General features: G+C 50.0%; 24 protein-coding genes across 24 annotated transcripts; 11 read left to right on the forward strand and 13 right to left on the reverse strand.

The window, feature by feature from the left end:
• Window positions 1-13,278: 13,278 nt before the first annotated feature.
• UCRPA7_252 (putative mfs drug efflux protein) lies at window positions 13,279-14,299 on the reverse strand (the record flags this gene model as incomplete). The annotated part of the gene is made up of 2 exons (XM_007912849.1): window positions 13,279-14,225; window positions 14,281-14,299. 2 exons carry the CDS (start codon window positions 14,297-14,299, stop codon window positions 13,279-13,281), a joined length of 966 nt encoding a protein of 321 aa, XP_007911040.1.
• A 6,100-nt stretch (window positions 14,300-20,399) lies between these two features.
• On the reverse strand, window positions 20,400-24,259 carry UCRPA7_253 (putative abc multidrug protein; the record flags this gene model as incomplete). The annotated part of the gene is made up of 4 exons (XM_007912850.1): window positions 20,400-22,207; window positions 22,733-22,940; window positions 22,999-23,896; window positions 24,000-24,259. The coding sequence occupies 4 exons, from the start codon at window positions 24,257-24,259 to the stop codon at window positions 20,400-20,402; spliced, it is 3,174 nt and encodes a 1,057-aa protein (XP_007911041.1).
• An 8,660-nt stretch (window positions 24,260-32,919) lies between these two features.
• UCRPA7_254 (putative apc amino acid permease protein) lies at window positions 32,920-33,809 on the reverse strand (the record flags this gene model as incomplete). The annotated part of the gene is made up of 3 exons (XM_007912851.1): window positions 32,920-33,473; window positions 33,528-33,588; window positions 33,663-33,809. The coding sequence occupies 3 exons, from the start codon at window positions 33,807-33,809 to the stop codon at window positions 32,920-32,922; spliced, it is 762 nt and encodes a 253-aa protein (XP_007911042.1).
• Window positions 33,810-39,369: 5,560 nt separating this feature from the next.
• UCRPA7_255 (putative dna-dependent rna polymerase i subunit a43 protein) lies at window positions 39,370-41,032 on the reverse strand (the record flags this gene model as incomplete). Its single annotated transcript, XM_007912852.1, has 2 exons — window positions 39,370-39,969; window positions 40,052-41,032. 2 exons carry the CDS (start codon window positions 41,030-41,032, stop codon window positions 39,370-39,372), a joined length of 1,581 nt encoding a protein of 526 aa, XP_007911043.1.
• A 1,478-nt stretch (window positions 41,033-42,510) lies between these two features.
• On the forward strand, window positions 42,511-43,550 carry UCRPA7_256 (putative isoflavone reductase family protein; the record flags this gene model as incomplete). Its single annotated transcript, XM_007912853.1, has 2 exons — window positions 42,511-43,109; window positions 43,199-43,550. 2 exons carry the CDS (start codon window positions 42,511-42,513, stop codon window positions 43,548-43,550), a joined length of 951 nt encoding a protein of 316 aa, XP_007911044.1.
• Window positions 43,551-44,258: 708 nt separating this feature from the next.
• On the forward strand, window positions 44,259-45,902 carry UCRPA7_257 (putative mfs glucose protein; the record flags this gene model as incomplete). The annotated part of the gene is made up of 2 exons (XM_007912854.1): window positions 44,259-44,366; window positions 44,460-45,902. 2 exons carry the CDS (start codon window positions 44,259-44,261, stop codon window positions 45,900-45,902), a joined length of 1,551 nt encoding a protein of 516 aa, XP_007911045.1.
• Window positions 45,903-47,304: 1,402 nt separating this feature from the next.
• UCRPA7_258 (putative actin-like protein 2 protein) lies at window positions 47,305-48,614 on the forward strand (the record flags this gene model as incomplete). The annotated part of the gene is made up of 3 exons (XM_007912855.1): window positions 47,305-47,326; window positions 47,392-47,811; window positions 47,884-48,614. The coding sequence occupies 3 exons, from the start codon at window positions 47,305-47,307 to the stop codon at window positions 48,612-48,614; spliced, it is 1,173 nt and encodes a 390-aa protein (XP_007911046.1).
• A 723-nt stretch (window positions 48,615-49,337) lies between these two features.
• On the forward strand, window positions 49,338-50,939 carry UCRPA7_259 (putative meiotic mrna stability protein kinase ssn3 protein; the record flags this gene model as incomplete). Its single annotated transcript, XM_007912856.1, has 2 exons — window positions 49,338-49,437; window positions 49,585-50,939. The coding sequence occupies 2 exons, from the start codon at window positions 49,338-49,340 to the stop codon at window positions 50,937-50,939; spliced, it is 1,455 nt and encodes a 484-aa protein (XP_007911047.1).
• A 188-nt stretch (window positions 50,940-51,127) lies between these two features.
• On the reverse strand, window positions 51,128-52,427 carry UCRPA7_260 (putative adp-ribosylation factor 6 protein; the record flags this gene model as incomplete). The annotated part of the gene is made up of 4 exons (XM_007912857.1): window positions 51,128-51,209; window positions 51,785-51,845; window positions 51,918-52,064; window positions 52,202-52,427. The coding sequence occupies 4 exons, from the start codon at window positions 52,425-52,427 to the stop codon at window positions 51,128-51,130; spliced, it is 516 nt and encodes a 171-aa protein (XP_007911048.1).
• Window positions 52,428-54,050: 1,623 nt separating this feature from the next.
• On the reverse strand, window positions 54,051-55,130 carry UCRPA7_261 (putative saga complex subunit sgf29 protein; the record flags this gene model as incomplete). The annotated part of the gene is made up of 1 exon (XM_007912858.1): window positions 54,051-55,130. One exon carries the CDS (start codon window positions 55,128-55,130, stop codon window positions 54,051-54,053), a length of 1,080 nt encoding a protein of 359 aa, XP_007911049.1.
• Window positions 55,131-58,671: 3,541 nt separating this feature from the next.
• UCRPA7_262 (putative mannose-6-phosphate isomerase protein) lies at window positions 58,672-60,122 on the forward strand (the record flags this gene model as incomplete). Its single annotated transcript, XM_007912859.1, has 2 exons — window positions 58,672-58,815; window positions 58,905-60,122. The coding sequence occupies 2 exons, from the start codon at window positions 58,672-58,674 to the stop codon at window positions 60,120-60,122; spliced, it is 1,362 nt and encodes a 453-aa protein (XP_007911050.1).
• A 949-nt stretch (window positions 60,123-61,071) lies between these two features.
• UCRPA7_263 (putative metal-dependent amidase aminoacylase carboxypeptidase protein) lies at window positions 61,072-61,620 on the reverse strand (the record flags this gene model as incomplete). Its single annotated transcript, XM_007912860.1, has 1 exon — window positions 61,072-61,620. One exon carries the CDS (start codon window positions 61,618-61,620, stop codon window positions 61,072-61,074), a length of 549 nt encoding a protein of 182 aa, XP_007911051.1.
• Window positions 61,621-74,720: 13,100 nt separating this feature from the next.
• On the reverse strand, window positions 74,721-76,511 carry UCRPA7_264 (putative peptidyl-prolyl cis-trans isomerase cyp6 protein; the record flags this gene model as incomplete). The annotated part of the gene is made up of 4 exons (XM_007912861.1): window positions 74,721-74,745; window positions 75,309-76,102; window positions 76,163-76,376; window positions 76,432-76,511. The coding sequence occupies 4 exons, from the start codon at window positions 76,509-76,511 to the stop codon at window positions 74,721-74,723; spliced, it is 1,113 nt and encodes a 370-aa protein (XP_007911052.1).
• Window positions 76,512-88,953: 12,442 nt separating this feature from the next.
• Window positions 88,954-90,630, reverse strand: UCRPA7_265 (putative membrane transporter protein; the record flags this gene model as incomplete). The annotated part of the gene is made up of 4 exons (XM_007912862.1): window positions 88,954-88,976; window positions 89,227-89,742; window positions 89,832-90,399; window positions 90,472-90,630. The coding sequence occupies 4 exons, from the start codon at window positions 90,628-90,630 to the stop codon at window positions 88,954-88,956; spliced, it is 1,266 nt and encodes a 421-aa protein (XP_007911053.1).
• A 6,447-nt stretch (window positions 90,631-97,077) lies between these two features.
• UCRPA7_266 (putative 40s ribosomal protein s24 protein) lies at window positions 97,078-97,885 on the forward strand (the record flags this gene model as incomplete). The annotated part of the gene is made up of 3 exons (XM_007912863.1): window positions 97,078-97,160; window positions 97,434-97,681; window positions 97,806-97,885. The coding sequence occupies 3 exons, from the start codon at window positions 97,078-97,080 to the stop codon at window positions 97,883-97,885; spliced, it is 411 nt and encodes a 136-aa protein (XP_007911054.1).
• Window positions 97,886-99,782: 1,897 nt separating this feature from the next.
• Window positions 99,783-103,283, reverse strand: UCRPA7_267 (hypothetical protein; the record flags this gene model as incomplete). Its single annotated transcript, XM_007912864.1, has 3 exons — window positions 99,783-99,803; window positions 99,872-102,953; window positions 103,021-103,283. 3 exons carry the CDS (start codon window positions 103,281-103,283, stop codon window positions 99,783-99,785), a joined length of 3,366 nt encoding a protein of 1,121 aa, XP_007911055.1.
• A 686-nt stretch (window positions 103,284-103,969) lies between these two features.
• On the reverse strand, window positions 103,970-105,329 carry UCRPA7_268 (putative gtp cyclohydrolase-2 protein; the record flags this gene model as incomplete). The annotated part of the gene is made up of 2 exons (XM_007912865.1): window positions 103,970-104,020; window positions 104,076-105,329. 2 exons carry the CDS (start codon window positions 105,327-105,329, stop codon window positions 103,970-103,972), a joined length of 1,305 nt encoding a protein of 434 aa, XP_007911056.1.
• A 946-nt stretch (window positions 105,330-106,275) lies between these two features.
• On the reverse strand, window positions 106,276-107,700 carry UCRPA7_269 (putative allophanate hydrolase protein; the record flags this gene model as incomplete). Its single annotated transcript, XM_007912866.1, has 1 exon — window positions 106,276-107,700. The coding sequence occupies one exon, from the start codon at window positions 107,698-107,700 to the stop codon at window positions 106,276-106,278; it is 1,425 nt and encodes a 474-aa protein (XP_007911057.1).
• A 2,205-nt stretch (window positions 107,701-109,905) lies between these two features.
• UCRPA7_270 (putative prolyl oligopeptidase protein) lies at window positions 109,906-110,436 on the forward strand (the record flags this gene model as incomplete). Its single annotated transcript, XM_007912867.1, has 1 exon — window positions 109,906-110,436. The coding sequence occupies one exon, from the start codon at window positions 109,906-109,908 to the stop codon at window positions 110,434-110,436; it is 531 nt and encodes a 176-aa protein (XP_007911058.1).
• A 6,632-nt stretch (window positions 110,437-117,068) lies between these two features.
• On the forward strand, window positions 117,069-117,891 carry UCRPA7_271 (putative necrosis- and ethylene-inducing protein 2 precursor protein; the record flags this gene model as incomplete). Its single annotated transcript, XM_007912868.1, has 3 exons — window positions 117,069-117,286; window positions 117,339-117,449; window positions 117,513-117,891. 3 exons carry the CDS (start codon window positions 117,069-117,071, stop codon window positions 117,889-117,891), a joined length of 708 nt encoding a protein of 235 aa, XP_007911059.1.
• Window positions 117,892-118,940: 1,049 nt separating this feature from the next.
• On the forward strand, window positions 118,941-120,458 carry UCRPA7_272 (putative duf6 domain protein; the record flags this gene model as incomplete). Its single annotated transcript, XM_007912869.1, has 1 exon — window positions 118,941-120,458. The coding sequence occupies one exon, from the start codon at window positions 118,941-118,943 to the stop codon at window positions 120,456-120,458; it is 1,518 nt and encodes a 505-aa protein (XP_007911060.1).
• Window positions 120,459-120,946: 488 nt separating this feature from the next.
• On the reverse strand, window positions 120,947-121,690 carry UCRPA7_273 (putative f-box domain-containing protein; the record flags this gene model as incomplete). The annotated part of the gene is made up of 1 exon (XM_007912870.1): window positions 120,947-121,690. One exon carries the CDS (start codon window positions 121,688-121,690, stop codon window positions 120,947-120,949), a length of 744 nt encoding a protein of 247 aa, XP_007911061.1.
• Window positions 121,691-129,313: 7,623 nt separating this feature from the next.
• On the forward strand, window positions 129,314-131,002 carry UCRPA7_274 (hypothetical protein; the record flags this gene model as incomplete). The annotated part of the gene is made up of 1 exon (XM_007912871.1): window positions 129,314-131,002. The coding sequence occupies one exon, from the start codon at window positions 129,314-129,316 to the stop codon at window positions 131,000-131,002; it is 1,689 nt and encodes a 562-aa protein (XP_007911062.1).
• A 1,209-nt stretch (window positions 131,003-132,211) lies between these two features.
• On the forward strand, window positions 132,212-133,410 carry UCRPA7_275 (putative short-chain dehydrogenase oxidoreductase protein; the record flags this gene model as incomplete). The annotated part of the gene is made up of 3 exons (XM_007912872.1): window positions 132,212-132,240; window positions 132,478-132,678; window positions 132,810-133,410. 3 exons carry the CDS (start codon window positions 132,212-132,214, stop codon window positions 133,408-133,410), a joined length of 831 nt encoding a protein of 276 aa, XP_007911063.1.
• Between the last annotated feature and the right edge of the window lie 6,634 nt (window positions 133,411-140,044).

Below are 140,044 nucleotides of genomic sequence, written 5' to 3' on the forward strand. Positions count from 1 at the left end.
AATGCAACAGCTGCTTGCAGGTAGCTGGGAATACGCCGTCCATAGGTACTGGGAATCGGGAATGTGCCACAGGTGATCCATGCTGCCATGATGGCACCAACATGATAGGTTCCGTTGTAAATGGCAGTAGTGAATTTTCGGTCGCGTGGAGGAGAGAGCTCAGCCACGTAGGCTGGCACGCTGTTTCCTCCTATCGTTGCAGCAAATCCGAAGAAAATTCGTGCGACACAAAACATGCTCACTATTCCTTCGTCAGCTAGAAATACCGTTATCATAGCTAAGTCACTCACGGTTTATGGCTGCACCTTGGAGCGCAGCTCCGATGCACATGATTGAGGACGTGATGATAACCACGTTTCTCCGTCCCCACTTAGAAGCAATCAGGGGCGCAAAAGGGAATGCAAGCATAGCTCCAATTTGATAAGTAGAGTTTATCAAACCTGTAATACGAGTATCTGGATGAAAGACTGGTACAAGTCAGCTCGTATTGCCATGGCGGACTACCTATGTAATATAATACTCACAATCTTTGGATGTGTCAAGTGCTTGGAGCCCGTTCAACATAGATCCTTCGTAACCGACCCTTCCACTAAAATCTAGAGGCTCTATTCAAACAAGACTTAGGAAGATGGCTATGGGAGTTTCAATAAGAAGATGAAGGAGTGTTGTCGCTACACCATAGATTTTGTTCGAGATATCCCCGCTGGTGTCGTATATTAGAGTGACATGCTAGATTCATCTCCTCGATCTGAAGTCTGCTGAACTGGTCGTGTATTTCGGCACGATTAAGAACCACGTTTCCTTTCGTTAAAGTCCTTGCAGAGCGTGCTTCATCAAGAGATTTAGGTTTAAGCAGTGTGTTAGATCATGTTATAACGTAAACTATTCTTAACGAATTATATCGTTCTAGTTACCAGACAACGACTCTAACCGAGATCAAGTAAGTTTCTCAGAGACTCCAACTTTCATACCCTCTCATTCCCTAGACTCCTTAAGTTCATAGCTCTTTACTGTGCAACTATACTTACACTTATAACATTTATTCCTCAACAAGGTTGCTACGGTCACTATGAATTTATTATCAGTTCTATGCATCTTCTGGATGTGATGGAAACTTATAATACTATAGAAGAACTCACGGCAATTCGAAGTCGGTGAAAAACATTGAGGCAATAAATGCAGGGATTGATGAGCCGATAGCTGCGTATACCATATACCGCAAAACATCAGCGCTCGGCCGCTCGCCAGTCAGCAGAACTTCATCTTACTAGACAATCATAATGAGGCACAGTCTGTTGTTATCGCGTTAGCATTGAGGATTCTTTTATTCAGGATGATATTCTCCTCGAAATACCCAGCAAATATGAGCAAACGGCCATGTCTCCCCCACATGGCTTGTGCAGCCTGGATTCCGATGACACCAGTCTCGGCCGGCGTCGTGTTGGCAGCATGCTTTTCAGCGTCAACGTCGCCGTCGCCGGCTGGCTGGTCATCGTTATTATTGTCGTTGCTGGTTTCAACATGGACCTGCGCCGCGACGGAAATGGTCTGAGGAGGCGGATGGGGCTGACCGACGCCGACAGCATCCTTGAGCATTGTGAAAACCGAGGAAGCCATTATGTTTACAGGCCCAGAGTTGAGGCACACGGGAGAGAAGTATAATTAATAATGCTACAAATTGAGGAAGGATAGGTACAAAGCCCACGCGCTGTCTTGTACTGGTTCGGCGGTAATTACTCCTCGATGCGCAGGGAGGTTCCTCTACTTATCTCAAACACTCATCTTGCTGATTGAGTTTGACATGGAGACATTGTGCGAAAATAGATGGATTGCTATTTCTTATCTTGCGGTAGTCTATAACCCCTAAGGAGGATGATGTATTGGTTCCCAGCGGTGCTCCCCGCAATCATGGTAAGCGATAGCATAAGTATGCAACCTGACGTACTTGATAGGTGACTTGTTACGCTTGGCATGGTCTGCACCCCACACTCTTATCTTCGACTATGCAGTCTATAGACACAGACACGAATATTTATTGCTAGTCAATGGATCAACTTGTTGACGATTGGCACAAGGTGGATCTTGAGCTATTCTACGTACATCTAGCTTTGCAACCCTGTCACCTAGACTTAACCAGAAAGTTGTAATCTGCTTATCAACAAGTATTTGATAGATAGGCATTGGCCAGGTGATTGGTCTAGTCGGAATCATATAGTATGTTCAAGCAGTTCTTAGCCAAAGGAACACAGTCGGCATCATTGATCAAGCAAGTCTTCTAGCATTATCCAAATGTCCCCGTTTAGTCAAATACTCGCTGGTTAGTCCATGGGGTTGCCAAGATGGTATTCTAGCTCAACGGAAGTTACCTTCCGCGTCTAGTCATATTTGATCTGTTACTGTTGGCTCTCAGCTAGTAATGTTATTCTATTTCGAGATGTATACAAAGAGAATGCTGCTTTCATGTTGATTCTAGCGTTTGTAGACATTCTCTTCTAAATCTTACTTTCTTGATTAATCGAATCATGCAAATGTTTAGGACGAGACATTATGGCTAATCCTTAAGCAATTTCTTGTCGGACATCATTGGTGACCCTATTTGTTTATTGTGATTGTGAATGAGTTCGGATGTTGTTGATTGTGTCTCCGGGGGGCTGCTGCTCAACTCTCGCTCAAGTCTCGGCGAATGTACATCGTCAGATCATAATGTTGAGTCTACTCAACAAATATCAAATACGGGAGGATCTCGGTTTACAACTCTTGGAACAGATATTCAGTTTGCCAAGTTCACAGTGCTATTCTAATCAAGTAACCTTCCTCTACAGTTTCAGACCTCCTTTTTCCAGTAATCTTCATGGCAACATTGGTACATCCGATCATCGTGGTTTAACGCAGGAATATAGGGCAACACAGGATGTCCATACAGATGCTTTATTTAAAAGTCAGTCCACCTCTGTCATCATCCCTTCTTGCCCGAGATGCATAAACATCATGGTCGAAGCGAAGTAATTATTGTACCCGCAGCAAGGTCGTGACGAGTCAGTTCAAAGGACCGCTAATATGTATGCATAAAAGGACACACAGTTGAGTTTGATAGCCTCGGGCTCGTCAAAACGCTTCTGACTGGTATTCCAGCCCACAAGCAGCCTGGCATTGAGCTCCAGGATTGCAAAGCCAAGCGCGACAGGGTTGTTTCTAATGGTAGTGTGGCAGAGACTCTCGGGGCTATTGTAGTTCCGGCTTTTATAACTGAGCTGTAACACTCACAATCAACGCAATTGTTCTTGTTCGCTCGCCTGCTGGTACAGTAGTTTAGGACCTCGGTTAATCAACAACATCTATCTTGGCAAATATGGCTTGAATCAATCGAGGGTACGGTTCGGATTCTCAAAAGAGCTTTTGATGCGTTACTTCAGCGTTTGGCAGCTCCTTGTTTGGGTCCACATCTCGGCAGCGAAGCAAATCCTGCCTGTACAAAGTATTGCGTTCAGTTAGAAAGCCTCGTCATTTCAGACAATGATTTGGAACGAAGGATCTAGTCGCGATGCAGATCTACGGCGCGGAATTGAAAGTCTCTACAACAGCTAATCAGATGGCGTTTAGTTTGTTGGCAGAAAAAAAACTGTAACGCAGGGGAATGAATCCTAGTGGAGCTTGGTGACGATGGCGGGAATAGACTCTATTGCTCTTTGTTGGGAAGTCAATCGTCGTTTAGCACTATCGAATTCAGTTGTAGATCAAATTGTTGCACTGCAAATTTATACCCACGAGAAAGCAATTTGGCACACTTTTTGTTTTTGTTGTTCAACACTTTTTCGGCCGACTTGAAAATCTCTCAATAACGCCACGACAATGTCGCAACTAGCCCAGGCAAGCATGCTAGACACTCTAAATCCGTTTGTATACTCCGCTGTGATCCCGACAATGCAGATAAATGGATTGGAAATTAGTCTGACTTGGGCCTCTCCCATGCTTGGAGGCACTGCTGACACCAAATAGATGCAAATTGGTCTACAGTGGCTCCTGCGGCTGAGAGGTTCACAGGTGAGTCGATTCTAACGGACGCAGTGCTTAGTTATTTGACTACATTGTCCTTATCACATGTGACTCTCTTCACATTTGCAGATAGCGCGACACAGTCAAAATACAGCAAGTGTAAGACATATCCAGAAGATTCGGAATACCCCAATGACTCCATGTGGGATGTTTTTGATTTGCTCACTGGCGGAGCATTGATAAAAACCGTACCCCTAGCATCCGTGTGTTATGACTCGCGGAGCAATCGCGACGCCGTAGCATGTTCGCACATAACTAAGCATTGGAATAATGTCAGCATCCATTACCCAGATCTATCAGACCTAATGTATCCTTTATGGCAGGGTTTGACTTGTCTTCCCACCAACGAACCTGCCGATGATTGCTCCCTGGGCGGCTTTCCATCTTACATTGTTAATGCAACGAATGTTGCTCAGATTCAGCTGGCGGTGAACTTCGCTCGGAATCTGAACCTCCGGTTAATTGTTAAACATACGGGTCATGACTTCAATAGCCGCTCAGCAGGTGCTGGCTCTTTGTCGATATGGACGCACCTGCTTGACAATATTGAATTCTTCGAGAGGTATCAGGCCCAATCGTACTCAGGACGTGCTCTGAAGATAGGTGCGGGGGTCCTGATTCACCAGACGTACGAGGCAGCAGACGCGCATGATTCTACTGTCGTCGGTGGCCTGTGTACAACAATTGGCGCCGGTGGTGGTTATCTCTTCGGAGGAGGACACTCCCCAATGTCGTCCAAGTAGGGAATTGCTGCTGACAGTGTATGTTCAGCAGAAATTTCTTATGTTTCAACCCTCATTCTCCGTCATAATCTGAGATGCAGTAGGTCCTCAGCATCGATGTTGTTACGCCCGATGGCCGCTTCGTAACTGCTGATGTCGAGCAGAATCAAGAGCTGTTCTGGGCTCTGTGTGGAGGGTGTGGTAGTACCTTTGGAGTCGTTGTGTCTTGACTATAAAGGCATATCCAAAACTATCTGTCGCTTCTGTGATGAGTCTGACGATATCTTCCGGTCCGGAGCTTGCAAGTGAGACACTATGAAAAGCTATCGAAATCTACTGGCAGAAAGTCCCCCAATACAATGAAGCCGGTAACTACGCATATTGGATCAGTGCCCCTACTATTGGGGACGATCTTGTCTTTCTAATAAGTGCGTGGTTTGCACCAAACATGACTAGTGCGGAGCACCAAGCCCTTGTTGCGCCTCTTTTGAGCGCGTGGTCTGAGGCAGGTGTAACAGCAAATCTAGAATGGCAGGAGTTTGACAGCTACTTACCAGCGTGGAAAGCCATGACTGACGCTGAGATTGTTGGAACCACTAATTCCAAGATCGCGAGTCGCCTCATTCCGAAGTCAACTTGGAGGACCCTGGCCTGTTTTAGGGAACTAGTACGGCCTTACTAGGCCTTCTCCGCCGTGGTGTGGTTCTTGTTGGGTATTCTCTCACCGCAAATATTGGATCATATCCTGACAACGCTGTCAATCCCTCTTGGCGTGAGAACGCTCTGTATGTCATTCATGCTGTCACATGGCCCAACGAGATGCTTTGGGCCGAAATATCGGATTTCAGTACTCGCTTTACGAACGAATGGCTTAAGCCTCTACGTGATGTTTCACCCGGTGCTGGTTCATATCACAGCGAGGGGGACGTCATAGAACCAGACTTTCAACAGTCGTTCTATGGATCTGCGACCTATGACCGGTTGTTCAATATTAGGAAAGCTATTGATCCCACTGGAGTTTTCTATGCACAGAATGGTGTTGGAAGCGAAGAATGGTATATAAGTGATCAACTCCAAGGTCTCCCAACTCAAAATGGCCGCCTTTGTCGAAGAAGTTGAGCTGCTGCGCGTGGAAAAATTAGTGCAAGGCAAAGATTTGTAATTTGCATAATCATCCTTCAAAAGGGATTCCAAGACAATCGAGCAACATCGAGTTGAAACCAAAATATCAAACTTTCTGCATCATGACTGAGCTACAGCCTTGAATTGCAAGAAAGGGCGGAAAGCATGATTGCTGTGTTATCTGGAATCTGGAGTCTCAACTAGGAGTGTGAAACGAGAATTCTTCGTGCTGCCTGTCACATTCTATTTATGCGAGAAGTCCTAGGTCTGCATAAACTTCCCCCGAAGGTTCACAAGCAATCTTGCAGAATTGACCTAAATGAGTGTGATCTCAGATGTCAGTCGAGTTGCTGTTCGAAAGAAGACGGTTTCAGTGCTCGGGCTTACCTTAAAAGCGATCAATTTTACTTAATTTCAACGCAAAGGATCAAGCATGGATTAACGCCTCAAACCCACTTAACGAAGATCATTATATATCAAAAGACGTACTCAATCTCATCAAATGCTGCTACTAATTAACCATGAGGTCATGAGACTCGGAGACTATCCCCTGTTCCCCAACAATCGACTCCACACCACATCGTGAAGCAAAGTTGAACCGAAAGAGAGGCTTTGCTAAATTGATTACATGTCTTCGCAGCCTCAACAGTCTCCCTATCTCGGAGTTTATGAACATTCAACTTGATAACGCAATTGTAGGGGAATTGCCTGAGGCCATGTTCCGAACTCAAACCGTGCATGCTTAGACTTATCTTGCTGTCATCAATAACGAAGAATATTCCTGGCCGATTTATATGTAAATTAAGTGTATAACAGTTGTCTTATAAAAGCTGTATACCAACGGTAGCCATACATAGCGCCAGTAATGGCCACGAGAGCATAGCCACAATCGCGCGATTTACTGTGACAAAGGTAACTGTTGATGTTGGCGAGTAAAAAATGCTACTCGACGGATACGACGGCTTTACTGTCGTCACAGTAGTCCCGTCTAAGAGGCTAACTATTAGCTGGTAGATCACTCTTGCGGTTGTGGTGCAGAACCACAGGGTAGAAACGTACTAGATCCACAGGTGACTTCTGCTGTGACCGTCACCGTCACAACGCCGGGAGCTGAAGTAGCATTTGTCGGCGCAACGCACGCCCCGCTAGTAATAGTGAAACCCTCAGTCTGTGCGTATATTACATACACATTAGTTCCATTGATGGCGGATCTAGTAAATTTCTTCATGTGAGTATAGCAGTCAATGAGGAATTGTTGTGGCATACATTTGGTATTGATCAGACGCGACTATGCCACACGGTAATGATACTATTGTCGTTCCAGTTGATGTTTCAGTATTAAAGAGAAGCAACTCATAAAAAGGCGGAAAGTTGGCAAAGTTCCAGAGGTATAGGCTGAAGGTGGATGGGTCGGTATCGACACTTGTCCACTCGACTGTTACACCTTCGCCCTGGGTAAAGGACTCGCCGCCGGCGGGACTTGTAAATTGAATTCCCGCTGCAAGCGGTACGATTAAAAGGAAGACCGAAAGTAGGTAACGCATTGCACAGTAATAGAAAGTTATTGTTGAAGGAATGGTCTGAGGGACAGAAGAATTCAATGACGGGGCGCCAGCTGTCTCGCTTTATAGGTTGCTCTCAGCCTGCGCAGTCCAGCTTACGCCGTGGCTTCCTAACAAGAGGATTCGGATATTGAGAAGGCTATCACAGGAGAAAAGAGGGCTAGCTTCGCATCCCTAGCGTCAGCCACCGCCTCTCAATTGGCCACCCTAGTCTACGAGCTGCCAATATTTCTATGTGGCCGCTGTCTGGTCGGGGCTGAAAAGGCACGCTGACTGCAGAAGGATCCTTGGCCCTGGAATGGGTAGAAACAGGGCAGGCTTATTGATCACCAGCAGGTAATAAGATGCTCGGTGGTTCTCCTAACACATTTAAAGAGGAGACTTTTGAGCTTTGGAGTGAAAATCTCAGACTAAGTTCTTTATGTAAGAAAAATGTTATAGAAAGGCATAAGAACGAGCATATTTTGGAGTATTCAGTGCATAAACAAGGAATTTGCGGATGTCCTCCAACCATCTTTTACTTACTTGAGCGCATCCATCCAGACATGGTTGATTATATGTTCGGTAGGGTTGTTTTACTATGCTAAGATTCTCGATACTGGATTCTGATGACATTTATACCTCCTTGCTAGCTCCTGCTAGCGCCTTGACAATAGAGTCACATGCCATCCCGATCAGTGCAGGCAGTTGTTAGTCATGAGATTTACGGGCTAAATGGATTGAATCAGGCAGGCCATATATTGTTCCACCAATGTTTACGGTATTCTACTTCTGATATATGCTAACAAGTCCATGAGAAGAGATGTACAGCATGTGAACTCCCAAACTTAGTATGGTGTTTTGCGTGGGACAATCGACAATTCTTTGGAAGAGTACAAACCGACTTCAGTGTGTAATAAAAGCTTGCGAAAGCTTCCAATGCTCTATCAAGTAATCCGTTTTATTCCCTTTGATGTTAATTGCTTACAAATATATCTGGCTTTTTTTTCACGGCAAAGAAAGTTGTAGTTTTAGAGGCATGATGGTGTGGATCTTCATAGTTCGATAATTGAAATCCAGAATGGCCAGGCTAGATGCGAGCCATAAGCTATAGAACTCGCATTTGTAACGCTATATTATTCAATATTAACCAAGCCATAGGTCTCGGGATAGTACAGATCTTTTGCACAGTAATTTCTAACACCTTTTGTCCCTTCAGTTACCATAAGCAATGCAACATAGTAGATTGTCCTTTCAAATCGGCATTCGGTCTGGGAGAATGCACAGACTCATGAGGTTGAGGTAGCTTCTGTGAAAACAATGTTAGCTAGCAATACTGATCTTCCAGCTATCGCCGGGCGAGAGCTTTCCTATCGTAGATAATGAGCTCGGCGATGAAAAACTATTGCTACAAGATACGGATTTAATTTCCTCTCAATATCTTTAAACTGTAGATTTCAAGAACATGAGTGATTTATGAGACATTGCCATGGGTTCATGACAAACATATAAACATCTACATGATCATATTGCGTCAAATTGGTACTTCCAGCGCTAGCCAGTGACGAGACAGCTCAGTCGAAGGCCATATTCACAAAAGACTAGAACCGGAACTCCGGGGGATACTACATAGAAGGCTACGGGCTCCGCGGAAGTCCCTCATCTATCTAGATCAGATTGTATGATCTACTCATCAGATTTGCAGCTATCAGTAATATCGAAACGGTTGATCTTACCGTTCCGGATTGTAAGCGTTTTGACAGTTTCGTACTAGTGGGGATTATAGTGTATATCTGTCCAATCAAATGACAGAGTTTGCGAGCATACCAATCGTAAAGCAGATGCGCGAACCGCTATTACGCCAATAGGATCAATTTGGCCCGAGCGAGCCGATAAGACCTCGCGGCGCGTGCAGGGCTTTGCCTCACTAAATTTTGAATCGCGCAACATCAGCGTGCGAGCAAAGGAGAAGTCTCTCATGTAGACGGGGATATTGAGATGAAATCCGGGAAGCCCCGCACAGGTCCCCAGGCGAGAGTCAAGGTCAAGTCAGGGTGCCGCACTTGCAAGTAAGTAGTCCGGACAATACCCCCAGATTATTGCCCATACTGCCAATAGGACCAAGTCCAGTAACTGTTCCGCGACCCAGAATCCGAAAGGTCAAATGCGATGAGCGGTTTCCAGTATGTGTTCGATGTACAACCAGTGGTCGGATTTGTGACGGATACGGAGTCTGGGGCGGCGGTGGTAACTTTTACGGCCACCGCGAGCACGCTCCTAAGTCGGGGACCAAAGATCTTGCCTGCTGGCCATCGATACGTGTTTCTGCATTTGGAACAAATGCTCAGGAAAACCGGTATTTTGATTGGTTTCGATATCGAACCGCCAAAAAAATTCCAGGTCCCTTTGCCCTAGAGTTCTGGAAGACATTGCTCTTTCAAGCAACCTGGAATGAACCGGCCGTCTTACATGCAATCCTTACTTTGAGCTCTGTTCATAAGTCTGACACCCCCGGAAAGGTTGACCAAGATGTAACCAAAAACGTCCCGGACGAGCAAGAGCAATTCATGCTGCAACATTACACTAAAGCAATACATCATCTCCGACCACTTTTCTTGTGCAATGATAGGGCATCTATTCGCGTCGCTCTTATTACCTGCATAGTTTTTGTTTCTCTAGAGTTCCTTCGTGGTCGGTTCAAGACTGCCCAAACCCATCTTGAGGGTGGACTGAAGGTACTCCGAGAGTCACAATATCATCGGGCTGTAGGTGATGATAATTCGAATCTGACCAACGCCCCTGATCTAGTCGACACATGGATCATAGAAGCCTTCTCAAGGCTTCAGACTCAAGTTGAACTTTTCAAGAAAACATTTCAGCATTCGTACCTATCTCTACAGCCTCCTAGGCATATCTCCCCGGTTCGTTTCTTTCAGTCTATGGAAGCAGCTTGGGAACCATTAGAGCAACTCTTGAATAGAGTATTATTTCTCACCGAACAAAATCGTCAGCAACGCACTTCTGAGAAATCTACTATTCTTTCTACAGTGCTAGCTGATGAGCAGCAGCTGATTCAGAAGGGCTTGATTCAATGGCTTGTTGCATATGAAGCATCCTTAGAAACTCTAAGGGAAAAAGAATACGCCGCCCAAATTTGCATATTACTTGAATCATATCATACCATGGCCTTCATCATGGCAGGAACATGTCTGTCGTTCGATGATGAGACTATTTTCGACTCATTTACGGATCATTTCATGATTCTTCTTGAGCGAGCAGTCCAGTTGAGGAAGATTGGAATTTCCCATTCTCAAGTCCTGTCTGAGCTTGCCATCGACATGTCACGGTCAATGATAGATGTTGGCTGGATTCCTCCATTGTACTTCATGGCTATTAAATGCCGCATTCACAGGATTCGACTTCAATCTATCAAGCTACTGGAATCTGCGTCGCACAGGGAGGGAATTTGGGACTCAAGGATTGCTACAAGAGTCGCACGGCGGGTGATGGAGATTGAAGAGAGGGATTTCTATCACGATGCCCACACCGCTGATAATTTCTTCCTCGATAGCTTCCCAAGCAAACAAGATTTGTCACAGCCAATCCTACCCCAAGCTGACAGGATACATGAACTCAGGGTAGTGCTGTCGGATAACCCAACCGATGACGTAACAATGCTATATAGACTAAAAGGGCCGTCGATGGACTTGATGAGTATAAGAGTCTCTCTTAATTATGGTAGATGACCTTCCAACAAATAGCTGCAATCAAATATATAGTCTGATACAGTTTCACGACTCGCTCAAGATCCCCCCTACCATTAGAACCACAAATATTCGTCCTTTTCCCCACCGCTGTAGATCATTGAGATTTCTTAATGGGCTCCATGTCGCTGACTTCATGTTGTTCCATGCTAGTCACCATTGGGCATAGATGACCTTTTTCCTTCAAATGACCATTCATTTCTCCATACGTTATGCTGATTCCGGTATGTTCTAATGCTGCGTCCAGTATATCATCTTCGTCGTTGGTCTCATCGCCTTCAATGTCGCTGGTCTCATCCTTTGGAATCCTTGTAATGATATAATTACATGAAATTCGAAAAATTAAGAATAGCCAAAACAGATTGAGAGCTTGCAGGCTTGCGAGTAGTCCAAAAGTGACCATCTGACTGATCCTGCATTTGTACTGTTGTGCTTTCCAATCAAGTTCAAATGGGCCGATGGTAGCAAACTCAGTGAGCACTGCCCATAAAATACGGATGTTAAGGTAATGACGCATATAAATCCATACAAGTACGAATGTTAAGTAGTAAGGACCGGTCAGAGGTGAGTCAAGATAATTGAGGACTCTAGATGACTGTAATTATAACCGTCAGTGAAGAGTTGATTGCTCTATCTCATGGGCACATACCGCAAGGAAGAAGTCAGAGATATCATGGGTCACATAGACGGCAACGCCGATGTAGGTGAAATGAAATCGATAACTCAACCATATCAAAGCGAGCGTGACGACATGGTGCCCGACGAGTTCTTTGAAATCTTTTCTTCGTTTCTCGAGTTGTAACAACAACACAATCGCTTGCTGCAGCCAGTAGCTGGCCTGAAGTAGATAGTATGCCTTGACCAGAGCCTCGTGCTCAAGATGTGGATATCCTTCAAACATTGCTGCACTATCAAAGTACCATATTGGTAACCGCGACATGACAACTAGTCCGTAGGGTGCAAAAATACCGAAGTACATCGCCGTATACACTTGTTCCATGAATCGTGCCCTCTTATGGCGACTATGGATTCCATAATACGTCCCTAGAGGTCGTATTAAGCGCTGCATCAATATTTCTCGTATGAACGAGAGCACGACCGTGTAGAAGGCGACGAATGCAAGATCATTCACGCCTTTTCCGTAAAGTTTTGGTGTATTCGGGCTCCTACGGGGTAAAGGGTACGATAAAAAGATTGCTTGGTGGACAGGGTTGGACTCCGATGGGTGGATTAGGTACAGCATCGCAATCATGACAATGATTAATGAAGGGATTAGGCATGTGTGGCGTCTCGAAAAGATATTAAACCATTGCCATGGAGTCATATGCTGTTTTGGGGACAATTCACCACTTCTGGTGGACTTCTCGTCTATATTAGAACACAGTATCGGCAGATGGAGGACTGACTACTGACGACAATACGGCGAGGAGCAGGCCCGATGGGAGATGTGCGAGGGACCGGGGACATGATGAGTATTGCAAAAGCCGGAGCGCCTGTGTCTCCTCGTGGATCACCTCCAAAACTGGAGGTTCTTCTCTGCCGGGCCATGATATGTGCTCGGGAGGGAGGCCGAGAGCGCCTGACAGGAGAGGACTTTCAGATTTTCGGTGAGAAGACTTGCTGAAATGCTGAAGGTGTCTTGGGTATAAGGATTCTATGCCTAGATTGAAATTCACTTATTGGAATGTGATTTTTGGGACACATTTAAATAGGAGGGAGCGGTTGCAACTCATAATACCCTCAGGGGTTATTGGCCTTGGCGGGCTCAAACCGTTTAAAACCGCCACTTCCGAACGGATGCTAGAAACGGAAGCGCTTCAAGCCAGCTTCAAGCCCAGGCTGTACAACCCGCGGGTCCCGCACTTGAAGCATCCTCGCACTCTAACTAAACTTTAATTTCATGCCTTTCGCCATGCTTAACTAGAAGATCTATCTTGCAACTGCCCTAATAAGTGTCGTGCCAGAATGAGTGTCAATTCGTTGGCCGAGCAACCCTACTGAAGTGCGCCGCTTTGATATCATTCCTGATCTCCAAGCAAGGAGTTCTCAGAGCCCATGTCGCCCGTTCCAGTTACCTTAGCCAGCTTGGCCCGCCTGCAGGAACAGCTTTTGCCTTGACATGAAAACGCTCATGACTATCACCAAAGCTCCGGCTGCGATCGTTGTGCCATAAGTGTCGCTGATGCTTTTCACAATCGCGTCAAGGACCTCTCTTTGCTTTTCAGCGCTCAAGCCGTCAAATATCATAGAGTTGACTCCCGCGATAGCACCTTGCACAGCGTCTTTGCTTAGATTGGGCAAAATCTTGGTAAGTCTGTCCTGGGCACCATTCACCAATACACTGTTGACGATAGCCAGCGCAATAGTGAGCCCAGAGACTTGGCCAAGAGAAATAAAGCCCACAGCGTTAGGAATGTTGTGCGGCTCGACTATAGCCTGAGCTACAGAGAACGACGACTGTATAAAGGACCCCGAACCGATACCAATGAACACGCTATACCCATAGATTTTTGCGGTCGATGTGTCTGTGTCGACCACAGCAAAGAACAGCACCCCGCCAACGAGACTGAGAATGCCCCCAAACAAGTACCACGGCATGTAGTAGCCTGTAGCTGCCATAATGCCGCCGTTAGCGATGCAAAAGAACACCATTGTACAGATAAGCGGCAGCAGGCGTACTCCAGCGTCCAACGCCCCATCGGAACGTGTAAACTGGAAGTATAATGGGATCATATAAAGAGGTGTGAATGCGATAGTGGATGCCGCGGCGATTGATGCAAAAAGAATAAGGATTTCCTTGTTGTACTTGGCTGTGAAGAATTCGACGGGAAACATGCGATCAACCTTGTTAGTGAAAATTGTCTGCACTTGCTGCACTCCAAGAGCAATGTAGAGGATGCCCATAACAATCCACAGAGCTATCATTTGTCCCGAGTTCCAATTATAGAGGATGCCTCCGAAGCAGACAGCCATGACGAAGGCAACCGTCGCGCCGATAAATAGAATAGTACCAACAAAGTCAACTGTGCATAGTTAGCTAGGTCTCTTCAACATAAGGGCATGTTGCTCGATACTTACTGTGCCTAAGACGTGTCATAAAGCTTACACCCGGTCGTGGGTCGGAACTCGGAATGAGAAAGAGATAAACGGGGGCAAATGCCCCACCTACGCAGAGGTTAATGTAGAAACCCCATCTCCAGGTTGCACTTGAGTCTGCGAAAGCACCTAACAAGCTGTCATTACGATGATCATCCAACATAGAGCTTGTCCTTACCACCGATAACAGGACCCAGCACTGTGCCTGCGCCCCAGACAAGTCCAGTCAACCCAATGTAGATCGATCTTTCCTTTATAGTCGTCGTATACGCAATCAGAGTCATCACGCCGATGTACATCCCCATCCCGCCAAGGCCAGCAATGGCTCGTCCAACAATGAAGCAAGTGCTATTGGGAGCTGCCGCGCAGAGCACACTGCCAAGTTCAAAGAGAAGCACAGTGCCGATGTACAGCCATTTCGCATCGAACTGAGAATACAGTTTTCCAAAAACTAGGGTCGTCGCCATGGCCCCGAGCGCGAATCCGGTGCTGAACCAAGGCAATTTATCAATAGCATCAAATCTATCCGCGACGATGCCTTGTACATCGGCCACCACAGTATTGTCTATCAATCACATTAGTCTCATAATCCCAATCATGGTTCATTCTCATCCGTACCGAGTGAGAATAGAAATGTTGATGACAATATGCTCGCCATGACCAAGGCAAACTTATATCCTGTCAGTATTCGCTGTAACGGCTGCTCTGGCGCCTCTGGCGCTTCTGCAGCTTCGACATCAGGTTTCTCGATGGACACCGCTTTCAGGGAATTTTGATCAGAACTAGGCTGTTCATTTTTCTCCGGGACGGCCAACGTAGAGGCAGTAGTCTCATAACCATCATCCTCCGGCTTGGAAATTCCTTTGTCTGTTGGAATCTCCGCCATGGTTGCTATTAAGTAGCGGCGTCTTGTTTCTATTGACTCTTACATGCACAGGGAGAGCATGCTATCAGAAGTAGAACAGTCTACCAGGGGCTCCTCTATATAGACTGACAGCGTCACACCAATGCAATAGCTCACCTGGGCAAATTGTCTGGGCAAGGGTCAGCGCTGGGCTACCACACTCTGAATCATCCTGTTTTAAGCTAGTCAAGTAGCGCTGAGTGTGGAATTAGATCGACAGTCAGGGCTCTTGTCAGCACTACTACAAAGGCAATCAGCATTGGCAGTCAGAGCCACAACCGGAATCCCCATTCGTAAGCGTTAACATTGTTGAAATTTTGTGTTCAGCATACCATGCAGAATACTTTGTTAAATTCATGCACATTCGCATCAGGTTGCGCTTCAGCTTTGCCAAAAAAGCATATCTGCGGACGACCCAGCTGGCGATTGCTGTTATGCGGCTGACAGCAGTGGACAGAAACGGAATTTAGATAACATATTGTCAGACAGACTTATCAAGCACAGTCGGTGATCCCTAAGCTCACATGGTCTCCGCATGCGTCGTGGACCAATCAATGCGCAATTCTATAGGCCTTGCCAAGTAGAATTGACACCAAGTTCGTTTAACGTTTCAGCGCGTCTGATTTTCCTCGGGGTTGTAAGGCTGAAAAGACTTGCTGTTGGTAATCAAGCAAGCTGCTGTACAAAAACAGTCCCATTCTGCTAACCCTTTTGATGGGTAGTCCCGCATCAATTGTTGACGGGGCGCGTGGCTATTTACAATGCCCTACTAGTGTTCTTGTTGTCTTTGGTTCGACGTGGCCCGGAGGATCCGGAGGATGTCAGAGGAAGATGAGGCCCCGTAAGCTGACTTCCAAGGCAACTTGAGAAAGGGCCAGTCATCATTCGTGCCAGCATAATGCATACAGGGGTAACAGATCCACAACGATGCCGTATGGAGCGTTCTATACGGATTGCAAAACATCAAATTTAGTGGAATCCTTTTCGGCCCAATAAACGTCATCCATGTGTTAGACTTGTACAAGTCCCTACTCCACCAAATGAAGTGGGTAGGTTATTGATTCGGTAGAATACAATTTCGGAACTTGGGGGCCTCCTCCAAAAGTTTGTTATATATATGTGATGCTATGTGAATCAACGCCACCTTCGAATCAGCAAAATATCCTCTATTTACTCCACTGTATGAAAATAATGTAATAAGTGACCTATCACATTGCCAGAGCACTCTTGTGTTGTCATTGTAGGTAGACTGTTAGGGACCTCGAGACTCATGCTGTGGAAGTTGGTCCTGTCAGAGCAGCCTGCAAGCATCAAAAAGAGTACTATTGATTCAAAACATTTTATCTTGTTAAGTTGGCTACTATGAAGAGAGACAATAGTGTTATATCTCGTTGTATGTTATGGGGTGTATTGGGCAGAGTGATCTGAGCCAAATCTGATCCAATAAACATGTGCCCTATGATAGCAGCAAAGGTACTTGGCACTGGTCTTAAACTGCCTGGCTAGTGTGAAGATCATACAACGGAACGATGACATTTATTTATCAACAGACAGCTAGACAAGACTAACAATCAACTTCTAGAAACTGCAGATCCCTGTGCGTGTGTTTATGTGTACCCTGCGGCAAGAGCGATCGGGATCGGCTTCATAAGGAACAGAAGTGATGCCATTAAAGCTGTCAGTCACATACAGCTTGTGCCAGCTCATTGATGGTTGCTAACAGACCAAGAGAGTTTGGAGTTTTCTGCAGTATAGCTGGTCGTATTATGAGAGATATCAAACGTCAGATGAGGACGAATATCGAGAATTCAACTGTTTTTGAATGAAACCGTAACAGAAAAGATAATAGGTACTAAGTCTCGTTCTATCTGTAATATTTCATCTCTTGGAGATTGAATGCATCGAAAGTAACAAATAGATTGAACGATAGCAGTTAAACAGTAGATGACCATTCTTACTGGGCGTTGTCCTATCTCACCGTAAATTAAAATCTTCCAAGCAACCTAGTCCTTGCACAAACAATTTGTTGAGGACACCAAATCCCAAGATGAGGCTGGTTTGAGACACACTATCTTCAAATCTACAAGAGCATCAACGAGCTTGCGAATATGCTTTACGTGCATCGACAAGAGAGTTTATCTTAACTAAGGATTGGATGAGGGGTTAAGGTGTAGAATATTGTACTATCAGTACACTAGAAACACACAGCGCAAATAGACACTCTCTTTTACTAAATCCCTTATCGATCACGATAAATGCTTGAAGCTATGATATAGCGAATGCTCCAATCAATTCTCTTCCATGAGATTTATTACATTGATACATGGTCTTGAAGCTTGAGCTGTCCGGAAGCCAATCAAATCCAGGTTAATGGCAAGTGACGCAGGGACGATCATCGGACTTTGCCGCGATGTGGGCCTCAAATAAGTGTTGCGCACAAGTCCGCGATAACCAGACGTGCCGTCTAAAGCCAAAAGCGTTCAGTTCGTAGATAAGGTGAAGTGTGCTTCATTACTATGTCACTAAAGGTCATAGGTCGGGATTAATGGGTGGATTCCAGCCATGATCTCTATCTTTTATCTTCAATTCGACATTGGCGAGGGGACAACGACTCAATCTTCTCGACAATCTCTCCTACTCTCAATTACTTTTTTCACTGCTCTCCTCCTTTCATTTTCTCTTCGCCCTGACAGTATCAGATAGTGGTCTCGTCTGTCCATTTTGCTGTCGTCTCAACCGATCACTAGGTTGACCTCTTCTTTTGGATTATCGGCTCATTTTCATTATATCACACCAAATCCCCAACTATTCTTACGCCATGGCCTCCCAATACGAAGAGAAGAGGGCCGGAGATGCAGAACTCCAGCCCAATGTCAAGGATAATCAAGCTGGAGAAGTCGGCTTCGAAAAGGGCGAGGTCGTTACTGCGTCGGGGCATGTCCAAGAATTGGAGCGGAATTTTGTTCGTATAATCTCGACCGCTATAATTTATGTCGTACTAATAATGTCTCAGAGCCTAATCAACATGTGCGCTGTGGCTATCGTTATTGGTAATTGCTGGGCCATTACAGGCGCGACAATTGTTAGGACCAAAACCTTCAACCAAGAAAAGATAACTGACAAGACATCTGCTACAGACACTCTCTATCTATAACGGAGGCTCACCAGGGGTAATATATGAATTGTGAGCAAACAAACTTCAATATTCACGGTAAGCACTAACAGTAAATAGCATTGCCTCAGGGATATTCTATCTCCTCATCACTGTCTCCCTCGCCGAACTTGCTTCCGCAATTCCATCAAGCGCGGGGGTATATCACTGGGCCTCAATTACTCCTGGTCGCCGCGTTGGTCGCGTTGTTGGATTTTTTGCTGGGTATTGGAATAGCTTGGCTTACGCCTTTGGCGGAGCCTCACTAGCCACCATTGCTGGCAGCTCTATTGTTGAGATGTATGCAATTACGCACCCAGGCTTTGAGCCACAGCGATGGCATGTTTTCATCATCTACATTGTTCTCATCTGGGGTTCAGCCTTAGCCCTTTTGTTCGCAAACAGATGGCTACCGGTTATCAACAATGCTCTGATGTTTTTATGCCTCGGCGGGTGGTTCGTTAGTATCATTGCTGTTGCATCTTTGCCAGCGGCTGGCGGCCGAGAATACGCAACATCTGCCTTCGTTTGGAAGGACTGGAAAAATAACACAGGATATGCCAGCAATGGCCTGGTCTTTGTTCTTGGGATGCTCAATGGGAGCTTCAACATAGGCACCCCTGACTGCTCAACCCATATGGCAGAAGAAATACCGCGGTACGCAAGCAGGTTCAACAAAGCCCATCCCCTGTTCCATATCTGATCAATTCTTATAGGCCTGCTATCAATGTTCCTAAAGCTATGGCTGCACAAATGACTAGCAGCTTCATCACTACCTTGGTCTATCTCATTACGTTATTCTACGCTATCACGAATTTTGACAACGTTCTCGATCTCGACGCTGAGTTTCCTCTCACTCCAATTTATTTGCAAGTTGCTGGATCCAAGGCGGGTGCCATTGGTTTGACAGTTGTTGTCTTCCTTCCATTAGTGGGTAGTGTCATGGGCTCCATGTTGACATCAAGTCGTGTGTGCTGGACACTAGCGAGAGACGATGCGGTGCCATTTTCCCGTGTACTGGCTCGCGTTAGTCCTCGATGGAAGAACCCATTCAACTCTATCATTTTCATTGCTTGTTTTTGTTCGTAATTGATGCTTCCCCTTGCTAATGCTTAGCTGACGTTGTGTAGGCACAGTCATGGGTTGTATCTATCTTGGCAGCCACACCGCATTCGAAGCGTTCGCTGGTTCATTCACAGTGCTGACTACTCTCTCTTATCTCGCTGCACTGGTTCCATTTCTTCTTAGGCGTAGGTCCAGTGTCCCTGCGGGTCCGGTATTCATGAAGGGACTTCTGGGCTACGTCGTCAACGTCCTAGCTTGTGGCTTCATGCTTGTCTGGATTGTATTCTACTGCTTTCCATACACAGCTGAGTTCACAGTTCAGTCAATGAATTGGTCGTCTCTTATGACTGGAGGGTTGACCATCCTGGTTGCCATGTGGTGGTGCTGCATTCAAGGACGTTATAAGGGGCCTCCAGTCTTGATGACTGAGTTTTAGTGAACGCCAGGTCGTTAAAATGCTTTGCACACGTCCATCAGCAGAGATTGGATTATAAGCACTCAATTAGGAGCTTCCGATTCTCAAATACTTGAAATCCGGCCGCCTGATACCAACTAGTACATCGTATGGTTGACTACTGTTTGAGTAGCCAATTATTGCAACCATTAAGTAATGACCAAGCACAGTACTTCAAGAGTCATGCCTCCAAATGTCATATTTAAGCATCATTAAACATCTATGTAGTAAGGGATGATGGTGGTGTTGACGAAAGGACAGCCATTGTGACCGCGGGGAAAAGAAATGCAACGAAAATCCAGGCTGGCCAATATCAGCAATCATGACAATATGAAAAGTGTTGATATTAACAATATGCTCTATCACAAAAGGAATCCTCTATCTCTAAAAGCCATGTTAACCCAATCTACATGTCCGACACCAACAAGGACACCCCAGGGACCACGATCAGTATTATCGGCCTAGCAAAGCTTCGTGGTCTTTTCTATATCGTATACGGCGCACGCTTAATGACTTTCTCGATTTGTCTACTCAGCCTTCTTCGAAGCTTTAGTCCTTAATTTCATGAGCACATATACCATGGCGTAAGAGCTGATGGCAAAGATGACCACAATAGCTGCATCCCGCCAACCATAGTAATAATCCTTCAAGTTGAGAGTTCGAAGGTAGTCGCTCCCGCTTCCGTATGGGCAGACCTGGCAGTTAGCTGTTGATTCCGGATTGAGGAGTTTGCTGCCCGATCCTAGCTGCCCCATATATGAGGAAAGGTATTGACCGCATGTGGAACCATTTGGGGGGTCAAAGATGGCAAATTCCCGCTCAGAACAGTCGACTTCCGTGCCCCAAATGTCGAAAACGAGCATGCTCCCCATGAGATAGTTGAAAGGATTCAGCCAGTAGATCCAATACCTCCAAAAGGTCTGTATTTGTTGATAGGGGACGAGAACGCCACAGAATGAAACAAGCAACCCGATAACGAAGGGGTTTGCAAGAGCAGCGAATGTCTCATTTGGAGCGTATGCGGCAATGAACTGACCGATTCCCGTGTACACAAACTCATACATGAGCATAACGAAAAACGTTGCGCCAGCGCGGTCTGATGAACTCGGGAACCCAACCGTGTAATACCAACATACGAAGTACAACACCGCGCAAATACAGAGATAAGGAAACTCTGAGACAATGAGTCCTGTAACGAAAGCAATCCAAGAATACATCTTTGACTTCTTCTCCCTGGTCTCGAAGATATCACGCCGCTCAATGAACAGGGGCTGGAGCTGGTTGATGACCCCTGGAGCGACGAAGATAAAATTGAAGATTGTAAACAGCCGTAGTTGCAGATCGCCGACTGAATCACCAATCATCCAGAACGAGAAGCCGTTAAATAGCGCAGAGAATATGTGGAGGGCGAACTTGTTGTTGATGTAGTCAATGTTACGGAACAGGGATGTGTTCATCCGGTTCGTAACAATCTTAATCTGGTCCCAAAGTGGCATCGCAAACTCATGTCCGTCGTCCAGAGTTCCAGGAGGTCTTCCAGCCGCATCTGCAATGATATGGTCCAGTTCCTTAACCACCTTTTCGTGCTCTGGGGACGAGAGCCAGACCTGGTTCCAGTCATGGCCTTGTGATAAATGGCCGGAAACCACGTCGATCATGTGCTCTGCCGGATTTGCCTCTTCAGGGCAAGGAGCCCCATATCTGCCAAAGTACTCTCGGACCGTGTGTGCGTTGTCACCAATATCGCCGAAATACACAGTTTGCCCTCCTTTGGCCAAAAGCAGGAGTCTATCAAATTGAGCAAAAAGTTGAGCAGAGGGTTGATGAATGGTGACCAAGACAGCTTGACCAGCATCTGCGAGCTTGCGTAAGAAGCGGACAGTGTTGTATGCAGACTGGCCATCAAGTCCAGACGTTGGCTCGTCCAAAAATATGAGAATGCTGGGTTTGGACACTAGTTCGACGCCAATAGTGACTCTCTTTCTTTGTTCCACTGTCAGGCCAGCACCGACATGACCAATCAGCGTGTCGGCTAGATCATGCAGCTCGAGGAGATCGATGATCGTATCAACATATCTGAGCTTCTCCACTCGAGAAACGTCCCGGCCCTGCCGCAACAGTGCTGAAAACTCCAGCGCTTCTCTGACAGTCGCATATGGCTCATGAACATCGAGCTGCTCACAGTAACCTGCCGATCGCTGGAAGGAGACGGGCAACGGCCGCCCATCAACCATTATTGAGCCATGAATAGTTCCTTCTGTTTTCCGTTGCGCAAGAACATCCAGTAGTGTTGTCTTACCAGCACCGGAAGATCCCATCAAAGCACCGAGTTCGCCTGGTTTCACCCAGCCCTGTACGTTATCAAGCAACATGCGGTCCCCTGACGAAGTTTTGACGGTGTATGAGAGATTCTTCCACGTGAAGACTGAGGTATTACGGACAAGGTCCGCTTCACCTGCAGTACGATCGGTTTCCTCGCCAGTGTCTACGGCATTTCCGCCTTCGCCACCTGTAGTTGAACCATCGTGGGCCTGCGCTTCCTCATCTGAGCGAAGAGGTGCCGCGACTTTCGCCTTCTCCCGAGGGATGAGAAGTGAAGGACCAGCTTCCGAAGACGAGCGCCACCTTGATGTTGCGTAGATGGTAATGGCGACAAAAAGTGCCCACCAGGCCCAAACGATGCCGAAATTCCTCCAGACATGGCTGTGATTATACGAGAGAGATGATAAGTATTGATCCCCTGATACGGCCGTCTCGCCTTGGATTGCTCCTCCAACGCCAGCACATGATTGGTGGTTAGGATCTGAATAGCCTGGCCCATTCGGAATGAGATTATTGCCAACACATGCAATAGTCTGACCATGAAGCTCATTCGATATGAGGGCATCGAATGCATACGATAGAGGGTCAATCCAAAAAATCCAGACAAACCAAGGATGCATTTGGGGCTTCTGAATTAAGTATCCGGTATACATGATTGCTGCACTTATAAGAAAACCTGAGACCTTGGATGCTCCGTCGAACGTATCAAAAGCCGCGCCAATAGATCGGAACAGTGCCGTCATACACTACGCTTGATATTAGCCTGCTTGTCAGAGCTGTTTTGACTCGCACTCTTTTACTTACCATAGTCGTCGCCACAAGGATGATCCAGTAAGTGAAGAATGCGCCAGCGCTTGCAGTCAAACCGACCATAAAGTATAGAACGACGGCGAAGATGGTGACTTGGAATAGGATCACTGGTATGTCAGCTGCTACATGCGCTATACAGTAGGCAGACGGGTGGTAATAGGCAAACGACTTGTGCTTAATCAATACCGGTCGGCCTCGAAATGAGTCAGTGACCTCTGACATAGACAGCAAGCTATTATAAAGTAACGAGAAGAATAGAGCGCCTGATTTGACAAAAAGGCCACCCGAATTAGTTGGTGCGTTATAGAAGAGTGATCCGGCAATCAGCGCCTGGACCAGTGTTGATATTTGCTTGATAAGAAATGTCGCTTTATCGCCCCAAATAATTTGGTATTGACGGATGATGCATGCTTTCACCTGAGTGGCAAAGCTGGCTGTGAGTGGGCTACTGGCTGGGAGTCGAGGATGTTTCTCCTGAGAAACGCCTTCCTTGAAGTGGCTTGTTTTTTCCTTCGCTGCATCTGTTGTGGGGAAATCGTATTCGGCAACCATCTTTTCGTATATTGATGAATTCTCGTATCTCTCGCGCAGAGCATCTGCTGACCGAGGGAATGATGATTCGCATTGAGGGAGAATTTTGCGCTCAGTGGGGACAGTAACTCCTGTCAAGTAGTCCGCAACATTTGCACCGTCCTGGCAGACGAATCCCATATCCTCCATGAAAGGCTTGGCCTCTTTCAAAGGACCGTAAAAGATTTGCTTTCCGGCATCGAGAACAAGCACCTTGTCAAAGAGATTATATATACCATTGCCGGCCTGGTAGAGTGTCACAATGCTGGCGAGGCCAAGCACATCCGTCATCGCCCTTATTGCCTTGGTGTACTCCAAAGCCCTAGAAATTAAATTAGTGCTACTAGCTACAACAAGAAGGATAATGAGAAAATCTCAGGTAGTAAAACAGTGCGTGATCAGGGTATATATCATTTCTGACTTACGTGCTGGCATCAAGACCTCGAGTACTGTTATCCCAGCAGAATACTGAGCCGCGGGTAGCCATGCACTCAATAATTGACACACGTTTTCGCTCGCCGCCGGATACACCACGAATAAATTCATTTCCAACTTTAGTATCATGAGTATGTTCAATTCCCATTGACTCGAGTAAAAAGTTTCGGTTCTCGGTCCGGAGGTCTTCTGGGGATTGGATCCCGTGAGGAAGTTTGGCAGGAATCTTTAAGCGAGTGGCGAAGTCCATCGTTTGACCTACGGTAAGAGAAGGAAAGAATAGCTCTTCTTCCGTATTCATGACAATCTGGCCGCGATGTTTTCGTGCTTCATTCGCGTCCATAGAACCGTAGAAGACATCACCGGTCACAGACGCATAGCCACGCCGTCGATTAGCGAGAATACTGAGAAGTGTTGTGCATCCTGACCCAGGCCGACCTAGGACCAGGAGCATCTCTCCGGGCTTCACGCAGCCATGGCTGTTGTCTAGGATCGTCTTCAAGGGAGGCTTGTGTCGAGACTCCTTGACAAGCTTGGGAACGTTAAATTGTGAGGCAACATTTTCATGAATTGCTGCATCGGCGCTGATAGCTTTGACCGTAAGGTCTTGCCAGGTGACACCCAACTCTCGAGGACGAAAACCGGACTGTTGATCTCGTGCTCTTATATTTTCAACGCGTCCCTTTAGTGCCCATGAATTTTCAGCTGCGCTGATGGACCTCTCGTCGTCCGTCAACGTCCTGCTGCCATCTGAGTCCATTTTTACCGTTGCAAAATGTGCCCAGCCAAGAAAATAGCCAGAACAATGAGGACCCAGGTACAAGTCGAATGGAAATTGAAGCGATATCATTTAGAAATAAGAGCTCGTGGACGAGTACTTATCTGATTCGAGAATTTGGCATGCCTAGTAACGATCGGACATCGGGTTCTCAAACACATGTACGAAGGGTCCACTCCAACGGAGCTGGCGTGGGCCTGTTGAAGCCAGAGCCGGCAAAGTTCTTGGCATCATCTTCCCTAGCCGCTTAGTCATTGCATCGCGAATGCCATTCTAAGATTATTTGTGCGGCTGAATCTTCAACCTCGCGCTTCTGAAGTCGTGGGCGAGGCCGCTGAGTCATTACCCGAGGTTCAGCCGCTAACGTAAGCGGCATGGTGTTGCTTTGAACGCCTCACTGGGAATCTGCTAAGACGCGACGCCTGGTGGGGCCGGAGCTCCCAGGCACGCAATCTTGTTTCGGATTGCCTGGAGCATTTACTTGGACTTGAGCAGAAAATACGGCCGCGAAGTTCCGGTTCACTACAAGCTGCATGACCCAGGGTCGGTGCTCGGCCTAACCTTTTGAAAGTCAATCGTTCGCCGCGCCTATAAAACTGGCGAATCTCCAATTACAGTGTATGCAAGCATCCAAAGTAAGGGAGGCGTTGGTGTAGGACCCAGCCCTATGGTTAGTCAGCGGAAGTACCGGCTGGCTTCCTTACCCCGGCATTGGTGTTCGGGGAATTTAATGCCCAGAAACACCCGATCGGACCTTGTCTAGCTCACAATGAAGATGAGGAAGAGCGCGTGTGATGCTTGCCATAGAAGGAAGGTTTGTGCTTGTCCCTGCATATCCTACATCATCAGGTGCCGCCTAACTGGGTCGAGATCCAATGTGATGTAGCCAAGCCCCGGTGCAACTGGTGCATGCATCATGATACACCTTGTACGTTTGACCGCGCTGCCGGAGCAAAGAAACCTCCGAAGACCACAAAGTGAGTTACTCTTTTTTAAATAACCCCATCCGCACGGAAATACAGAGTCCGAGAGCAGAGCGCTACTCTCGTTGCGGTCGCTGCTCTTATGTCATGCCTGTCTCCAACTTAACCTACCAGCTCAAGAGCGGATTGGTTTTATGAGGATAGAAACTCATCATTCTTAGGAAAGTGATAGCGAAGGATGATCTTGGAGAGCGGCTGAATCGCATTGAAAAGGTCCTGGCTCAACGACTACTTAAAGAGAGACGCAACGGTGATGGCGAAGATCGGCAAAGCAGTGGCTCAAATAATGAACAGCTAGCAGCAACTCCGACCTCGAGACCGGCTACGCAAGCGTATGGAGTCTTTTTTGGTAAACTACACTTTGCGGGATATTATCTGGGAGACATCGTGTCGTACAACGGTATCCCGTTCTTCTCGAGCGAGGCTCAGAAATGGATACAGTCCCGAACAGGTGAGAAGGCTGCTTTCAGCACGCTCTTTGCATCTGGACCGCCATGGCAAAAAATGCACGCCGTTCATACATCATTTCTTGTTGGCAATGTTCCCCCGAATTTTGACTTGCCGGAGAGAAGAGCAGTCGAAGAGTATATTTCTCTATATCACTCCTCCCCATTCAAGCTTATCTTCCCTCTCATCGATACCGTCCTCTTCCAACGCGCCATGGATCTGGCCTATGAGCCATGGCAGGGACCACCTTCATTAAGGCCTATCACCGCCAAAGCTTGTATTCTCGCATTTTGCTCCGTTCTTTCATCGCTGAAGGAAGCGGAGGCAACAGTTCCTGCGATAGATGGGGATGACTGCGCTGTGAAGGCGCAATATCTACTTCCTCAGGTCCTTCAGGACACCACCCTGCCCGGTTTGCAGACCATCCTCATGATTGTAAGATGGACATCTCTGCAGTGTTCTATGTGGCATGCAGCATGCTAACTTGTATGAAAGTGCATGTACAAGCTCTTCGCCGGCCAGCTTCAAATCGCAACTCTCTTCCACTCTCTTGCATGCCGACTCGTATATATGCTAGGTGGGCATACGCTTTCTGGTCCTGATATTGCTCCTAATCAGTCAGCGGAGGAAACAGACTGTTCATGGCGGGTTAAACGCCAGCTCCGTAAGCTATTTTGGCTGTGCTATACATTCGACAAGGATATATCCCTCCGCACAGGCCAGCCGCCATCAATGGAAGATGAGAATTGTGACCTTACGCTTCCAGATAGGTACATGGAGGTACAATATATTGAAAGAGACTGGGAATCCGAAGCGGCCTTCATGGACGACACAGATGTCTCCCTCCTTCCAGGAGACCTGCGCATGAGCATCCTCAAATCTAAAGTTTACAAAGCGCTGTACTCGGCTGAGGCCCTTCGAAAATCCGATGCTGAGCTTTTAAGAGATATTCGGAATCTCGATGATGAGCTTGAGAGTTGGCGAATATCCCTCCCCCCGAAATATCAACCTATCCTTACTTTCCCTCAACAAGGGCGACGCCGACATCATGTGAAACCTCCAACAAGTATGCAGATTAGTGTCATACACTTTGAGTACTACTATTTATTTGCCGCAATTCATCGCGCTAGTGGTCGATGTCGTGCTTGGGCAAAAGGGCAAGGTGGTGAGATGAAAGGTGTTAGTTCCAGTCTCGCATTATCCGTAGAGGCAAGCCGGTCAACGCTCTTCTATCTTCGGAGTGCGATCCAAGCCCTTCATGAAGATGCATTCTGGTAAGTAGACTTTTCCTCGATTAGCTACTATACTTCACTTGCAGAGATTAATTTCCTTCAGGATGACTGTTTTCTATCCCGTATCTGCAGTCCTCACCATCTTCTGCAACATTATACTAAATCCACTTGACTCACGGGCTGTGGATGATTTAGAACTGCTTAGCTCCACTCCGGAGCTCATCAAGAGTATGCGAATGCGCCAGTTGACAGTCGCAGAGATCGAGCATATGCAATTAGTGGATACCTTCGTGGCGGAGCTCATCAGACTTGGAAATTGCTCTATCACGAAGGCTCATCGAGATCTTCCAGTTGACCATTGAGATTGTCATCATTCAAGGTCTTAGCATGATTCATCAATAAGTATCCTGGCAACCAATAATTAAGATACGACTTGTAGATGAGTGGGACGCGGATAAGGAGTTGTGGTTGGAGATACAATCCCGGGCATCTTTTTTTTCAGGAACATGAAAAGGCTCTAGGGAGGGCTAGAAATGGGTTATGGATAAAGTCTAATTCTTTCTCTCAATAATATTTGGTGAGACGTTGGGGTAGATGAGAGACCGTGAGCTTTTAAGCATATAACTCACTATTTTCAATCTCCACTGCAGAAACAGTAGCATGAATAATTGAACCCTCAGCCGAAGCAGTTGATAGTTCCTTGCTGACTTCAGTAGCCTTCCTCGATGAGATATGCTACGACTTAATATTGTCAATTTACAGAATAAGACACTTCTTTTGGGCAGATAATAAGGCATGTAGTAAGCAGTCAATAACTCGGGTAGCTACCAAGGGAATCTCAGCAGGTAAATTGTTGCCCCTTTGCAGATAGCCAAATGTCTGCACACCGAACCTCATATACAATCGTGAATAATCTGATGAAGAACTCCAAGTTTGCTTCCTTTCAAATAACTGGTAATAAAATATTTCATAGGCCCTGGACCTTAACTACAATTCTTTTGTCGATCTTAGCACCTGACTGGACGTGCTCAAGGGCATTGATGAGCCCATTCCACCCATTCTCTTCCCAAAGCTGACAAGAAATGGGTTGTATCGTCCCACCGTCTAGGTGAGCCTGAAGGGAGGAAACGAAAGCTGCAGTTTGATTCGTGACTTTCTGGCCGTCAGAACCTGTTCGCCCCAAGACACCAACATGAACGCGTGTGACATTGATGCCAGCTGGGATAGTTATGGGCGACCTGTAGTAAGTCACATTAGTCTGAAATGTCGGTACAGTTCACAGTAGCTTCTAACCAATCATCGACAGAGCTGAAGTATTTTGTCGTTGCCGTGGAAAGAGTTCCCAGTGCCGTTAAGGCTAAGTCTGTGCCGTACGCGCTGGCATCGAAGACCAGAGCAAAATGCCCTCCTGTTATGTTTTTGATCTCTTTGAGCTGCTCATCAGCTGAAGCTCGGTTATCCACTGTTGCATTGGCACCCATTTTCTGCACAATCTAACACTATATGAGCCAATTTCATAGAGATCAATCGAGCATCATACCAATGCCTTGGAAATAGAGCAAGTGGCCAATACTTTAAATCCACAAAGGCCGGCCAGCTACGTTGATCTTAGCATCTCGACAAGGAGTCAAGGACAATTGCTTTTGGGCATTATTATGCTTACCTGGACAGCATATTGGCCAACGGTCCCACTACCACCGATAACAACGAGCCACTCATCTCTTTTACTGGTATTTGTGCCATAATCAGGGACACTCAAATGACCACCTTCGATTATCCCAAAGGCAGCTGTCTGTTTGTCGTTTCAGGTCAGCTTCAACGCATTAGTATAAGGAAGCTTACTATCAAACCGACACCGACAACACTGGCTTCCTCCATGGATATTCGCTCTGCTTTTTTAAAGAACAAATCCTCATCCGCCAAGAATGTTTCTTGGTACGGCGCATATGCGTTCGAACCCAATCTTACCAATCCATACACACAGTCACCTGACTTGTACCTTGAACATCCAGGACCAGTCTCAAGTACAACTCCGCATGCCTCAGCACCAATAGTTGCAGGCCACGAGGAGACAAGCATGCCATTTGCACGACATAGCTCATCACTCCAGGTAATATACACTATCAACATCTCGCAAAAACAAGAAATGAGTTGTAGGGCTTTAACTTACACAGGATTCAGCCCCACGACCAAGCTTTTAACAAGTATTTGTTTGGGCCCAGGGCTAGGACGCATTAGTGTGTTGACGAGCTCATAAGAAGCGCCAATAGAAGCAAGAGACAGCCCCTTCTGTGACGCCATTACAATTACAGTCGCGAAGAAACGGTTGAAAGTAGACAGGCCGTTTAGCAATCATTCAAAAGATGAAGGCAATGTAAGGGGGTCTTGAATCATATATACGAAGTCCGGACCCAAAATCTCAATTCCCCTTGTTTCTATCTTGGAATGGTAGGGCACTCATTATACACGGATTTAATGAGGGGTTGCAGGATATGAGAACATAAGACGGCGAGATGTTGTTCCTCCGTTTTGGCCCCAGGCATTTTCTATTCCTGGAGCCAACATTCGTGTGCCAGAACCAGCATGTAAAAATGAAGCTCAAACGAGATTCGTATGTATGATTGGCGAAGCACATGCCATGGCCATCACAACCAGGGATACTGTGACATCCTATTGAGCTTTGCCGCAGGTCTGATAGCAAAAAGAAGCTCTAGATCAATAGTGACACCAGCATAGTGATGTAAGTAATGCCTTGTCCTCCTAATGGTGAGAGTAGATGCCACCTATGTAATCGTGACAACCTTGTTCGCGACCGAGAAGCTCGTCTCATACATACATCGCCCCTGGTCACAATTGGCGTGGAAAACGAGTTGCCTTCCACCCACAATGCTTGTCGCACCACCTGGAGCAGTTAGTCCATTGTTTCCGGTAACAAGAAGCGGTGCACTGCTTTTTGTATATGGCCCAGTCAAAGTGGACGAGGTAGCATAGCTGATATCAGAAAGCGTTGTGGAATAGCAATTGGAACTGAAAAATAAAATAAACGTTCCGTCACCAGCCTTGATTAGACTCGGGGCTTCGATGAGAAGACCATCATACTGTCCACGATCCAAAATTTGAATGGGCGAGCCGATTTTCTTGTAGCCATCCAGAGATAACTGCTGAATCATGATCGGAGTACTCACAATCGGCTCAACTGTGTTGCCACAGGAACCTCCGTGGCCGATACTATTCCCATCCACTTTATACACAAGCCACCGTGTATTGGTGGCCTCATCAAAATAGCCGTTGGGATCAATAGCACCACCTTGATCAATTGGACAGGCAATAGGTTCGTTGACAGCAGTGTAGGGTCCTGTGATGACACTGGAAATAGCAGCACCGACGCAGTGATGGTTGGTATTTGCTGCATATGGTGCAGCGTAATAGATGACAAACGAGTTGGAGGCGGCAAGATACCTAACATCAGGTGCCCAAGATCCAGTATTTGGGAGGATGTCAATGTCGAGCCACGTCCAAGGGCCAGTGGCGGAAAGTCCTGATGCAACCTGCACCTTCTTGCCAATGCCAGCTGTCGCAAACGTGTACCAGTTGCCAGATTTGGGGTCATTGAGGATGGCTAGATCTAGAAAGTCTTTGGCGAGTACCTGTGATGGTGTCGTCAAGACAGGGGATGCCGAAATGGTAAGAGTGATCAGGCATTTATACAGGTGCATAGGAATGGTAACGAAGTTGAACAATTGTACCTCGGGCGTCTATCGATTCATGGAGAGTCAAGTACTAACATGCTTAAAAGGGTCTAACACTCATTACTGCATCACTTTATAGACGCACCTCTGGCAGATCAATTGGCACAATATCGCCCACAAGTCTCGTCACCACAAACAAACGTTGCGTTCGTTTCAATGTGACAGGTTGTAGTGCTGTTTCGCAAAAGAAATCCCCATGAAAGCCATTACGCCGAATTGACATCTCACTAAGCTGAAGGAGGTCGGATGGCCGAGACTACTATAATAGTACTATTACAAGATGGTAATAAACCGGGGTTGTAACTTTCCGTAACGTGCTACCTGTGTTACGATGGCCTAGCTCGATCCTTCTAAACGGAGTCCAGCTCCGTACCACGATGCGTAGCAACGTGGCAGAAGATACGGTCTTGATACAAGCTTCGAAATTAGGATTTAGAAGGATGGTACAAACGATAAATTGTTGAATATCAACCATGGAAGAACGTTCAAGATGATCATGATTGGATGTTGAAATATCAAACACGATAGAGTGCAAGCCATGGTACAATCAAATCTAATCGACATTAGAGTACAATGACCATTTTTCGACCAAGCTTCCTATGCGATGCGGGGTATTCTGAGAAGCAGAATGGGAAGAGAGACAGCGCACCATCAGACACAATCGCTGTGCGCCGAGTTCATTCGCTCCCGGTTTCTCGAGTCACCCGTCTTGCCTCTTCTTCTTTCTTCTCCAACGCGCCAGGTTCACTAGCATCTACACCAAGTCTCATAGCCTCAGCAACTTCAGCAGCCGGTCCAGTAAACCAGCGACGTGCCCACAGAATCCAGGTTCCAATGGCGCCTATCGCAATGATTCCCACGGCAACAACTGTGTAATTCAGTGTCTGGTCCGTGACTGGATTCGTTGCAGGGAGGCAAAAGACAACAGTGATAAATCCAATCCAGGCGCATGCCACTGCTGCGATTGGCCGTGAGAATGCCTTGAGATTAAAAGGGCCTTTCATGGCCACGAATGGTTTATGCCAAATAAGACCAATTAATATGGGCAGCCCATAGCTGATATAAAGGCCGATGGTAGCAATAGAGGTCGCCGCAGCGAAAGCAACCGAGGAGCCTAATGATGGCAGGGCGAGTATAAATGACAATGTTGCGGCCAACCAGACGGTGCGAATCGGGGACCTGAAGCGAGCATCAACTTTGTGGAAGAAAGGGTGCTGTTGTACGATTAGTCTGCTTGCGTTCAGCTGTCGGGGTATGACCTCTTACAATTCCACCATCTCGAGCAAATGCGAACATCATACGACTATTACTAGTCATACTAAAAAGCCCACAATGCCAGACACAGACTACAACATGTCAGTGCTTACCGCAGATTTCTACCAGTGTAAGACTTACTGATGATAAGACTAAACAGCGCCAAAGCCCCCTTCTCTCCAGCAATGTCCACAAATATCTGGAGGACTGGCTGTCCATATTCACTATTGAGCGTCGTATCAAAGTCCTGAATGGAGAACAGGAATGCCATGAGAACGAAAAAGCCGAACAGAGAGCTGAAACCGACGCTGGATACAACACCTATGGGGGCACTCCAGCTGGCCTTCTTCGTCTCTTCAGACAGATGTGCAGAAGCGTCGAATCCTGTTAAAGTATATCTGAACAGAGGTCAGTAAGTCTCCAGGCAGAAAGAAGACATCTTTCGCAGGGAAGATGCCCGGGCACACCTACTGGCTCATCAGAGCACCGCAAATTGCAACATAGGTCGGACTAGCACGGATACTCCACCCAGGGCCGTCGCCGCCAGTACCGTCATAGAACGTACTGAACACGAACGATGCGGGCTTATGGGTCGGCGCTTTTGCAAGTACTGCAATGCACAGAACCGTGACACCGACGGAATGCAAGAAGATAGATACGTTGTTAAGATATCTGAGCACGTGGACGCCGAAAGTGTTGACGAGGCCGTGTGAAACGAGCACAGCTGCGTAGATGCCGATGGTTTTGGCTGGCGAAGGTTCATAGCTCGGATTCTGAACGGTAGCCACAGTGGCGATCAATCCGGCTAGACCAAATGAGATTCCTGTCGTGACGGCCACCTGGCCGAGGAGATTAAACCAGCCTGTCAGCCAAGCTGCGAATGGTGACCACCGCGGCGGGGCCAGCAGCGCAGCCCAGAAGTACGGGCCACCACTGGTAGGTATGGCAGACACAATCTCAGCCATCGCAGTGGCAACCATGAGGGTGAAGAAAGAGACTATGATCCAGCCCACAGACATGACTGTCTCGTATGAGCAACAAGTTGCTGAAGGTAGGCTCTAAGCAGAGAACTTACCACCCGGACCGCCGGTGTTGAGTCCGTAAGAGAAGAGTGTTGTGATTCCAGTGATAACACTCTGCATACGGAATTAGCGGGCAGGAAGAACTTCGAAGCGATTGATGAGGTAAAGAAGAGAGAGCGTTGACTCACGATAATGGAAAAGGACACGCCAAAGTTGTGAGCCAGGCCCCAATCACGCCGTAGTTCTTGTTTGTATCCGAATTGTGCCAGGCGCCCCTCGTCGCGCTCCTCGTCCGAGTTGGAGGCGCGACGCTCAATGGGTGGTTCCTCCGCCATTGTTTCAATTGGCGTAGTTGGAGGTCGAATCTTTCTTGCCGCTTTGTCGAACGCGTTGAGAGCCTTGAGTTGCGCTGAAACCGGGATGCAAGCGCTTCAAAGCAGTGTTGTCCCTCACGGTGAGGCAAGAAAGGTCTGCGGTGGCAGCAGGATACTGGAGAGTCTAGAAGGTTACATCATACCTGAGATCTCTCCTCCCGAATGGGACAGGCGGTATTTAACTGAGCATGCGAGCGCCGCCGGTCACCTCTGGGTATGTCAAGCTACCTTACCAGAATGCTCACGCGTATACATGCGTCAAACCAATGACAAAAGCTGCATGGCATCCCTGGAATGATAAGGAACGGCCGATTATGATAATGAAATGAGAGATGAGAGATACAATGGACAAATGCTACCCGTCTGATCTCCACCAGTTGCCAGATCAGCAGGTAGGCGTTCGTGGGCCATCCTTGGGGGACCTGGATACCTGGGTACAGTACCTGGATATGGTCGGTGGCTCCGAGGAGCCAATCGTTTCCATTACGCAGCCGAAACGTCTTGTCTTTTGCTAATCGAGCTTCTAGGCGAATTGCCAGTTGACAAGCTCATCAAGCTTCTCTATCGGGCTTGAGAAGGCCCCGCTATCGCTGCTTAGCGGGCTCTTGGGGATGCTTATCTCTCCGCGTCGACGCATGCCGAGCTCGACATTTCCCGAGAGGGTAAGGTTGGCCCTCGATGAGCGGAGCCATCCGCCAATGCGCCCTGCCACCAGCACTATCTTCAGTGGGGGCTATCATGAAGTGCCGCGGTAGTGCCTAGGCCGTCCGTCCACGTAGTGTAGTGTCGGCTCCAACGAAGACCCAAGATCTCATTCAGGGACACCCAGAGACTAGACGTGGAACTACCATGTGCTTACAGTGGTAAGATGCACACGAGCGAGGCGCATCTGTCTTCAAGGCCTACGGTATAAAGTAACCCGTCCTTCCCTACTTCCGTGTATTCGGCGGTGGTAGGCCAACCTCGGCTTGGCTACCTGCTAACCTAAACGACTAGCTGCACCGTTTTGAAATTGGACCTTGTTATGCTTGGAGTTATTGTAACCTTGAACAAGTCTATGCCATCTATGTAGGAGTAGGATGTGATAAGATCAAGAAGACCAATACTTAGATAACTCGGGCCGTCAGGATTGGATGTGGTCTTGATTGAACTCATGTTTCAAAGCCCGCCAAGGCTGATCTTGATTGTTAGGGCTTATCAGTCACACCACCACTGTAAGGTTGAGTCCTTATAGGCTTATACCCACGGATTCAATGTGTGCTCAGTGATGTGATGTGATGCACACCTGAATTCTTGGCTCTTCACGGCCGAATTTCTCACCTTTCAGATATACATGGAAGCTATTTCCCCTTTCCCACGGCCAACTCTTCAAATGATGTACCGAAAGCCTCTCGGGGTTCGAACATTATCCTCCTGATGGTCCCCCCCTTCGCGGAATGCCTTGTCAAGTTGTTTGTTCTCTCGCCACAGCAAGAAGCTGAAAATCGCTGAAATAACTCCTACCAAGAGGCAAAAAGCCATGGATATCAAAGAACCTTTCCTGTAATACGGGCCCTCGCTCGCTGGGAAGAGATTCGTTCCGACAAGAGGACCACATTGCCCCAAGGTTGCAAATATCGCCCAACCCCCCGTCCTCTTGCTTTCTGTGCTGTGGATGTTGGATACCCATGATATAAGAAGTGCTATGGAGACGAAAATCGTGATTGCCAAATAGATGCCGATATATCGAGGAGCCGGAGCTGTTGTAGTCGCCAAGAGAATGAATCCGACGGCAGCCACAAATGCAAAGAAAGTGACAAATGGGCCGCGTAGGCGAACTCGATCGGACGTGAAACATACGACAATGATCGTAAAGAAGCAAAGTAGATATGGCGGAGCAGATAATCCATTCGACTGGATCCTCGAAAAAGCGCCAATTTCTGCTATGATTGTGGGAACGAACAGAGGCAAGGACGCAAAGGAAACATTGCATGAAAAATACATGATGCCGGGTAGGTAGCCTGAGTCGTCGATTAGCATACTTGTCACTATAGTCTCTTATGTGTAAGACATGATGCGTCATACTTCTCCAGTCAGTGAAAGCCGACTGTAATTCTCTCCATCTCAAGCCAGCATGCTGTTCTGTGTCGGCAATCTGGCCGCGTTTGATACAATGAACTGCTATAGCCTTCTCTCTGTCACTTAGAAAGTTGGCTTGGCTTAAGTTATCAGGAAGAAAAAAGAACGCGACAACGACCATGACATAGGTTGGCAGGCCCTCTATGAGAAACAAGATTCGCCAGGACTCTAGGTGGCTCTTGATTTTCAAAATGGCGTATCCTAGAGCACCACCATAGGCATTGGCCAAGGCAGACCCGGAGAGAAATATGCCTTGTCGAAAGCCAACGTTCGTCCTTGGGTAGAAAAAAGACAAATACAAGGGAACACCGGCATACATGGCCTCGAACACTCCGAGTAAAAATCTCAGCGTCACTAATCCTGCATAATTGTGCACCGGGGCCTGTATTGATGAGATTGACGACCATGTAAACACAACACACGGGCACCAAATATGAGCCGGAAATTGTTTCCATCCTGCTGCAGTCCACTGCGAAAGAATATCTGAAATATTGTCAGGGTCGAATCCGAGCATTGGTTGTGCCGTAATAACTTACAGCCAATGTAAAAAACAGTCCCCAACATGTTGTAGTTTGAACTGCTCAGATTTATACTCTCGTCCAGCCCGGCTACATGGGCATTTCCGAGATTGGATCGATCCAGAACTGACAGCATATAGATGGTAAATATGATTGGCATCAATCTCCAGTCCATCTTGCGCAGAACAGCGGCTTCCTCGTCTGCAGTGGGGACGACGAAGCTGTCATGGCTTGTGTCCTCTGCATGTTCGGCCTTCTCAACAGAATGCACTTCGTGTTTCGTTCGAATAGCTTCCATGTCTCATCAAACAAAAAGGCCAACAGACGATGCTAGTAATCTGGAATAGAGTAGCGATGAAAAAATGATTGATATGAGGGTATTATAGCCGTTCCCATCAGTCCCCGCCATGATCGATTGTCATATGCCTCAATGATCATCATAGACCATGCCTTCATTGGCTAGAAGTGTACGTCGATAAACATGACACATGATGCGGGGAAGTTACTGCCGGCGAGTCTCCCCGGGGTTTATGCTCGGGTACTTTTGTCTTGAATATGTGTTAGCCAGTAAAATTGCTATGATGGGTCGGACGCAGTGCCTCGTAGCATGCAGAACGTTTAATCAGGGAACAAGGTAGTACTCAAGCATGCCGGAAATATTTGACTGCTTGGTCGGAATGTCTCTACTGTCGTTTTTGGGGAGTTGTCGAGTGGCCGACGTTCCTTACCCATAAGAGAACATGATCGGCAGGCAGAAGATGAGGAGTGCGAACTGCAAGTAACTGGGATGCCTATAGATTTATATCTGAATGCAATATAGGTTCCAGCCGACTACAGATGTTTCTGTTTCTTCTGCAGCCGTATAATCACCATTTGACCTATAATTACAGTGTAAAATGTTGTATGAAGAGATTTTCGATGTCGTGGTAGTGGGAGGAGGTAACGCTGGCTTCTCGGCCGCGACCACAGCTGCGCAATCTGGAGCTCGGGTTTGTGTCGTCGAAAAGGCTCCCTTTGATGATGCCGGAGGGAATACATACTATACGGCAGCAGGATACCGGTGTTGTTTCGATGGGCTGCAGGATCTGTTGCCTTTCCTCTTCCAGCCCGATGGGACAAAGGGCCTGCCCAAAGACCTCATTGCAAAGATCGAAATGGCACCATATACGAAAGAACATTTCCACGCTGTACAGATCCCTCAAGCACCAGAAATCTTCAATAAGTATGTACTTATGATTCTCAGGACATCAATAGAGTAACAAAGGGCCGCGCCGATCCGGTACTGGCAGCTGTACTAGTTGATAATTCTCGAGCTGCCCTACAATGGCTCATCGACAACGGAGCGCGCTTCATGTTATCCTTCAACCGCCAGGCGTTTCTTGTCGACGGAAAGTTCAAGTTCTGGGGTGGAATGGTAATGAACATGATTGGTGAGTCCTAAAGATTGCTTTATTTGGTGTTATCCACTCAAAAAGTGTAGGTCAAGGCAAAGAACTGTTTGCTTGGCATCTAGACGTCGCAATAAAACACGGGGTAACCGTATACTTTGATACACCGGCCATTGAGATCATTACCGAGACTATCACGAACGAGGTCTTGGGTATCAAAGTTTTGCGAGACGGCAAAATAAGCAGTATTGGGGCTAGAGGGGGCATAGTACTTGCTTGTGGAGGATTCCAAGCCTCGCCTGCATTGAGAGCGAAATATCTTGGCCCGGGTTGGGATCTAGCCCATGTTCGAGGAAGCAGATATAATACCGGCGACGGCCACACGATGGCTCGTGACATTGGCGCAAAACTTGAGGGGAACTATTCGTCTTGTCACTCCGTTGCCTGGGATGGAAATTCCCCTAGGTCATCTGGAAACAGGACATTGACGAACCAGTACACAAAATCGGGCTATCCACTCGGTGTCATGGTGAATGTAGAGGGCAAGCGCTTCGTCGACGAGGGGTTTGACCTTCGAAATTTCACCTATGCCGTCTTTGGTAAAGAAATACTTCGGCAACCACAGGGTATCGCGTTTCAAATATGGGATGCCAACGGATCCAAGTGGCTGAGGAAGGAGGAGTATGCCGATGATGTGACGACGAACTTGAGAGCAGAGACGATTGAGCAGCTAGCGGATAGTCTCGTGCTTAAGGGGCTGAGGAGTAAAAAACAATTTTTGGAGACTATCGATCAATATAATATTGCATGCAAGGCATTTCGAAGGGCCAATCCCGGTAGGAAGTTCGATCCTGCAATTCGTGACGGGATGTCGACTCAAAGCGAGTGCCACTCTCTTGAAATTGGCAAAACCAATTGGGCAGTTCCAATCGAGAAAGGTCCATTTCAAGCCGTCGAGGTTACCTGTGGAATTACCTTCACCTTTGGTGGACTGGCTGTGACGCCAACAGGCAAGGTTCTAAGCGAGGCAACTCTCAGGCCAATTCAGGGACTTTGGTGTGCTGGAGAGATTCTTGGTGGACTCTTCTGGGACAACTACCCTGGAGGAAGCGGGTTGATGATGGGAACTGTGATGGGAAGAATTGCTGGAGAGGGGGCAGCAAAGAGGGCCAGTGAGAAAAAAGCAACGATCCATCGTACCCATTTTCATTTATAAATTCAGGATCAGTGTTCCAAGTTAATCGCGTTGTGCTGACTAGATTGACCCCTGGTTGTACTAGATGGATCTTCGCATCAATTTCGTATGACTCAGGGAAGATTTGAGGTTTGGATCGATGTCTCGAGCAGCATGATTATTGTGGTCACCCAGCCACTTCGCGAATGTACGAGATTGCATCAACCTAGTGGTATCTAACTCAGTTACTGAAACTGTAAATTCTGGAGACTATTGACCGTGCCGCGCCGAGGGTTCGATATGTACAAACGGGGGTTGTTGTACTAGTCATCAGGAGTGTTGAGTCTGCTTTTCGAGTAAACCAGTCGTTGTTCAGCAGTCTCCTCCTGGTCCTCCTTACCGAATGTTGTAATACTGAATTCAGGAACTCGTCGCGTCTCCGCTCGCAGCAGCCCCGCCGGGTTCAGTTGTTTGCGTCTCCTGCTTTGTTCCTCCCTCTCCTCGGCCTCCATTGTCTTCTCTTCTTCCTCGCTCAACATCGTACCCACGATGCTTAGATATCCGTGATCCCCAACGCGGCCGATCTCAAAATCTCTGATTCTGAACAGCAATGTACCGCGGACAGCGTTCCCAGACGCATCCACCCAGTAACCTGTTGTGTGCATTTGGTGAAGAGACTGGTTTTCGTCGGCAAAGGTATCGTCACGCAATTGTCCATCAGCGCTCTCGACTGGCTTTATGGCGCCATTGCCTTCCTCTGAGTCGGCATTAAGACAATCGATCCACTTCCAGCCGGGAGGCAGCCGTTTAGCATCGATGCTGGCAGAGAATTTCTCCCAGCAAAGAACTCCGACATGCCCTTCATTCTGGAGATTGACCCGACCTTCCATCCAAGCGCCTCGAGTGGGAACAAACAGAGAGACCTGGAGGCGCATAAGTCAGCACATACACACGGACTAGATAGCGGAACAGCCATTTTTGTATGATGGGAGACTACCAACTCACATCCACTGTTAGCCAGCCGAAGCCGACAGCATATTCATCGATTGATTCTAGTATGGCGGGCGTGTCGTCTGCCTGAGGAGAGCCGCGGGTGGTAGGACGATGTGCTATGGAGACATTGCTATATCCGAGAACCACACCTCGAAGCATAGGCGAATAATGATTGACTAATGGTTCCAGATGTTGCTTGGCAATACTGCTGATAGGTGTTGCAAATCCGGCAGGATATAGAGGAAGATATAGGTATACTTTTTGGGTGAAAAAGGGAAAACTGGGTGTTGCCGGGGCGTTGACAGGCTGGAGATGTGACTTTGTTGGCACGTCAATGTCCATGAAATCAACGTCTGCAGGGGGCGCGACTAAGTCCTTGTCCCGCTGTCTGCTCTTGTCTTTTCGCTCTTCGGCCTTCCCGGTCGACGAACGACGGCTTGCTTCCATAGCAATGTTCTGCGCGCCATCCGCATTCTTCCGCTTCTTCTTCTTCTTTTTAAGCTCGATGTGATCTTCTAAACTCCCTGTATGGCGTAGCTCAAGATCGGAGGGGTTGGCTGCCGCTTCTATGATGTCTTGGCCATGCATATTCTTCCGAGACTTCTTTTTGCTCTTTGTATGCTCCTCCATAAATCCGGTAGATGGATGCTCTTCCGCGACACTCATTCTGCCGGCCGTGCGCAGGGCAGTCGAGTCCTTGGTCATGCCAGGAGCAACGTCGACAGGATTGTGGGCTTCGTCAATGGGAACCGCCTCGCTCCTTCGAGACTGCTTAGACTTCTTCCGCTTGTTCTTCTTGCGCTCGACGTCGCGGATCTCCAGAGCCAGCTGCGCATTGGGGGATGTGTCGCCAGTTTCGTCATTGGTCTCGTCGCTACCTTGCTTCCTATGCTTTTTGTGTCTTCTGGGCGCGTCGCCATCGTCGCCGTCTCGGGCTCGCTTACGGTCTGACTTGTCCTTTTTATGTCGTTTCTCTGATTTAAGGCCGTCCATGTCGGTGGCTGAGGCCGGCTGAACCGAGGGATCAGAGGGAGCCACGATGGAAAGAGCGCTCCCCCTCGCTGCGATAGTGGCGTACTCTTCAAATAAAAGGCGGTTGTCAAGGCTGTCTGTGGTAGTGAGCGATGGCTCTTGTAAACGGAGAGCCCAACTTTTTTTTAACCCCCGTAAAGTCGACTGGCAGAAAAATTCGCGGCAGGGCAGTTGCAGGTCGAGGAGGTGGCGGCTAGCAGCTCCTACTGGACGAGACTTTCACCGCCTATTTAGTACAACCTGGGATCCCCCAGGATTACCAACGTTCATTCGCACACAATAATATCACTGGCTTTCCTTCTGCTTGAAAGGTCACTTTCTCACCAAATGAGCTGGACGAGTTACCTGCTGATCTCTCATGTACTCTCAGAGCCTACTTCAGAAGTGATCAGAGGTGTTTGCCAACAGTACGAAAGATACAAAATTTTCTGACCACCCTTTATGGAAAGAGCACGTATCTCCTAGCTTCCGCATTAACGTTGATAATCCCGGTGGATTGTCTTTACCCAGGTACGTATCTACTTGGGTAGCTTAGCTCCTTAGCCTCCTGTCCTTAGGTGACCCCGCCACGTACAATAACTGAATTAGGTATGCAAGTAAATGATGGACCAATTCGAAGTCCATCTGCAGGTCGCGAATATGGTGCTCGTCGAGAATTATTTGCCAGCAAGCAAGCTTCCAAGATCCTCGAGATAGTAGGCGGGTCCCATGGCTCGCTGAATAGTCAGATTGATCTCTTTTCTGATTGACTGTGGCCGACTAATTAACCAACGAACTGTCGCAGCTGGGTATTCAGACATCCTCAGGTATATTCAGATTAAGCCTTTCTTCTTCCCCGTCTTCATTCCCTGGAGCGGAACCCTAGGATTCATGGTGACTAAGCGCTGGCTCGTGGAAAACGAGGGGCATACCTGCCAATCCCTCTCATGTGCTCCGCTGATGTTAGTAGGATAGGGTCCTTAAGCATGTAATGTATCTAAGTAGGTATTTAGGTAGCTAGGTCCTTGAACTTTTAGTTCCATGACGTGCGTGCTAGACAGGATGGTACTGTAGCCGGCCAAAATTGCGTGCGACACATAGATAGGTCTGCAGACATGCTTCCCCTCTGCGGAGTGTCGTGATCGCGATATCCACTTATTAGTCCAGCTGTAGAGGACACAAATTCCTACTTTCCTATTATATAATATCTGCCATCTAATCTCGGCCCTGACACGAAGATGGAGAGTCAGCTCTAGCAAGTATATGTATACACATACGCGACAATTTCCACTCTTCCGCGTTGAGTGATCGGAAGAACAACCTGTCGGGCGTCGGGCACGTTCTTTGCCAATCGTCCCTAAATCATCAGGACCGAGCCGTGCTTAAAGTCGAAGAGTTGGACTTATACGACAATCTTGTACACGCTCGTCACTAGAACCTTTGTCGGCCGTGACATCATCATGGCAACCTTTCGACCATCACATATTCTTCTATTTGGCGCGACTGGCAAAATCGGCAAGTTCATCACTGAGGCCGTGATCAATGCGAAGCCGTCGTTTGATCATCTGGCCATCTTCACTTCACCGAGCACCGTTGCTAACAAGCCCGACCTTCTGAACAAATGGAAGTCGGAGGGCGTCTCGGTGATCGTAGGTGACGTGGACAAAGACGAAGATGTCAGGGCAGCCTATGACGGTGTCGATACGGTTGTCTCAGCCGTCGGTCGCGAAGCCATTGACAAGCAGATCAGGCTCATCCGGCTAGCCGAAGAGTCAGGCTCTGTGAAGTGGTTCTTTCCATCTGAGTATGGCACAGACATTGAGTATGGGCCCCAGAGCCCTGATGAGAAGCCTCATCAAAAGAAGCTGGCTGTTCGCAAGTTCATCCGCGAGAACGTGCAGCACCTTAAGATCACCTATCTAGTAACGGGGCCGTACTTCGACATGTGGGCTCACACCACCGCAGGAGCGGAAGAGGCAGGCGGCTTTGATGTCAGGCACAAGGAGGCAGATCTCGTCGAGGACGGTGAGGGCAAGATTGGCTTCACCACCATGGCCGAGTAAGCAGCTAAGATCCCCCTTATCCTCTTTCAAGTGGCTATGTGTTAGCATCTAAGCCGACGAAGCTGACCTGCGACTCGTTACACAGCGTGGGCAAACTTCTCGTTGCAGCATTGCAGCACCCTGGGGCGTCCTTCAACCAGGCCCTCAAAGTCCAGTCGTTTGTAGTGACACCCAACCAGGTGGTGGCGGAGTACGAGAAGCAGACTGGGACTAAGTGGAAGGTGTCGTATACATCTCTTGACAGGATCAGAGAACTGGAAGCAGAGCTGTGGGCGCGTGGCAAGCCCCAGGCCACCAGCGTCACCCTGCAGCGTATCTGGGCAGAGGGTGGGACTCTGTACGAGAAATCGGACAATGAGAAGATTGGTGTGAAGTCTGAGGATTTGGACTCGTTGGCTGTAGCAGTGAGGCGTGACATCGAAGACCAGCAAGCTTGAAATGCAGGGACAAGAACCAGCATGGACTCTTCATGAAGGCTGCCTAGGTAGATAGGTATACATCCGTTACGCTGTGAGGCTGGTTCATGTAAGGAAGGGGGGTCCTCGCTGTGAGTGAAGTGCGTCTCCGCCCAGATATTTATACCTACCTGAGTAGGTATGAAGAAGAGAAGGCGGCTTGACTGAGAAAAGACTGAGCATAGACACTGCATCTGGATCTTTACGATCTAGACTAGGCACTATCTAGGTCAGAGAAGCATTGCGTGTTACCTGCGGCCCCTGGATGGACATGATGGTTGGTGTTGCTGATTGGTATCCGGGGGGAAAACGAGGTGTCATCCTTCGAGTCTCTACCTTATCATCCGCCTGAAAATCCGGGGAATTGCATATGCTAGGCGGGTTGAAGCTACCTAGGTACCTACACTAGATACCTAGGCAGGTATCTAATAGGGTAAGGTCCCCGTCAGCTATCCACCATCCCGTCCACGTTGAAAGCTCAGCACACCAACCTGCTCTGCACATCTTCAAGTGTCTTACCTTGATGGTTTGATCTTGGGCTTCCTCACCAACTCTTTGAATTTCCTCCGCTGGGACCAAGCTGCTTGCTCTGCTTGCTCTGCTTGCTCTACTTTTCTGCCCCGCCTCTTCTGGTTACTGATCGACCAAGCCAACTGACTGACCGACCGACCATCCGTCAGTCTGTCCGCCATGACCCTGACTGGCGGCTTTCGAAAGCTCGCCCATGATGTGTCGCCATACCTGCTTCTCCTGATTGCCATCACCACGTTAGGCCCGTTCCAATTCGGATTCCACTTGGTACGTCTTGTCTCTTCTTCATATTCACTTCTAAGGCGCAATGACTCTATGTTCCTCTACGCCAGCTAATCTCGCTGCTCGTCTCCCACTCAGGCCGAGCTCAACGCCCCGCAAGATGTCATCACCTGCAAGAAGAAGTCCATCTCGACCCTCGCCCGCACGGCTCGTTTGGCCATCAACCCCTCTACATCCGCCGCCATTTCCGACTGCATCCCCATGTCAGATGCCACCTTCGCTACCATCTCCTCAATCTTCACCATTGGTGGCTTGATTGGCGCGCTCGCTGCTGGGCCCATTACATCGTCTCGCGGGCGTTGGCTGTCGATCCAGATCACCGCCGCTCTGTACGTACTCGGTGCCGCCATCGAGACCCTCTCTCAGTCTCCCGTCGTCATGGCTGCCGGGAGGCTAATCTCAGGTGTTGGTGCCGGCGCCAGCACCGTCATCGTCCCTCTTTACATCTCCGAAGTGGCACCGCCTGCCGAGCGTGGCTTCTTCGGCGCTTTCACACAGATCAGCTGCAACACTGGCATTCTCACTGCACAGGCTCTAGGATACTTCTTGAGCCACGGCTCGGCGTGGCGATGGATCCTGGGAATCTGCGGCCTCATCGCAGCTGCCCAGGGCGCCCTGACTTTCTTCATCCCAGAGAGCCCCGCATGGTCAGCTACGGCCAAGCGGGATGTCGCAACCGCGAGACGAGTCCTGCAGCGCATTCGGGGACCTGCGGTTAACATAGACTCTGAGGTTGACGCTTGGGGGATCGGAGACGACGTGTTCACTGGTGATGCCGCTGCCGCTGAAGAGCAGGGGCTGTTGGCATCCGATTCTAACTCGCTCATCCCTGCCGCACGGGACGAAAGCAAGGCTGGCAAGTCCCATCTGAGTGTCTTCGGCGTCGTTCGGGATCCGCTGTACCGCCCTGCTATTATCGCCGTCGTGGGGATCATGTTCGCCCAGCAACTTTGTGGCATCAATTCAATTGTCATGTACTCGGTTTCACTCCTGTCCGGCCTGCTTCCTCTGAGCTCGGTTGTCCTAACCATCCTTGTATCGGCCGTCAACCTTGTCATGACAGCTGCCTGCTCACCGCTACCTGACAAGCTAGGACGCAAGACATGCTTACTTATATCTATCATCGGACAAGGTTCCAGCTCCTTGGCCCTTGCCCTGTCCATTGTTTTTGGGGTGAAGATTCTATCAGCTCTCTCTGTGCTCTTCTTCGTCGCCTTTTTTGCAGTCGGCCTGGGCCCGGTTCCGTTCATTCTTGCCTCTGAGCTAGTTGGACAAGAGGCCGTCGGCGCGACGCAATCATGGTCCCTAGCTGCAAACTACTCAGCTACGTTCCTTGTGGCACAGTTTTTTCCTATCATCAACACAGCCATGAATGAACGATTTGGTGGTGCAGGTTGGGTATATTTCCTATTTGCCGCCTTTGCACTTATCTTTACGCTCTTCATTTCATGGCGAGTACCGGAGACAAACGGGAAGAAAGATGCCGATGAAGTTTGGGGACGGACGCGACGTATTGACTAACGAGAAGGGATCTAGTTATATTTTACAATCATTTTCATAGCAACATGCCGTCTTTCGGCTTCATGATGATTGCTGAAACATTCGTTTGTTTTTGACCATTTCTTCCAGCAACCCAATACCCGCCTTGACGCCGTCTATTATATAAACGCGACGCCCAAGCTCTGTACCGTATTGCTCGATCGCAGCGGACCTGATAGTCTCTTCCAGCCCAGCCATCCCAGCACATCCCATGACGATACACTCAACGCTGCCGCCTTTTACCAGGAGCCGCTTCGTTGCGTCCTTCAGCTTCTGCTGGATGACCTCCGGGGAGATGTCCCCATGAAAATCACCAGCCACTAATCCCGTAGACTCCACCCCAGCAAATCTGGCATTAGGCACAGCACGGTCCTGCCCCAAGAAGTCTTTCACGCCGGTAGTCAGATGCTCCTCCCAGAATTTGCCTGTAGTGACCACCCCCCACGACCGGGTGTCAGGCATTTTTGGGAGGCTAAGCAGAGAGAGGGCTGTGACAATGCTCGCTTCAAAAATGCCAATCACTGCCAAGCTTTGCTCTTGTAGTGCCAGCATCTGAACAAGAGGGTGCACACTATAGCACGCAACCAAGACCGCATCGTAATCCTTCAGAGTTCCGCGGGCCACGAGATTGTCGAAGACAATACGGCTACTACTCTCGACATCATTGCCGTCATTGATACTTGCAGGGCTTTCAGGCGGTGCCGTATACGCGTAGATTTCGACAGACTAGCCGCGCCAGGTCAGTGATGGCTGTGCCCAGGATTTGTTTGTCACTACGGTGGAACCTACATTTGCAGGGTTGGTGCCCTTGATTGCTTCTATCATGCCTGAGGTCATGGACGCTGAAGAATTCGGGTTTATTACAAGGACCCTGACATTTCTCCGAAGGAGCTGAGTGGTCATTGCGAGGACAGTGATGGATACAAGTCGCACAGAATGAGTATTCGATTATGATATTACCAATGGTATGCTTTGGCAGCCGCTACTGGTCTGATAGTGGCTGCTCTCAGGAGTCAAGTTCAGCTTATCAATCTCAAGTGAGCCATCCAGGTAGGTAAAGAGGTGACTAAAGGGAGGTACCTATTCTACATGTAAATACCATTCAAAAGTGTAACGGCCTTGCCCACTCCGTGTCAGTTGCTGTGACTTCATCCAGAATGGCTCAGGGGTGGAAGTAACAAACTGCGGGGTATCACGTGCTGGTGCCTGCCCAGCCACAATGCCGCTGACGACAGTCTCGACGACGTTGGCATCCGATCAACCCCACCAACTCAACCTCCTTCTACAGCTACATACAGCTCACCCCGGTCAGCAGCTACACTTGACGACCTCTCTGAGTAGGCCGTGCCGTTCCTGTTCTTCGGAGAAAGGCGTGCAATTCAGAATGGCAGCTCCTCCGCCCATAGGTCAGCAATCTCCGCCTTCAACCCTGCCAGGGTGCATCCCAAGCTAACTCCTACGCTTCTCACAGTGCTCGACGGCGGTACCGGCTTCCTCAAGGTCGGATATGCCGCGCAAAACTTCCCCGAGTTCCAGTTTCCCTCGATCGTCGGCCGGCCGATTCTGCGAACGGAAGAGAAGGGCGACAATGACATGATCATCAAGGACATCATGTGCGGCGACGAGGCCGCAGCCGCACGTACCATGCTCCAGATCAGCTATCCCATGGAGAACGGCATCGTCAAGAAGTGGGACGACATGCAGCACCTGTGGGACTATACTTTCTTTGAGAAGATGCAGGTCGATCCTAGAGGGCGCAAAATCCTGTTGACGGAGCCTCCGATGAACCCGCTCAAGAACCGCGAGCAGATGTGCGAGGTTATGTTCGACCGCTATGGCTTTGGAGGGGTTTATGTCGCGATTCAGGCAGTCTTGGCTCTATATGCACAAGGTACGTTATTATCACACCCTTCAAGGTGCTTTGGACCAGAGAGGCTGGGCTGACCGAGCCCTCACAATAAAGGTCTAAGCTCCGGTGTCGTTGTTGATTCCGGTGATGGTGTTACCCACATCGTGCCTGTTTACGAGTCCGTTGTTCTCAACCATCTCACGCGGCGACTCGATGTGGCGGGTCGGGATGTCACCCGAAATCTCATCGCCCTACTGCTGAGACGAGGCTACGCTCTCAACCGAACGGCCGATTTCGAGACGGTGCGGCAGATCAAAGAAAAGCTGTGCTACGTTTCCTATGACTTGGAGTTGGATAAGCGCTTAAGCGAGGATACTACGGTACTGGTCGAGAGCTACACATTGCCTGATGGTCGTGTTATTCGTGTAGGCAGTGAACGATTCGAGGCGCCAGAATGCTTGTTCCAGCCTCATCTCGTCGACTGCGAACAGCCCGGGATCGCCGAGTTCCTTTTCAACACGATCCAGGCCGCAGATGTTGACGTTCGATCGTCTCTCTTCAAAGCGATTGTGCTTTCAGGTGGTAGCAGCATGTATCCTGGTCTGCCATCCAGATTGGAGAAGGAGCTTAAACAGCTGTGGCTGACCAGAGTGCTCGGCGGCAATCCGGAGAGGCTGAGCAAGTTTAAGGTCAGGATAGAGGATCCGCCACGACGGCGGCACATGGTGTTCTTAGGAGGCGCGGTGTTGGCTAATATCATGGCGGACAAAGAAAGTATGTGGATCACGAAGCAAGAATGGGAGGAGCAAGGACCGAGGGTGCTGGAGAAATTAGGACCGAGATAGTCAAGGCTATATCGGAGGCGCGCCTGTGTTTGGTTGAGGAGAGGAGCATGATTTGTGAAGTTAGACAAAGTTGAGGAAAAGCATTTAAAGGCCTCCATTGGAGTCTACTGCTTCCTTCTCACTCACTGTACTCTGCCGTCATCAGCCCAAAATGAAAGAAGTTAGTCCGTGACATACGAAGCAGTTGCCGGCAAATGTCTTGCAAGACTTCTGAAGAGAATATGCACTTGTATGAAACAGTTAGACAAATCGTTTGCCTGGAACAGAAGTCGAGAGAGAGGATAGCCCTACATCTACGATGGCAAAATCGAGGCCGGTGGCAGTTGTCAGTCCCTGATAGGCGCCAGCCACACCTGCCCCACTTGATCCGACTTCACTCTCCTTCACTGATCACCTTCGCCTGAGTAGTCTGCCACGACACCATCCGCCTGTAATCATCATCTTCATTTAACTTGAGTCGACCTTTAATAGTGCCGGTCCTACTTGCCATCCTTAACGTGGTCTTTCTACTTGGTCTGCTTTCTCACTAGAGGAGCAGTTTAGTATGCGGACGGTTTGAGAAACTCCCTGCTCTCTATCAAACATTGCTTGCATTCTCTACATCCACACTTGACTTTGCCCTGATGACGCCCTGGGCTCCGAGGACCAGGCTTTTCCTTCTGTTGCCGAGTCATTAAACCTTTTCTTTCTCCCGAGACGAACCCCGGACTACGGTTGCCCATGATGAGCCTCACGAATCCTCCATCGGGAGCCTCAGGACCCGGCTCTGTGTCTGCTGCAAGATCACAGACTTTGAAGAGGAGCGTGCAGGCTGCCTTTGAAGGTAGGTGCTTCGATCTTCATTTTGCCCGCCGTCCTTCCTTTTCGTATCACACTTCGTTTCGAAACCACTGCATCCGCGAGCAGAATTGTTCTTCAGCGGCTCATAACACCACCCTGGGTCTTATCTTCACTTTTTGGTATTGCGCAGTGTCCGTTACATCTCGAAAGACACGTGGCTTCCCAACGCACACATCACTTACGATATACACAGATCCTGCTGATCGGGGCATTGGCCCTGTGGGCTACCAGTCAAAAGTTCGTGTCATTGACAAATACAAGGTTGTGGGCTTTATTAGCAGTGGCACGTACGGCCGAGTATACAAGGCGCTCGGGAGGCAGGGCCAGACCGGCGAGTTTGCAATCAAGAAGTTCAAGCCGGACAAGGAAGGCGAGCAGATCGCGTACACCGGCATTTCTCAGTCTGCCGTCCGGGAAATGGCGCTCTGCAGCGAACTGAACCATCTCAATGTCATCAAGCTGATTGAGATTATCCTCGAGGACAAGTGCATCTTCATGGTCTTTGAGTATGCCGAGCACGATCTCCTCCAGATCATCCACCACCACACGCAACAACCACGACATCCCATTCCGCCGGCAACCATCAAGAGCATCATGTTTCAGCTCCTCAATGGGTGCCAGTACCTTCATGCAAACTGGGTTCTCCATCGCGACCTCAAACCGGCAAACATCATGGTCACATCCGCGGGGGAGGTCAAGATTGGTGATCTCGGTCTAGCACGCCTGTCCTACAAACCCTTGCACAGCCTGTTCAGCGGTGATAAGGTCGTCGTGACTATATGGTATCGTGCGCCTGAACTACTCCTGGGCAGCCGGCACTACACGGCTGCAATTGACATGTGGGCGGTAGGCTGCATCTTTGCTGAGCTGATGTCTTTGAGGCCTATTTTTAAGGGTGAGGAGGCGAAGATGGATTCCAAAAAGACGGTACCGTTCCAGCGCAACCAAATGCAGAAGATTGTGGACATCATGGGCCTGCCGACCAAAGAGCGCTGGCCGCTGCTAACGGCGATGCCCGAGTACAGTCAGTTGCAGACCCTCCAACCTCCGCTTGGCCTTGGGCCACACCACAGCCATCAATCTCACCACCATCATGGTGCCGCCCGTCAAGCCAGCGGAGGTTATCTAGAGAAATGGTACCACAGCACCATCAATGCGAGCACAGGCACCTCCTCACCAGCTGCGAGCGGGTCCGCGGCTTCGCTTACATCTCTTGGGACAGAAGGCTACAAGCTGCTAGCGGGACTCCTCGAGTACGACCCGGAAAAGCGGTTGACGGCTGCCCAGGCCCTACAACATCCTTTCTTCAGCGTCGGCGACCGTGTGAGCGCCAACTGCTTTGAGGGGCTAAAGGTGGAATATCCCCACAGGCGAGTCAGCCAGGACGACAACGATATCCGCACAAGCAGTCTTCCTGGGACGAAGCGCAGTGGACTGCCAGACGATTCACTGGTACGCCCAGGCAAGAGAGTCAAAGAGGGCTAGGTAAAGCTCATGGCAGGCATATGGAATGAACTTGACAGATTGCATAGATTTTGTATTTCGTGCAATGGGAGGCGTTGTGCTTGCGGACGGCATGGTGTCTGGAATTTGGTCAGCAGCAATGGATGGGGGAGTTCGTCTATCTGGTCTCCGGGTTAGATAACCTTTGAGCGAAGCCTCGGTCCAGTGCATCACTTGTCGCGAAGCTTGCGGATAATTACTACGTCGAATTGAAGAGAATAGAACCGGCCCATATCAATTACAATGTCTATCCTATCCAAGATTCGTCAGTCCATCAAACCGAACATCTCGGTCACGTTCGCGACTTCAAGCTGATTCTATCGCTGTGCATGAACCACGCGGCTCAAAGAGCGGCTGCAAGTGGCTGATCATTGTCACATAGGCCCACCCTCGCCTGAGCATCGTGATACCGTCATTTATACGTTCTCATTCTGGGTATCCCTCCTTAAAATGACAAAAGTGTGGCTACAGAAGCTGGGAGTCGTAAATGCTGCGTGCATGGTAATGAAAAGCGAAGAGTAAAGGAGAAGCATAATTGTCCACCACACGTGAAGCAAAGGCTCTGAAGCATCCCCACAAAGGCTCCTTTATCTTGCGGAGGCTCGGCAGGTAGGGTAACAGCGCCGGAGGAGTGGTTGTCGCAGAAAAACTCGGAGACAAAGTCCACGGAGTATTTATATACCCACACCAAGCCGGAGAGTTGACCCTCGCTGGCTAAAGTGTCCTATTTTTTGGTTGGGGCGGGAGGCGTTTTGACATTGTTGGAGAGCCAGGCCAACCCTTCGAGCAGGCCCTCGCCTGTAGTCGCGCAACTAGGCACAACATACCAGATTTTGTCCTTGAGTTTGGAGAGCTGGAGGGCTTCGGTGACCTCCTGGGGTTTCATGGCTATCATCCGAATGGTTAGCTTACTGGCCATTTCGCTCGTAGAAGTGCTTTTGGGTGCCATGTGCCACATACCATTGTCCAGATCTTGTTTGTTGGCGAAGACGAGCAGCAGGCTGTCCTTCATCTCCCGGTCGTTTATGATGCGATGGAGCTCTTGTCGAGCTTCTTCCATTCTTGCCCGGTCAGAGGAATCGATTACGAAGATTAGACCTTGGGTGCCTGTTTGCAGGAGATTGTCAGCATACCAAATTGCCATCTTGAGTGTGCCTTATGGCCTAAATATTGGGATATATGCCCCAATTCGCAAGAGCGGTTTCCCAGGAGCAAATTTGGGGGAGACCTTGGGGACCACGTACCGCTGAAATAGTGCCTCCACAAGGGACGGATCTTATCTTGACCACCAACATCCCAGACGTTGAATTTGACATTCTTGTACGTGACAGTCTCGACGTTGAAGCCGACGGTGGGGATAGTAGTGACGTCCTGGCCCAGCTTGAGCTTGTAGAGGATGGTGGTCTTTCCGGCGGCATCAAGACCTAGCATGAGCAGGCGCATCTCCTTTGATCCGAAGATCTTGCCCATCATCTTGGATAATTGGCCTCCCATGATGAAGGCTGAGGAAGATCGAGGCGACGTTAAATGCTTGGCGAGGTTGCGATATCCAAGGGTTCCTCTGAAGCCTACAGTCTATTCCGCGCCGCGCTTATCCGGAGGGAATCGAGTCGGAATGGGACGGGAAAGATGGCTGGTTGTCTAGCGAGAGGAACTCGTAGCCGACTCGCGTGGAATTGCTTCAAGTCGGAAAGGACAATCGCGGAGTAGAGGCGGCTGTGCAGTTGAGAAGTTAGCTTGTTGCGATTGTTCAGCCTTGAAGGCCAGTACATGGAAGATGTGCGGAGATCAGGTGGATCGAGCTTCGAAATGAGACAATGAGGAAGATGGAGGCCGTATTTACCTAAAAGTATGTGTGTGTGTGTGCGTGTGTACGAAGCACGCGGTTAGGTAGATAGGCTTGGTAGGAGGTAAGTTAGGTTAGGCTCGAGATGCCCTCAAACACGATCGCCGTTGTTTCAACCGAGTACGACCGTGCTCACGGACCCCTGACGCCCTGTGTAGGTAATTCTGTCTAGGGTGTGGCGCTTCTGTACTGTACCTATTGAGGTGCCTTCTGGGAGTTCTGGACTACTTAGGTACTTTAGGTACCTATCTAGATACTGTACCACGGTACTGTAGGTATCTCTTGGGACTGGTTGGCCAGCGATAAGGTACCTGAGGCAGATGAGCGTGCTTGTACTGTACGTCAGGGATGGATGAGGTGCAGCTGCAGTTGTAAATGACTTGAGCAGGAAGGAAGCTCTTCTGTTTCGCTTGGTCGGTCGCTCGCTCCTGCTATACTGTAACCTGCAGGTGTATACTGGCTGTTGCCCCTGCCGAGATTCGCCTTGCGCTTTCCAAAAAGGCGCCCCTGCCCCCCGTTTTTCCTGCCACCTGTGGCCCCAGGCCAATGGGCTGTTTTAGCGACTCAGCACCCCCCGAAACCTCATCGGCTGCACCTGCAAGGTACGGCATTTAGCGCACACGTGCCGACCCAACAAGCAGCGAAATTGGTAAACGAGTTAACATTATGTGCCAAAGTACTAAGGCAGTGAGGTATCGAGGGTAGTATACCTAAGTACCGCGTAGGTGGGTAGGAGGCAGGACAAGTAATTAGGGGGAACCCCTTTCGCCCCTTTTATCGATTCCCACTCCTGAAAGGTGTCTCCTATCGCCTCCCTACCTACCCACCTATGTAAACTAAGTAGGTGAACCTTCAAGGTAGGCTAATCAGCTATCTGACTATTCCGTGTATCGGCAGCTCTCTGCGCAAACGTCTCTTGACAAATCCCACGGGGGACAAGAAACACATAAAAGCTTCCAAGGCGGACATTTCGAAAGCTGTGGCTGCATGTTCCCTTCGAGAAATTACCTATGCCTTTTAATCTATAAACCACCGGCTTGCACCTTGAGGCCCATTACCCCCAAAAACAAGCTCCAATCCATCAATCCCATCCGTGATGACCATCAAGAACCATGCCCCTAACGCCAATCATCTTCGAACTTTGGGCTGTACGCCGCATGGTGGACTATCACCTTTCACCAAGTTGATCTTTGGCTCAGGAGCAAGTGCTGCCCAAGTCAGGTTTGCCCCGCGAGGGCCGCTAATTGCTAATTCCGGTACTCGACCACGAAGCGTCTCTCCACGACCTGCAACGTCCCCGAATTCTCCTCTCCTTCGAACCGAAGGTTAACCTTGCCCGTGGCCGCATCGGTACCCATCACCTCTGCCTTGTAGAAAGTCGTACTATCGGGATACAGAGCGAGCACCGTCTTGCCCTTGTCAAGCTCCGACAACTCAGCACCTGCAGACGGGATGGGGATCATGCTGCTCGCACTCGTGCGATACTCCTGCCTCTGCTCTGGCGGGATATCAGGGTCTTCGTCTTTGACCTTGTATCGCCGAGACTTCCCTTCTCCCAGGACTTGCTGTACCTTGCCCAGATACCAATCCGTACTCTCGTTCGCCGTTGTCGGCTTTGGCTTGAACGCGACATCTTGGCCCTTGATGAAACTGACCTTGGATCTCTGGGCCGCGCCCGCACCGGGGAATTGCGGCTCAACGCTGTCCGCCTTGGCCGGCGTGTCCCGGTCCCCGCCACGAGGGGGCACGCTGTCACGGTTCCCCGAGCGATCGCTGGCTGTGCCACCAGAGCTGCCGCCGAGCTTGCGCGTGTGACCCCCGATGGGTGAGGGGATGGGCGAGTCGCCTGCGCCGTCAAAGTCGTAGAGGCTTGCGGGGTCCTTCTCCCGCTCCCGCTCTCGGTCTCTGGCACCAGCACGGCTGGCATTGCGGCCTGGCCCCGAATGGAGTGCGCCGGTGCGCGAAGATGCAGCCGCCGAGCCTGCAGCCGTCTCTGCGTCTTCCTTCCCCTTCTGCACGGCGCGCAGTATGGCCAGGTTGTCCCGGATGCTCTGTAGCTTGGCCACGGCTTGTTCTGAGTTGCGAACTCCTTTGCGCATGAGATCCTCGTACTTGCGCTCCTCGCTCTCGACATTCATAGTGCCCTTGTTCTTGGTCATGTACTCGTCTTGAGCGACGATGGAACGCGTGTTTTCGTTGCTTCCGTTGATCAAATCAACGGCGTCCTTGAGATCGTCCTTGGCCTGCTGCCACAGCGCAAACTCCTCGCCCTGCCCTCCGCCGTTTCGGTTGGGGCCGCGTGCATTGCGGCTGCGCTGGGAAGACATGGTCGGTCTGGGCGAGGTGACGTCTCGGTGCCTCGCAGACGATGGAGGCTTGTCCCTGTCGGGTGAGGTAGCCTGCGACCGGGGCTGGAAGCTTGTGGAGGCTGCCTTCTTGGAGGAGGGGGCGGGCGAGCCGGGGGTCTCGGAGTCGGCCCGGACGCGTGACGCCCTGGCAGCAGCAGCGGCGGCGGCGGCGGCGGCTCTGCTGGGGGAATCTGGGGCGATGGAGGCGGTAGGCGTGTTTCTCGAGGAGCTTCGTCGACTCCTACTCGGCTGGTCCCAGAAGGGTCCAAGTGAGCTCTCGAGATGGTCAGCCATGGCGGAAAGAAATGCAGCGGGGCGGAGGAGCCGCGTGATTTCTCGGATTCAGGTGGTGGTGGTGGTGGTGGTGGTGGTGGTGGTAATGGTGGTGGAAGAGGGAGGACGCGATGGTGAGAAATGAGCCGGCGCGAGAAGAAGCCGTCGCGGCGCCGATGACAGCAAGACGTGAGGTAGAGAGTAAGAGAGGGAAGAGAGGTAGTAGAAAGCGCATCGTTGACATACCGAACGAACAAAGGGGGGTCGTGCTCGTATCTCAAGGTAAAAGATGTGTGGTGAGTAGGAGGGTAGGTAAGAGTAAAGTGAGGTAGTCACCACCGATGGTTGTATAAAGCCTCGCCCCGCAGGCAGAGCAGGTAGGAGAGAGAGATGGGCAAGACCGAGTCAAGTCGAGTTAAGCCGAGACAACCTGAAGACAAGACAAGACAAGACAAGCCACAGGGTAAGGTGGGTAGTCGAATAGTAACCCGGGTAGAGGATGCGGTGGGATGCAACAAACGGCTAAGACAATCCAAGTGCCGACGACGACGACGACGATGATGATGACGGTGACAACTGATTTTGATGGATGAATGGACGGATCTGCGGCCAGGCACAGGAGCAAGAGTCAAATTCAAGATCAGATCCAAGCCAAGCCAAGTCAAATCAAGTCAAGTCAAGTCAAGTCCAGTCGATTCAATTCATTTTCAGGCATGAAGCATGAGCATGAGCATGAGCATGAACATGAGAAGAGACAAGATAGACGAGCCGGCGGGGAGGAGCTGACAGAGATTGAGTGAGTCTCTGCAAGTTCGAAGTGTGTGTCCAGGTGTGCGCAGGCTTATTGCTAGCCTCACGGCATAATGCCGTCTTCTCTCCTTCAGTCAATCAGTCAATCAGTCAATCCGTCAGTCCGTCAGTCCGTCACCTGGGCTGTCTATCCATACAGACGTCTGCAGGTCTTGTCTGGCATTGGATGGATGGATAGGTAGGTATAGGTAGGTAGGTAGGTAGGCTGGGGAAATGCAAGGGGACCTGGAAGTGGAGGGTAGGTAGGTAGTAGGTAGAGCGAGAGAGAGAGAGAGAAAGTGGAAGATTACCTAGGTACCTAGCTAAGTCTAAATGGACAGATTATGTAAGGGCTCCTGTAACCCTTCTAGCGCACCTGGGTACGGGCACTCGGATATCTAGGTACCTAGGTAGATACAGTGGGTGGCAATAAGTATTTGGCCAAAGTGAAGTACACTAATCTCGCTAACCACCTTAACTAAGCCTAATTTAACCAACCAAGCCTTTGACCTGACAACCAACAGATTTCCTACCTCCTTTTCTCTTTTCACCTTTACAATCATCAATATGACTCGAGGAAAGGAATTGTCTGTTCAGATATAATCATATATCTATAAGCTTTCTTCTCTTTACTATTCTTATTCTCAAATTCGTCAAATTCATCCGGAAATACCTTTAAGTACTATTAAATATACTATTCAAAATGAGAAGCTTCGACTCGATAACCAAACTAAATCATGATCCAAAAGACATCGAAAATTAACTAAAGAGTAAAGAGACTCAATCTACTATACTATAAAGTATGAGAATCCACATATTACCTACCAAGACCTTTTTACTTTAGTCGATAACGTTATTAAAGACCGATCTCTCTGCTACCTTCTATGCGAAATAAATAAGCGAAAATGGCGTCAACTGAAGAGACCACTCCTCACTGCCGAACATACAGCTGTAAGGCTTAGATGGGTACAACGTTATAGACACTTTACTAAAGCTGATTGAAGGAAAGTGAAGTGGAGTGACGAATATACTATAGAGAGAGAGGTAGGGAAAAGGCTTATTTAGACTTTTAATTATCTTTTATAATAGCTTTAATAGTATGACGTTCAAGAAGTGATATATAGTGAAAAAGGAGTGAAGAAGATGTTATAGGCTGCTTTTAGTTATGATTGTCGAACTGGCTTAATCTCTCTTGACGGTGATCTAGAAGCAAGAAGATAAGGTGTCTCTAGTTAGGTTATTAGTTGTCTTTATTCAGCTATTTTACCTAAGTTTCTTCACTCGAGAGATATCTTTATATATGACAACATACTAGTTCACACTGTCAGAATAGTGAAAAGAGTGTTGGAAGCTTTAGATAATATTGAAGTAATAGATTAGCCACCTTATTCACCTAATCTTAATCTAATTGAGAATATATAAGCTTTAATAAAGGCTGAGATATATCATAATTATCTAGAGTTAGAGACTGCTGATGATACTGAAGAGACACTTCTTTTGTTGGTTAAGGCTGCTTAAGAGGCCTAGCATTCAATTGAATAGTCAATACTTGACAATATTAGTGAGAATATGTCAAACAGAGTTGAGTTTGTTTTAAAAGCTGAAGGATGGTATACAAAGTACTAGATTAGGCTTAGTTAAGGTGGTTAGCGAGATTAGTGTACTTCACTTTGGCCAAATACTTATTGCCACCCACTGTACATGTAGTGAAAAAGCCTTAGGTAACGTACCTGGGTACCTAAAGCGGTGAGGATGGAGGGGCAGCACCACAACTCAAACCCCCATATAACGACCTACCTAGGTAGCCCTACGGTCGCCACCCCTCCCGAAGGTGAACAACCTTGGAAGATGGAGAGGGAAATAGGTACTCTAACAGATCCATGGCGGATGCAGCCTCCCCTGGCGATCCAATTGGCCTTCAAGGATTTGCATCAACCTGAAGACGCTGCAAAGGCTCTGTTGGATGGCCGTACATGTACATTACCTTAGGTACCTAAGGTAGGCAGGCAGGCAGGCAGGCAGGCAATCTACCCCGAGCCTCCAGGGCTGAGCTCCTAACCTATCCAGTGAGGGCGCGAGTACTGTAGGTGGAGGTGGTTGTCGGGTGCGGGGCTTACACCAGTAAAATGCGCTGGAATAGACCTCAGGTATGGCCTGTTCTGTTCTGCGCACCTGTGACGTCGAGAAAACCTCCCCTCAACACCAAAGCAAGCATCCGCCGCCTTTCCTCACATCTCACGATCTGCTGTACCTCTGAATATACCACCACCGCCTTCTCCTCCTCGCCTCCTCGCCTCCTCCCTCGCTGACTTCCTTGGGAGTAGTGCTCAGGGACTGAATTGCTCACTCTACGGAGGGCTCGCTCTCCCACCGATCGCCAGGCGTTCCAACCTGAGGAATTCCACACGAATCAAAAAACACAACCACAAGATCAGAAACACAAACACACACACACACAATGCAGGTGCCCCTCATTCGACTCCAGTGCGGCGTCAACTCCTACGACTGGGGCAAGAAGGGCAGCTCCTCGGCGGCTGCCAGATTCGCCGCTGCCACGCCGGCCCCCGACTTCTCCATCCAGGATGGTAGACCCTACGCCGAGGTATGTCTGGCGGCCTGGCTGGAACTCCATGCTTCCTCTCCCCTCCCCCAAGGTTCACGAGCTGACCGCCATTGGCCCCCATCATATAGCTCTGGATGGGCACTCATCCCTCCAACCCCTCCAAAGACCTGACCACCGGCCGGACGCTGCTCGACCTCGTCCAGGACAATCAGGCCCTGCTCTCACGGCCCACTGTCGCTCGCTACGGAAAGAAGCTGCCCTTCCTCTTCAAGATCCTCTCCATCGACAAGGCCCTCTCCATTCAGGCACACCCCAACAAGAAGCTTGCCGAGCAGCTGCACGCCCGTGACCCCAAGAACTACCCCGATGACAACCACAAGCCAGAGATGGCCATTGCCATCACTGAGTTCGAAGGCCTGTGCGGGTTTCGTCCGCTGGGCGAGATAGCGCACTTCCTGGAGCACATTCCTGCCCTGCGAGAGTTTGTCGGAGAGGAGGAGTCCAAGGCCTTCATCGACACCGTCAAAGCTCATGCCGACAACAACGATGGCTCCACAGAGGCAGCATCAAGCAATAAAAAGGCCCTCCAGAAGGCGTTCGGCGCCCTCATGTCCCGGCCCCAGTCGGCCCTCGAGTCTGCCACCAAGGCACTTGTCGAGTCTGCTGCCGATAGCTCGTCATTCGCAGGGGGCGGTGTTGCGTCTACCCCGGCTGCTACACTTTCTGAACTGGTGACCCGTCTACATGGCCAGTTTGGAGCCGACTATGGCCTATTTGTTCTCTTCTTCTGCAATTATGTCACCATGTCCCCCGGCGAGGCTCTCTACTTAGGTGCCGATGACATCCACGCCTACATCTCCGGCGACATCGTCGAGTGCATGGCGGCGAGCGACAATGTCGTCAGAGCAGGGTTCACTCCCAAGTTCAAGGATGTCGACACCCTGGTCTCCATGCTAACATACAACTACGCCCCTATCGAGGAGCAAAAAATGCATCCCACCGAGTACCCGTATGCTACGCTGAACCGCGCCGCCTATAGCTCCGGCAGTGCCACCGTGCTCTATGACCCCCCGATCGATGAGTTCTCCGTTGTGCGGACTGTGTTACGCGGCGAGGGTGCTAAGGCGACATTCGATCCCCTCGACGGGCCATCTATCATCATCTGCACATCAGGCCAAGGAACAATCTCCGTAGGGCCGACGAGCCAAGAGGTCAAGGAAGGATATGTTTTCTTTGTCGGTGCAACCGCCGAGGTGGTGCTCGAATCAGGGGTAAGCGGCGAGGACGAGGAGTTCGTGACTTTTAAAGCATACTGTGAAGTCGAAGACCACAGCAACGGCGCATAGGTGACTCAAAGTAATAAAATGGAGCGTGAGCATGACATTGCTGCCCGGAAACATCCGTGGCTTATGGGAAGATATACTAGATACCACAATTTGAGCGCTACTCGGACCGGTCGCGCTGCATCGGCGGACTTACAAGAATTTTGGACCTGCAATCGAAGCCCCTTGATCGTGTCCTTGACAGCTTTTTGATTACCCACCTCAGCGACTACCCAAGACAGTTCGGGAGACTGTAGGTGACTGATCTGATATACCGAACAGCACTGACCTATTGAGTTAATTACTGAATTATCGAGAATATGCTGGATCATCTATGCGCCTTTTTCCCCCTTTTCCTGCCCTAATCTATAATACACGCCTCCTCTGACTAATGCTACCTTTTGTAATATGGATCGAGTCCATCTTTATGTCCCCTTTGCCACATTTATCAGCAACAGCCGCCCACAGGTGTTGCGACGAATTGCTCTCGTGGAAGATCACGGATCTTTTTATCTTCTTCAAAATCCCGCCAGACACGCATGGCTGTCTCGCTGCTAGAAAGTATGTCCCATCCGACAACGCTCATACCCTTCGCGGCGGCAAGGCATCGGTCATGCGCTTCCCTAGTCCCTGCATATGCCGTAAAACCGGGCGTGTGATTGTATGAGCCGGACTTAGCAGGTATACCCACGTAGGCATGAAAGGCAGGGCATTCATAGCTGACATTGCCTTTCGTATATTAGCTTCGTCCAATGGAGCACACATATTACACTTTGGCGGATTACCTTGATCAGTCGAGCCAGGTACTGGGCTCGCATTGAAATCACACTTAACTTTCCACCCAATACTGTTCATGGCCGATGCGTATAATGTGCATATCGTCTTATTTGGCCGCACATCCGCATAGCTGTTGATCCTGTTTCCAAATTAGTGAACTGTTATCGAATCCAAGACATAAACCAAGGCTATCTTCTCACATCTCATAGTCAACACTGCACCCGGTCTGAAGTGCTGCTCCATCAAAGCACCCCTTCGCTCGATCGACGAGATCGCTGGCAGACTTTAGAGTTGGACTTCGTACATAGTAGTCCAATGCAGCATGAGCAGTAATGATGTTCGGCCGTGTGCCTCCTTGCGCGATGATGCCATGTATCCTCTCATCAGGGCGGATCTGTTGACGCAGGGCGCTTATGCCGTTATAAGCCAGGACCACTGCATCAAGGGCGTTGACACCTTGCCAGGGATTCATAGCGGCATGGGCCGCTTTGCCGGTGTATCGAATCGAAAACTTGCAGTTGGCCAACGTGGGCATGTATGCGTCCCCTGTGAAACCGGCACTCGTCTCCTCGGGTCCAGGATGTGTCATGAGACAGGCATCAATATCCCTGAACGCGCCAGCCTCTATGAGCTTCAGCTTACCTCCACCGCCCTCCTCTGCAGGTGTGCCAATGAGGCGGACACGGCCCTCGATGCCATAAGTCTTTATTGCTTCTGCTAGTCCCAGAAACGCCCCAATGGACATCATGGCAATGAGATTGTGACCACATGCATGTCCAATATCTGGTAGAGCATCATACTCCGCGTTGAAAGCTACTACATGACCTCCTGAGCCGTACTCAGCCATAAATGATGTCTCGAGACCGAAAGCATGTCTTTGGACGATATATCCAAGGGATTCAAGGAAATCAGCGATGTTGTCATGCGCTTTGAATTCTGCATACCCCAGTTCGGGGTTCTTGTGAATCTAGATGGTAAATGAGATATCTGCTACACTGTTGCGAAGACATATTGTGCTATTTCAGTGGCTTCACGAGTGTACACACCTTCTGATTGATTTCATACAAAGCTTCATTGTGTGTCTCAATTGATTGCACAATGGCTTTGCTTGGGTCTTCATTTTTCTCTCGCGGAGCTATTGCGCCCCCTTGAGCCGTGGTGTGAATAATTGTCATCGTAGCTAGGAAAAAATCAATAGTGCCGTCAGGATATGATGCTGGGTCGTGTCTCCTAAGTGCACATGAAGTACGACAACCAAATACGTCTATTGGAACAGTGCCGATGTAGTAGGGTCGTTGTAGGTCGTTACCCGAGACTCTCTAGAATGGTGTCAAGTCAACTGTCCCAGCTCTCGGTCCGACCACCCTGCTTAGTACTGAGGATGAGTACTATTCGGCAGCAAAACGCGGGGAACGCGATACGACGGCATTGACCCACTCAGCCCTTGATGTCAAGTCTTGTCTTACAGTAAGTGAACAACAGCACGATAAGGAAAGATAGTAGCGCAAACTAAGATGCAGGTTGGTGTACTAAGTCGTGTTGTGTGGGGCCAGGACTCCGAGAAACCGATTGTTAAGGAACGGGAACTTTGTAGAAAGGCTCAAGATTAGAGACAAGAGTGGAAAAAGCTGCTTTTTGCTGAAATATCACAATTTTGAAGGCATATGGCTTCAATAGTTCAATCAACACAGGTACCAATCTTGCAAAATGCCAACAACACGCGTTTCCTTGTCGGCTATAGCAACCTACTCATCGTGAACAACAACGCAGATAGATGAGGAAAGCTAAACGTCGAAAAGACAGGCATAATACTGATGAGATGTAAAATTCTCGGTTAAGGGTTGTCTTCTCAATGATAATACACTATGCTCTTATATTATCTAAACGTTATATAAGTTTTCGACGGGGTTGTCTTAAGCTAATAATGTTTCACTCCTGCAAGCTTTAGTAGCTTGTCCGTCATCTCAGGTTTCTCGAGTGGCTCCTCGCGATCTCGTGGATCTCATGTTCCATCAGGTAGAATTGTCATCTCGTCTCTTATTCGGATACTGTCATGTGGCCAATGAGTGGTTCCGCCATACTTGCCAAATACTTGTGCCTTGATAGCAAGCGTTTCGGTTGTTGCCAGCCTCGCAGGTGAGTAAGCCGCATATATGACTGTCCGGATAGTATTGCTAGACTTGGATGGCTACGAGCCGTAGTGGACAGTCCGGCTGTCCCATACAATGAGGTCGCCAACGTCAGCACAGACCTTGTGCGGATGGAGACCTTTCCCTTGAAACCATGAGAGTTCCACTTCATTCAGAATATCGAGGTCTTGACTTGGCCATCTTGACTTCTCATTTTGTGAGTCAAGCCATTCATCATGTAGCAGATGGGACCGAGGATATACGACTAGTCCGCCATCCTCTGGCCCCGCAGTTGAAAGGTTGATGATCCCTTGCATACACTGTAGACCTCGACGGAGTGGACTTTGGTCGACGTGCTCCTAGACCTTCAAACGGTCGACATCTTTACGGTTAGCAAACGTAATGTTTAAGCTGTCGAAACTAACTAGTAGCTCGTCAGTGCCCCAAAATTTGGTAAACGCATCCAGGACCCCGGGCTCCATTCGAGCATCCTACATGAACTTCTCGTGTGCAACTCGGTTTCCCTTTTCTTGTTTCATTAATCTGACGTTCTCATTTAGGGGCTTTTTCTCCTCTTCGGCGGGCTGACTGTGTTTTGGTCACTTATCACCTTCTTTCTCATTCCAGATAGTCCAATAACTGCCCGCTTCCTGTCCGACGGTTACCGATATAGGGCCATTGAACGAGTCCAAGACAACTTGACAGGCATCAAGAATCATCATTGGAAATGGGCTCAGGTTCGAGAGGCTCTCATAGATCCCAAGACATGGTTCTTGGTTCTTTTCCAGCTCTCTCAGAATATTCCGAATTGTGTTGGAACGGTAAATACTACCCCTCTCCTTCTAGTCAAACCCAGTGATAATGAATATTGCCTCTTGGATGAACGAAAGACTGAACGGCACCTAGTTCGCATCAATCATCGTCAACGGCTTCGATTTCTCGACATTTGACACGTTGCTGGTTCAAATGATTGGCACTGGCTTTCAAATTGGTTTTGTCGCGATGTCCGCTTTCGACAGTACGTGTTTCAAGAATACGCGCACGCTCTGGATGGCCTTCATGAGCCTCATTGCTCCTGTTGGAGCCATCATGATGCGTCAAATTGACCCGGATCTGATCTGGGCCCGATCTATGGGCTATTGTCTTATTTTTGCATTCTCGGCAAACTTTCCTCTGACTATGGCTATGGTTATTTCGAACACATTTGGGTTCACTAAAAAAAACGACGACAACTGCTCTAGTATGTCTTTTACGGGATCCTTTGAAGTGCAGGCTAATTGAACCAGGTCCTCATTGCATACTGTCTAGGGAACATCATCGGACCTCAATTGATGTTTGCCCGTGAAGCACCGGGTTATCCCTCTGGGTTCATTGCCATCGTGGTGTGTCTTGCCTCGAGCATTATTATTATCATTGCTCTGGGTTGCTATCTCATCTGGGAGAACAACAAGCGTGACCAGCAGGGAGAGGTTCCCGCTTTTGTCGAGGTTGATGGCGTTCAGGTTCCAATAGGCGTCCTCAACCTCCTTGACAAAACTGACCGGGAACTGTATCAATTCAGGTATGTGTACTAGCTTGCCGTAAAAGTTTGCTATTGGTGGCATCCTTTGGGCCTGAGTTGGTGTGTCACTCCTCCAAAATAGGCGAGTTAGAGAGCAAGCTATGGACAAAATAATGAGACCACACATCATATTCTTAGTATATCTCTAGAAATCCGTCTGATATCTGACAAGCAGATGTGTATATAGCTATCCAGTGACAATTGTTCAAGGACAACCAACGTTATACTTATCTAGTAGTACGAGGAGAATAGACTAATTAGTGTTTATTGCCCCTTTAAACAGAGTATTGCTTTGCTTGGACACTGCGTGCTTTCTGTCGATTGCCTAAAGAGGCATTCTTGCTTCGTTTTGAAATTTTAGGCTGGCGAGAGATCTAACAAAGGTAATTCGGAATTGAAAAACTAGAAACAGACGGCGTCGCTCATGATGAAAACGTTTTCATTCGTGACAAAATGCCTTGATTATTCAGATGCTATTAACCTATTGTAGTACTACACCACTGTAATCTTTCCCAAGTAAAACCTCCCAGTCCACTGCCTCTTGGCCTTCATTGATCTGCTTCCACACGGTATCTAATAGCCTATGGGCACCGGCGATATTACCAGTGCCGATGTTACCCTCTAGGATGCTCAGTCGATACACAATGCGAAGCCACTCGGATTTCAGTGTTGCGGATACCCCAGCCATGAACAATGGAAAGAGAAACTGAATATCAAAGGTGGAACCTGGTCTAATGCGAGACACTGCCGATAAAATATTGTCTAAGGCTTCTTGATTTTCCTGAGAATGTATGAAGTCTCTATAACAAACGTATTGGAGCCAGATAAAACAACCCCATCGCACAGCCTGTGCTGCAGAGACTGCTTCTCGGAGAGCCCAGCTAACGTCAAGTGTTTCTGGAGGTGTCCAGCCCCGGAGGTAAGTTTCGATGATCTCAGCCTGTGAAATGAAGGCAAAATCATGATCAGGTGAGGCATTCCGGCTGGAGGGTTGAATGGCTAGCTGGTTAGTAGACTTCAAGCAGCCGTACAAATCTTCAGCAAGCCCGAGTAGCGGGTGTATCTCAACCTGTAGGTCTGAATTTAATGCAAGGGAATGCTCTTTTTCTAGGACTCAAGGGACCTTATCAGATGTTATGATCGCCATGGAGCAAGGACGCTCATATAGCTGAAACAAAAATCTCGATTGTATGTCGGCGCCCATCGGGGATTCAATAATGGCTTTTGCTCCATACAAGTGGAGGATCCACTTGCGTGAGTTTCCTTGGCAGATCTATAGGTTTCGGCGTCAATGAACCATCCGAGATCACATGTAGGGTGTCGAGAGAAGAGACTTTATGACGGAGCTGGAGCGGATAGCTTACTTCTAATAGACACAACAGAAGAGTAGCTGCTAGTGCGTTATTCGTGGTAATATGTGTTTGAAACTCTTGTTTGAGATAATGGAGAGCCAGAGTCTTTTGATTGAACAAGGTGTCTTCAAAGACAGGATACATCCTACACAGGTGTTGAGCTGTTAAGGCGAGTAAGGCGTGCCGCACGGAAAGATTAACTAGCGCCATTGGCAGAATCTCAAGCAAGAATGGATTACGATCATCGTTGACGACAACTAACGCCCTAGAAACGACTTGAAGGAAATGATTTAGCAGATGCTGCTCTGTCGGATGCCATTGCGCAATGACCGTCGGTTCGACTCCATTGAAGTTCTGTAGTACTGGATCAACATGAATAGCAGTCGCCAGTCCCAACAAAGGGTTTCGGTGCCGCATGGCTTTCGTCCAGTAGGGCAACCCAGTCGAGATATTCCCTGGTAAATAAAACCCGGGAGTTTGGGGGAGCATGCTGAGACTCGGAATGGCTGGGTGGCGATTGACCTTCCTGGACGCTAGGTTTTGATGTTTCGGAGACCTGAAGCAACTGTGGCCGACGTGTCGACGACGAGGACCTCGCGGAACATATGAGGCCCAATCTATAACATTCTCCGCAGATAGGAAAGACCTTATCGCATTTTTTCCGCCTAAGATATGTGATGGGATAAGGTCAAGAAGCCTGGAAAGAATCCAGTACCGGTGGCCATATCTTGTGAGGCAGCTCAAGCATCCGTTTGAGGAGTTGTTATGTTTAGCCCGTGTTGAAATGGCTGGCGTACCATTTCGAGCAGATGCTCCTCGAGGCGGCAGGGCCCCTTCAAAAGAGCATACAGGGGATAACCCTAAAGACTTTGGAGTTAGATAGCTAGATCAGGCGGGTTCGATAGCTTTACCCACTTGCACAACGTGAACATGGGCTTGTCTTGCTACAAGCCGACTTGATAGTGGCACAAGATGTACAAGCGGAGCGAGGGCGTGGGGCGTGGCATAGCCGAGATGGAAACACCTCAGAATCGCTTCGACGTCATGTTAACTCTCGCAATAAAAAGGAGAAATCAAGATAACAAGCACAATACAAGGCCCTTTCTGCATCAACAGCAGCGAATGAAGGGAAGCCAAGCTTGAGAAGTTGATGGAAGCACTAGTCTGCGGTAGATCAGCACAGGGATAAGTCACGTGATTAGTGTCGCCTACCACCTAACCCCTTTTTCAGGGGCGTGGTCACCACTTTTGGTGGTATATACTGAACAAAACTATTCCCATAGACTTTGGTCAAGACTGTATGATATGAATTGGAATTGGTATGTACAAATGATCATGGTATATCAGCTACAATTAGCCTGCAATCACACGCACTCGACGTGATTGCTATGCTGATGCCTGTGAAGAGGCAAGGTCTCAAAGGTCTATCGTAAGTTTTTTAAAACAATACAGCATGATGTGTCTATGCATACAGTCGTGGATCTTCAACCTAGAACATTTCACTATTGTTCGAGTTAACAAGAGAACAGCTACTGCATGGTCATAGCCGCCCACGTTTGGAGAAAGCTAGGCTAGTCATGCAGGCGAAGACTCTCAACTCAATATTGAACGATGTACCAGCATATAGCTCGCTGTTTTTGCCGACATGGCCCACGAAATGTGAGACTCGAGCAGTTTGTTTCCTTCCTTTCTGTCTTATACGATCTGCGCCACCTTATGATGAATTCCCACGTTTTCTCGCTAACCGGAATGACCCAATTAATGCACCGTATTAAGCTACCAATTGGAATGAGGTGTTTTTTGTTGGTAAATTTTGAAAAGATGAGCACACTTTATTGAATAGAGACCGTTTTGTGTAGATGCCGTTGGGAAAAGAACACGCTAGGTCAAACCAAACCCATTGCTGTGCAAGCTACGTGTGCCGCTGATACCAGACACTCATGGATTATTAATTAATTTACCGAAGAGCCTGTTGTGGTGTCTGATTCTGTAAGAAGCAGGGTTGTCCGAGCTGCACAGTCGAAATTGATTTGAAAAGGACGACGAAGACTGAAACTTGAAACCTTCTGCTTTGTATTTGGCCGCAGGCTGCTTGTGGCGGTCTTTGATACAGATTCAAAGAGTTGCAAGTGAGAGTTTGACCATGGCAGTCAATAGCCATATTGAAGCGCAGTGAAATGACGTTCAAGAAAATGAAGTCGAACCGATTTATGCGTCTTTCTTGTACACACCGAGTATTGCCCGAAAGACAAGAGACCAATACTCATGAAGATCTGCCAGAGTGATTAGGTTGATATGATCGAGGAGGACTGCCCCTAGCCCATAGCCGCGCGGTCTGGAGTCAGCGCACGCAGGGGTTCCTCGGCGACGGAAGTAAATTTCCAAGCCAACGCTATAACCCCAAGTCCACACCTATTTGCTCCTCCTCCTGGCAGCCACAAGAGCCACACTCGCCTCGTTAAAGATGAAGAGATTGTTCGAAACGAGGACGGAAGGAGAGGAAGATCAGCGGCGGGTAGCTACAACAGAGCGGCGGCTATCCGTTGCTGTCCCACCTCCGTTGCCTGGAGAGCTTGGGCCACTTCCCGTATAGCCTACAGAAGTTGTTCCGCCGGACACAGGCGCGGCAGCATGTTGAAGTGTACGGTTTGCCGAGTCGGCCGCTCCTTCGTTCGGCACGTATCCTTGTCCAGCTGTCAGGTCTCCTGACGTGGCGCGAGATGAAAGCCCCGATACAGAAACCCGTCGAACAGATGCACCACCGCCACTGTATGTGTATCCTGTGATGTCCACAGCGGAGCCTTGACTTCCAATATTCAACCTTTCCTCAGGAGCAAAGATTCGTTCGTCAGTCGAACTATAAGGGTCGGAAGTCGGGTGGGAGCCGCGACTCTGATGCGCTGGTATGGCCGGTCCAGCGGATTGATAACCCCCTAGAGATGCGCCATCGAAATGATTACTGTAACCAGTAGTTGGCGCTTCAGGTACTGGACTTGTGGGTGATGTTTGAGTGATTCCAGTTGTTGCTGAGGTTTTGACACTTGACGAATATGACGGGTGACTCTCGCCCCTGTACGTAGTCGAGTTGGAGGAGCTGGTCATTGTGCGCGTACTTGCTGGGTTAGGCAAAAGGCGCTCCGTTCCTGCTGATGGTAGAGATGCAGCAACACTGGAGAAGGAAAAATTTGTTGAGTCTGAAGAAGTGGCTGGACGGTGCACTAGATTGGCAGTGCTGTTGTAAGGATAAGGGGATTCAGGGTCCACATACATACTGCTAGAAGCAGTTGACTTGGATCGAGTTCCCCACGTCTGATATGGCACCATATGTACTGGCTCATTATTGAGCATGGGATACGACTGACAGTTCAAGCTGAAGTCCACGTTGTCGTCAGGGTATGGGCCTGTCCATCCTGCTACGGGGTAGTATGGTTTTCCGTTGTATGGATATGCTTGACCGCCGCGGTACGATGCCAGCACTTCGTTCGATGTCATATTGGGCAAGTCTTGGTAATTGGAAATCGAGGAGTTAATGTGATTGACGGGTCCTCGGTTCGCGAGAGCTCTCGCTGCGTCCAGATTGTAGGTATAGTCCCCGCTATCTCGTAACATCGTTTCCGTAGAGGAGACCTGCAACTTGCTGCATCAGCTTATGATGGTGAATTTGGTCAAATCCGCTTAGTGTCATACCCGTAGGAAAAGACAAGGATCAGCTCCTGCATTCTTGCAGTTTGAACATGGTAATCCATGACCAGGATCCCCACTACATCGTATCTTGCGCTTGCGGCATCGGCTACACTGATGTATCAGAAACAGTCAGCGTTATCGGAGCATTTATGTGATCGCAAAAGTAGTTTGTTGCTGTGGAGGGGTTGAATGTAGCCAGACAATATGGAGAAGTTCTTACAGCAACAGCAATTCGCTTTCTTGGAGGTGTAGAGTCATCAATCTGGGAATCTGACATTGTGATGGCTCGAGTGTCATGAGAGGGGAGTTGGAAGCGGCGTTCAGTATATGTGAAGTAAGGAGGGTATACGCGGCTATATCGTCGGCCGTCAGTCGCAGAGTAGCATGCTTGGGACACCATCATCCATTTCAGTCGATCCTGAGCAAGATTTTGAATCGAGGCGAAACAATTCGGTAAATTGCGTGTCGTAAGAGAGTTGTTGTTGTGCTTCACTACAAAGCCACTCGCCACCTCCTGTTATGTCCGATTGTCTTTCGCGCCGCAGAGAAGAAAAAAAGTTGACAGGTATCCCAGGCAAATCAAGGTTCCCCTAAGCTTGGACTGTTCTAATTGTCGTCGGACTTTAACAAGTTGTTGTCTTGTCAGACCTGCGTGTTTTAGATGTAGAGCTGAAGACTGGCCTCATTCAAAAAAGGAGAGCGCCGTGATCCCACAAGTCCCACCTAAGATGTTGCAAGGGTGGAAGAAGGTTAGCAGAACGTCTTTAAACAGATCATAAGTTCCGTGTGACATAAGGCCTAGGGCTTGAGTTTTGCCCTCTAATGTTTGTGGCCCGATTTGCATGTAAATATACGGCTTCCTATGACATCCTTTACAGAACAAGTTGAGCTTTCCCATTTACCCTGCCGTTTACTACCAGTGCGGATGGATGAAAGTTCACCGCAGATGTCATTTCGGCGGGGTGCCATGGTACCTCTGAAGGGACCTGATTTCTTGAGTTGTGCAGAAGGCGCTACGGCAAGCTGCATGACCTACACATGGCACCGAGTGATGTTCTAGAGTTCCCTAATCCCATAATTCATGTAAGCTGCGGAGGTTACGGCAAACAAATTGCTTGGAACTAATCATACGCTGGGGCACATCCTTGTCGTTGCTCTCTATCCGAGTTCACTGGCTGACGGCCTGATCAATTTTGGTAGGTCAACCCCTTAAGTCAAGGCTACCGAGACCGACTACTCGGGGCGCGGTCCGGGATACTGATCAAACGCCTCGTATCGTATTGACTGAGACTGTCTCTGAAATTATACTTAAAAGTCGTTCTCACACCAGCTTGACTATTGCATTTGTGAATTCATGGGGTCATTCATACGCCAATGTAGTTTACTTGGTCCGGCGATTATTGGATACAACATTTCCAACAAATTTGTCACAGAGATGAAAGTGCAAGGTTTTGGGTGATAGCAGTAATCACAATACCTGACATGCCTCGCCTGGCTCATTGTCTTCTCTGTACCACCCTAATAACTCAGGAAGCGTGACTACATCCTTCCTGCGAAGCACATCCGAAGCTCTAGAGCACAACCTCTGCTCTCAAGCCATAGAACCTGTTCGTTCGAGAGGAGTACATCAGTCAAACAGCTTCTCGGCGGGCAATGAATGTCAAGACGTAGAAGTGAAAATGGTGGAAGCAAACATGAGGTCAGGTAGGTCGTAACCAACCACTACCGTCCTCCTGAAGCAAACGCAATGTGAAACATTGGCACCACAGTGCTCCGAGCCACCTGAGAAACAGTCTCAACAAGTTTGTCTTGGCAAAGACGCGGAGAAGAGAAGGACGTGCTTAGCTTTGGTCTGTGACGCAAGTTTTCGTCTGCAACCTATGAACTGCAATGTTTGACTCTTTTCCCCCACCATTCTTTTCTCTGTGCATACCGGTGTGACACGAGTCTCTAGTGTGTTGACGCAGGGCAAAAATTGAAGGGGCTCAGCTCCTGAGTTGGCACCAGGCTGGGGTCGAGAACCATGAGTTTGGGTTACAACGGGGTGGATGATGGCGTTATGGTCAACGTAGTTGAGCATGATTGTGTTGACATTCGCTGGAATGTTTGGAGGTCTGATCTGTGATCGCTCAGTCAAGGCAGCAGCATTCTTCAGGGTACATCGTTCTGTTCCTATGAATTCAGTAGGCCAAGTCGGATGTCGACTGCCTAGCCGGGCAAACGATACGCTTCGTACCGCTCCTTTTTGTTTGCTTGATGATCTTGCTGCCGCAACTTCTGACATATGAGAAGTGTGTGCCTCACCCGGGCCCTCAATTGAGGATTGACCTGGCTCATCTGACAATCTTGGGGAGCAATCTACTCTTGTAACCGCCCCCACTATTTAGTGTAGTACAAGGCACGCGGTTAGCATTACCACTTTCAGATTGCCAGAAATGGTTCAACGTTCATGAAAAGAGCCTGTTTGCTTGCTCCACAAGTGAGACCGAGAAACAGGCACCTGTGTCGTTGTAGCAATCCATGTAACAGCGTGTTCTGACACCGCAGTTTGCGACTTGTATAGAGATAGTCTCTGGTATTTTTAGCACATGTTTGAGGGTTCCCTCTCAAATTGCAAAAATGTCGTTAGGTAGGGGCTAGCAATCAACGAGCTGAGAATGCTAGGGCTTTTCCCGGAGTGAGTCGTCAGCCACAGAAGTCCATAGTTGGTCAGCGGTCCATTGACATGCATGGGAGAGCCGTACACTATTCTCATCATTTTCTCGACTCGATTCCATCGGGTAATCTACATACTCTAAAAATGAGCGATCGTAGTTTGCAAGAAGGCGCAGGGGGCTATTGCATCCGATTCGTCTTGAACATGAGAGGGTGGCAGCTATTTTGGCCGTGCTGTACTGCAACGGGGCGTCATATCTTGCAGTAGTGATATGACACCGTACTGATTTCAAAGCACAGGGTGTCGGGATTGCAACGCTCTGCCCCTTTTACTCTCTACCGCTCCACATAGTACTTTTGAGGGCATGTGATTTGCCTCATCTCAGGGCATGGCACGGTGCCGTATTTTGGAGGGCACAGGCTCGGACCGGTCAAAAGGTTGATAGATGGGCTCAAAAAGCCGATGCTTTACCTGAAAAGCCTAAGCATGATATGCGGAGGCAATGCAAATGCGGGACATACACACGTCCCTCAATTTGCTCTACTTTTCAACATACGTTTAAGTAGTTTGGTCAAAGAGTAACCAGATGTTCAAAGTGCCGTCCCTTCAGAAAACTCCACATGCTTAACAAAGATATGTCGAAATCCTTGCCGACGTATCCTTTTTCCCTTTTAAAATCGAGCAACTCGTATCGAAAGGTAATACTCATCTGTGGCGTCACAGCATGATATAGACAATAAACTCGGTCAAAAAAGCCCTCTTCATGTTAATTTCCCCACTTCGAGTAAACGAAGAGTGGCAGAGCCAAGTTAGTACACAACAGGCAAGACAGACAGTCTAGACGAACCAGCGGCGGGGAGTGTCAGAAAGACAGTTGCCCTCCTTCTCACGGCTATCGACAGGCTTGTTCCGTGCTCCGCTGTCAGCGTTAACTATCCCCGGTCGAATATGCAGCTTCCCGTTGGTGTAACATTCCCATTCTTCAATGATTGGAACTGGAGGACCTTTCATCTTCAAAACCGATTGGAGCTATGTGTAACACCGCCGTGTTTAGGAGGCTAGATAGCGAGACATGTCCACTGCAACGAAAATGATGATCTCGACGGTCTTAGAACTATCCGCTTAATTGTTGGCTGTCACCTTTCGAAATGTATTGATAGACAGCCCTGATATGTGGCTTGCATAGCGGCTGAGCCCCTGACATGATCGACTCTCGAAAAACACCTTTAGGAAGCGATCATCCAATGATTCCCACTTGTCTTGGCACTTTATGTCATGCGCGGCTTTCCCAAAGCAACACCATAAGGGTATGGCGTCCTGGAATACATCGTAGGCTTCCGTTGGCAGTATTCAGGTGCCGGTGAGGTCGCACAAGGTATGCCCGGATAAGATACTATGGGCTCTGATTGGTGGCTCTTTCGTCCGCCGTCAGAGCAGCATCATGACATCCACCTGACCGTGCCGTATAACTTGATAAACAGTCCTTCGGTCGAAACAGCCGCCGGTAAAGCCTTTCAAAGTGGGTCTGCAGTTTGAGACGCAAGGGTGTCGAATGCCGCAGAGTGCTGAAATGGACAACACCCAGATGTCGAGCGACGCAACCATCCATCAATAGCAACACGTTGAACGGGATGTAGGAACACAGGTTGAGGCCGGCCCGAGTAGTACTAGGAAACCCAACAATTGGAGCCAAGTGATACAACAAGGGTGCGGGGACCTTGCAGGTAACGGCGGAAAGGCAGGTATCTGGACCACGAGGCCAGCAGCCTTCACGTAAGGTAAGTTACTGCGCGTTGTCAACCTAGCGCGTGCATGGTTATTGACATTCGGGCTTTTACAATGCCTATCGATAATTCCGAGGTTGTGTCTTGGACATCGAATAGTATTTGTTATGTCTTATTTCAGAAATATCTCCGGCCAGCAAGAAACATGGAAGGGGGGTCTGTAGTAAGGCTGCAGGCGCATCTTATCCGATGCAATGAAAGATATAACGGGGAACTCGGCAGGGGACTAGGCTGGGCTGACCGAGCTGTACAGCGACGGGCAACGAGCGCTAAGCTTCTTACTATAGATATCAGTAGGTAGCCAATCCTGTCGTAGCTTTATGCCAACATGTCAATTGTTCTTTGGCAGGCAAATTCGTGATATTTACTTAGAATGAAGCCTCAGCCCTCATGCCAAATGACTACCCACTGATTAGCTTTGATATAGAATTGAGACTCAAGCAGTACGTTCATACCCAAGGCGACAGACAGGCTGGGCGTAATCAATCGGCGGCAGACAACTAATTGTGTAAGCTGCTCAATGGCCGACACAGATGGTTAAGATCCATAGGTAGTAGGCGGTGGTGCATCGTCAAAATCCTTCACCATGAGCAAGTGTTGTGCCTTCAATTGTCAAGCAGGACTTGGCTGACAGGGAAGGATTGACTAGGCCCCTGTCAAATGATCTCCAATACACAGCTTAGTTTGTAGCTTGATGGCGGTTGCTGAGGGGACGCAGCCGTTGTGACAACATTCTCAGCGCTCAACTTCCGAGGTTCATCAACATTGACCATACGAATGAACGTAGAACCGTCGCATGCCAACAGGCCAACAGATAGCACGATGTCCGACGGCAATACGCTCAAACAGCTTAGGCTATGTTAACCTCGCTTGATTGTACGCTTTTCTTGAATGGGAACTCCACAATACACCGACAAGAAAACGGTAACTTGTGGCCATGATGATTTATCTTCTGTCGGTATCGTGATAAGCCCTATCCGATCTCCGCGGCCTCTCATAATCCCTGTAGTCTCGATGGTGCTCTTCACGGTCTGAGCGTCTCGAGCCTCGGTAGCGGTTCCTGTTAGGACTTCGGCTTCGACTTCGACGACTATTTCGTTCGAATTTCTCGCTTCGATCATTGCGGCTATCCCAACCACCGTGTCGACGTCGATCTGAGTCGGCATCCCGATCTGGGCCCTCACGTTGCTTTGGTGCTTCTCGCCTTCTATCACGGTCCTGTGCTGCGTGACCCTTCATTTCCTCATCTCCATAGACCATTTCATACGCATCTTCGACATCATCTCTATCATCTTGCACCCTATACTTTCTCCACTTCTCCAAATCCTTGACACCGCCCCAGCCGCCACGGCCCCTTCCAGCCTTCTCCTTCCGTTTCATATTGGTGTCATTCCTCCAAACATCGCTCAGTCTGCTCACACTTTGGCTGAAATCCACATGTATCCGTCGATCGTCAATCAGCACTCCTTGCATCTTGAAGTAGGCGGCCTCGCAAGCAGTCTTGTCTTCAAACTCGATGAATGCATATTGCAGACTGTCTCCCGTCTTCTGATCCCGTATCACCTCGCAGGAGAGGATCTTACCAAACCGGCTGAATATCAACTCCAAATCGGCATCCACGGTCACCGGGTTCAGCTTGCACACAAACAAGACGTTTTCCGGTGGCTTCACTTCAGCAAAGGGCAGATCGCCCATCATCTCCAATGTCAAGGCCTGCGCTCGGGCCTCTCGTTCGCGACGTGTCCTCTCGGCGGCGGCGGCGGCATCTTCGTTTCCTTCATTGTCTAAATTATCAGCCTCGCCCTCAGCAATGCGAATGGTCGCTAACTGGGCCTTAGTTGGCGGGGGAGAGCTGCTCGGCTCGCGCAGTTCTGGAGGATCTGGATAGGGGTCATCGAGCACCACCGTGTGCTTAATTCGCATGTCCACCAGCGGGTAGCCGTTGTCGTCGACTATGGCGTCATTGATCTTCTCCAGAATGTCAAAGCCCTCGACGACTTTTCCAAAGATGGCTGCCTTGCCGTCGAGGTAGTCTGTATTATCCCCCAGCGTGACAATGAACTGTGACCCCGCCAACCTGGTGTCTGGGTCCGAGGGATTTGGCGCGGTAGCCATACTCACCGTGCCACGTTCCAGGTGCTTGAGTTTGGGGTGGAAGAGAGCTGGGAAGGTCTTGTCGGTTTGTTTGGTGGAGAGCAGGCCCCATATTGAAGTACCACCATCGGAGTCGGCCGACAGCGGCCCGAGGGGATCGCCTGTCTGGAAAGAGAAGGATTTCTGGATAGAATGGATTGGCGAGAAGTTGTAGTATTTGATTTTGCACAGTTTAAGGAAGCTGTTGTTAGCCGGTCAGAAAGCTCACAATAATTAGCTTGACGGAGAAGACTTACTTTTCGCACAGCTTGGGTGCGTAGTCGACCAGCAAGTCGACGACGATGTCGCCAGCGGTAGTCTCAAGTAGAACAGACATGGCTCCCTCGGCGCAAGAATCCGGAATCGAGAGCAGAAGCCCAACACAGCGCAACGGGTCGCAAGCACGTGACTGTGATATCCATACGCAGTCTGGTGAGTGTCACAATGGTGTCGGTTGTTAGGGGTGTTTGAATCTCAGAAAAGACCATCACCAAGGGTCACCCATGAGGTAAAGTGATTGACGACAAATCGCGACGCGCCCAGCCTAGCCACAGCCGTCTAGGCAGCAAAATGGACTAATGCGCCACATCAACGCCACACCAACGCTGGCCGCGACTCACTTTTTCGAGATCTTCCAATAGCCACACTGGAACGCAGCAAAAAGAGTACTTGGAGAGACACGATTCTGAAGCTGTGGCATACTCAATTCTCACACATAATTCAAAGATAAGCTTTCTTAAATGGAATTCATGATTCAAGTCTATCCTCGTGGGTGGTATCGTTATGCATACAATGCAATGTTGAAAGAAGCAGGAAAGAAAACGCCAAATGAACGAAACATAATAATTGTTCCGCTCGCTCGCTCGCATGCTACCCAAACGCCCTGGGCGGGCCCCTGCCAGCGCCGTTCTGCCCCTAAATCAGGCACTTTTCCCACCCAAAACAATGTCGGATTATGTACTTGTCCATGCCCAGCTAGACCTGCCGCGCCGAAGATATACAGTTGTGTGTAAGGGTACAATTCGATTACCAGTGGCGTGCTCCGCGTCGAGGCGGACCAGTGTGTTACAGACCTGACGTGACTTTTGCGAGAGGATTCGACAGAAGGAAGGCGAAAACTATGCAAACCGTCTCAGGAAAAGGATCCCAGCCAGTCTCGTATGTCCGTCACGTTCTAGTCGATTGGGCAACTTCTTCGCCGCCTGCCGTGTCGTAGTTCCTTCTCGGTCTCCATGAGCCGGCACTGGACCCAGGTTCTGAAAGCGCGATCCTCGCGCACCAGATTGCAATTCAGTAGCTCGGTCAAAGCCCTTTTGATGCCCTCGTTGACATCACACAGCTTCGCTTCCTCAAGTGCTAGCTCGGCCCGTGTATTCCCATCCATCACAGCATCGATGCCGGTGTCCGCATGCATCCTCGGTGCTGAGTATTGAGGAAGTGATGCCCTTCTCTGGTGGCCAGTGGCATGTGGTGTCGGCGATGTTCGGAAGTGATGTGGCGTCGTGTGAAAGGCATTGGGAAGTGTGAATGTGGCCCGCGTCGGAGTTGTTGCAGGTGACGTTGTCGCTGTAGTGGTGACGGTGTTGCCCGTCTGCAAGGGACGGAGCTGGTCAAGATGCTCCAATAACGACTCATGTTGCTCCTGCAAAAGGAGATATTTCTGCAACACCATGTCTCGGTTGTGATGTGGCACGCTGCTACTGAGGGTTGGCAGAGGGTATATCGCAGCCATTGCGTCTGCCTTCGGTGTAGTTGTTATCGCTGTGTGAGATGCTCTCCTTATTTGATGTGGTGGTAGTTGTACTCTGATGTTGAGTGTATATGAGCGTTGTCGAATCGCTGACGAGCGCATCGGAAGGGCTCTTTTTGCTTCGATCGAGGCAGCTCTCCGGCGGTTGGGTGCGAGAAGCAGCTGTCAAGTCGATGCGAGGGCTGATGTGGTCGACTTGTTCAGCAGGTTCGATCACGAAGAGCGAAGTCTGGTCCTGATGTTTTCTAAGCGACGGCGGTGAAGTTCACAGCTGTAGGTGGGTAATGTACGCAGATCGGTACCGCCTGGTGAAGCTAAGCGCAAGGGGGGTCGTCCTGCTGAAAGTGCGGTGGGATAGAAGCGTAATTGTAGGTAGTATCGGGAACCCGATCGTCTTGCAGATCAAGTGGAAGATCCGGCAACACAACCCGGCGAGGGAGTAAAGACTCTTTGATTTCGCGTATGTATATATGTATGTGTGTAGATGTCAACTTCGATGAAAAGTTGAAGGGAGGGAGTAGTGACTGTGTGTTGTCAGAATGTAGAGGATTAGTAGTAGTATTATTCTTGTTGTCGTGAAGAGAGAGGCAATGGCTTCAGTCGGGCTGACAAGCTAATTAAAAGCCGGAAGTTAAAAGCAGACTGGCTGGCGATGTCGAGATTTCGCGAGTTGTGACGAGATGATCGATAGCCCCAAGCCTCTAGCCTGTCCGCGCTACGACGGACTGGCGCAAGTGTCCTGCTGGGCTGAGACCTTGTCTCTTTAGCGGTGATGGGTGGACCTGGTGGTGGAAGACTGTTCCCGACCCTGGCAAAGGCCTAGATAAGGTACCTAGCTCGCCTAGCTCTTCCTGGCTTGTTAGGTTCGCTGGGTCGGGTAAGGCTCGTGGGCCAGCGAAGGCGACGAGAACAGAAAATCGTCAGATCGAGACGAGTTCCAAGGTGACCCTGAGTCGGCTGGAATTGGTGGCAGATTACGCCTGTCAAGTTCCGGCCGTCCAGTGATAAGTACGCAGTGTAAGTCTCAGCTTCCCAAGGTCTGGCGGCAGACAATAAATTGATTGATTGCTTGCTTGCTTGCTTGATTGGGGATATGATTCGAATGATCAATATTGGGCCTTCGCGCAGGGTACTAACTGATGCGGCAGCAGATTCTGGCTGCAATAGCCATGCACGTGGATAAGGAGCCAGGACGCTGTTCGCGGAATAGACACCCTGTCGGGAGCCTATTACAGGAATCGGGCGCCTGCCGGCGACACTTGATGTGTATTGAAGATCTGACAGACAGCCTTGTCAATGTTGCAGTATGAGGTACTCAGAGCTGGACAAAGCGTGGCGTTCAATGGACGAGATTGCGACCAAGCCGCGTTCAATAATAGTTTCTCGGTCGCTTGTTTGCTGCTTCTGCTTTTCTTTCATCGACCCTGGCGAACCCTTGTCGCTGGCGTGTTGGCAATAACGCCAAGTATTGGATGGTTTGCTGGAAACTGATTAAAAGGCTGGCTGAGGACCTTCTTGGGAGTGCCAGGTCGAAGTCAGACTGCGGCGGGCTGAGGCTGACAAGACACAGATCCCCTGTGAGGCAGTTCCCTAAGGCGGCAATGGCGAGGGATAAGAATAAACTTTCGGGCTTGAAAGGTCTCGATCTGCCTGGTTGTGGGATGTTTACCAATGAAGTAAGACTGGCGTAAGACGAGATGGCTTGGTCGATGCGTAGAGGATCAATGGCCTGAAAATGAGAGAACCAGCGGCCGTTGTTGGGTGGGTATGACTCGTTCCGTTCCAGCGAGATGCACAGTTTACCGCGAACGGGGAATTGCCTGGCTTGCGAAAGTATTCAGCAGCACGCGATCTGTTGCTCGGACAGTCAAGACAAGAGCTGTGCCTGTGGGTGATGCGATATGATACGTGTGCTGAAGTACTGACTGTTTATGGAGGTCGATTGAAAGTCGAGAAGTCAGAGAGCAGAAATCAGGTGTGACTTAAACATGGAAGTTGATTTTGACAACGATAATAGATATGATCATGCTAAACAATATGGCTTGCATGGCATGTGTCAATTAATGATTTTCGTTTCTTTCTCACAATGGCATCGGCAACCTGGTCACCTGGGCATCGCATCATCATCACAATCAAAAAGCACCTTTCTGCTAACCTGACTATCAGACACAAAGACAGAGGGGCAGCTTAGTTCGAGGCTAGTGCACACAAATTACGTTACTGACGAAGGAGGTATTCATGGGTGACGTCGAAAGCCACATATGGCTCCGATTCCCTCTACATGATCCTAGTTTTCAATTTGCTCGGGAGAACGAAAAGTGGCTCGGTCGAACAAAGTACTGTGCCGACTTTCCAGAGGTGCCGTTTCGACCATCACTAATGATGACGGGACGGCGCTGGCCGATCACCGCATCGTCATCAGCACGTACATGTATGTACTGCTCTCCACGTACCTGTCCCGCATCTCCTTGCTTTCTTCGCTACCTCTTAATGCAAGATACTCCCTTCTTGCCAGGGGGTGATGAGTATATATGAGAAAACCTGTCATCCCTTTTCCTTATGTGCACTGGGGCAGAGATCAGTAAGTCTGCCTTACAACAGCGACACGTTCCAACAATTTTGTAATCCTTGCGAAAGCGACATGCGGTTGTTGACATTCGTAGACGCACATTGCCATAAATCTTTCCGGAACGGAGCCTATCAGGATGTACAGGTATAATAGCTTGCTTGTTGCGGGAAGAAAGCCAAGGTCTCTAATATGCCCTTGGCTAGATGACCATATTGACCGTATTTCGAAAGTGGTTATACGAAAATCCCCAGCGGCAGCAAGCGCAGCATTCAGCCGCACACTGTGAGGCATTCCGACGTCTAACTAATCATAGAATGCCCTCCAGAGCATGTCTTCTACACGTGCAGCCCCCCAATGCTGCGGAACGGACATCAAGCTCCGGGAGAATGAGGAGGGTCGCGCTTCGATCGGCAAATGATCGGGGACCCTTACGATGATCGACATTCAACTTACGCAGACCTCATGGCAGGATAGGTGACCAAGGTTGACCTACCTAACTTCCTAACCACCGAGGAACAGTGCTTTGTGTTGTACCTGCAGAATCGAAGCTGCCCCGAGGACGATCAAACAGATCGTCCCAAGTGTCGGAGCACTGCGTAGACGCCCAGAGGGGCTGATTGTTCTATCAGGGAGTACGATAAGCAGCCACAACCGTCGCCAAAGGTCAGGGTCCGGTCGGGTGACCTTCCGCAACCCTGATCTTTGACTTAGCCATTGGCGATCAGTGAGGTCACTTTACTGCGTAGCGCAATACATCAACCGACCTACCCTTACACGTGCCTTGCAACTTGTCGTTCGTTAAGTTGATTTCCCATTTGACCGTCTCGAACATTCTATCGGAAGTGACATTCCCAATTGTTCACCTTGGCAGGTCCTATTTGGTCCTACAGCATCCTTTACGTTTCAGCATCGTTGCAATTCACCCTATCTTCAATGCAAGACGTTTCTCTTAGAGTTGACAATTTGGTAGCACTCTCAGGCGCCATGTCCCCAGGTTCCTAGGATCGGCTGATGTCAGGACAGCCAAAGCACTTGAGAGCCCCGCATTATGACATCTCCCTTAGTAGAAGCTTACAACTAGCAACCACCCAGAGCACCTTTACGTATTGTTCTCCTCCCATAAGTTCTCGGTTAGTTCATTTGAAGTTTGTATCAGGACCATTTGTCCGGATGTCTGTCAGGTGGCACATACCTTTGTTTGTCTTAGCCACGTCGTCATACTGTCTGCATTCCCAATAGCAGACTCGTAGAGATCATGTCAGTTCCTGTGGGTTCTATGAAGCCCAGGTCTGGAAGATAAGTATTAGGTAACGATTTTTCGACAGTCGCAAACACACGCTTGTTGGGATACATCATTAAGTGAGCCATTGTCATATTGGGTTGTGTAGGACAGCGACCATTCAGTATACTACAGTACAAGGACCGTCCGCGTGGGGAGATGCTTGCGTCAAACCCCTACAATTCCCCGCATTCACGAAGCATTGTTATTCGGAAAGGCCAGGCCTCCCCACATGCAATTCTCCAGGAATGACTCGGGTGGCTTGCAGCATTGCCACGCCATACCGAAACATACGATAACGGAACCAGACCACGTTGGCCATCGCGAATTCCCGGCAATGTACTCTTTCCGATGTGTGTGGTGTCGGCTGAAGTAGTTGTCAATCATTTCATTGTAGCAGAGCAGCGCGATGGTGCGAAGCCAATTCCGCGAAGTCTCAGGCATAAAGGTTTCTGCATACAACACGCCACAATTGAACTATTTTTAGGAATTCTACTTGTGCAAGCAAAACCAAGGCATCTTATTGTTGATCATTATAAACATTTCCTGAATTCAGTATACAAGGTCTTACGATTCTCAGTTTCATCAGCAGACGACGGGATTTAGACGGAAGTTTGTGACGGACAAGATCAAACTACTTCGGAATGTTATGATTCAGTAAACCACCATTAAGGTTTCGAGCGATTCTAATTTAGTGCAACCCGCTTCATTATCTGGCGTGCTTGAGACCCTCTCAGACACAATATAGTATGCGTGGACATCAGTCCGGCTCAACTATGCTGCGCGGATCTCTGCATATTTGGACAGTTTTGGTTTTGTAAGATCGGTTTAGAGCACACCTCTGATAGCTATCCACTATGACCTGGACGTCGCCACTGGCCCGTCTTTTCGCTCTAAATGGAGGAACAATACTGACATAGGGCACTGAAAAGGACAATGGTGGAGAATTACGAGCACACCGAGGTTATACAAACCAAGAGTTTTCCATCCTACATCAGATGTCTCCGGATTACAGGGTAAGGTCCTCGTCCCATATTCATCTCAGCTTTAGGAACCAAAGTAGCAAGTATAGGGACTCACAGTTAAAATACTAAGAATTGGAGGGCATATCTCAAGTCAAATATCTAACAGACATGCCGTCGACAATTGCACGAACGGAGAAAACATAGATGGTCTTTTTACCCTTTTGGGACGACTCAAGAAACAAGACGTCAATAGGCATCTCACCCTTAACTTCAAAAGACACAGCTAGACATGCGGGTTTTATAGCCACGTAGAGATACTCGTTCTCGGATCTAAGCCATCGTCGAAAACTCAAACGAAGATATTGATAAAATGTTCTTGTACAATCGTTATCTTGAGGCTCAGTGTGTGTAAATTGGGCCGGCTTCTTTACAAGCTCATTCAAGTGGGCATGCGTAGCACCAAGAAACTGTATGCTTCCGGATCGTGTTTCATGGTAGCACACGTTGAATGAGTTTGGTTCAGTACGAGTAAGTCATGATGAAAACAAATACGGCGCCCCTCGCACCGGCGAGTTCATTGAATTTCGCAAACCCTTCATTCATCCTTATTGTCAAAGCCTCATTGGCGATACAGAGGTTTTAGTGTCGTCTTCTAGGATGGTTGACGAGTCTTAATGCTGTGTCGCGCTGAGCGGTGCTCCTTGTCATATGATTATAGCTGTAGCCCCGGAGATTCGGTGCTTGTCTATTGCGAAACCCGTGGGCCTGGAAACTATTGACGCATAGCTATCAATAGAAGCGGGGTTGAGGTGCTTCCAAAGGGTTTTGCGATTTAGTTTGCATTGGCGAGCCTTGAAGAGGGATAGGTTATCTTCCCCTCTCAGGCACCTCTTCATCTTCACCGACACCGCTTGTTGCATTAGGCATCAGTTCGGTCAGTGCCGATCATCTGTGAATTGTTGAATGTGGTGCCTGGCCGGCAGCGGCACCTTATCATTTAGAATTCTGTCGGTGTTAGTAAGATATCCATAGATAAGACGATGCATCACTGGTAAAGATAATGGTCTTCTGTAAGCACGAGCTGGATATCGGAAGCAAGTTGGCGACAGCTATTCAAAAGCGGCTGGGTATCCTTGACATTGACAAAGTCTACAATTTCCAGTTGAGAGTTGAGCGTTTTAAATAGACAAAGTTGTAGGCCAGTAGCTTCATCTGTCAGTCCACACCAGTCATCCCCGTCATTATATGCTTCTTAGAAGATGGGTCAATTCCAAGGTCCTTCATTTTGGAAAAGAGTATTGGCTGTGTCTCTATGCCTTGTGAAATCGACATTTTCCGCTCCAATTCTCAAACGCTCGGCATGCGTGAAAAGTGGCGTAACGCCGACTGGTGATGTTTCCTTCACGCTCGGTGACATCTCATATTTGGCCAATGTTCGATATCCAAAAGCTACCTTGAAGGTCGGCTGTAAAAAGGTCACTGTTGCAGCCGATGATTTAACACCTTTCACAGTGGTCTCAATCAATGAGACTCTTGTCACTGGCGGCTTATTAGAAGACATTATCACGAGCTACACGACCGGCGATGATGTTTTCACGGAGGCTTTTCTAGAAGGCATTTACATCGCTTTTGATGGGTCCGCTGAAGCCACTATTGATCCTTCTGCGATCACTTATCTTGAGTCGCTTGCTCCAGGATATGTCCTACTAGATTCGGCATTCGCTGCGTCCATGGCAAAAGCAGTATCCGACGTTACGATCACCCTCGTGCCCTCCAGTGCAATGCCTATTCCATCTGGACCTTATGCAGCAACAATCAGTACAAGCTCTATCAAATTTAATATGGTGTATCGCCTATATACGGATTCATACAGGGATTTTCTCTACGGTACTTATTCTTATGACGACGGTGAAGATACATTCAGCTCTCTCGATCTCTTCTACACGCGCAACTGGTTCCCTCTGATCCCTGTTCCTTCCCGAATCTACTCTTGGTCCGATCCCAGGCCTCTGGCCGGAGCGCGTGTTGCCATCAAGGACTTATTTGACATGAAAGGGCTGGTGACCTCGGGTGGAAGTCAGGCTTGGGCTACGGTTAACTCAATAGCGAATTCCACAGCTCCTTCGATCCAGCGCATCGTAGACCAGGGAGGTATTCTAGTTGGAAAGTACAAACTCGCCCAATTTGCTAGTGGAGCAAATCCGTGGGACTGGCAGGATGAGCACTACCCGTGGAGCCCGAGAGGAGATGGCTTCCTCACATGCGCTGCATCCTCTTCTGGAGGCGGGTGTTCCGTTGCGGCCTACGAATGGTTAGATTACGCTATAGGATCGGACACTGGGTCGTCAATGAGACGACCAGGGGCTGTTTCTGGTACCTACGCCAATCGTCCCAGTCAAGGCATGATCACTCTGGAGCAAGTCTTGCCTCTCGGTGCTGCGACTGACACAGCGGGAGTATTCGCTCGAAATGTTCACGATTGGGTTCACTTCGCAAAGAATTGGTACTCTCCAGAATTACATCAAGATTCATCTATCACGGGCTTGACCCCTCTTGTTGTGCCGGACACCAAACTATTCCCTAAGCGTGTCCTGTATTTGACGGACTATCTACCTCTTGCTAACCCTGCTGCTGAGACAATTCTACGAGGATTTCTCGCTAACCTGACAAGCGTTTTTGATATGACATTGGAACAAGTCAGCTTCGGATCCCTGGTCAACGGCTCAAATCCCAGCATTAGCCAATTGAGCAGCTCTACCAGTACCATCGCGCGCTGGACACAATATAAAGAGGTGGGAAAGCCATTGGTAGATGCTTGGGCAGCTCTCTACGATGGCCGTTATCCACCCGTTGATTCAGGACACCGAAGCTGGGCCAATGTGAACACGACACTGTATTCGCAGGCAGCTTATGATGCCGCGATCGTCACTAAACGTGCTGGTGTTGACTGGTTCGAGCAGAACATTCTGTTCAGCACCGCGCAGTCGTGCTCCGAAAGTATTATGATATGGGATATTGGAACTGGAGGATTGCCCAGCTTTCGTGAAGAGGACTTGGTCACCAATAACACGGCCGCAGCATTTCTAGCAACAGTTCCGGCTCGCGCCGTTGTAAGCGGTGCTACTATATGTCCTATTTTCGGCTGCGTTGATAGTGAGCAACTTATTTCAAGTTCTTTTTCTGTCTTTCTCGATTTCAAGACACGGTCTTGTCTCAAGGTTGATGCTCATCAGACATTCTCAGTGCAGTCTATTTTGTTCTCCTATTGTTGTAACGTGATAATTACTGACCTCAAACGTTTGTAGTGACGATTCCCATTGGACAGGTCACGTATCAGTCCAATGTCACCTACCATATTGAATATATGCCTGTCACGGTGAGTGTCATTGCTAAGAGGGGATGCGATTATATGCTTTGGAACATGTGGGAGAAGATGGCAGACCTGGGTATGCTCCAAACAGTGAAAACCGGAAGGACGGCATTCTAAGAATCGATCGAACTGAGCGTGATTAATCACGTAGTAAGTCTACATAGCTTAGCAGGATTTTGAAATCATCTAGTAATTCAATTGTTCTCGAACTTGGAACGTGACGAATAGTCGATTGCAAGTGCTTGACCTTTTTCAATTTTTCAGGCAAGACTCTTTACACCAGAAATTTCTTTTTGCAGCTTCAAAGAACTACCGAACCCGATGTCAAGATCCAAATGTGGAAGGTACAATTATTCATATCTTGCCGAGCATCAATCCGTACAGGCTGATAATTACGTCGCTAAGATTGGTCTCTTTTCCACGTAATACGTTATTAGAAACATGAGTCATATTTGTGAAGCTGAATAAAGACTTCCTGCACATTGCGCGATCGCGCAGCTTCTGGGTTTGTCGCCAATAATATCGAGTCAAGTGAGGCCGAGCATCGCAAGCTCATCTCCCCAGACCCCGCACACAGGGTTGAGCACTGCCACAATACTGATAAGAGTTGCTCGCGTGACAGCCCGTTCTCAAGCAAACATCTCTGCCCCTAGTCCAACTCAAGCCATAGAATCGTGAATTGATCTACAATGATAGTGATAACGGCGTATAAATCGTCTTATTTGTCTACACTTAAAAATGGTGAAATCAAACGTCAAGGGCCAAATTAGAAAAGAAAGAGGTCGAAGTCTCACAACCTCCAGTTTTACTTGTGAAACACAGGGATCATGGCTACGTTAATTTATCACGGCTTAGAGTGGCAAAGACGAAATTATCCCCTTTTAGATTTAGAGTCTGCGACCAAGATTCTTCGCGAAAACGAGGCCACTTCAATATTGCAGGATCTTAGTACAGTGCCAGTCACCCGGGTCGATATCTTGAGACTCGAGGCTTCAAACCCTTGTCAAGATAACTTTACAAACGAGGTCGTTGACGTGGGCGCTTCCCGTCCGTGGAGATTCTGGGGTGTTTTCGACGGCCATGCGTAAGTCAAACACTGAAATCTCGGCACCTGCACGGCTTGTTGATGATGGTAGTGGCTGGCAAACCTCGACTGTTCTGAGTCAGGCTTTGGTCTCGTATGTGGCGCGAGAACTGAAAGATGCATTCACCAATGACGTGAAAGAACCTTCCGTAATTGATGAAGCAATTAAGAGAGGCTTTACTCGTCTAGATGATGATATCGTTCAAGGGGCTCTAAGATCCATCAGCAGTGCAGCAACCCGGGCTGAAATCATCGCGGATATAGCTCCTGCAGTTTCCGGCTCGATGGCTGTCTTAGCAATCTATGACCCAGAATTGTCCATTCTTCGTGTTGCCTCAGTAGGAGACTCGCGTGCCGTTCTCGGGCAGTTGAGTGGAGGGAATTCAGCCAACGGAACTTGGAACGCTCTTGCACTGTCAACCCCACAAACCCCCGTGCGTGAGGACGAGCTTGCTATTCTGCTCAAGGAGCACCCTGATGAGCCAGAAATGATTGCCAACAAGCGGCTACTTGGTATACCTGTCACTCGGGCGTTTGGTGATCATCGGTGGAAGTGGCCTGCTGAGGCTATTGCCGAGGGTCGTAAAAAGTACTACGCTTTCGAAGCCCGGCCAAATTTCAAGAGTCCGCCCTACTTGCATGCAACTCCGGAAATCTCTACTACCGTTGTAAAGCCGGGAGATTTTGCTGTTTTGGGCACGGATGGGCTTTGGGACACCATGTCGGCAGAGAATGCAATAAGATGTATGTCTATGTGGATCCACGAGACAAATCGCAGGGTTGACGAGGGCGAAGAATATCTGGGCAAGCTGAGTGATGCTCATGCTGAGTCAATCCCGGTGACGGAAGAAGAGCAGGAAACACGAGTAGGAGAAACATGGTCCTGGATAGCGCGCCCAGAAGACTTCGTTTGTGAGGATGCTAATGCGGCTACACACCTCATACGCAATGCTCTTGGCGGCAACAGGCGAGAACAATTCTGTACCCTCATGGGCGTCTTGCCACCATCTACAGATGACGCGCGGGATGACATGACGGTGCAAGTCATTTTCTTTGGCGATATAGTCAAGGGTTGCGCATGAGGCTCCTTATCTGTGAAAGTGTTTTCTTGATGAACCCTTTTATCCAGCTCTCCTCTTTGAGGCTGGCCGAGAAATCGCATATGATTATTCATTTCTAAGACCGCAATCCCAATTTTGCATCATTATAGGAGAATTTACAAATTACATAAGAAATTTTTCCTTTATATAAAGCAACGTGCTAATAATTCCTTCGCTATAAAGCCATAGACGCCATTTGACACCCTGAACTAACGTCCATGGTTCATCCATGGTTCATGAATACGCCATCTCAGTGTACGTAGGCGCGGTTTCACAGTCGATGACACCGGTCGTGTCATGCACGTCCATTATCATACAAATGCCGTTGAATTGATGCATTCGCATCCCAGGTTCCACGAGGACTAGCTCGAGACGCCGTTTTCGTGGATCAAACCCGAACAATACGAGCCATGTATGAGATACTTGGGTCTACTGTGGTGTATGGGGCAGGTCATACACATCAGGGTGGAGACGCCGGAGTCACTGTGAGAGGCAAGGAGGGTCTGACGGAATACCCGAGTTTTGGCCTTCTACTAGAGTATGCATCACAACATGCCTAGAGCGCTGCTTTACCACGAGATTCGAAAGGTAGAGCGAGCACCAACAGACCAGAAGCGATGAAAAGGGCCCCGCTCGTATAGACTGGTGCAGCCGTCTCAAGATTAGCAAACATTGCGATAATGGGCTAAACACAAGGGTTAGCAAATGCGTCAGGTCCAAAGGAGTTTGTAGTTTGCCTACAGCCATAATCCCGAATATTCGGTTGCATGTGGCGCTCAAAGCATTCCCAGTTCCTCTTTGTGGTGTTGGAAATAGCTCCGGGGTATAGCTATATAGCACAGCATACATGACATTGCTGGTGAAATTGAAGGCGCAATTCCAGCCCAGTAGGGACTTGGAATCAAGCGCGGTTGTTGACCCATAAAGAAACACACCGGTCAGGACGGTCGATAGAGCAAGCGTTCCTTTTCTGCCGAATCGTGGTAGCTCGACTAGGAATCCGCCAAGCAGTGCCCCAGGCACACCCAGCACGGCGATGATCAGAGAATTGCGGTAGGTGAGATACGTAGAGCCGTCACCAAAATCTGCTCCTCTGGTAGCCTGGATGTATGGAAGGAACGCATTGTACAAAGGGTAACCGAGGCCAATGAATGCCCAGATAATCATGATGAGTCCTGTAGACCAGGCAAGTCGTCGGCTCGAGAACAAAACGCGGACACGGCTAAGGTTGACCTGCTCAAGGTGACGCCTGATAGCCTCTCTCGCATCCGTACGCTGGACATAACCACCGGGCTCACAGGCCTTGAGATCATCAATCGTGAGGCTAGATGACTTGCCGTTCCTACGAGCGACTTCATGAACGACCCGCACGGCATCCTCATCCCTCCCTTTGCCCATAAGATACTTAGGAGATTCATAGATGGTGAACAACACGAAGCGAATAAAAAACACTGCTCATTGTTAGCACTTGTTGGTAGGTAAGCATGATAGACAGCGGGAACCATGCGAGTTCTTTGCCACGAGAATGATTTCTTCTTACTTATGAGAGTCAAACCGCCCATCGTAATGACGAAATACCTCCAGCCCATATTCTCGGATCGGGTACAAGTTGTGTTTTGCTGGCATGTCAAGTTTCCCAGAAGAGGCCAGGCAACAAGGGTGGCGATAACCTGGGCAATAGCCCAGTCAATAGAGAGGATGGTGAGTAAGTACTGATGCGATGCAGGGAGAAACTCCAGAAAGATAGCGGAGTCCACAGGTAGATTGCCTCCAACGCCAAAGGAATATAGGGCGGCAAAGACACCAATACTAGCAAAGTTAGGAGCCCCTGCTGCGACCATACCCCACAGTCCGGCGAGGCCAAGCGTGGAGTTGAAGGCCCATTTTCGGCCAAAGATATCACAACCAAACCCCCAGAACACAGCACCAGCGAGCAGGCCAATGTTCTGGGCGAGAGTGAGAAAGGGCCCTTTGGACGGTTTGAATTCGTTCTTGACAGGCGTGAAAATCAAAGATGTCACGATAGGCCACAGATTATCGCTCGCCCAGCCAAACCCCACGACGATGAAGAGCTGCCACTGGTACCAACCCATTCCGATATCCTTGATCTGCATTTTGGGTTAGTGGAATTGCCCGAGGGAAGATGGTTGAGACCGTAGACATGCAGCTCGATTCAGCACCCTCGCCTTGGCCTCGTAGATGGGGTCGACCTGGCCTTTGGGGAAAATGGCAACATCATCATCAATGCCGATCTCCGTGTCAGTGTCATGACCTCCTAAGCCATCGTGGGCGCCGGCGGCTGCAACCGCTTTCTTGTCGCCGGTCTCAACGTCGGCCATGATGAAGCGCAACACGTGAGGCAATGCCGTCCTGGCGCCACACTACACACCGTAGGCAGCAGCAAAGCACCCAGGCGTGAGGTTCTGGACGAACAAAGGAATATAGGCAATTATGTAGGAGAATGCAGAGAAGAAAGATGGGTCGGGAGAACAGCAGCTTCAGTGTAGTAAAGGTCGCGGCTCGCGTGTCCCCCACTCCGTCCGTCAAGGCCAGTAAGCTTAAGAATGATATACTTTCGAGCGGTCTGTCGATCTCCCGGCACGCTGGAAGACGTGTAAATGCCCATCTATCGCGCCATCTAGACGATCCCTCGTAAAAGGGCGGCCCGCCTCCGGTGGCTTGGGTGATTTGGTGCAGGGCCGCCCTGTGATTTGTGCGGGGTGCATGGCAGTGTGGTAGGAATTACGTAGGACAGGGCAGCACATTTGATGGCGATCATGCAAGTCTCCAGTAATCGATCGCTCCTCCCACAACAAGGTTGGCTGGATGATGGGCGCGATGGGCTCCTCAGAAAACCTTGTGGTGGACTGTCCCACCGGTCAGCTCCGAGACACCTTTATATCATCCTTGCATTCCATTGCGTCTTCGATAAATCAAGGGGCACTGAAACCCTAATATTAGCTTTATTCCCTTGAGCGACCTGGGGGAATGGGCTGTAGACAGACGATCAAATAGCTACCTATCTAAGAACACCAGGTAACTAATTCAAGTATTCCAAACAGGTTGTTGCGCGCTGCGGTGCAGCTTGCATCCAAGTTTCAAACCTAAACGGCCGGTAGGTGCGGGGGTTGTCAGCGTCAAAATCATATCTTGCCCTCAGCAGTTTAGACTACCAGGGAAATGGCCTGACTCCTACATAATTAACCATCTACTGGTCACTAACAAAGGCCTTCGGGGGGTCTGGAAACTGCTGCAATATCAAAAACTCCAGACTTCATTTGATGTGAGAATGTTGGAAGTAGCCGCATCTGGTACTCTTATTCACTTCATTATCTTAGCTTCAAATTCTGCAAACTTTGACAAAGTTCAAAGGCCCTGTGTTATTTTACAAGGGCTCTTCATTTCTCGCCTGTCAGAAAAAGCTGTTTCTCTCCTGAATACACCACCTCACATAGTTCAAACACGGCCAAAATGAGGGATGCCCAAGCTATCAAATGCCTTCACCTCAAAGGCGTGACAAAGAACCAATATTAAGGAGAGCCGCAGAACAGACCCTCCAGAACATCTGGAAACGCATAGACCAGCAAACCGTGAGACCGTATCAACCCCGTCTATTACGCATAGGCCCGCCAAATCTGGTGCTCCATTCATAAACTCGAACAATTTGCACTTATTTACCTGTAGCATTTGCTACCTGAGCTTCCGAGCATTCAGGGATGTTTGCACTCGTTTCTTTCTCATCCGAGAAGTTTTCGGATACTTTGATGACGTGAGACGTCGGCGGTGGTGGTTTCAATCTTGGGCGATCTGGATCTGAAATGTCCAGAAAGGCCAACTCCTCATCTGCCCGGGTGGTCGGTATTCCATCAGCAGCTTTAGACCATGTGCCGCATCCGACGCCTTCGTGAGCTAGTCGTTGCAGTTGTAATGTCTCGTTGACACACCACTCCACATTTGCGTAGGCTCTAAACTTACGCCGTCTCTGTAAACAGGATAATAGAGGCGACAGTGCATACGAGACAACGGAAATGAGCCCGCCCAAGCCAAATATGATACCAAGGCCAAATATGCTAAAGGATGAATAAGCCGTGCTTCGGATTTTCTTGTTATCAAGGTCTTATTAGCTCTGTCTGATCAAGCTAGTAGTCCTGTTATGAGGGTATTTACCTGGTTCTTGCAGAGATATTCTTCTTGGGAATTACTCGGTCGTTGAATATAAGTCCGAAGACGAGGGTCTGAAGGCCCTGCTGCGGTAGTCACAAAGCCTTCTTGGTGACTAGTTAAAGACACGGCAAACCAAAATGCTACATCTTTTTGCCACTGGTTTGCTGGAATGCTACGCTGGTAGCCCGAAGCCAGGTAATTGCGTGCAGTTAAAGCTTGTGACCCTAGGGCGTCAACCGCACTACCGACCACAGCTGCATTGCTGGTAATGATTGAGTAGATCCAGATAAACCGGTTGAAGGTCTCTGTATTATGCCCAAAAAGATCGGACCCTCTATCTCCCGCGTCCATAAGGCTACTGAGGGGAGCGCAGCGGTCCTGCTCTGGTAGGTTCGGGTTGCAGTATTGCCATTGTTCGACACAAGCCAATGGGGATGCAGGCTCATTTTGCATGTAGGCCGGGAGACGCTCAGGTTTGGTCCCATAGAAATCTATATACGTCTTCCACGGTTTCGTTGCCTTGTACCAGTCATCCTCCGTTTTGTTTGCAAAGGTGATGCCATTGGCCGAAAGGAATATCATGTCGACATCTGCGTCGAGCCGACGTAGCTCTGGAATTGGTTCAAAGGTTGACGAATAGTTGAGGGACCCATTGTACGGGTGTGCCCAAGCGAGACTGGAACACTTGTTAACATTGATACATCAGAAATACACATTTCTGTTCAGTTTGCAAGTCTCGTTTGGTTCTCGAAGGAAATCTCGAACTCACCCTAGACTGTAGTCATCAGCGGCACTAGTACCATTGGCAGTCTCTGTGTCAGTTTCGTACACACGGTCGTTTGTGTATTCATAGGTGTAATCTCTACGTTGCTCGTAAACGCTATACGGCCCAAAGTGATATCTGGTATACGACCTATCGCTCGAGATATTATGGGACGAGGTTCGATTTTCGGTCTTCAAGGGGGCACACTGCAGCACATGTCTGAACTGCACTCTCTGATCTGGCGGTGTGTTGAGGCCAAAGTCATTATTACTATCAAGGTAACCTGAGTCAATCATCAAATTTGAGTCGTTTTTGCGACAGATATCACCGCTGAATGGACACGGGCTGTGAGTGTTGATAATGAGGCGATCAGCTAAGTTTTTCTTGACGAGTGTCGCACAGTCTAATACGCTAGATGCATTAGACAGATAACATTCCTTGGCATAGTTGGTTTGCGCTACGAGCTCCGAATAAAGCGCTGGGCGAATAATTGCCTCATTAACTTCTGCCGACGTATCGATTGATGAGTTGATCCATCCACAAAAGTCGCTGGAGATCAAGACCTCGTTACCGGTTCCAGTCGAGACCCGCGATGAGAAACCGCTGGCGATGATGAACCCAAATACACAACAAGAGGTAATCACAACAGGTGCAAGCATGCGCAGAAGCATGCGTCTCGTTGATCTTTTCCAGGCCCATGCCATTTGTAGGAACGACACTAGGCCCGACTCTGCATTAGATGCATTCCGAAATATTGCCTGGCGTTGATGATATAGGCCGTCCTGTGGAGAGTGGGACGAGTAGAGGAGATGAAAGACCACACAGCATATCCGCCAGAAGCGCGTACCCACAAATGTGACAAAGAAAGCAACAAATGCAATGAGAAGGTCACCATCCTGCCTCGTGAGAGTGAGAGTCGAGCCAAAAACGCGTCCTTTGGACCAATTGGTCCACACGCCCAGGTAGACATGATGTTGAGTAGACGACTCAGTGCTAGTTGATATCCCAATGTCCATATTTGCAGACGAAAGTTGGCACAGAGGTAAGTATGAATGCCCTTCAAGGTTCGCAATGATGAATTCGAACTTGGTAGTCTAGCTTAGGGAACTATAAAGAATTGTCGATCAGGTCAAATATAAAGTGCTGCAGTTCCCCTATTTTTGAGAACAGCCTTGGGCACAGCCTTGATATCTTGACATATGGAACAAGCCGGCATTCACTCTCCTATAGGCAGCTTCATATCTAGCATGGAATGGCATGCAAGCTAGTGGCCAAATGCTTGCACTCGATCACGGAAGGTTAGATTAAATCACACTACAGCACGGCACATCAGATCCTTCTAGCCCAGCTTGTGATACCGGATGATACCTGGAACCATTAGACTCGACCTCGGATCTCAAATCATTGGTTGTGGAAACGTGTTCGTCCAAAGAAGCGTTTATCAAGTGCCGCATGAGTGCCCATCATTGGCCTGTCTAGCCCGAAACGCCGGTAAATTATATACTGCGCCGCAATATCATATATCGAGCTGCATGTGGATATTAAACGGATAGGCTGATTGCGCTTACTTTGTTTTCCCCTCTTTCAATGCTACCCTGTCTAATGGTCCCAAAGATCGTGGTTTCACAATATGGAAATGGTACACACACGGTTATGATAGCTTATGGTTCTCGACCTTACTGGCGACAAGCAAGACATAGCGGTGGTCAAGTTTTCCCATCTTCTAGATACCTGATCACAAAAATTCCCATACAATCTTGGGATAATCAAAAGCTGGAATAGGATTCATAGGTGATTTGGTCATTCAGGAGCAGATGTGTGTCCCTGTATTATGTGTTCCTACTGTCGACAACTTCCGACCTCTTAAGATCTGCGATCTCGAAATGGCGGAGCTCCCCCCTAAACATGGTCCAGCTCATTACTATCCAGTAATAGAACTCACTACGTCAAGGACCTTGTTGCCTTCCGTAGACGGCAAATATGGATAGGCAATTGATCATTGTAGAAGGGACCCAGCTGGTCCCGTCTCTTCGGAACCGGAAAGTCCACTTGATGTATCGTGAATCCGGTATTCTGGCATGCATGCTGAAAAGCTTCGAATGTGGCTCGGTTTCTTTCAGTGGCTGCAATCACAATATTGGCCATAGAAGAGGATGCCACGAGCTCCTCCAATGTGCCCACAAGAGCAGGAATCACGCTCGGGTCATATGTAATGTCTGCACCAATGACCAGATCAATATTGCGGCCGCCGTTCCACTCCTGTTCTTCGGTTCCAGTTAGGGCATGACCCCATTTCAAATCCATCGGTGAGATGGTTCCAGAGTCCTGGAGCCCGTTGAGGAAGATGTTATCAGGTAGGTTGTTGACTACATCATCTGAACCATCTGATGCGATGACGTGGGCTGCGGCGAGATGCTTGGCGCACAGTATTGACAGGAATCCAGTGCCAGCGCCCAACTCTAAGACGCGCTGCCCATTCACTAGCCGAGGGTGTGCACAGAGATACTGCCCTAGATGTATGGCGGCCTCCCAAGTGCGTAGGCCAGTCGTTCCGAGTGCTGAAATGAGCGCGCGCGACTCGAGAAGAGTGATGCTTGGGACCACTAGCGGGACACTCTGTTGCATGCGTGAAAGGTGATAAGTAACATAGGATTTCTGCTGTGCGGCTGTTGCTTCTGGAGGCAGTGGCTGCGACAGCAACTCGGAAAGGCTTGCCATCAGATTATCTGACAACCCCTGACCTGCGCTGTTAGGTCTGGAGAGGGGACTGGATGCGACACAAAAAGGTACACTTACATGTTTGTCCCAGTCTTCTATACTCGACTCGACTCTCGCCACAAGCTCTTTCAACACCCGCAACTGGTATCGAAGTGGTGGGGGGTGATCCAAGGCCGAATGGTCGAACAGCCGAGAGTATAGCTCCTCTTGCACAGCATCTTCCCTGAGGATGGCGATGTCTGGAAAATCCAATGACTGCTCTGCCTGGAAGTACTGGAAACAGAAACGGTTAATCTGCGACTTCTCCTGGGCCTCACACTGCAGGGGCATGGCACTAATATTGGTTCATCTGATATTCGGAGACGAGCATTTGAGTCTGAGCTACAATCTTGTTGGGCGAATATGAGAGCTTTAATGAGTTCCAGATAGCCTCAATTTTGACTAAACAGAGGTCGCTGTTCAGGCGCTAAATGTTCTTCGCTACAGGCTTGCATTGCACTAAATTGCCTCTACCTCCCCACCTGGATATCCATTAGATCACTGACAACAGCGACCCGCTCAGACATATGGTGTCATGTGATCACATATCCAGGATAACGGGGCAATTGGTGAAGCTATCTAGGTAGGTACCCAGGTAGGTAGTGGACTGGGCTTATTGAGCATCTAGTAGCTACCAAGTCTGTTCCGAGCAAGGGTCGATCCACGATCTCTTCAAGTCTGACGATGATTACTGGGGTCTTTCCGGTGCGCTCCATGGAACGGCTTTTGTTGGATCGTGTTTGCAACCAGATACCCGCTAGCTACCAACTGTACATTTATGCTGGGCTATTCCTAGAGTAGATTAGCTGGGGGAGCTCCTGGGCTACGTAAGGGTGCTTAGGTGCGCACTCGGAGGGTCATTTGCTCTATCACATGATCTGCAGTCGTTGAAGCCTTACATTTGGGGCATCGACCTTCACGTTAGGGTTCGGACCCAATTAAGCGACACGGCTCGGAATTTTCTGCTCGGCCTCCACTCCACTCCCAGGGCTCAGCGAAAGTCGAAGCGAAAAATCGTCTACCTCTCGCCCGCCGCCTGCCTCTTGTTCTCTGCCCAGTTCGTTGAGAGAGACAGATTCACCTGCATCCCAACACCACAAACATGGCGGACGCAGACACCCCCGTTACCCTGCGAACTCGCAAGTTCATCCGCAACCCTCTGCTGGGTCGCAAGCAAATGGTCGTGTGAGTACAGCCTCAGTCTTCCTCGGCCATCGCGCCGATGTTACGCCATCACCAAGACCACCCTCCCGCCTCGTTTCCCTGGTCGATCAATTCTTGTCGCGACGAACATACACAATCTAGGCCACGAATTATGCACCGACTTGAAGAGATTTGACGACGGGTCTCACCGATGACTAGATGTTCGAGGACAAACCCGCCTGGGGAAGGATGGCGGGGATGGGTTTCGGGCGAGCCTGGAGAACGTAGTTGCTGACCTTTTTTGTTTGTTCACAGTGACATCCTGCACCCCGGCCGCGCCAACATCTCCAAGGATGAGCTCCGCGAGAAGCTCGCCGGCATGTACAAGGCCACCAAGGACCAGATCAACGTCTTCGGCCTGCGCACGCAATTTGGTGGCGGCAAGACCACCGGCTTCGCCCTGGTCTACGACTCCCCCGAGGCGATGAAGAAGTTCGAGCCCCACTACAGACTGGTCCGCGTGGGCTTCGCTACCAAGATCGAGAAGGCGAGCAGACAGCAGCGTACGTATTTTCCACGCATCGTTTTGGTATTCGGCAGGACTGGATGAGAGACACGGGGAGAACTGAACACCCTCTGATCGTTGGGCACATTGAAATTGTCGGCTGACACATCTTTCTCGAACAGGCAAGCAGCGCAAGAACAGGCAGAAGACGCTCCGTGGAACGGCAAAGGTCAAGGGCGCGAAGGCGAAGAAGGAGAAATAAACGGCTGGTTGGCGTCGCATATTTCCTTCTCCTCTTCGGGTTCACTTCCAGGGCGAGTTGGTTGGGCATTCCTGTGGCTTTGTGCAAACATACAAAAATGGCATCTTTGCATCCGACAATCGAGATGGCACGATACATCTGAATGACGGTCAATCATGGAGGCGTGACGGATGGGCTTCGATGATTCTTCTCAGCTATAGCATACAATACAGAAATTGCATGTTTGGCAACAGACATTGACTATGGCATTCGCGTTGGTGCATCTACCCGGGCTCACAGATATCATTCTCAGCGGTTCCCGCATTCTTGCTTTCCACAGTCACTTCTGTCGCAAAAGATCCTTCTATGTCGGCTGCTGGCATACCCTGCGCAATTCCAAAGCAAATTATATTGATCTTCCACAGAGTTCGAATGTTTTCCTGCAAATAGTGACTGGGTGACTCGAGAGGTAAGAAGGCTCGGATCATGTGGCACCGGGAGTTAGGGGATCGTTCAATTTATTCAGGTCCGAAAGGGAACGAAACAGGCGAAAATGGGGGAGGTAAAGTTGTTATAAGCTGAATTTCATGGCAAAGTGATTAACAAGGAGGTTCGTCAATGTCGATACTTGACATTGCATACGAAGGGCGTTTATCACATACCAAGGGATGCTGTTGTATGTATTCCTGGGTACAGTTTCGTATATGGACACTGCACCTCAGGCTTTTGTGATGGAATGATTGCTAATGGAAACATTTCTTGATCTAATCTAGGTGACAACGCCATGCAATGGTATGATCATTGGGTATCGTCACTCCTCCTGTATTAGATATTTACAGTTGCCTTGGATTCCGGTGCCTGACTGGCAGTAACTCGTCTGGTACTGGCAGTCTTTGCATTTCCACGTGCAGGAAGGCTGGCTCCTCTCAAACTGCGGTTCTGTTTCTGTGACCCTCTGACAATTCTCAAGGACTCTCCTCCCTTATAATTGTCATCTATGCCATCTTCGGCATAATATTCAGAGTACTCCGGCTCCGGACTGCTGGTCATGAGAGACACGAGTTGCGACCCAGCCGGGACAGTGAATCCTGTAGTGCCTCCACGTTGATCGCGTGTCCTCGGAAGACTTGGTGGCGAGACCGATTCCTTGAATGTTTTAACGTCTCTCTTCGTACGAGATAGGGTAGAATCAACTCCCGAAGTTGTTGTCGATTCTCTGACAAAGCTTTTACTTTGCTTAGAACTCCCATTGGCGCCTGGCGAGTCCTTGATTAAGGTCGAAGTAGTACCAATTGGGGACTCCTCATCGCTCGCTTCATCGAGCCTGCGCATAGCGGCCTCGTATGCCTCATCTCCATCTCGTACATTTGTGGACTGTGCTTTCTGTGAAGGCAAGCATGCTCTAGAAGGGCCGCCCACAGCTCCTAGTTGTGATGCAGTGTGCCAAACTTGACTGAGAGAGGGAATGGAGCTCGCACTGGATATATCGGATGCCGCAGGGCTTGATGGAAGCTGTGGCCTAGTTGTCGTCGTATCCGACTCTTGATCATGACTATCTTGCGAGGTCAATGCCAGTTGCTTTTGCGATGGGATCGAGTCATCTGCTGCGCCGACGGATTGGGAAAGTGAGCCATTCAGTAGATCATGACTCAACGATTGATCGGGCTGTCGTCCACTGTGCACACTATCAGCAGTTGATAGCATGTTCAAATTTGGGTAGTCGACCTTAGCCATAGTTTCGCCTGTTCCTTCGACGTGGTCCACAGGATCATCATGCTCAGCTAAACCATCAACGTGTGGCTGAGACTCAGTGAGTGGTTGATGAGAAGACTGTCGCGAAGCCTGAAGGGACGCAGCATACGCTGCTTCGGACATCTCTTCCAATTGACGCGAAGGACTATTGTTGGAACCGCGGCTATTAACCGAAGGTGTCACGTCTCTGCATGTCCCAGCGTTGGTAGTTATAAGACTGAGTTCCACTTGAGGATGCTCATTCTCCAGTATCACTTGGCCGGGCTGAGTCGAGACAGACAAGCTAGACGCGCCATTATCTATATTCGCAATGACGCTCTCAAAGCCTTGGCCATCGAGATCCATCAGCTCTCCACTCTCAAAGCGCTTTTCAAAACCGCTTCGGCCAATCGTGGTCGACAGGTCCAGGCTGTTGTGTGTCTGGTGGTTTGGTTGGCTATCAGCAACAATTTCAGCAATTTGAACTGACTCCAAGGGCTGTTGAACTATCCGCGGTTTATCCAGATCCGAGAATGACAAGGTTCGGTAGCCTTCGTCTCCCAAATGATCTAAATCGTCGTCATCCAGATCCGGGGCTTCAAATCGGTCGTACACCCGCTGACCTGTCTCTTTATCGTAACTCTTCTCATTGCGATCAAGATTTCGGTCACGGCGAGCGAGCAACACCTCCATCATCAGGCCATCTTCCTTGACGCTGGTGACAATGCCAGTGAGGTTTGACACTTGAGGCTGCCATCCTGTAGCACTGGACAGAAGCCATGCCGTCCATGTAATAACCATTCCAACCTGCGCATCGCCAGGTTGGAGTAGGGGCAGGGATGACAGATCTGAGGGCAAAGACGGTAGGTCATCTAGGTCCGTTATTTGACTCTCAGCCGCAACCTGGGCCTTACCCGGTTTCAGTGGTCCGTCGTTATAGTTCAGTTCGATGTTATCAGTGCTGAGTTCAGCTTCGACTATGTACGAGCTGTCGAATGGCTGTTCTGTCGCGCGGGAGACTTTTTGCTTCTTGGACGCATGTTGAACGTCATCATCTTGATAAAACTGTGCTTGATTGCGCTGCTTCCGCTTACCCTTCCCTCCGCGACTCTGTTGTTGAGGGTCCCATCGCTGGACAAAAGGGAACGGGGGCTCGCTCAGAGTAATGTCTTCTTGACAGCATTCAACCGCACGATAGTTGATTTTCGCCTTCCAGTCCTCATGGCCATCGTCCGCATCTTCGGAAATAGGAGCCGGCTTGCTTACGCCGCTTATCTCCCCGGATTTGTTTTGCTCGACGCGCGTATTGATAAGCGGACGGACACCTTTCATCAGGTTAGCACGAATTTTGTCCGCATCTGGTTTATTCTTCGGGGCTTTCAAGCCCAAAGCACCAAATAACAATCGTTGGCCGGCGGAGACATCAAGGCGCATCCTTCGTTGTGATGAAGTGGTGTCAGGGCTCTCAATGACTACCGAGCTAGATGTGTCGGTGGCCTTGGGGGGTGATCCGATGAGTGCTTCAATCTCTTCGATTACATCCTGACTGCCACTCGATTGGTCTACAGATAACCGTTCCATAAGCACCTGTTTTCTTGCTGAAAGCTCGGAGTCTTGTTTCTCGGGCTCCGTTCCATCTGGAACAGCCGGGAGATACGAATTAGCTGCATCAACAGCCAGACCAGAATTAGCCTGCTTTGCAGCCCGTCTCCTAGCATTGCGTTTCTGCGTTTTTGACTTGCCCTGGCCTGGCGGGACCGGTGTAGCCTCCTTGACGCTAGTAGTTGAAGGAGGCTGTACATTGCGCGCACCCATTGATGACATCTTGACGAGTTGACCAACGCTGGCCGTAGCAGCTTTCCATTTGGAAATCGAAGCATCGTGGTCTGACTCTGAATCGGATTCAGATTCCGAACTTGAGGAGTCGTCGCTGCTGCTATCATCTGACGAAGTATGATCGCTGCTATCTTCGCCCGAAGAAGATGCATTGGGACTAGCACTGGCAGCTTTGTGCTTGGTCTCATCGGCATCGTCCTCGTCGTCATCGTCGTCACTAGAGCTAGAATCACTGCTGCTTCTATCACTCGCAGCGTCAGAGGCGTCATCATGGCTCCGATCTGCCTTTGCAGGAGCTTCCTCTGGTCCGCTGTCGCTTTCAGAGCCACTGTCTGAATCGCCACTTGATGACGATGATTCAGGCTCAGAATCAGACTCCATTCCCTTGTCGTTCTCCCCTGCTTCGCCATTCGAGCTTGAGCTTGATTCAGAATCCGAGCTCGAACCACTGCTAGATGTAGCGTCATCGTCTACTGCCAGTGATGTGGTGCTTCTTGCCGTAGCCGATAGGGTTGCGCTAGGTTCTTCTGTGTCAAATTTCTTGTTGACCAGTTTCATGGCATTCAAGGATCGTGAATCCCTTAGTGCCTGGGCCATATGAGATAAGGCATTGCCGGCAGCAATAGACCCAGGAGGGAAGCCATGCTGGTCGAAGTGTCGAGTGACAGAGTCCACTTCATCGTCGCTGCTGACCTCGCTCATCCCATCCGTATGTTGTTCTGGCGAAGACTGGTGCAAGGACTTCTTGTAGGCCAGCATATCCTCGAAATCCATTTGAGGTTGGTGGGACTTGGAAAGCTTCTTGTAGATTCTCCTCTCATTCTTAATTTTTGATAGAAGTTTCTCACAGTGCTCAACCGTCACTGATGGGAACGCAGCTCGTAGCGCCGTAATACGATCCAGGATGGCCAGGTCCAGCCGGCTGTCCAGACCCCTTTCAACGACCAAAGCTTCTTCATCGTCTCCCCACCCCTCCATCTCTGCAACCTCTTCACGAAGGGCATTGAGTTCGTTGGCATCGATGGTAGATTCAAGATCATCTAGATCCATGTCATCGTCCCCATCGTCATCGGCACTCTCAAGCCCAAAGTTGTCGTCACCATCTTCTTCCCGTTCTACTGCTGCGTCCTCAGCACTCGTATCGGCATCTTCAAAGTCAGCGATCACTCGCACGCTCGTTGGATCGTCAGACTCTTCCTCCTCCAGCTCGCCGTGTTCCGTGAGAAGTAAAGGTTCTTCATCGTCCCGGGAGTCCTCGTCCTCTTCGTCCGTGTCTTCGCCATCTTCATCATCGTCATATCCGCCTTCGCTATCGTCCTGTTCAAGGCTTGTTGGAGTCTCATCATATGTGATTCTGCGCCGCTTCCGAGGCGATATGTGAATCGAAGGCCGGTTTCTTGGAACTTTCAGACGCTGTCGTCCGAAAGCTACACCGTCGATCAAGTGTTTGCCGTCAGAGGAGATCTGGTACCGGCCACTTAATCTGCGCTTCTTGACATCCTCGGAGAACAAAGGTCGAATGCTGAACATAGAATCAGCAGCTGTAAGGTGAGGAGGCCAACTCCATATCGTCCTAAGGGCGTACTCACAAGACTTCCTCATCCTTCTCCAGTATGGTTGCCACGGGCTGGAAATGTAGGCACTCAAAGGGGTGGCCCTCGCTGTCTCGCAACTCTACGACGTAATCTTCGAGGCCCCATTCGCCGCTCTCGAGGGGTATGGTCTCGTTAACAAATTCCACCAGCTTGGACACAGTCGGGTCGTGCTCGAGGGGTACGTTGAAGACGATCCTCACCTCGGGCAGGCCGTGACGCCTAACCACGAGGCGGAGGCGAAGGCTCTTCTCCTTCATCTCCGGCGATCAGCGGCGGAGAGCTGGCTAGGAGAAGTGCGGGTAGCTGGGAATACGCATCGGAGATGGTGTGAGCCGCGAAACGGTTTGGGCAGACACCAGCTAAAGTATTAAAACTCAATGTACTGAAGGTTCACAAACTGACATCAAGAATCTCGAATTTGAGGTACTTGGGTACTTTGGGAGGCTGCAGTTGGTCAGAGCTCCTAGTGAGTCGCACCTGGCTGCACTCAACCTTTGATCCAAAGGTCCCCTGGCGCGCTCCACCCGCCAAACCTTTGGCCTGTGATTTTTAGATCTTGTTAGGCCTACAGCACTCCCTGGGTAATTTTCAGGCCCGCCAATCTCAAGGCCATTGCCTGCCAGCGAGCTGTTTTGCGAGCACACACATTGAGTACATTTCCAAAGTGAAGGTGACAAGAGCCAGAACCGGGTGGGCAGAGTCTCTATAACCCAAATTTTTTTTTCTCCAATAAGAGAGTAATATCTGCTACACGAGCATGGCTTACTTGGCCTGATATCCAATAAATTGCACTAAAGCCCCCCCTACGATGCATATGCACAACCAGTTACAGACCCAATGCTCCTTAAACCCAGAACGCCTTCTAACTCGCCCGGTAAATGTACGACAATGCTAACACTTGAGCACTTGGCTATTTACGAACCTCAACACGGGAGAGCCCTCTTCATTGAGGCGGCATAGATCCCATGTCAAGCATATGTCCCATCTTTTCGATCTGGAAATCGTTGTCAGCGGGTTGAGCATACTACAGATTGCGCATGCAGACGTACCTTTGTTTTGAGGTAGCCTTCCACCTCTTTGCTCTTGAAGCCCCCTCGCCCTCTCCAGCTCAGGGGCACCATGGCCACTCTCTCCTTGACGACGATCTCGCGGTTCGGGCCCTCCACCGCCCTGATCTTATCTGGGTTGTTGGTGAGGAGCCGCACTTCTGTCTGCCCGAGATCCTGCAGCATGGCCGTGGCCAGTCCATAGCTCCGGGCATCGGCCGGATGGCGGAGCAGCAGATTCGCCTCGACCGTGTCCGAGCCGAGATCCTGCAGATTGTATGCCTTCAACTTCTCGCCCAGGCCAATGCCCCGCCCCTCCTGCCTAAGGTAGACGATGATGCCGCCTGCCGTGTTGCCAGGCAGGGACATCAGCCTGGCCGCCTCGTCGAGCTGCTCGCCGCAGTCGCACCGGGCAGACCACGCCGTCTCGCCCGTGTAGCACTCGCTGTGGATGCGCACGAGGGGGATCTCGCTCCCCCGGGGCGCCGCCTGTGGCGCATCACCGTGCTTCTGATCATCTGCGCCCCGGCCACTGGCCATGCCGCTGGTCGTCCGGCCCGGGTAGAGTCTGCCAACGTACGCGCCCCGCACCATCCGGTCCATCTCGGTCTCGCCCTCCCTGGGAGCGTCGAGGCTCTTACTTCGAATGTTGTTGCCAAAGACAATGGCGAGGTGCTCCTTGTTGTCGACGTCGTTCGTGTACAGGTGTAGAAACATCTCGGTGCCATTGACGGTAGGAATACGCGCACGCACAATGCACTGCACATTGGGCAGGCGCTCCACCAGACGAGGCTTCTTGGTGCCACAGCCCCCATCAGGATCTGAAGAGTCGACGGGGACTCCGCGAGGTTGCGACGGCGCCGGGGCCGCTGAAGAGGAGGAGGGTCCGAAGACGGAGGAGGCGGCTGTGGCAGGAGTCGAGGTCCCCGGGGTGGACGGCGGGGTGAAGGAGGGACTTAGGAGAGACGGAGGGGGCGGCTGTGTCGGTTGAGTAGAGGTTGAGGTGGTGGATGCCGCATCGTCAATGTCGTGGTCCGCCGACGGAGGCACGGCCGATTGTTGGCTATGTGCATTTCGCTGGTTTGAGGGAGGTTGTACTGAGGACTGTGATAGATCATGGCGCTCGACGTCACTATCGCCAGGTTCGGGGCCGTTCTGCGGCGTCGTCCTCGGAGAGTAGAAGGACGGCAGGCTGTTCCCTCCCTGTTGCCACTGGTTCGCCATGCTCATTGCCGTGTGTAGCTGGAGGCCGGGCATGCTGGAGGAGGAGGAGAACGGAGCAGGAGAGAGGCGGCAAATGTCCCAGCGGCCGGTTAGAAATGGGGATCGGGCCTGGAGCGGAGGAGTTTCCGGGTGGCAGTTGCAATGGCGGGGCTAACGTATTAGCTCATAGGCACCGCACAGCACGCACGCATGCACTGATCAGCCGGGGTAGGTAGGTTACTGCGGTAGGGTAGGTACCTGGGTATGGTTCCGATCCGAAGAGCCGATGCTCGAGTGCTGAAATTTGTGACTACGGCCCTGAGTTCTCGACAGCCTCACAGGTCGTGGAGTTCAGAAGTTGGATCGGAGGGTCAATTTGCCAGAAGGCTTATCATCCAGTTGCTCTATTTTGGCGGTTATTCATTGCCTTTAACCGTCAGAATACATGATCAATTCCCAGCAAAATGTTCCATTAGTCATGCCCGCCCGCCTTCGGTAGACGCCCTGTGCGGGATGAATGACACTTTTCCAGGCCTAAGTTATTAGCGAAGAAAATTGTTCGCCGAGGTTCCTCCAGGGCTTGCAGAGAAGTCTTATGCCGGGATCTGCGGGGCTTTCCAAGTCTGTTGCTGGCGCATCGGGCATGCCAGGCTTAGGAAGCAGGCACTCGCCGTCAGTAAGCATGACATATGATTAGTGTCCATACATAGTACAGAGGTGGAGGACCAATTCTGTACTGGCGCACAGACAGTTCATGACAGGCACATGAGATTGATTTCTTTTGCATATCAAGCATGTCATATCTCGTCTGCACAGGCATCCCCAGAAGTCTACTGAAAATTGATTGGGTCTGTCTAGTTGGTTCCGAGTCCGTGGTGATGTGTAGGTAAGGTAGATGATAAGGAGCACAGCATCCCTGTCATGACGCTTGTATATGGTCCTTATGCACGTCTAAAGGCTTCGAACATTTCTCACCACATGCGCCATACTTGAAATTCCCCTAGGTAGCCGAGGCGCCCTCGAAAGGTCCTTCTCGAGGCACGAATCCGCTCGCCAGCGTCAACTCTCTGCCCAGCTCCAGTAGTTGCTCGTCCCTCCCCGCCTGGCCGATCAGCGTCACGCCAAACGGCATCTGGCGGCCGTTCTTGTTCGTCCAAGTGCCGGTCGGAACGGCCACGGCGCACAGGTCCAGGAGGTTGACAAAGTGTGTGAAGCTGCCCATCAGCTTGTTCCGCTCGATCGGGTCCTCGTCGATCTCGGCCACTGTGAAATGCGTCACCGTGCTTGGGACGACCAGCACGTCGATGTTGTCTCTGAACTGCTGCTCCGCCTGCCGCCTGTACAGCTGAAGGTCGAAGATGTCCTTGTATGCTCGCACCGCATCGAAGCCCGAAGAGGCTTCAAAAATGGCCTTGATCACGGGGTGCAGCTTGGAGAGCCCGTGGACTGAGATGTAATCGTCAAAAGCCACGATGCGTTGGGCGACAATCGAGGAACCATACAGCATGTTATTGGCAGACTGGAAGGCGTCGTACTCAAAGGCTGCCGGGATAAGGTTGAGATCTGATTCCAGGGTTCGAACTGCGGTCGAGAAGAGAGCAGCGTAGTCTGGAGACAGAACCTTTAGGAGGTCGTCTGGAGGCACGCCGAATCGAACCTCGTTGGTTCTTGTGGACCAGCTCCAAGGCCACGAGGGCGGCAGCCTTCGAGCGTAGACATCCTCCTCGTCGAACCACTTCATCACATCCCAGGCCGACTTAACGTCATCCACCGTCCTAGCAATAATGGTGATGCAGTCTGCTGTCTTGCAAGCGGGAACGAGACCAACGGTCGACAAAGTGCCCAGCGTTGGCTTGAAGCCGACAACTCCATTCAGGGACGCTGGGACTCTCGTACTCCCAGCTGTGTCCGTTGCGACAGTAAAAGAGACCAGGCTCGCAGCAACGCTCACCACCGACCCAGATGAGCTACCACCTGAGATGTACTCGGCATCATAAACACAACGAGGGGTACCGTATGGAGAACGATTACCGTTCAAGCCGGTCGCGAATTGGTCCAGGTTAGTCTTGCCGATGAAGATCCCGCCGGCATCAAGGATCCTTTGCACCACTGGTGCAGTGCGATTCGCCTTGTAAGCATATGATGGGCAAGCTAGGGTGGTGTCGTATCCTTCAACATCGATCGAGTCCTTCACCGAGAACGGTATCCCATACAGTGGCAGAGTTGTCGTTGGGCCATGCGTCGCGAGTGTCCTGGCCCGTTTGATTGCATCCTCCTTGAGGGCTACAGAGATCCAAACAGCTCTATCATGGTAGGCCTCCAGTCTCTCGTATACGGACTCAATGACATCCACTGGAGACAAGTCTCCGTCCAGGTAGCTCGAGAGTAGATGCTCAATAGCAAAATTGACCACGAATTTACCCATCCTTGCAACTAATTTTCAAACTTATTAAGCATGCTGAAATTTGAAATTCATATGATCCATGATGCTGGCCTGATAGCTTTAAATGCGCTTTGACTAGCCTTAGTGATACCATGAAGTTGTTTAGCCTATCCACTGTGCCGGAGTAGGGTCGGAATAGGGTGAGTAGTGCTCGCGGCTCTGGTGCAATCGATACCGAAGTCGCCGGCGGCCAGTGGACGGCGGCGGCCGAAGGCCACTGATAAGCTCCCCGCTTACCTTATGGAATGCCCTCATCGGCAACAAGCGTCCTTTACAATTATGGGTTTGTCTCTTATATCTAGAGCGTATGCTCGTCAAATCGTCTTTTGAAATGGCACGATGGGCCGAAATCCCGGTTGATAGCCATGGCCGCAGTCAACGTTCTCAAATTCGGTGTCTCTTCGCCAGCAGACACATTGCCGCTTGACCAACTGAAAGCCGCCGGATACGAGCCTTCTCAAGTACTTGGACTGGTTGGAAAGACTGAAGGTTCGTAAGAATTACTTTTCCGAATTGGTGATCTCTTGGCTTACGCAGAAGTAGGGAATGGCTGCGTGAACGACTTCTCAAGAACTCTTAGCACAGTTGTGTGGGAGCGTTTGCTATCTCCAGATGCTGTCACTGTCTTCTCGGGAGGAACAGAAGGCGTTCTCAGCCCTCATGTCACATTTATTGTTAGAGAAAAGAACCAGGAAGAGACAGGACTCAGAGCAGCCGTCGGGAGGACAAGGTCACTTGAACCTCATGAGATTGGTACACCAGAACATGCGCGACAAGTCCAAGAGACCGTGACCAACATGATCAAGTCGATGGGTGTCACGAGAGAGCTCATTCGCCTAGTCTTGATAAAATGCCCGTTGCTAACGTCAAGCAAAATTGAAGCAATCAGAGCAACCGGCAAGTCACCCATCACAACAGACACCTACGAGTCCATGGCCAAATCGAGATATGCCAGTGCCGTGGGCATTGCAGCTGCTCTAGGTGAAATCGCTGCCGACGCATTGAAGCCTGCTGTTTTGGCAACGTCATCAGAGGAACAGATATGGTCTGCCAAAGCCAGCTGCAGCTCTGGTGCAGAGCTGGAAGACAACCACATCCTCGTGCTTGCTTCGTCGCCAGTGACGGGTGGCCATTTGCGAGCGGTGTCAAGTTACATGGGTGACGCAATTGACGCGAAGGCCATCATGGGGCTGCTGGAGAAGGCCAACAACGATGGAGGGGAGGTTGTGCAGATGTTCGCAAAGGCAGAGGCAGATCCAACCGGCAAGATTCGTGAGAAAAGGCACACGATGAACACGGATAGCGATATTCACAGCACCCGCCATGCCAGGGCGGCCGTTGGCGGACTGATTGCCGGATTGACAGGGGACACGCAGGTTTATGTTAGTGGAGGGGCTGAAGGGCAGGGCCCGGTTGGAGGCGGAAGTCTGTGTCTTATTTATCGTTTGTCAGGCTGATAACAGAGGTGCCTTGGGAAAGAATCGCGGCAATGAAAGGAGAAATGCACATACTCATCCATGCCGCAGGCCTTGATTTTGAATCATCAACACTGCGGCTCAGTCAAATGCAGAGTCGCTATGCAGAGGTGATCAACACTTTCGCACAGGTAAAGTGCCTCTGTCATTGCAGGGGTAGTAAGCAGTCTTGATTTGTATTAACAGCTGGCATTTAATGGCACAAGAAGACCTGTAAGTGCGTGCACAGGTGAGAGTGGCCGGTGGGCTGAAGTGAAGACCGTTGATGTCCGTGATGTCTCCACAGCTTATTAGAGTATCAAGAACAGAGGCAAATTCCGATTAATATTCACATCATCAACAAGTAGTCGAGCCAATTTTGGATGGTTAAATTCATTAAACCTCGCATTTCAATCAAAACTCCGTACTGCAAATTTTACAGTTGTCATGAATGAAATGTACCGTATCTGTACAGTAATTAATTATACGTCGCTATCTATGCCGTCACCCCTCCAAACAGTTTACTCAGAGTGGAAGGTGGAGTGACGGTGACAGTGTGTGTCTGCCTACGACAACCACGTAACCTCCACGCAATGCTCGACACCGCGACCATCCATCACCCTACATCGCTCTTGATCTCCGTATGCGATACAAGAACTGAAGTGCCATTCATCATCGTTCCATCTGCTATCTAACTCAGATCAGAGTGCTGACTGTACTATACGATCACACAATGCTTATTGCCCCAAAATTCACACCAGAAGTCCTCATTGAGGCACCGCGGCGGGGTGCTGCTATTCCAAATTACAATGGAACATTGGCTCTCTACACAGTATCCACGCATACTATCGGAAAGGGTACCCTGAAGGAAGTTCGAGTTATGAACATTGAAACAGGAGACTCGGCCCAGATCAGCGACAGTAGCGAGGTTCGCGAAGCCAATTGGCTTGGTGACAATTCGAATACGATCATCTATCTAAAGTCGGCAGAAAAAGGCGTCACTCTTGTCATGGTCGCAAATGCAGACGACCCTTCCAAAGAAGCGTATATCGTTGAAGAGATCCCGGCCCCGGTCAGCCAACTCAAGGTTAAGGAGCTTGAGGATGGTTCTATCGCTTTCGCAATCGTGGGCTTAGTTGATTCAGATGGCAACCTTTTTAATGAGAAGACAGTCGAGACCAAATCAACCGTGAGGGTTTATGATACCTACCAAGCACGTTTTGTGAGCCTCCCTTCAGCCATTGTCTTGCATAGCTTCCTATAACGACTAATGAGCGATGCTGTTATAGTGGGACTCATACCTCAAACCCCAGAAGTATACAATCTGGTACTCTAAACTTGTCCAGTCCAACAACAAGTGGACACTGACTGCGCCATTATATAACGCCATTCCTGGATCCAATATTGAAGCTCCCATGGGAATGTATGACGGGCTCTCTGGCGGCACTGGTGCCTTCGATATCTGCAGTGCTGGTATTGTGTTCGTCGCAGAAGATCCCGAGAACAAGGATCCGTTCTATCAGGGCATATCAGATGTGTACTATGTGCCCCTGGAATCTTTCTCCTCGGCGAGTACAAAAGAGGCTGGAAAAGTGCCAATAACTCAAGACAGTAGTCCAGCTGCATACTCGAACCCTAGATTCAGTCCAGATGGCTCGATGATAGCGTTTTTAAGGCGTCCCCTAAGTCGCATGCAAGATAATCGTATTTACCTAGGACACATCGACGACTATGGCGCTTTAGATGTCTTCAGAATGGTCACTGGGACCGAATGGGACCTCATTCCAGAGAGCTTTGAATTCACTCTCGATGGTCACTCGCTCCTTCTACAAGCTCAAGATTGTGCAAGACTCGGTCTTTACGAGCTGGAGCTTCAGCCTCATGCAAAACCAAAGACCATCCTTCGGAGTGGGTCTGTCTCCGCATTTTATCCCCTCGTGAGAAGTACAGGTAACAAAGGTAATAAGCTCCTAGTCACTTGGACCAGTCTTGTAGAGAACTCGCTCTACCAGATCATCGATGCCAAGGGACGCGAAGGCCCAAAGGTCGTTTCATCGGCCTCGAAGAATGGGTCGAGGCTTGGTTTATCTCCACATCAGGTATCTGAGATCTATTTCGAAGGTGCAGGTGACTATTGCGTGCAAGCATGGGTCGTCAAACCTCGCGATTTTGATGAGAAAAAGAAATATCCTCTGGCCATGATAATTCATGGCGGGCCACAAAGTGCCTGGTTAGAGGCATGGAGTACACGAGTGGGTCCTTCGAGTCGTTCTTGGGCTTTTTAAACAGGACTGCTGCTGATCTGATTTCAGTGGAACCCGGCTGCTTGGGCCGAGCAGGGCTACATTGTTGTTGCTCCAAACCCAGCTGGTAGTACTGGGTTTGGAATAGATTTCACTGAGCGTTCGTACATCAAGTAAACCTGGCTTCCTGTCATTAACTAATTTAACAGTTGTTCATGGCTCTTGGGGTGGCTTGCCCTATCAGGATATCGTCAATTGTCTCGAATACCTGAAAGACATGCCTGGGATAGACCTTGATAATGCGGTCTGCGGAGGTGGCAGTTACGGTGGCTATATGGTCAATTGGATCAATGGAAATTCTTTGGGACGCAAGGTCAGTCGATTCAATCCTTGAACGAACAGACATATCTTATATATCGTTTAGTTTAAATGCCTAGTATCCCATGATGGAATCTACCATCTTCCAGCGGCCAACATGATGAGCGATGCTGTCGGCATTCAGGAGGATTTCTTAGGTCCCCCGTATATCTGGGATACGAAAAGCAATGAAGAGATGGAAAAATGGAACCCGGCTCGTCCAGATCTACTGAAGAATTGGAAGACGCCTATGATGATTATTCACAGTGACAAAGACTACAGATGCCCCGTAACAGATGGCATAGCTGCACATACGACTCTGCAGTCCTTAGGCACTCCTAGCAGGTTCGTAAACTTCCCTGACGAGAACCATTTTGTTCTCAAAGAAGAAAATTCTCTTGCGTGGCACCGTTTGGTCTTCGAGTGGACAAACAAATGGTCGGGTGTCGACAAAGGGAAACGCGAGTGATCAAAAACACCCAGAATGAAAAACAGGATATGATAAGTTAAAAAATATGAGCTATCACATGAGTACATTCTTTATAAGGGATCGTTTTCTGCTTTGTTTCCAAAATACCTCTATCCTGAGCTGAGTTCTGACCTATTGGCGATCGATCCAACAGTAGGCAACTCGGTGACTTGCTGATGTGGATAATGACCCTGAGGAAAAGAGTGTGTACTTTGTTGGCCCGGAGACACCGGACCTGCTGAAAGCTCATTTGGATAGATACTTGGTTGTTGTGGTGAAAGTCCCCCGGCTTGATCATATTGCTTGTACTCCCCAGTATGTGGATCATAGTACATCAGTTGCTGTTGATAATCCAGGGGGAATTGTTGGTTTGGCGAAGAGCTACCCATGCCAGGCTGCGCAGATTGTTGTTGCATTACCTGCTGTTGAGGAGTGGCTTGGTAACCATTGTCCTTACGTTTGTTCCGGATGAGCAAGAAGAATATGAGAAAACCAATCAGTGCAATAACCGCAACTCCGCCGATCGTTCCGCCAACAATAGCTCCGACAGGAGTCGATTGTTTGTGGCCATCATCGCCACTGCTGCTTGATCCAGTACTTCCTTCGCCTCCTAAGGTAGTAGTCGTACTTGGTATTAGTGATGATGGCGAAGCATTCAACGGCGTATTACTGCTGGAAGAGGAGGTGGTTTCGAAGGTGGTGGTGGTTGAAGCCGTGATCGCCGGAGGTGTCGCGAGTAACGTATCTATCCCACCATAGTTCTGGCACTCTAAGAGCGAGAAGATCCTCCCAGGTGTCGCACTCGTAGAGAAGATAAGCGTGTAGCACGACGGGGATTCAGACCAGCTAGACATAGTCAGTAAGTCAATCACCAATTGCGTAAGTGTTACATAGAGCATACCAACATATTGTCCTCGGTCCAGCACTCTTGCAAGCTCCCTTTTGTGAAGCTGAGAAGTCTAAGCATGACGAAAACATAGTCGATGTGCAATCAGTATATTCGCCTGTGCAGCAATCAAGGTTTCCAACGCCATCGTTCGTGCAGTAAGCAGACTCTTTCACACATGTCACAGGCGCGGCTGCACAAAAATATTAGCTCAACTTCGCAGCTTCATCGTGATGGTTTATGAGTGATCCAGTTGGCTTACATGAATAACCTGAGACAAAACCGCATGTATCTGTCCCCATTGTGAAGCTTTCGCGTCTGAGCAACTCCATTTGGCCGAATCGTGCCCCAGGATCTGGGGTTGGCGAGCTCCAACTAGATTCAGTCAGTACGCGGGGTCCCGTCTTTTGCGCAGGCGTCCAGGAGCGGTCATTCGACCGTCGAAAAGCTGGAGTGAAGGCATCTATGGTACAGAAGAAAGGAGCAAGAGCGAAGAGAGTGCTGAAGCGCGACATCATCATCACGATCACATCAGATTGAATACCAACCTCAATTGATGAGGAAGTCTATGTTCGATTGCGACATGACGAGAAAAGCAGCTACTGATGAGTGGCTTGTAGGTGGTCGATATATGAGCCGTCCACGAGTGGCCCCATCAGAGTCTAGCCGCATCTATATACGAGGGGCAGCGCGAGAGATATCTTTGGCACTATAAACAAGAAATATGCAGGCGAGAGGTGCTTGTCCGATGATTCGTGGACGAGTTCAAACTACCTTTCAGCTGAAAGACGCGGGCGTCGACTTGGGTGGCCAGTGGCCACACGAGCGAAAGCTCCTCAATGTGGCTGAAGCCACCGAGTTCGAATTTACTTCTTTTCCGAAACGCGGCTCGAAAAGGTAAATCTGCTTCTCACTTGCCTCAAAGTTTTGGTTTGGCTGTAAGTTTCACACTTATTCACGACCCTTTACTGGTAACGTAACGATCTCATAGAGCACGTATTCAAGTACATCGCCAAGAGGATCAATTATAAGCTCGGGATAATTGCTGGCCGATTTCTTCTGCAGAACCTATAGCGCTGATTGGATGAATTCCCTTGGTGACTCTAGCAACCCCACTTGAATTGGATGTGTTATTAGATATGGACTTTATTTTGGCTGGAAGATTATTGTCACGCTAGAGTATTGAGGATTCGTTGAATCTTTTCTCCAAAGAAAGGCTGATGAAGCTGTATTGTTCGGATGATTCTAAAGATTACCCGAAACCAGCCGAAGCACCTTGTTCTGTTAATTGGACTGTAAGATTTGTTCAAAATTGTCAGAGAAAACCTTCACTTGGAAGAGTCGACTCATTCAACGCAAAAACCTTCGACAACCTTGCTGTTGACTTTGGACATTGATCTGAATTTGTGAAAGTCTAATACAAGTTAAGATCACCGCTAGGGAATTAACATTTGGCTGCGTTTACAACCAAACACAACTACTATTTTCGTCCCAGGAGCGCGGTTGCAAATCAGGCACACAGAAACCTTCGCTTTAAAGCCGACATTTGGTTCATCGCTGACAATCAGACCTGATTGGAACTTGGAATAGACCTGCGGAAGGTACATTTTGTAATGCCACTGACAGTTTGGCTTGGTAAAGGAGTAATCTGGCGGCTAATTCAACTTGGTTGGCTGAGGATTGTTTCCGAGAAACCGCATGTATCAGCCCTCCCATCTTCACAGGGCCCAGCTGGACGGCGCTTATTTGAATCATAATATTCCCGCCTTAATGTGTTACAAATCATCAGCACTAGGATTCCGTGCGAGTCACCAAGAGACGATCCTAGTTTGGGCGGGCTGGATTGCGGTACGCTTGATCGTTGCGAGGATATGCCTTTCGACTGTGCATTACCATTCAACATAAGTGGTTCCAACCTCCAAAGTATTCTCAGCAAGCGACCCCTATCTATATGTCTGGTTGGGAGGGAGCCAGACAATATCAGTTTACACGTAGCTTTTCCAATATGTCTCTTGCTCTTGATACAATGAGTAGTTCTGATGATTGGAATAATGTTATACAATATTCCTGGATCAGCCGAGCAAGGAGAATGGGCTACATTTGACTTTGATCAGAACGCCCAACGGAGAGTTACCGTTTGCCTCTCAAATGCCACCGTGAGACTAGAAACCGTTACAATGGAAGCCGCAGATGATTTAGCAGAACCTTCTCTGAATTACGACCCGTCATCTGACACATGGAATACTGACGAGATTATCGGTCTGATGAATACTATGGGAGGTAGTCAACCTGAAGAAAGGAGCATTTTGGATATAACAAGCACCGCGCCTATTTCTGCTTCCGACATGGAAGCAATGTTTGAATACTCACCTAATTTCGCGGTCTTGTCGCAGGCAGGGACTGCAGAAGATCTACGCGAGCAATTTTTCAGTTTTCTGCTTTCTCATGATCAAGGAGGGACACTGACGGTTATGGGATCGACGAATTTTTCCATTCATCTGTGTTCTGGCTGCAACTTGTCACCTAATTTCACGGACATACATCCACACTATCCCTTTTTACTCAGCGCTATCCTCGAGCAAACAGGCTCCATGGCCCCGGCATGGCAATCGATGCTTTTCTGGCTTGCTCAAGCGCAATATTACAATGCGCTGTCTTGATTTGATTTCGGGGACAACTCGGCCATGGTGTTTTCACGGTTGGTCTCCCTCCCCCCAGGTCTGGCTCGGTCTTGCATCTGTCACCAGTATCATTATATTAAATATTGCTTGTGTAGCGATTACAACATGGCTGTTCATACGTCGAACTAGATATTCTGTTTATGGCAACTCCTGGCATGCCATTGCGCAGGTCTTGTCTCCAGATACACGGCACCTACTTGATCGAGCTCCTCAGGCGACTGATAATCAGGTGAAACAAAGCCTTAGGGAAATAGGATCAGATAAGGTGGATGCCGGGTTATGGAAGTTGGAATCCGGTAGGATCGCAGTGGTTAGAAGGACATCGCCTTTCAAAAACGCTGAGATTAAATAAGTGACGATAACATATCATTTCCTGTTCCAGCTAGATAGGCAGGTAGCCGACGTTAAAATAAACATGGGGCAAAAGTGCTCAACAACAAGATCTCAGTTCTGGTATTCTACTACAGGCCCGACCTCTAGCAAATGAGGTTGACGATACAGCTATATCCGTCACTAACACAACTCATTGTCTTGAACGGAGTCCTGAACAGGGTTCTACGTTGATGTCGAAGTTGATCATAGCATCATAATCCGTGTTAGTTGACAAAGAAGAGTCTCATTGAGCCCAGTGTTCGAAGGTAGTGCATTGGTGGTGTTTCTTCTTGGTTCTCTACAGTTAGATTTACATGTGTTTCATGCATCGCACTCCCGGGCCTCCCACCTCGGCATTCTGTCGCGTGCTCCGCCCGGGCAGGGTTCCCGCATCAAGCGCGATCCCCGTCTGCCGGAGCACTAGCTAGGTTCGGCAGTCATGCCATGAGGCGTGGGCAAATGACTCCATCTGCTTGGTCAATGCGTAATTTCATGGTAGCGGATCGATTACGCACGATACAGGTTCGCGATGCTACTCACATCCACACCTTGCCGGCGCTAGACAACGGCCGGGGAAGCAAATACGACACGAAACGGGGCATCAATAGCCTGTGAAAAGCATGAGTTCCGCACGTTGGGTTCTACAAAAACCCTCAAGCCCGCAACCTGCCAGAAGCATTCACCGACGGCACTTGCGAATGTATCGTCGTCGGCGTCTTGGCCCCGTGCTGATTCTAAGAACAGCTTCGCTCGTCCAAGCCGTCTTATAAGAATCCGCTTGCCAATTGAGATACGCTGGAACGATCGAAGGTTCTGAAGGATTAAACAAGTCTTACATCCACAGCGGTCGCTTTGATATCTACAAAAGTTGCACTGGAGGATTCGAAAATGAAAGCTACCCTTCTAAGCTTATTCCTCGCTGCCACTGGGGCCAGCGCCATCCCTCTTGAGGCTCGAGCTGTGATAGCGCATGATGCCGTGGTTGGCTTTCCCGAGACTGTACCAGCAACAGCCACCGGCAACTCGTATCTGAAGTTCAAGCCATGGCTCAAGGTCGTCAATGGCTGCGTTCCTTTCCCTGCCGTGAATGCTGCGGGAGATACGAGGTATGGCTTCCTGAATCGGAGAGACGGGGGGTAACTGCTAATGATGATAAAGTGGCGGTCTTAGCCCAACAGGAGATTCTAGCGGAGGGTGCTCGAGCAGCACCGGGCAAGTGTATGTGCGTGGCGGCTCATACGGCAGCATGTATGCGATTATGTACTCATGGTGAGTTGCGAAAGCCTGGAAGCGGCGATGAACTCCAGTCCATTTGCTCACGAGCCCACGCAGGTATATGCCAAAGGACTCGCCATCGAGCGGACTGGGCCACAGGCACGACTGGGAGAATGCCATTGTGTGGGTGGACGACCCGACAAAGACGGATCCCACGATCCTGGCTCTATCGGCATCCGCGCATGGCGACTATGACACCATTACGAGCGATTTCGACCTGTCCGGCACGCGGCCTCTGATCAGATATTACAGCGTATGGCCTGTCAACCATCAGCTTGGCTTCACAGACACGCAAGGCGGAGAACAGCCCCTGATCGCTTGGGAGTCGCTGACGGATGCTGCCCGGACAGCCTTGACCAACACCGACTTTGGCGATGCAAACGTGCCGTTCAAGGACAGCAACTTTGATAACAACCTAGCAAAGGCTGCTCCATGAGATAGATCAAAGATGTACTCGGTAGCCTGCCATCAGAGCTGAATGTGATACTTTGAAGTTTGCAAACAAAGAATGCGTTGTCTAGAGGTGCGAAGATGCCGTTTGATGTAATAAGGCCATGCCTGCCTACCTACCCACATGCTTGCCAATATCACAATCCCATAGAGGCCCCCGACCTTCAGAACTAAGATCCCGGGTGTGGAAAGGCGCCGGCCATTGTCACTGATCAACGGTGTAATAGCGACGAAGAAAGGATGGAAAGAGGATAATACGCACCTAGGTGGTCTAGTAGGTATGTATGTATGCTGCGCAGACTTAAGTCAGCTTGGGGCATCGGAGGTAACGGGTCTCTCCACGGACCCGGAGGCTAACAAATTTAGGCTTCGGCTGCCATTGGCTCGCCCGCCCGCCCCGTCGCAACCTTGGAACGGTTTTCGGGGACCCCTATTAAAGGGTCCTCGAGTAGCAGCCAGATTGCTGGGACTCCAGGGATTTACGCCCCGTGGCACGGCTTTGTCTTGTGATCTGACCGACCTAAGTAGTTAAGCATCTGCCCTTAGCACCCCTTCCACTACCTAGGTAATAATTGCCTCTTTCTCTAGTTGGCTTCATGATCGCCTGCTCGGTCCCCTTGAGGTAGATTAGACGGTCTCAGAGGGAGCGACCCGAAGCGTTCCAAGCCCCAGAGTGCTGTCCTGACTTTTATCCTCGAATTCTCGTCTTCTTCATTTCACCGCCCGCCAGAAGGTTCATGCAGCAGCGACGTCATTTGAGCCGGCCTCGGTACACGGTAAACGCAGCGACACCCGCCGCGCCCGCCCAGAGTCTCCTTGTTCGGTCCCCGAGAACGCAAGGCGGATGAGCATCGTGGTCCAAGTGCAGCGCTTCATGTACGCGAAATATACAGATTTCTAGACTAGCAGACCGTCGCCTCAGTGCTGGCGGGCCAAGAAACACGAGAAGGCCACCCGCTGCCTTGCCTGTCCGCTAAATTGTTTCCCCAAAGCCCTGGAGCACGGCTCGCTAGCGGATCAACACAGGGCGGCGACATGGATGACGGCCGTAGACCTCCCTTATTACGACCGACTGAAGGGCGCTCGGGCACCCCCCTACTCTACAAACATCGAGAGCATCGCGACCGCCATCCCGACGACGACGACGACGACGAGAACGAGAACGACATCATCGAGCGCGGCCGCAAGCCCTTCCACTACGGCGGCAGTCCTCAAGCCTCTGCTGTCCCCGTCCCGACGACGACGGCCATGGCCCACAGCACGCCCACGACGCCCGCCTTCTCGCGGCAGCGCACCATGCGCTCATGCTCGCCCACTACCAACGCGCGTCTCGCTGCCCGGAAGAAGTACACCTATGCCGCCTTCTTCCTCGTCCTCTCGCTCGTCTCCTTCACCGTCCAGACCGAGCTTGCAAAGTACGTGTCGCAGGATCTGGGATGGGACAAGGCGTACTGCATGCTGTACCTGACCCACGGCTCGTGGTCACTCCTGTGGCCAGTCCAGCTGTTGATCCTCCGTCTACAAAAGCGAGACATGCCGTGGGAGGTCTTTTGGCGCCGGCATGTCTGGGTGCTCCGTACAACCGCCCAGATGGTTGAGAGACAAGACCTCGACATCCCTCGTGCATACCAGCACAAGTCTCCGGCGCCGTACATGGTCCGCACCACGGCCTTTGTCACCTCTGCGCTAACGGTGGCCGGCCTCAGCTGGTACGTTGCCGTGAACATGACGACGCCTAGCGACCTTACAGCCATCTACAATTGCAGCGCCTTCTTTGCGTACGCCTTCTCCGTGCCCTTGCTGAAGGAGCGCTTGCGCTTCGACAAGTGCTTCGCCGTGGTCATTGCCATTGTGGGCGTGCTAGTGGTAGCCTATGGAGACAGCAAATCGACGACGCCGCTGCCGCCGCCTGGAGACGGGAAGGCTCCTGCGGAAGGGATAGAAGCCGACGCGTTTCTAGCGAGCCCGCATGCCGCCGCAACAGCAGGAGAAGAGGCGGGGAACAGATTTCTGGGCAACTTGATAATCGGGGCTGGCTCGGTCTTGTACGGCCTATACGAGGTGCTATACAAACGTTATGCGTGTCCTCCGGAGGGAACGAGCGCGGGACGTGGCATGATCTTCGCCAATGCCTTTGGTAGCCTCATTGGCCTGTTCACGCTTTTGGTGCTGTGGCTTCCACTTCCCCTCCTACACATCACTGGCATCGAGGTCTTCGAGTTGCCAACAGGCTCGGCGGCCTGGTATCTTTTCTTGAGCGTCATCATGAATGCCACCTTTGCAGGCAGCTTCCTGGTCCTGATCAGCTTGACCAGCCCCGTGCTGAGCAGTGTAGCGGCGCTGTTGACCATTTTCATTGTGGCAATTTCCGATTGGATTCTGACTGGCGCGCCGCCAAGCGCGGCCGCCATGCTTGGTGGGTTCATGATCATTGCGGCGTTTGGAATGTTGAGCTGGAGCACGTGGAAAGAGATGGCCGAAGAGGAGAGGCGGAAAGAGATAGACCTGAGTGACAGCGGAGATGATGGCTCAAGCAGTCAAGATGAGGACTGATCTGATTTATGCAAGTCATATATACATACACGTGAGCCATATAAAGAGGCATCACTTCATGTGGGATAATCTCGTCGCGAGCTGGCAATGGATGGGGGGTTTACGGTATATATACATACCGCAATTGGGTCTTGGGTTATTGCATACATGGTTCTCAGCAGCTGAGTGCTTCTGGAACTGCTTATGGCGTCCGGGGTTTGATTGTTACAGGCCGGCTGGCAGCATTCACGGAACATAAGGAGACTTATCATATTAGCATCTGGAACAGGTTTGTTTCTTAGGAGTAGACATAGAACGTCTCAATCTAATTCGGTTTTCCTGTCCACACAGTTATTCATGGAATTCATTATTTCTCATTGATTCTGATATCCGAGTCTCGTGTCTCTAACGCCCTGTACGATATGGTCTGCCCGGACAAGACCATTCTGGAGGAAGCCCTGTTCACGAGTATGTGCTACGGGTCCACAGGGCTGACATACAACCACATACTAGACAATGGCAATCTCGCCGTCCCATTGAAAGCTATTCGCCTTAGCTGCCCCTGACTTGGTCTCAGATTTAGTGCTGCTTCTATGATGGAACGATCCGTTGTCTTGGGAGTAGGAGTCGCAGAGAAGGGTGTCGGGTAGAATGAGAGGGGTTACTAACAAGAAGTTCGACGGATGAGCTGCGTCACCTTCAGGCTCATCATCACTGAAGCCAGCCTCGAAGTCTTCCCCGTCGTTGTGCGCATGGAGTGGCTGAAACGAGATGCGGCGGCCACTGTCGCTATCGTCGTCCTCGTCTCGCCGAACAAAGACGCCCTCCCGCTCCACCCTCCAGTCGCCCCCTGAGAGCCGGATGTATTGGACCGCCATCTCCCAGGCCTCGCGGTCGGCGGCGTCTCCGCTCTCAAACTCACGCAACATGGACCAGTTGCTGTTGATGCTGCCGCTGCCATTACCGCTCTGCGTAGGGTCGAACAGCTCTTTCATGAGCAGCTGATATGCGGAGTTGCGCTCCATCCACAGGTCGTTCACGTCGATGTTCCGCATCTCCTCAGCATCGTTCAGAATGTCATTGCGTGGCACGAGCTGCACGAATAGTCTATCTAGGGGCGGTAGGTGCTGCACGAGCGTGTCGAAGTGCGATGCGAGTGGGAAAATGCCGACGTAGGAGAGATCGCGAACCGACTGCGGTATTAGTGGGATATCGTTTGGATATTCTTCAGAGCCAAGCAACGCGCCGAGCATGGACGGTGGCCGCTTGAGGAAGAACTCATACGTTTTGTAAACGCTGGTAGATGACCCCTCATTGAGGAGGAGTTGAGTCCAAGGCCGGATGTCAAACAGCTCACAAGCAACACGCTTCAGGACTGGGGCGCAGGACGAGGATGACGAGGATTCGGCGGACAGCGCCGCAGCTGAGCTCGAGGAGCCTTCTCCTCCAACTCTCTCATCCGTAGTAGGCATCGGGATAGATCTATCTTTTCTCGATAGAGAGAGGATATGCTGGGGCATCACAAAGCTCCAAGCATCACCGAGGAACAGCATCCGAGATAACAAAGATGCCAGCATCCGGGGAGAGGCAATGATTGTAAACCGTAATGGATCCATAACATCAAACAAGACTCTCCACAGCCAGTTATTGTTCTCGTTGTACGTTGCCGCTTTTTCCTGCCCGACGCCTCCGGTCATGCGGACAGCGCTGGGGCCAGGCATCCCTCTGCCCTCCGCCCGTAGGCGATACATGGCATTGATGCTGTCACCCACAGCCAGCGTCAGGGTCTGCACGTACTTCCCAAGGCCATGCTGTTGGATAAATGCTAGTACGGGAATGGCAGACGCTGGATCAGATTCCTGTTCAGCAACCATCAGATCCCACCTGTCGAACGCCCAGAGTACATGGCGGAAGAGTAGGGGCAGCACTGCAGCGCGGAAACGCCTGTTGACCAGGGACAGCGTCTTGAGAGGAACCGTCGGATCCGTGGCCGAATCGGCAGACGCCAGCATATCCGCACTGGGCTGTTCATGCAGACGGACCTCGGAGGCGGCAACGCCATCGAGGAACGAGAAGATGTGCACCAAGATCTCCGTGGGCAAGGCGCCGAATTTGGACTCTTCGGCGCCGGCCATGCCTACCTGCCTGCCCACCTGGCTGGCTGGAGGAACAGTGCAGATGGTGCGGGCGTTACGGCCGGAGTCGCGGGAGGATCAGACTCAAGCGGCCTAGGAGGATCCGGGAGTCAGTAAAGGTGTATGGTGTCTGTGTGTGTGGCGGATGCGACAGCCAACAGCCGCGGCCTGCAGGTGGAGGATTCAGCAGGCAGGCAAAGAAAGGGGTAGAGGAGGTATCATGAGAGGAAACGATGGAGTTGAGAGGGTTATAAATAAAGAAAGTGACGAAATAGCCGTCTATCAGTCCGTCAGTCGTAAAAGTAAGTCGGTCCCTCGCTCGAGGCCACTCCCGTGCCGCCGCCGCCCCCTTCTTCGCATTCTACGATTCGGACCCCACTAAGTTAAGTTAGACAGACTGCTAACTACGGTAAGGCAATGAATGTGTAATCGAGGGGCCAGCAGCCAGCACTGCACAGATAGTGGACACTCACTGACCTAGACAGCCCAATACAGTACAGAGGCAGCGAGGAAGGCAAAAAGAACCACATCCGGTTACCGACTGCGCTAACTACGGCAACGAATTTACTGATTTGCTCTGCAGAAGATGTAAGAGCTTGTCGTATTAGGTATGTGCTCTTAGTATGACTGGATGGATGGATTGGCTAGCTAATTAACACATACCACCTACCTAACTAATCCCAACTCAGCACAGTCCAGTCCTGTATAAGTGCGAGTGAAAATGCAGCACCTTCATGGCCTCTGGTTGCCTCGACTGCAATACTATGCCTTCATCAGACCGGAAGTCGTTTCGACCGCGCTGACCGAAGGCAGAGGACTTTGTCTCTCTGCTGACCACAGCACGACAGGAAGACTCGGACCCAGACCGGGGATCTCCATTTCGTCTAGATGCGGCGAGAGAGGGACTCAGACAGCAACCCAGTGGCCCAGCGTGCGCGGAGATATCCATTCATCTGGGGGCCAAAGACGCCGGTTGTTGGATTAAGAGTGCTCGCACTGAATAAAGTGATGACGGCAATTGGACAGCAGCCTCTGAGACGGCTGCCCTCCACGCCGCACGCCGGTTACGAGATGCTGCGTTGAGGCTAGCGAGCCTGACCTGACAGCGATGGGCCCCAACCCGGACTGCCGCTTGCTGCACACTGACTGCATTATCCCGAAGCTGCCCCAACACATTACAAGACCGCTTCGCTGACGGGGTCTGGATGGACGATAGCCGTTCTCGCTCGCTTCTTTTCACTCTTCTCGTCTATCGCACCTTCCTCGGCTATGTTTTGTTTATTCCTCGGCCGGATCTTGACCTGGACCTCGAAGGGGCAGCTCGTGTGACAAGCTGTTCGTATCAAGCGGACGTGTGTCATTGAAAAACGCGTTCATGTCCTCCAATTCGGCCAGGGATCGATTAGAACTTGGAAGGTATATGCGATCGGGTTGCGTAAGTGACCATGTCACAAGGGAAAGACGGCTAGCCCTCAAGCATCTCATCAAGGTAACAGCTTTGACATGACGACTCGCCATCAAGTTAGACAGCTGGAGCTCTCTTGTCCAAAACTTGACTTGACGACTCGGCATCGACAGAACACCAAACATGACACGCATAGGACCCGCAGACGCAGCCACATCTAGAGGACTTGGTACCATAACCCCTCATGATCAGGTGGCCACTCAGTGTACCAAGCAGAGACAGACGAAAAGGAGCAGTACGAAGAGATCTTTGCTACAAAGAATCTCCGTACTTGCTAATATCAGATCGGAGAGTGTGATTCTTGCATTCGAGTCTCGGCCACATATCAGTACAAGCGGTCGGCCGCATACACCAATCACTCGACATGCCTTTAGGAAGGACATCATTTGATGCCAAGAACCTGAGTGAACCTTATTAGTATTATGCAAGTCTTCCTTTCCAAGGTTGTGCTTAAGTAATAGCCTTTCTCAATTATTCTTCCTTGCTGTCAATAGACTTCCGATATTGGCCCTCCCTGAAGTATAATGCGACTTTTGAATCTGGCTACTCCGGCAAACATTCTACTCCCAATGATCGATATTGCTCTCCATTTGAGCATGAGAACACATAGAAGAGCTTATTGCGTACGAACGGTGGCTTTGGGCTGTAGCATTAGGAGACAAGCCTCATTCTCAATGCCGGGTTGAACAGTTATGTGTCTGGTGATAGCCTCAATAAGACTCACTATTCGGGTCACGTGTACCGTAAATGAGAATGCTAGAGATATCTACTATGTAATGTGTAGCTCATCAATGAACAGCTAGTGCTGGCATTCGAAGGCTCAATTTGTGGAACAGTTTTCGGACGACCTGAGACAACACAAGGCTTGTGCCTTCATAGCTCAAGAGGCGCCTTTGTGACTACATGGACTACTCAAAAGTGACATGCCATTCAGTTGGAATGGCATCGGCCTCGATAACCAGGCTACGTATGTGCTGGTTTCCGCAAATAGTTCGAGATTAATGGCATCGACGTGGCGAAGATGGTCAGGCCCAATAGGGAGTCACGAACGATGATGCGAGGTGACATTCTTTGTACGCCGGGATCTTAGCGTACTTCAGGTACATACTACAGTACCTGTTATAGAAATTCCATAGCAGAAGGACGCGAAGGGGAAGAATAGACGGAACCCCTGGAAGGATAGAAGGGTTTGGCCGTGCGCAACTCGAGACAGTCGAGCGGAGCCAGGGGCAAGAGGGTCCTACAGAACCACAGATGTATTACGTTGTCGAGACAAAGCGAGGGTCTGAATGTACGGAGCTTGTGTACGGCAGCGAGGCCAGCAGGCCAGACACGCAGATGCAGGCACGCGGAGCATGCGTTCCTCTTGGCTCTCGCAACGAGCCGAAGCCCAGGCCTGGGCCTTGGCAGCCCCCCGAAGTGTGGGACGGAGATAGACGTAGATCAATGCCATCTTCATCCTCGTATGGCTCGGGCGAGCCAGCTAGCCAGCCGATCCAGCCTAGGGAAGGCAGATACAGAGCGGACCTTGAAAATGTGCTCCAAGCATGTCTCTTCAAGGCACATTCGTAGATCACACCTTACAATGACATAGATTTGGCAGCTCACAGTACAGTACATTTTGTCTATTCGCAATATGTGCAGCCGGCCTGCTGATAAACCAAATTGTGCTGAAGTGAACAATACTGGCCAATGTGACTGAGAGGGGCCGTTTGAGCATTGATCAGCCCGACGAGCCTCAGTTTTTCGTACACGACTCAATATAGATCATTGCAGCAGTACTTGTACGGCCGCGAGCACTTGAACATGTTGATGATCGTGTATTTGCCCGCCAAAGCTGCCTAGGGCGAGTTCGGGCCAGGGCACGCAAACACGCTTGGATCCAGGAGAACCTGGAGAGACAGGGGGCCAGCGCGTTTCGGATGGCTCGCGCTAGGCCATGTCGAGGGGAGCAGCCTTTCGAACCAGTGAGCCAGTGAGCCAGTCGAGCCAGTCTCGCGACTCTCGCCAGAAGTCCCCTGGTCGGTCCCTTGCTTCGCAGCCTTCGCAGCCTTTCCCCCTGCCCGCGGCCTGATTGGGCTGAGCACGGTGCAGATTGCACAGCTCCTTGCCTGATTAGGGATAAACAAGGAGGCGAGTGAGATTTTTTGCCCATGGGTTGCATACGGCCACTCAGAGCTGCAGCCAGTTCTTGGATCTTGGAGATGCGCTCAACGGTGAGTCCTCGCTACTTTGCCCACTCTACCAGCCACCGGCTTCTCCGTCGTAATTCTCTGAGATGCCCGCCTCAGCCCGCCTGTGACTGAGTTGGGGGCCGTTTCGGCGAAGTCACTTCTACTCGGCACGAGATCAATAGGCTACTTCGAAGCAGAGAGAGGGCCCAGAAAGCCCCCCCTCATCTCGAGCTCGGGCGGGCGTTTTTGTTCACATTCCCTGACCAAGCCCGCCGAATTCCAGATGAGCTATGATTGGCCGTGGGTGGCCAATTTCATCCCATTCATCCTCATTCTCCGCGTGAGGTGTGCGGCGCGTGTGAACTCCAGCGGCGTGTGCAGCTAGCGGCCCAGCGCCTGGCCATTCACAACACTCGCCCCCGTCCACTCGTTGGTTCGCTCATTCATTTCAAGAGACTTGCGAGGTGTCTCGATCTACTGTAGTTATTGATTATCGTGCGAGTATCAACGGGGTCAGGGAAGCAACAACAGAGGCTGAAGATGGTACGAGGTGGTATCTCAGTATGTATGAACAGTACAGCCTACCTCCGTGTGACTCCCTGGCATGCCTGGTTCGCGGTTCTGGTCGCCCCTTGCCGTCGGGTGCTTCCCCAAACGCCGTGTCACTGCGTTTGCTGGTTGCATAACGAAGCCACCTTGGTACCGTCCTGTATCCGGAACCGTAGCAGCATACCTACTTCAATGCGTGCGTTGATGAGCTGCGCCTGGTGGTCAGGGCGAACAGAACATTGGATGGGTAATAAAGAAAGGTACGCTGAGTACGAGGCCAGATCTCTCGAATCATCATGGGGGAGTTTGTCTCTCAGGGATGAGGAACGCCACACCCACCCACCAGTTCCCCCCAGGAACCTCTCCCATTTGGGCATTTCCCTTTGAGGGTGCGGGAACAAGGTGCGGTGGTGTGCAGGCAAGTCCATTGAGATGAGGAGGTGCTGGACATTTTTCTATGCTATAGACTCACTCTCAGTCAACCAAGCCAAGCCGATCGCCCTACCGGCGAGGGTGGCAGGCGGCCAGCAGGAGAGTGTGAATGTAGATGCTGTAGGAGGTAGCCGTGGTAGCATAGCACGTTGTTATGGTGTGTAAGTGTATGTGCATCTTGTAGATATTCAGGTATTCCATCCATCCATCCATCCATCTATCCATTCATTCACTCATTCCCTCATTGGTACCTACCTTGAGGTAGGTGCAGGTTGTCTTCGTCCAGTCATCGACCGCCGCCGTTTTTTCCTTGTCGTCGAGTGGCCCCCCTTGAACCCCCCCGAGCCCCCCTTCTTCCTTTGGAGGTTGTGCGCTGTTCATTTCGCTCACCTTAGTCTAGTTAGCTGCTACCCAGGGAGTTAGTCCAGTGAGCATCCAGCGCTAAGTCATCTCCTGACTGGCTGGGCCTGCTGCCTTTTCTCCTTCCCACTCGCCCACTCGCCTGCCCGCCGCCTTTCCCAGCTGTTTGCTCCCTAATCCCTAACCCACCTCCCAGCATCACCACTGACCAACCAACCCTCCTTCTTCTTTTTCTCTTCCACACATACACACAACCACACACACCGCCCTTCCTTCCTTCTTTTCGCACCTTCACCTCTCTCATCCCCCCTCTCCTCTTTTCCGCCTTTTTCGACCTCAGGTCGTCGTTGCTGCTGCCGCTGCTGCCCCCGTTGTCGTAGTTGCCGTCGTTATTGATTGATTTGAAGAAGAAAAGGAAAGAAAACGAGAGGTTGAAAAAAAAGAAAAAGAAGCAGGGACTCATCCCCTCGGTCGCGCGTTTCCTCTTGGTCAAAATCCGGACATACAGACAGCCTCTTTTCTGTGACACCATCACGATCATCGCCAATATCCATCAACCGTCAATCAATCAATCAATCACACAGCGCCGCCTCTCTGCGACTATTCCCACATTTTGAACATATTGCAGCAAAAAATATCGGGTTCTGGAAGGATCACAAAACATCTCGAAACGCTTTTTTAATCCTTGTATATTTATCATACATCTATTCCATCTCCAATCTGCTTCTTCTATTTCGAGCACATTCTTGTTCACCGACGACCAACATCGATACAACGAACCACATCGCCTCGTCCGGCATTCGACGACACCACCAACAGCACATAATTCAACCTGCCAACTGAAAGAGCATCGCATCCGACACACAAAGGAAGATAATTTTCATCGGACGCACGACGCCAACTGCGACAGCGACGCGAGACTGACCCTGAGCCTGAAGAAGGAACAAAGAACAGCCAACGATTGCGGCCGTCTTCATTGTTGCCATCCCATCCGGCTTAGGAACCCGCAGCCGTCATCCGCGTCAGCCAGCATCGATCGGCTCCTGACTCGAAGCATCCAACAACAACCTTTCTTGCTGCCTTGGCTCGCTTCCCAGCGTCACCCGCCCTCAAATCGCCACTGACTGAGCGTCCTCTCCCGCGCGAGAAAGCAGAAGCTCGTCCCCGTCGGTCCTTCTTTGTTTCTTCTCTCGACTTTACCTTCCTCGACATTGTCGACGACGACTTGCTCTGTCCACCATTCATTCATTTTGCATCACTGCTATCCACAATCATTAATTAATACTTTCCTATCCTCTGCGTGCCTTCGCAACAGACGACTCTGCATTTTTCACTACGTCCTGCTTGTCCGAATACAGCCTTTTTGGATCGTTAGCTTTTGTCCGGCCGGTCTTCTCGCATCGACGGCATCATTTAGAACTCATCGCCCTCCACTCCTAGCGAGGCTGTACCGAACTTGAGAAAGCAAAGGTACAACAGAGGCACGAGGCGCTCTATTCATCCAAACAAACATTTCACGCCGAACACGTCGCCATAATATACCCATAAACGAACATCCTATCTCTTTCTCTATCTACTTCTTGTAATCCAACTCTTCCGACGACTGCTTCTGGTCCAAGCTCAGATTTGTTTGGCCTGCCTCTGCAAACCGTCGCAGCATTCATTTCTTCCTCGCCAATCTTTCGGTTTTACCGCTATTTCACCACGCGAAATAGCCTACAAGCCCCCAGTTCACCTCACGAATTTGATTTTCTTTGAGCAATGGACACAGGAGGTCTCGCTCAAATGCATCCCTCCAACTTCGGTGCACCTGCCTTGGGCATGCCGTCATCCGGTCTCGCCTCACGCCGCGGTGGCCAAAATCTGAAGCCTCTCTCGTTCGAAGCCCTCAAGTCTCCTGGCGACAACAAAGAGAACGGGATTCCCACTCCGAGAACGAGCCGATCACACCTGCTTGCCGGCCTGAGGACGGCGCCCAAGTCGGCCACCACAGCTACCTTCCCGGCCTCTCCAACCACTGCTGGTCCTGCTGCGCAGATGCGTAATAGGAACTCGATCGCCGGAAATGTATATGGGTACCAAGAGAACGCCTACAATGGCCCCAAAACTTCAATTCCCCGCTACGCCAACGTTCAGCAGCCCCAGCCGCAACAGCAGCAACAGGTCCCTCAAGGTTACAACCCTGCCCTGACGAGCTACAACCAGCAGTTCACGCCTGAGCAAATCCTCGCTCCCCCTGAGATTCACGTCGACGGCCAAGAGCAGATGGATCCCGACTACCTTGCGCAACTGGTTGCCACCAATCTACAGCTCGCTCAGCAGCAGCAGGCTCTTCAGCAGCAACTTGCTTACCTTCGACAAGCTCAGCAGCAGATTCACGGAGTCAATCTTGGCCAGCAACTAAGTTACCAGAATCTGTACCAACAACAACAGCAGCAAGTCCGGAATATCCAGTCTCTCATGGGCAACACCATGGCTGCTCAGCCAAACATCTACACGGTCTACGACCCCATGACCGGCCAGCAGACCTACTACGTTGACCAGAACGCCCAGCAGCAGCTGAACAACCAGTTTGTGGATCAGGCACAATTTAATCGAGGCTTCCAACAACAGCAAGGTTCTGGCACCCCACGCCTTCAAGTGTCGCCTCCACCGGTGGAGACTCCCCAGCCGATTTTCCGCAACACGTCTCCCCCGCGACGATACGACTCGCCAATCGAGAACCCGACACCGCTCCCACCTCCTTCTGCCAACGCTTTCCGTCGTGGACACAAGAAGTCCTCGTCGTTGGCTAATGTCAACGCACAGCTGGCACAAGCTTCGCAAGAGCCACCCAAGTCGGCTGGGCCTAAGACTGCATCCTTCCCTTTGACACCTATGGCTGGCGGTTATGGACCAGGTCAAGCCCGTGCTGGCGAGCACCCAATTCGTCAACCTCGTGGCCCCCCTTCGATGGAAGAACTCAAGGACAAGCCCACCGCTCGTCATGAAGGATCCAAGAACTTCGTCACCCGCACGCGACGATCTGCCGTCCACAACCTCGTTCGCGCTGGCTTGGAGCGCCGCAAGGGTAGCGGTCCCAGCAGCTCTGGTACCATCAGTCCGATCTCCGAGTCTGCCGAGGAAGCTGCCACCCCGCTTACCGACAACGAGTCCGACTCTGGGCATAGTGGCTCAGGTAGCCTGAATGGCGATGATGTCGAGTGCAGCCTTCCGAGCTCCCGCACGAGCACTGGTAGCTGGGGTGCTATTGGCTCTGACAGACCGGGCTCCCGACAGAAGGCTCGCAACAGTGTGGGCAGTGCTTCCGATGGCGAGGCTGGAAACGGCAGCTTTGCCAGCGTCTTCAAAAACGCAGGCAGGACCGAGGCAGCTCAAGAGAGCCAGGGCCAGCGTCGTGCTCCAATGCTGGTGCTCACCAGCGCCGAGAAGCGCAAGATGGTCGCCTAAGTCTGTGTCGACATAGACTAACATTCGGGAACACCGGTAGTTTCCTCATTTTACGTAATCACGATTATGTCCCCATGTCTTCCCTTTCACCAACGGCTCCTCATGGCGGAATGTTCTGAGGTCGATCCTCTCATTCGACAGCTGGTTTGCGGATACGATATGACCGGTGGGATAGGATGGTAATTGAGGTCTCAGAGTTTTACTTGCACCACAAAGATTGGTTTTGAATTCGCAATTGACTTTTCAACGATTTCGATTCCTGGGGGATGGTCAAGATATCGCATCTACCTGGGTCAACCTTGGGATTCTGGAAGTGCGGTCTCTTGGCCTCGGATCATTTGTTCCCTTCTTGGTGGGTTATTCTTGGTTGGGGAAACGTCTTGCGTAGCATGGTGGTGTTGTTGGACTTTTTTTTACATTGGTTTTGAGGAAGCAGCTCTCACATTCTTCCACTCCTTTCGCACCTGGCGCCCCCTGATGGGGCCATTTTGCGCTGTTTTCAAGACGAATATGATCGGGCCGTAAATCGGGGGCCAGAGGGTTCGAGGAAACCGTGTTGTGCTGTTAGGGACATACCAGGAAGACATCATCCAGACTGAAATATGGGTGGATGAGGGATGACAACTGGCAGGATCACATGCTGTGAGCGACAAAAGGGAGGGATTTGCCATAACGTCACCTTCCTTATCGCATCTCATGTGCATTTTACAGTATCGAGAGAATACAGATATAGCTTTCGGAAATCATGGTGCACTTGTTAATGTGAAATGTGAGATGAAAATTGGTGTTCACAGAGCGCGTAATAGACTAGACCGATGCCTTACAGTGAAAAGCAAGCCCCGTAGTTTTTAGTACCAGTCACCTGGGGTATGCCGCAGTAAGCACTTTAAATCGCTTAAACCCTGGGCTACACGCTGAATACCACCGGTTGTGCAGCAGAGCACCCTGAGCCTGGACATCGTGACACCTCATCGCTGTAGGCGGAGGCACGTAGGCTGAACATCTTCCCGTGCTTATCTACAAAGTGGTGGGCGGTCGGGGATACATTGGCTGTCGGCTTTCGAAGCTTGCACTCGACGATAAAGCCGAACCGCTCTAACCTAAATGACCCGACAAGGCTACTGAAATTCAGTACCAGCTCTCCAGTTGCCAATCAGCGATCGAGCCTTGCGGTCTCGGATGTCACAAATAGCTTTGCCCCTCCTCCTCATGCTCTTATATCCAGGCGGAACGGCACGGTAAGTAGTTAGGCATCGTTGCTTCCGACTGAGGTATTTAAAGTTGGGTTCATCACTGGCAAGATCATCAAAGAACAGGAAAATAAGAGTTACACACATCGAGCGTTCCCTTGGTCCCATACACACCACTGGACAGAACTCCACCCGGGCCACTTGACTTGTTCTCATATCGTCTTGATAGACCGCCCCTTCTGTACCTGGGCATACTTGCTTTTACATGATGCCATTCCCATACAGGACTGTTCTGATTACGGGAGCCACTGCTGGCATTGGCCAGGCTCTGGCAGAGCGCATGATCGAGAACGGCATCTTCGTGATTGCCGTGGGCCGACGCAAGGACCGTCTCGAAGCTTTGCTGGCCAAGTATGGGACCGACAAGATTGCTATCGAGCCCTTCGATGTCTCCGATGTCGAAGCCATTCCCACTTGGGCCAAAGAGTATGTTGACCCGTTTTGTCTTTACAAGCATGGTCAATACGGAGGCACATTCAGTATACATGAAGCCCGGTCGGGCTCTTTGGCAAAGAGATTTGCAAATTGATATATAAGAAGCTAACTGACTGAAACAGAGTTACTACAAAGTACCCGGATCTGTCCAGCATCTTTCTCAACGCTGGAATCCAGCGGACCATTGACTTCACCCATCCGGAGGCCATCTCCCTAGACCGGGTGAACACAGAGCTGACCACGAACTACACGTCACCTCTTCACACGCTGGTCGCCTTCCTACCACACCTCACGTCGCTGGAACCGCGCCCAGCCAGCATCGTGCTCGTGTCGTCTGGCCTCGCACTTATTCCCATCCCACGTTGTGCCAACTACTGTGCGACCAAGGCGGCCATGCACAGCCTCGCCTGGACGCTGCGCTCGCAGCTCTCGGCGCCGTCATCGCCGGAGACACAGCACATCCGCATCATTGAGATCATCCCGCCCGCCGTGCAGACCGAGCTGCACACGCAGCAGCCCGACCTGGCCGCGGCCGGGCAGGGCCCCATCGGGATGCCTCTGCAGGAATTCCTGGAGGAGACTTGGAGCGCGCTGGAAAAGGGCGACGAAGATGAGATTCTCGTCGGACCTAATCGTGAACGGTGGGGCACGGTCGAGAATGAAAAGAAGGCAGGGTTCAAGATGGTGGAGGGCATTGCCAGAAAGGGCACGGTGGCTCCTTGAGGATATAGCTGTGATGTGTGTTCATTGAAAGTATGTTAGCCACGATAAGAACTGATTAGCACAACGAATCGAAACCTAGAATGCATATCAAGTGCAGTCCCATGCCGTACAAGGGATATATGGCGGAAAAGGAAACCTAAGGTTGGAATAGTTATCATCACTAAAGGCACATCCTGATATGTGATAGAATGTATCCTCCTCCAGGTGCCGCAACCGCCACTTTAATCAATAGGTATATGATAAGAAACTAGAACAATGACCTATCCCTGGATGCAAATTTCTTCAGAATTTTGACTGTATAACATGAGTCATCTGTCGGAAACAGAGCCTGTATTATCCGTTGCAAACATAAGGGACAGCACGACAAGAGTGCACTGCCTCAGTCTCGTAATCGACATTCTATTGTGTTGGACGCAACTGGAGTCCATATAGCGACACTTACAACATACCAATCACAAAGGAATTCTCGTAACAGAAGATATGTACATCGCGAGCTTAGCGCGTCTGCAATGCAGCGTCTCTTGCATGCTGCACTGCAAGCCTCCTGCAGAAGACGGCGCTTAAGATGCATCCAAGCGCCGGCGCGGCTGGTTCGCTCACGACGTGGCTCCAATGAGGCCATAAAAGAATCTTTGCTGACCACACTCTACGACGGATCTCGTTTAATTTCGGATCGACATCTTTCCAGCTCATGGTCGGAACCGAAAGCCACGGATCGGCGCCGTCTTGTGTCCTGAATATCTCGATGTTTGGTAGGTTTTCAACTAGACCGTGAGAGACTCAGCAGTAGAGCGTAAAGCATGAGCCATCACTATCGACTTGGCCTTTAGACATTGAATGATTCGTTTTCCAATGAGTGCGCATCATAAGAACCATGGTTTAAGAGCTTCATAGTAACTATTTGCCTCCTTTGGCACAAACTACAAATATTTAAGTCCATGTCCAACGTAGCAAGCTCGTAGTCGTGGAGTTTTGAAACAAAATCAATGACCCGTTGACTGATAGGACTCTTTGATAGATAGATGATAGGAGTCCATTCACTAAGTCCCAAAAGATTGTTGGATGAAGGAGTGTCAAGGTTGTGTGCAATATAGCGGCTTGGCTCCATCACGCTCGCAGTAGAGGCTGGGAAGGCAGTAATTATAGGCGGACTAGCATGGCCTGGTAGGAGTGTTCGCAATATAGAAACGTCCAATAGGTCATACGAGCAGCTGCCTTAGCACCACATTAACAAGATGTTAAGAAACCTGAAAGCATTAACACGTATTCTACATGATGACAGCGGACTGAAAGGATTTCCGAATCGCGCAATTTCGGGTGCGAAATCGGAATCCTACACTGATAATTATTAGGCAACAACAATCGTATTGATCATTGAGGCACGTAGGTGTTAGAGGCTGAAAGCGATAGGTCTCACTCAGGCTAAGACTTGCCGACACACCAAAACAGATCGTTAAGTACCGGGCTACTTTCGCAATGCAAGCCTTGACAGGAACTGGAGATTATTTATTGTAGGTTGGGTTGGCATCACACAGTACCCGCGCTACGAGCTTCGTTCGGATACAAACCTATAGCGATGAGGCTTAGGTTATGACTCATCATAAAAGTCAACTTACTGATATTAGTAGAGTGCTAATATGTGACATCGACTTTGACAAATTCCACTTGCAGTATGATGAACTAAATATAGCAAAGAATGGCAAGCCTCGCAGACAGGCATTTCTGCAGCCTTGTCTTAGTTCGATGACCATCAGGCACATAGCTCGAGAAATTCAATGATGTAGTCTAGAGTTTCGTTTCGCTTTATTTCTCTAGTTAGGATAATTCTTGAGCAAATAGGCTATTCAACTATGCAACACCCAAGAAACAGCGGCCGTGGCTGGATCCATCAGGATTCTATGGGCTGACGGATATGACCACAAGCTCTTCAAGCCGTGCCGGTGAGCCAACATTGCCTACGAAAGGACGCCGCTTGTGTGACCGGATACAATAAGAGATAAGTCTGAATCTTTATCGACCGGGCTATATTGGAGAAGAGGAATTCCAGTGATGACTTCCGTTCTTCCATGTCACTAATTGTTGACAATCTGATTGCTAATCAGCCTTACGGTGGCTGTCATCACTTAAGTCTCACTCACCTAATGCGCATACTCCGCTCCACATGGTGACAATCTCTGTTGGTGTTGACCAATCTACTTCTGGCAAGTCATCTATATGAGGCTAGACTCACTGCAGTGCCATACGATTGTCAAGCATTTAACATTACGGGAGTCTTTGAAAGACAAAGGCCGCCTTGTCAGATTATAAGAGACAGCCTCAAAGTAACTAGCATCCTCGGGATTGATTAGTCCGTGTCACGGAAATAATGTTATGCAAGGGTACCTTCCTACGCTTCCCCCACGCTCGCGCTCGATTGGCATGGGCGATGGCTTTGATCTGGCAAGGATATGGAGTAATATTGCAATGAGCCACATCATCCCTGATACCATCGTCAAAGATCTAAAACGCGCATGAAAGACCCGCCGATTTTTGAGCCACTGTAATGTGACCTCGTGGATATCAAGATATCGCAAACATTCTATTCTAATTTCTGTATCAAGTCTCTTTTGAGCGTTGTGTATAAGTCTTTGAGCAGAGATGTTCTCCACGTGCTCTGATTACAAGTCTCTGGCGAGGCTGCGAACTCCCAAATGAATTTAAAGGTTTCCTAAGTTTGCAAGTGCCGACCGTGAATGGCTGACACAGACAGGTAGTCTAGGGTCGGGGTCGGAGACTTTTGTGTCAGTCACGGCAGAAGCCTTTCACGGAGCTTAAATCCGGCTGACAAGACTCCCTTTATTGTAGAACGTCTCCTGGCATGTGCCTCGCGAGTATGTAGAGGTGTCATGAGGCTACCAGTTGTTGAGCAAGCTAAACGAATTACTGGTTCCGGCTTAGATCTAAACGCTCCATACGTTAAACAAGACAGATCTGAGAGGTGGCGTGAAGGAAGACTAAATGTAACTCGTGGTCGCCTTGTGTACACACCCGCCCTCTCATAAAGCCTTCACGGCACAACAAATAGACCAGACAAGGCGCCTCGCACCCGCTCGCACCTGACGCGGCGTGGATCATCCGGGGTGCTTGTCCTGCCGGAGTTACACAAAGATGTGATGAGATTGGGGCTCGCCCCGTCTCGACGATTCCCGCTCCTGTCGATGATTGTCAGCGATGCGGCAAATTCTGGGGCCCAGTATGACGTGAGATAGGCAGGAGACTGCCTGGTTCTGTGTCGTGCTGCGCACCCAGACAGAGCTTGACTCCTTCCGCCCTTCCCGGAAAGCGTTCGCAGCGATGCACCTGCGCTGTCACAGTGGTATTCTGCCAAGGGGGAAAGGGGGATAAGGCTCGGTACTCGGTATTCATCAACTTGTCCGCGGGTGGAGACCGAAAATGAGTGAATTTGGACCGAGATGGCATTGTGCATTGAATGCACCAGGTCGGCGATGGCTTGAGTGAAGGTTCCCGCTGACTGTGTCTGATCCTGATAGCTTGAGTTGAAAAGATCCGGGGCCGCACCTTAGTTAACCCGCTCTGGTAAGAGGTGGAAGGCATCGCGAAGTGTAGCGGCACTAAGTCAACGTGGTCAAGAGACTTGTCAAATATGAGAACGTTCATGTGGGCGTCACTTCACGCCAACTACAATGCAACAGGTGTGTTAGCGTGAAGTAACGCTCTCAGGGCTATGCATCGCCTTTAAACAGAGTTTAAGTGATTGAGAGATGCTCGCCTGGGAGAATCGATCTGCATTCTGCGACCGTGGTATGACCTGCAGCTCTAGTGCAGTGGAGAGCAAGGGAAAGGGGAGTCGCAAGGTATTAGCGAGCAAGCGAGCCAGAACATCAGGACGTGGTGTGCTCTAAGAACTTATTGGATATTAGACCACATGTCTGCAAGACAATATATAGAAAGGCCCGCATCGCCATGAAGATCAAATGATATCATAATTATATCTTAAAACAGGAGGAAGTTGAGCACCTTCCATAGAAGCAGAATATATGACCCCGATCCATATAATGCCGCGTGTGGTATGATAGTGAGAACATTGGACACTCTGAGCAAACCCCCAAAGACCATGATACATATGATGAGACCCACCCAAATTGTTTTAAAACCCAGGCGGCCGTGGAACCATTAAGAGAAGGAATAAAGACACCAAGATGCAAGAAGGTGATGTTGAAGACTAAAAGGAAACATGTCATGAATCATCGTCATTCGTGGCTCCCTCGTTCCGTTGCTAGATGCAATATTAGACAGCCACCGATCGGCCCAGGATGGCCGAGTTTTTCAGTCAAACGCCCACTGCGCCCGGCTGATCTCAGAATTACTGCCCGTTTTCCTCATACATTTCCGCACTCTGGTCGACATGAGTCTATCGCCGATCTTCTGGCCGAACAGTGTCTCCATAGAACCCGCCTCCGCCACCTGCGGCGACGCAAGCTAGACATACGCCGCCGCCATAGACGCGCGTATGTCTCTTCCATCCGGCGCCGCTGTCGTCTAGTACACTGATGATCTCGCCCTGTACATCAATGTCTCTGCCGATCTGATGATGGCCGTCCACGATGTCGAGTGCCAGCTCATGGTGCCCTGGGGGTGGAGGCGGCAGCAGAGGAGACGTGGGCGGAAAGCTTGATGGCGAGAAGCCGTCAGTAGTCGCGGAGGGCAACTCCGTCGGCGGTGATGAGGGAGAATGTTGCGGGACAGGTATCCCTATTGGTAGTGTTTTGTTATAACTCCTTCTGCGGGGGGTGGTTGGAGGGGCGTCAGTCTTCATGGCAGCAGACGAGGAAGACCCCACGTAGTCCGGGTTGGGCTGATGGATGAATGATGACGCCGCGGGGCTGACGGCATCTAGCTTAGCAGGGATGGAGTGCGGATAGGATCGCCGTCTATCGTCAATTGTGAAGATTGCACCAGACAGCGTGGGCGGCGTCAGGGGCGGGGGAGGAGGAGGACGCGCCATGAACTGCCGGGGCGTGGTGAAGTCGAATCCTCCTCCTGCGCCTCCAGATGCAGCAGCAGCAGCAACAGCTCCTCCTTGGGAGGCGGTAGTGATGCTGGCAAACGACATGTGTGATTGCTCGTTCATGTCAATTGGCGAAGTAGCCATCCAAGAGTCTCCATCCATCGTTCCCTGCTCTCGACGAGGACCGCTGGCAGCGCCATCCGAGCTGGGGCGCCTGGAACTGGAAATGGAAGGAGGTGAGGAAGGAGAGGAGGAGGAAGAGGAAGCAGATCTTCGCGCATTGCGACCAGCGGCAGGGAAGGACAGGCGCTGGCTTAAGTCTGCGGCGTTGTTGTTCCTGCTGCTGACTCCACGTGACCGACGCTGGTGGTGCTGGTGCTGTTCCATGCTGCTCATGCTGCTGCTGCTATCCGCCAGCCCCGTCCCCGTCAGCAGCCGAATAGCCTGTTCTTGTCGATGGTGGAGGGCCTGACCTTGCCGCTGATGCTGGTGCCGACGCTGGTGCTGGTGCTTGTGCTGATGGCCTGGCCCTCCCACTCCAGCTCCCACTCCCACTCCCAATACCGTTAATGCCTGCCAGCCCTCGGCCTTAGGATTAGGCTTGGTCCAGGTCCAGTGCCTGTTCCAGGATGGTGCTGATCCACCCGTAACGCCAACGCCCTCGCCTGTAGCAGATCCACTAGGACGCGCTAATACAAGTTGACTGTAATCCTTTCGGCACTCCCGTGCAGCATCAGCAGCAGCAGGAGCAGCAGGCCTGACGCTCGTGCTATAGTTTGTTTGTGTCTTTGTGTCTGGTGCTGGTCGGCTTCTGGATGCGAGGCTGGGGCCAGCAACCCGCAACACGACGAAGAATGCGAGGGCAGCAAAGGCGATGTATATACTATAGGGAGGCAGCAGGCCAGGGGGGTAGGATTGGGAATGCGGGAGAGTGACAGGCGGCTCCAAGGTGACGTTACTGTCGGCCGGTATAATGGCGGGCATACCTGCTGCTTATGGAGAGGCTGCTTGGAGGCACAAGATATCCAGTCCAGTCGCCTCGGCGGATTTCAGCGCCGCCGCCAGTCTCCAGGGGGAAGGGGGCGGTTTGGATCAGTGAGTGAGTGAGTATGTGCGTGCGTGCGTGCGTGCGTGCGCGAGCGACTAAGGCCTGTCTATAAGTCAAGCCTGCAACTGGTGCTGGGTTGGCTGCGGTTCCCGTCTGGGGGATCCGATGGGATGCGTGCGTGCGCTGTGACCACCCCAATCTTGCGTATTGAAGGCAAACTGACCAGGGGACTAATCACTGTGCTGTAATATTGTGGCTTGAGCCGGGAAGGGGATGCAAATTTTGGAGGAGCAGGGGGTGGTGGGTGGTGGCGGCGGGTTGGGTGTGCAAATGTGCGAAGTGTGGTGTGTAGGAGTCAGTGTAAGTTTAGTCCACTCCCGCTCTGGCCCTCTCGTCCTTTGGGTCCTTTCTGTATGTCTGTGTTTCTTTCGCAATGTGTGTGGACGTATGTATGTATATGTGTGCCCAATGAATTAACAAAAGAGAGCCCGAAGAACCCGGAAAGAGCGAGTCAGTCGATGTACGGCCCAAAGCCTAGAAAATGCGACAAATAATAGCGGTAGACCCAGGAAGCCCGA

Source organism: Phaeoacremonium minimum (assembly GCF_000392275.1).
Source record: "Phaeoacremonium minimum UCRPA7 unplaced genomic scaffold PA7_03_scaffold_20, whole genome shotgun sequence".
In the NCBI taxonomy this organism is placed as follows: Eukaryota; Fungi; Ascomycota; class Sordariomycetes; order Togniniales; family Togniniaceae; genus Phaeoacremonium; species Phaeoacremonium minimum.